Genomic DNA, 129,941 nt, shown 5'->3' with positions numbered 1-129,941 from the left:
AAAAAAAAAGGCGCACACACACAAAAGGTGGGAAAATCAGGCATTCTGATTTGCTAAGGCTGTTGCCATGGTTTCTAGACTGCTGACCAGTAGTGGCTGCCACATAATGAGTGTGATTGATGTTCACTGGTTGAGTGTTGAATTAACATGTCACCTCTGGTTGTCTGTCTGTTAGCAAAATATCTCCTGAGTCACTTGACGGATTTTGATGTAAATTTCAAAAAGTCACCCTTAAAGAGCCATTTAAAACTGATTAACTTTTGAAGACCTTTGGACTCAATATGGTCACCACAGTTACCCTATCAAACACAAAATTGTCTATAACTAAGCCATTTTTAAAGATACTGACCCAAGTTTCTATGTGACAGCAGCTGTCTGTGATACGCTAAACTTACTGTAACTGCTAACAGATCCCTTAGGTTTTTGTTTGAAATGTTTCTAAAAACTGTTGAGAATATCTTAAAAACCAATTGGCAGATTTTAATGGAAATCTCAGAATTTAATCAATGGATGCATGTCTATGATTCAAGATGGCTGCCACTGCTACTTTAGAAAGCACAAAATTGGCTATTACTCAGTCATTTCTAGAGTTACTTTTGATGTGACAGTAGCTGTGAGGGATCCCTTAGACATACTGTGACTGCTAAACAATTCTTCAGTTTCTTGTTTATAAAAAATGCTGTAAACTACTGGTGAATATGTCTGTTTGCAAAATTTCTCATGAACTACAAAATGCATCTTAATGAAACTATTTGATTCATTCTGATACAAGATGGCTACCATAGCTGACTTAGAAAACACTGAAATGGCAATAAGTCAGTCATTTCTATTAATATTCAGCTATAATCTGCTGTGACAGTAGCTGTCAGCATTCCCTAAGATATATTGTGATAGCTAAGAGATCCTTGATTGTTTTTTGTTTGAAACATTCCTAAAAACTATTGGAGAGAAAGTCTGTTAGCAAAGTATCTCATAAACCACTGAACAGATATTACAGAAACTCTCAGAAAGTAATCATTGTATGTATGTCTACAGCTGATTCATTTATGGGGTCATTATGATTTAAGATGACGAAACAAAATCACACACCAAGTGGCAGGCCCTTTTAAAGTTTCTCAAGGAACTTTTCTAGTTTCTAATGCAGCCCCTTTGACCAGGATGATACCTCTCACCCTGTTTCGTGTAAGTAATTATATGGTTGCTCTTCAGGTTGACGCTACTGCCTACCTGTCATCATTAGGGAAGTTCTGGTCCCCGAGCAGCAGGTCCCTGAAGCGGAAGCGGGGCGGCAGCGGAGGCACCTCGCTCTCCAGCTGCTCCATCTTCAGAGCGGAGATGTCTAAGATAACTCCCCTGCTGCTGCTGCCGCCACCGCCGCCGCCGCTGCTGTTGGTCTGAAGTGGTGCTGCAGAGGAACTGGAGGAGCGAGAGGAGAAAAGTAAAACGGCAGAAGGGGAAGGAAGGAGAAAAACAAAATGCTTCGCAAAAAATGAAGGGACCTGGAAGGACAGGAAGAGGTGAAAGAAGCGCAAAGATAAAACAAGGGGGAAGAAAAGAAACACGGGATGAAAAAGTGACCTTTTAAAAGAATGCACAGAAGTAAAACTGGAAAGAAATCGAAGAACATTGTCAAAAATACGTACTGTTTATTCTTTTTTAAGAACAAACATTCATTCACATCACTATGCGCACAAACTGCTTCCTTATCTCGGCGCAGAAACAGAAGTAAAACATATCTTCTTGCTCTGAAAGCCTTTATATGTGATCATTTAGGCAAACAAGCAGAAGTTTGAATGTGTTTTAGAAAACACTCTGTTACTTAGTGCGCGGTTACACATTTCACAGTTTCATTACATTGTATTTTACTCAGAAAATCACAAATTGCTTTCCAGACTAGTGCAGTAGACAGACACATCCAGCATAGTGCGTATGAGACGATATATTTGACCCCGGGAGAAGAGGATGCTGGAGGAACAGAATTGTTTAAGGAAAGCAGATAAATCAGAAACTGAAGATTAAAGCAACAAAGTGTTTCTGAGAGATTAATGGGTTACTCTCCATAAATCTTTAGATCCGAGAAGAAAAAAAAATTCACATCCTCAGCTAAATTAACATATTGAGTGAAGTTCTCGTGGTTTGGTGTGAGGATAGGTGCTACTTTCAGTCTCCTAGAAACACTGGGTACACCGTTCACAGACACAGAAATAAAAGCCAAGACCTCTTCTCATCACTGTGTGCTGTAATCCTGCATTAGGCTCACGAGAGGTATTTCATAATTGATGGTGGATATATTTCCCTGTGGTTTTGTCGGATTTGTTCAATTAAATAAACCAAATCCATGAAACAAAGGCAGCACTCGGATCTTCATATTAAGGCCATCCCGTTCAGTAGAGGCGTGCGCTCCTGGTAGTAACCGTCTTGTTTTACTTATATTATAGATGTAGGAAATGACATTCAGTGCACTAGTTCACATACAACGCAATAGTCACTTCAATGAAATATAATAAAGGTTTCTGGGAGCAAAACTGACAACAAAACAGACCCTCACTGTCCAAGATGAGAGGTAAACAATGTTCCAAACATCAGCATGAACATAACAAACAGGGAGCTCATTTATAGCAGGTCTGCTCCTCACTATCATCAAAGACAGAGACCACATAATCATTTCATAATAAATACACAATTTTTTGTCATCTATTCATTTAAAATTAGCTTAATCACCTTAATTGACATTCTGTTTAACTAATATAATAGAAAACAGATATATAGTGAGTTTGACTTATCTGTTTCCCTTAGATTGACAGATTTGGGGAGGTAGGGGTCAATTTTCATATTCTGGGGGCATAAATGAACACTGCACTAATCAGCTCTAGTTGAAATATATAAAGTGAACAGTGCATATAACATTTTCTTTTTTTTATGGCTTGCAGAGGCACCAAAATGCAAATAATTTGGGGTTTCTGAGTTCTAAAAAATTTGGTGCATTTGAGTTCAGGGTAAGGTTGCAGTTTTATGCTCATACGAATGTGTTTTTTTTTAATTGTGCGCTTTGTTAATATCTAAGACTTATTCCCAGCATGTAACGACAGGGAGCACAGGTGCAGTTTCATACAGACAGCCTGTCGGTGAGCAAACAGCTGAACAAACAGGAGAAGAGTGTGGACGAAAGAGAAGCAGATCAAATGCAAGACCAGCATGTGATGTGACACCTTATAATAACTACATTTGTTTTTGTTTTGTTTTTTATCCAACAAAGCCGTTTGCTCCAAAGCAACCTTTTTTTATCCTCCATTTAACTTTGTGAATCACTTAAAAGAATGACTAAAAGTTCAGTGCGTGTATGTGTGTGTGTGTGTGTGTCTCACCGCGGTCTGTGCTCGCTCACGGTCCCATCGTCGTTCACAAACGTCTGGTTCACGTAGCACTCACTGCACATGATGTTGGCCGGAGATCCGGCGCCTCGGTCGGACTGGAGAGCTGCTGCGGTCGTCGCGGAGGAGTCCTGAACAAAGTCGTCTTCCTGGGTTATTTGCATCTGAGGGCGACCTGCCAGACAGGAGCGGACTCCCGAAGAGAAAGATCTAAGACGTGTGTGTGTGTATATATATTTAAAAAAAAGTTCTTCCTCCTGGTGTTTGAGGATCTCACCTATGCAGGTGCATTCTGACAGAGAGTCCCCCCCTCTCAGCCTACGCAGTTTGAGTGACAACTGTCTGATGATGTCTTGAAAATGACTAATTGAGAGGTGTAGGTGGGATCAGTGTGTGTGAGAGGCAGGAAAACGAGCTGGCAGCCTCAGAGGAGGGGGGAATACTGAAGAAGATGTGAAGGACAGGTTCGGATCAGCTTCTCTCCTCTCTGCGCGCACAAAGCTGTTGCGTCTTTTCACGCGAACCCGGCACAAGGAGGATTAGCACCATCTGGTGGACACTTTGAACACTTACAAGTCAAATGTTGAGGTAAAAAGATGATAACCAACTCCAAAAAAAAGTTGCTGTTTATTGCATCAGTTTGATGTAGACTAAAATACTTTAGTCTGAAAGTGCAAACACTGGTTTTAAGATGTTTATCGACCCCTTTTCTTGCAAAACAAAACAACAAAAACCAACTGTCCTGCCTTTTTTACTCTGTATGTCGTTACCTTGGCCTCCAATGTTATTTATGACCAGGCTGTATCGTTTATACCTCCCACATGAAAAAGGAACAAGCTTATTTTCCACCTGCTTTATATCCCCAAAGTTAGAAACATTCTGTTAAGTGTTGCAGAAAATACACTGAGGCTGCTCTTTTGCAATTTTTTACAACTAGGATGTCCCAAAAAGAAGTTCAACGCACACTAAAATGCTGCTGCGAAATTTAACACATAAGAGTTTAGCCTCACTGCATCAGAATAAAGTTTAAAATTTTACGTCTAACAAACAAAACTCTCAACAATCAAACTGCAGCCTACATTCAAGATCATATTGTTTCATATTCTCCTAACACTTTGCTCTCAGACTGCAGCTTTACTTGTGACTCCTGCAATTTCTAAAAATAAAATGGGATCCTTCAATATGGAACCAACTCGTTTGATTAGTAAAGCAGACATCTTGTGTTTTCTTAGGTTTAAAACTTTTGTTTTTAATGAATCTTATAAGGGTGGCTTGAGTTATCCTTTTAGTTATGTTGCTATAAACATAGACTGGTGGAGACACAGACCACATTTCCCTGCTCTGCCGTCTTTACTCTCTTTGTTCTTCAATTATATGTCAGTAACTTTCCTTTTTCATTCCAAATGCCTGGTCTGATGCTTTTGTACTTGTTTGTATAATTTAGCCTAAGCCTGGTTCTGCCTGAGGATTTTTTTCCTGTTAAAAGGGAGTCATTCTTCTCCACTGTCGCCCACTAACTCACGCTCTGCTCAGAATGGAGGCTTACATGAAAGTGAAGAATTACTGGCAACTTTTAGGTAACCTTTTACAAATTGGTCCTTCATAATTACAGTTTTCAGATTTTGTCTGTAATTAAATACATACAAATAAAACCAAACTGGAATGAACATTGGACTACAGAGCCTACTGTTTACAACAGAACTTAGATTAGATCTTTTTTTTTTTACTCCTTCTTTGAGCTATAAGATGACTTTATTGTGAATTAAAACTACCTATATGAAACAATAACACATATATTTGGTTTGTCATTTCTATGTGGATTTGCTAAATCACTTTATGCATTTAAAAATCTATTAGTTTATTTGACAATATATATATATTTTTAAATAAACTAAGCAATAGAGATGTGTATGAAAGAGGTGAGACTGAAAGCATCAAATAAAAAATGAAGGCTGTGAAATGATGGATGGGGATCCAACGAAAAATGTAAATATTCTGGACGTTGCAGCTGCACACATACATCTAACTAACTGATGACTCATTATTCAAGCAAACCTTTTCTCCACAATCATCCAGGCGTTCGTAGAAGAAACCCAGCTTGTATTTTCAGATAAAAAGAAAAAAAATGTAAAGCAAGTTGCTGTGACGTTGTTTAACGTCGTGCACGGTGTTATAACAGCTTCGTGGGACTTTTTATGGGAGTTTTCTTCGGATGACACAGTTTGTAAGATGTTCAGCTGCATCAGTCAGCTGTTTGTCTCTGTGATGAAATTTTATTTGTCAGGGCACTGATGCAGAAGAGAAATGGAAAATCAAATACCAAAAGAACAGACTGACTGACTGAATGTTTTTTCTAATCTTTTTTTTTTTTTTTATAATCTGATGACGCATCTGGAGAAGACGTGGGTGGAAGGTGTATGATTCATAGAGGAGATGGTGACGTGAGGTCATTAAAGAGTTTCAAGCTCATGATGGACACTTGTGATTGAGTCAGTGCTAATAGGAGAGACGCTTTTTTTTTTTTTCTTACAGATGAAAGGAAGAAAAAGTACATCTGTGATATTCCACCTGGAGGAATGTGTAAATGATTAATGCTGAAAATGAATATGCAAATGCATTTTCACATTTATGCAGAAAGTAAAGTCCAGCAGAACGCCACAGGGTTCTGGAGAAATAATCAGACAGAGAAGCATGAATTAGAATCAAATGTAATTGTAGGTTTTTAGCTCAAACAGAAAGCTGTATTTGTCACAGTTCACCCAAATCTGCAAACACAATCATTGTGATTTGACAAAGAGGAGGATACAAATCATTTTTGTCGTGCTCAGGAGGAAGGTCTCAACTTCCATGTTTCTAAATTCAGTGTGGTGACTTTTGAGATCCGACATCACTGCCTCCATCTGGTGTCTGCAGCCGCTAACCTGACCCCTCAGCTGCACATCACTCTCTAGCTCGGAGTCTAAATTTGAAAATCAAAAGAAAGTTTAAAACAGCCAGACATTTATTGCTGAGAAACCTGCAAAAGGTGATTTGCAAAAACAAAGAATGCTCACTTAATAGAAAATCTTAGACGTACATGTGCACAATTTAAAATGTTTAACCTTTTGCCTTTTTAAATTTAAGTAACATTTTACAAGACTTAATAAACAATAAAACTTCAAAAATACATTTCTGTGCTGAGGAGTATTTCCAGCTGTGGTCCCCAACCATTTTAGCAGCAGATGAAATCATCTCTCTGAAAAAAGAATTTTCAAAAGATCCACAAAGAACTGACACAGGACCTGAGAGATGCATCATCCTTTAGTGCATCATCTACCCTGTTGTAGAAAATAATATTTCAAACTTATTTGATATTTTTTGTGACAGTTTTAGGATTTTACACATCAGGATGAGAAAATCTTTTTTTTTCTGGTGTATCTGTCAGTGAACTATGAATCTCACTAAACTTTCTAACATGATCCATGAATCATCCAGACACCAAAAAAAAAAAAAAGTGACATCTAAACACCAAGGATGAAACAGTTTTTCGTCTACAGATATCAAATTAGCAACAAACAATTTGACAGTCCTGTGAAAAAGACAGAACAACCTCTGTCAATTTTAAGGTTTTACAGATCAGGACATAATAAAAAGAATCTGGTCTCTACCAGGTTCTAAAATTATTTGAACCTAACCTCACGTACCAAAACACACAACAGTGAATCCAAAATAGAGAAGATGTGTGTGAAAAACTTAATACACACTGTGATAGAACCACCTTAGCAGCAATAACTTGAAGTAGTCATTTTCTATGGGACTTTATCACTCTCTCCCACAGTTGTGGGGGGAATTTGCCCACTTTTTTTGTTTACAACATGGCTTCAGCTCATTAAGGTTTGCAGACAGAAATCAAAATACAATAAAATAAATGATAGGTCAAGGCTTTTTCACAGGTGAAGTTAATTTTAACAATGTCTGTATATTTTTTTTAACTTGAATTAATAAATAGTTTAGACACCAGCCTTGAACAGCTATTAAATAAATAATCTGAAAAACTCAACAGATAAATCTCTTTTGGTGGAATAACTAAGAAAACTGATTGATAGTGAAAATGTGATTTTCTTATCTGGAGTAAAAGGTTAGATAAATAATTGATTTCTCATTAATACATTTTACTGACAAGTCCCAGCTTTAAACCAGCCACTAGGAAGCAGAAGTCAGTGTATCTCTTGTGCCAGACCCAAGCCTGGGTAAATGGTGAGGGTTGTGTCAGGAAGACCATACGGCATAAAACACGTTTGCCAAAACTAACATGGGAGTTCTGGTTTGGAGACAGTGGCGCTGACAAAAAGTCAGGAGACAGAACAGGAAGTGGCAGAGCTGAAGATGTTGAGGTTCTCCTTGGGAGGGACGAGGATGGACAGGATTAGGAATGAGGTCATCAGAGGTCCAGCACAGGTTGAACGACTGGGAGATAAAGTTAGAGAGGCCAGACTGAGATGGTTTGGACATGTGCAGAGGAGGGACAGTGGGTATATTGGTAGAAGGATGTTGGAGATGCAGCTGCCAGGAAAAATACAAAGAGGAGATATATGGATGTAGTCAGAGAGGGCATGGAGGTAGTTGGAGTGAGGACAGAGGACACAGAAGACAGAGTTAGATGGAGGAGTATTACTCTCTGTGGCGACCCCTGAAAAGGGAACAGCCGAAAGAAAAAAAAGACTGACAAGTCCAACCTTTAAGTTGTTTTTTTTTAAATAAGTTAGTAAGCTTTAAGTTCAATTTGTTAAAAGAAAATACTGAGTTCAAATTCTTAAAAACATTTATATTTCTCTTGGAGATATAGATTTACTTATTTATTCAAAACCTGAATTTATACCTTTACCTTTTGTATTAGTTCTCTTTTCTGTTGTGCAGCAGGTAAAAGGTAAATGAAAAAAAAAAATCACAAGCCTTAAAACTAAATATTTGACCCATTTATTAAAAAAATCCTAAAAAACTAATTATGAATGACACAAAAAGCAATCAGTAAAATAAAGAGAGCAGAGTTGCAGTTTTATTCAAGTTTAAGCTGGAAAAAAACTGAAAAGTGAATTTGTGTGGGTGTCTGCATGAAAAACCGGTACAAAAAAAGGCATTTTGTGAGGCTTCATTATTGCTTAAGTACTCAGTAAACTATGTCAACACATCAATGTAGAAGATGTTGAACTGTAGTGATTCAATGTGAAAATAATTGTGTATTTGTGGCACAGCATCGGATGCATTTCTGTTTGTGTGGGATTTAAACAACAATCCAGTTTAAAATAATTAGTTTTTTTGTTTCAGTTGGAGAACTAACAAAAAGGTAAGGATTCCAAGCAGCAAATAAAACAAATTCAGTTTTGGTTCCTCATTTTCGTTCCTGATGCACCCAATCCTACATCCCTCCCAGCAAACCTCCAAATAAAGATTTTATTAGAATCAACTTGTTTTCTTACTACTTTTGAACAACCCTGTGATCTAATTGTTTTTCTCGTCTTAGCATCATTTGAGCTGACTGCAGCAGAATAATCATTATGTACCCGGACTTTTACTGAGTACCTAAGCAACAAGCTGCTTCCTTTGTGTTCTTGTTTTTTTTTTGAATCAGTCGGCTCCTTCTGTGCTGACTGAGGCCACAGCTGTTACATAATAAGGTCCTTCTCTGAGGTAAGTCTTCAGGCGGATGTAATTTTGACTGCCCAGTATCTCTGCAGCTGTAGATGAAGCCGCAAGAGACCCCACCAGTTCAAACTTGGCATCTTTGGCCTCCTTTGTTTGACCAGTTGAACGATCCAAAACAAACTCCATGAATCCCGGGGTGTTCATCATCATCTTCTGACCCCATGGCTGATTGGCAATGGCCTAAAACACACACACACAAAAACATGATCACTTAAAGGGGACAGTAATAAAAATAAAATGCTGGTAGTTCGAAGGCAGCACTTACAGTAAAGATCCGTAAAGCCCCGCAGTGAAGCTCTGGAAAAGGCTGCGTGCTTATGCTGCGAATCATGTCCATTGGCTTGTTAGATAAAAGCTGGAACCAGGACTCTGTCAGGGACAAAAGGTCTTCTGTTTGATGATCTGGCTGATAGAAATAGAAACTCATCAACTGGTCATATTTTGCAGGTAGAACAAATCCAAATCTTTCATAAATAAATACCTGTAGGGTCAGAAGTTGAGATATGGCGTCCAAGCTGCGAACTCGAAGCTCAGTAGCTCCAGAACCAGCGAGCTGGCTCATTCTCGAAAACACAGCCTTGAACTGTTGTCCTGATCACAGAAAACAATTTGAAAAACTCTAAAAACCTTCTGAGATAAGCCCAACACATTTTTGTCAATCTTAAAAAATGACTTTTGAGGCATGGCGTAGCACCTTTGCATTAACTGTGCATGCTTTATATCCAAATGAAAAAGCTGTCTAAAACACAATAAAACATAGATTTCTGCATCATTTTTACCATGGTTATTAAAAATTTAATCGGGTTATTATTCCTTGCAAGGGAGAAACTACACGTCACTAACTTATATAGGTGGTCATAAACAATCTTTTTGTTTTTGTTTAAAAGAAAAATTTGAATAAAATTGATATAATTCATGAGCTCAGTTAAATTTGTGTAACACACTGCTTTAGGAGGAGGACTGGTGGGTCAAATGATCAAACAATATCAAACATGCCTGTTTTCTGCAGAACCTGCTTCCCTTCGACTGTAGAGCCAAGTAATCCCAAAGTGTCCAGGGCCACACCAATCATCGCAGGGTCCGGATTGAGGGCCATCTCGAACACCTTGTTCAGGAAGGCTGGGTACGCTTCACAGACCTGCTGTGGGCTGTCCATGATGGCCAGGTTCCCATAGAACTTCACCAAACCTAAACCAGCAACATCCACACTGTAAGGAACTAATTACATCATTTGTACTTTTTAAATCAAATCATGTTTTTAGTTTTGGCATCCCATTCTGTAACAGCAGGACTAAATTAGGGTTTTCCATCAGCCTAAAGTTCACTTCAGTTACAGTATATTTACCTTAAAACACTCAAATATACATTTAGTTAATATTGTAATAAAGAAAACAGTTTCTGGTTTAAGGTTAGCTTTGGGCTTTTTTATATATATAAAAAAAAACTTACCAGGAAGGTAGAGTGATGAGAAGGGGTCTGTCTCTGCTCCTCTGATCATGTTGGAGATTTTATCCATTATACCCTGCTGAGCTAAATACTGACGGCCATGCTGACTGTGAGCCAGAGTGGTCACCATCTCTATAGCTGTAGCCCTGATAAAAGAACAAATAACAGTATGAGTAAAAGTAAGACTGTGAAAATGTGAGAAGATGTCAGACAAAAGATAAACATTCCTTCACGTAACAACGCCACTACCTAATTAACACGTCATCTCCTGTCAGCTCGCTGAGCAGACGAGAGATGAGGCCACTGTTGGCACAGTAACCCAGAGAAATGGGAGAAACAGAAGAGATTTCCACGACCAGCTGCAAGCAAAAAGAAAACGAGAATAACTCATCACAAAAAAACAAAATAAATAATTAACAGAAAATAAAAATAGTCTTACTGTTTCCATTAAAACACGAATTAAAATGATTATTACATCATAATAAATATGAGCCAAAACAACTTATATTTGCAAGAATATGCAGCAACTTGAATGTACCTCATATATTCTGTATCTTATAATGTCACTTGTGGACATTACATCCTTCACAACTTCCAGGAGGTCACTCTTGAATAATTTGTCTAATCCAGGCTTGGAATGACTTATCTTTGAAAGGGAATGAATCGCCTACAAAAGAAAAACAAATGATAAATACAGCAGAGGCAGTAGATCTATTAAAGTTTTATTATGCCCTTTCTGTGCTTCCGTCATCACCTGTTTTGCCACAGACATCTTTTCCTCCTTAATGCAGAGGATCATCTCTCGTAGGATATCCTGATTGTTGAGAATTTCCGTGACAGCTTCCGGGTGCTCCACCACTCTCCCAATCTAAAATACATAGAGAAAGCAGAATGATTTAAATTACCTGAAAGTTTTGGTGGTAGTTTTCTGCTTTGCATGTGTACAAACATCCTACCTGTGTCAGGGCCAGAATCTTAACAGTTTCATTAGGATGGGTCAATCCGCCCTGCAGCTCGGCTCTGTAGTTCTGGACCAGATGGACAGGGCTGAGAGCCAACAGGATGCGTTCAAGGATGTCCACGCACAGCTCAACCTGCTCCCTGCAAACAAGGCTGACGTTACATTAGGAGCTCTACTACACCTGTTGGCCATTTATTATTCTCTGTTCACACAACTATATATCCCATTGACTTGACAAGCTCAGATTGGGTTAAAATCAATTCCAGCTCATGTAGGTGTTTGGGCATTATTTAATTTAGCAAAAAACTGTTAAAGCTACTATTATTATTCATAATATTATTGTTTTCCTTTGTAACTAACTTAACATACTGGACAGAAAGGAAAGTCTCCAGTATGAGGAAAAACGACAATTAATTACTTCTCTGCTGCAAAAATAAACACTCATCGACAGTTAAAAGATTAAAGAGATCATTTTCACGTAAACACATAGTTTAATTTAAAAAACATTAGCACTGAGAGAACAGGGCTGCTCACTGAACTTAGCATTTGTAGCCACTTAGCTAGCACGCTAACAACTAGCATAGGTCAAATTTAACTCGATAACGCTGCCTAATGTTGTATCAACTCACTGTTTGTGTATCTAAGTGTTGGTAACAACACTAAAACACACCCTGTGATTCAGCTGTTGTCATGCAGAAGTTTCTGGTCGAGTATAAACAAGCTGGACTGAGTTAAACCAACCTGTCATTAGAGCACAGCAGAGAGAAAATCACATTCAAACGCTGTCCGCTCACTGCCTCTCTTAAAGCACTGAGTGGAATCGCCAACAGAGCGGTTTTTAAGCTCTGAAGCTCTTCAACTGGGTCTTCTACGCCCGAGATTTCCTCCAGTAAACTCTGAATGGTAGCTGCCATGACTGTGAATGTTTGGGAACTACTGCTTCCTACTTCCTCTTCTTCTTTTTGCATTTGAACTAGCAGATGAAGCATTACCGCCACCTGCTGGTCAGAGTGGGAGGAGCCACTTGACGCTACTCACTGTTGCTATGGAAAAGTAGAGTTCACACACACACACACACACACACACACATATATATATATATATATATATATATATATATATATATATATATATATATATATATATATATATATATNTCATTAGTGCCTCTGATATGTCCTTTGGCACATGCCACATTTGATGCTGACCTGTGCAAATGGCTCTGAATTGCACAGGTCAGCATCAAATGTGGCATGTGCCAAAGGACAGAACAGAGGCACTAATGATGGCAGCACAAGAGCAATAGAAGGGCTGAAGAGCCACATGTGGCACAACAAGATCACAACCAATAATATTATCTAGTTCAACGCTAAGACAATAGGACTTTATGTATTATGATTTTTCCAATCATTGAGACAATATTTCTGGTTGACTTGGGACAAATGTCCTGCTTGCTTCTCAGTTTTAATTTGGATCAACATCCTTCATCCAGCAATACTTTAAGTGATTCCTGCCGCATCATGCCTCACCCTCTAATATGTTTGGTCTTAAATAACTTAATCCAGTTTAATTCTGAAATGGAAAAAATCAATACCATAAACCCTGAATCTGACATTGAAGGCTGGGTATTTTGGGGAAATAAATCAAAACTTTACTGACATTATTGTCAGTAAAAACAAGAAATGACAATGTAGGTAAAAAGTTCCAACTTTTTTATTTGAAGTTGTCAGTAAAGTAGAAATGTTATATAATTATGTTGTGACAAAATCAACACCTATCTAAGCATTTTAAATTCTTTGGATCATATACACTGACATAAGATTTTGTAGCAAACTAGGAAATGTCTCAATATGATCAAACAAAATTAGAATTTTTGTTTAAGACTGAAGGGCTCTGGTCATTTTCTTTGGCTTGATTCAGCTGCCCTTCAGTTGTATGCATAATGCAGGATAACCTCCCCTGGAACAGAAGGTAGTCGGGTGCAGAGTTACATGCTCCTAGTGTTTCATGGAAATGGAAACCCTGTGTGTGATTGTTGGAGAGGCTGCCACAGCAGCAGGTCCACTCATCACCTGGAGTTATAAAACAGATGAACAACAACACAGCAGCTGCCATGCAGGTACAGAGCAAATTTGAAGTTTGACTCTCATAAATTTTAAGTGATGTTTAATCAGCTTGTTGGAACTCATACATATTTTAAGTGATGTTTAATCAGCTTGTTGGAACTCATACTCTCTTTTCTTAAAATAATCTTTCAGTACTTCTTGTGCAAACTGCGTACTCATCAGTGGTGCTTCCTCCTCTTCAATGTGTTACTCTTCCATGCCTTGTTGTTTGGGGCCGATTTTGTTGAGGAGTACCTCCTGCAGCCCACGCCTGTGGTTTACACCGATGGCACGGTCATCAGAATGAGAGAGAAAGCAAGGAAACTTGACCTGAGTACCGCAAAGGAGAACGTGTCCAAGGCCTACCTTATTTCCAACCCTGAGTCCTGCAGAAACTGTGACATCTTCCTCCTTACTCTGGTCTTCAGCTCCTCAGCTAATCGCACCCAAAGAGATGCAATCAGAAAGACATGGGCAAACCAAACACAAATCCAAGGCTTTCCAGTAAAAACACTGTTCTTTTTGGGATCGATTCAGACCTCTGATACACAAGAAAGCCTCACAAAAGAGTCTGAACGTTATGGAGACATAATCCAGGCTGATGAATCAACTATTCATGATCCAAAAGAGAGAACGGTGTCAGCACTTCAATGGGTTATTGCCTTCTGTCCTCTTGCACGTTTTGTTCTGCTGACCAAAGAGTCTGTATTTGTCAACCTACCTGCCATTGGGAGCTACCTGCTGCGGCCGCACAGGCACCCTGAAGATCTGTATCTGGGTAGAGTGATCCAGAAAGAATCCCCCGACAGGAACCCAAAAAGTCCCAGCTTCCTGCCCCCCACACTCTATCCAAACAAGTTCCTGCCTGAATACTGTGATGGAAATGCCTACGTCCTGTCGCAGGATGTGGTCCGAAAAGTGTATGTGGCATCTGCAGCCGTCCTGGCACCTGTGCCGGTGGATGTATTGATTGGTCTCTGCGCTCAGAAAGCGGGTGTTGCACCGACCCACAGTTCCAGGTTCTCAGGAGACAGACATATCCACTACAACGTCTGCTGCTACCGGCATCTGTTCAGCTCAGCAGGAATGGGGAGCCAGGAGTTAGAAAGAGTGTGGAGAGATATGGAACAGAAAGGTGGACGATGCTCTCTGCTGAAGACGTATTATGGTCTGGTGACCTGCAAAATTCACACATACTTGGACAAACTGGCTCTATTCAACTAACAGGGGTGATCATAATGTTATAAATAGGTATGAAATGAATGTTTAGTATATTTTCTTTTTGTTTATTTTTGTGCGTGTTCATTTTGAAGCAATATGATAAATTTAAAATAATCTGTTAATAAAACTCTTATGAGGAACCACGGCTTCAACAGAAGGAGTAAGAGGTCTTTTTTAATGTTTTGCTTCATTTTATGCCAATTTTTGACAACTCCTTTCCTTGTAAACATGTTAAGTTTTAATGTAATGTAAGTTTTAATAAGTCCCAAACTCCACTCTGTTTTTTCACTCTGACTATATATGAAAATCATAAATAATCATTTTTAGTAGGTTTTTCCTTCTGTAATTCCATTTGTTGGATCAAGTTATAACCTTTAATGTTCTTCCTGGATCTTGCCAGAGGGGACTGAGCAGTAATTCTTCTGCACCAAGGAAGACATCCAGTGGCCAGCAGGAGGCATAGCAATACATCAACAGAACAACCAGGAAAAAGAGCAGCTTTGTGTTTTTAGTGGACAGTTCATTTAATCCGAAAACATTAGAGACACCACAAAGTTCCTCATAATTTCTGTAAAAACCACGCTAGTCACAATTTTTAGTGTGCCGCTTGTTTGTATGTGTGTTTTTATTGTCGAATAGTTTTATGTAATCAAAAGACGCCAACCAAAGACATCTTTTTTTTTTATCCTGTCTATGTTGCTCAAACTTTTCTTTTTTTTTTAATTCCACAAAAGAAAGGCTTGGCCTCTGTCCCTGCACCATGAGCTGACCAAACAAAATGTTTGGATGTTCTGCAACGTTCTTCCTGCCAGTGGTTTACACTGAAACACTTGATTCTACCTTGGAAAAGTTCCACTGTGTCTGCTGAGCTTTCCCCCAAACTGTCTGCCTCTCTTATTTTCTCAGAAGCCTTTTGGCATCAAATAAAAATGAATCACTAGTTCATACTAAATAAAGCTCAGTAGCTAAATAAACCAGAACCTCTACTTGTGTTGTTAACAGTAGTTTTTTAGCCATCGTGCTAATTTATGTCAAAATCTATCCATCTATGAATTCATTTTCTGTACCCAACCGCTATGTCTTAAGCATCTAATAAACTTATATCCTTTAAGATAAGGTCCACAGCATTGTCTGAGTCATTGCTTTGCGCACACTTAAAAAAATAAAATAAAATAAATAATTATATATATATATATATATTTTTTTTTTTTTTTTTGTGTGTGTGTTTTTTTATATATATATATATATATATATATATATATATATAAGAACACACACACACAAAAAAAACCCCAAAACAAACAAGAATTCAAAGTTAATGTTGTCTGGCCACTGTGGTATTTCAAATTTATCCAAAAGCATGTGTGAGTGCAGTTATTCTTCATTTGGTCCTGGCTCAGAATGTTGTTGAAGTTTGGTAAAAGTTTCCTGGAGAACATTGGAAACAAGGTCAGGGGAGAGGAGAAAACCTTCTGCCCCCCTCCCACCCCTAAACCATATGCAGACCTGAGCATAGGCACACACATTTACTCCAAAGACATTGGAAAGGCTGTGGAGATTGTTAATGTGAGGTTGAGGGGTCGGTAAAATGCACGTGGGTGGTGTGCTCTAATGAATACCTCTCCTCAGAGAGAAGCATCTCTGAAGGGAGGGACTCATCAAACCAGAGAAGACTGTTTTATTTAGAGTGTTTAGACTGAAGAAAGAAGCCTGGAACCCCACAGACATGGCCGATGACTGAAGGGAATGGTCGGTGGGAATTAATGTCACAGCTGATGAAAGGAATAATTGCCTGTTAACTTTGCGTGTGTGCATGTCATGGATTGTTGTAAAGTTTACGTTCAGAGCTGAGGGTCAGTGTTCATGCGGCCCTCCAGCCCGCATTCGTTTACGTAGAAGCTGTAACCTCAAGCATAAACCCTCTTTTTTTGACGACATCTGCGGTTTCTTTTCCTTTCCCTTCTTTTACACTCCATAATCCACGATTTGAGGTTTTGGTAGCTTTCCCAAGCCAGAAGTTTGTGCCTTTCTGCAGCTGCTTTTGACTACTTGTGTTTTAATTATGGATTCTATAGGTTTCTTTTTTTCAACCCCAGAAAAAGACATCCATCTGGAGAAAATTATGTACATTAAACTTGAAAGACTTTATTATATCAGCCCAGTTTAAGGCATTCACTTTATAAAACATCTTTATGAAGAATCAAACTGTGTTGCGTTTTATTAAGTCTGCTCACCTTCTTGCATCTTACCTCGATAACACAGCTGTAACAGTGGAATAATCTAACTCACTTAGTGGTTTTTAGCGTCTCTCAATATGCACTGCATCACATTTTATACATGTATAAAATGAGTGCTGCATGACTGACGGCCATGTTGTAAAATGAACATGTTCTTCATCTTTAGTGTTGTTTCTGCCACTGATGGTATTTCTATCTCAAGTGAACAGCAAGATAACAAAAATGACATTATGCTTGCAGTAGTATTGTAGAATATCCTGGCGTTATAAAATAAAATTGTGTAATTATGAACTTATTTACACAATATAGGCATTGCTAATTCTAATTATTTTATTAGTATCTTCCTGCTGTATGAAATAGAGCTTCTATAAAACTGTTTTCTGTGATTAACAGTTAATGTTACAGTATAAAGATCCCAGACTCTACCTTATTTTCCATCATCAGGTCTGCAGAGAGAAGGTCTCTTAAACTGATTGTGCAAGTGGAAAAAAACATCAGCAAAACATTGAGAGAATGCATCCTCCGGGACTCCAGGTCCATTTGCCAGGCACTAAGAATAGCTTCCCAATTTTTTGACAGGAATTTGACAACATAAAATTATAGAATAAAGATGTCTGGTATTAGGAAAATAAATAAATAAATCAGGGGATCAAATTTTTATGCTGGTTGTTTTAAACTGTATGAGATGAAAACCAAACTTTATATGATAAAATAAACACTGAAATGAAATTCTTTGTGCAAAGCAATTTCACCAAAGTTGAAGAGCTGCTGTTCATTGGCATGGAAGCCCAATAAGGTTAAAATAGTTATGTTATCATGAATGTCCACCAAAGCTGATAATTATGCAATAACATATTTTGTACAATCATAAGAGAAGCATGTAAAACTGGATTTAACTCGTTTCCCACCAAAGGGGACTGCCCCTTGTGCGCAAAGCTTACTTTAAAAAGTGAGTAAGCACTGTTTTTTCACCTTCCTGTCTGCTTGATGTTTGAACCCGAATTAACATGTTGATAAAATCTCATCCCAAGCCTCCCATTAATTTGTGGTGAAATTAAAGTTGTGGACGTGCGAGACCTAAATCTTTAGAGTCAGAATTACAACTCAACTAAAATTGGAATTGCATCTATTGTGGAAAGAAAACAGTATTGGCACCTCGTGCTCTCTCTCTCTCTCTCTCTCTCTCTCTCTCTCTCTCCTCTTATATTTTCAAGACATATGAATGTAATAAATTCATTTTCTTATAGTTGTGCTTTAAATCCATCAGTTCAAAGACAAAATTGCTGCTATTCTCTGGCTGTAATGAGCTGGGCCTGTCAGAGTCCTGAAGCCCTGACTGATGTATCTGTAAAGAGCTCCTCACTCACTCCTGTCAGAAGAAGCCCTGGGTGGAGACTCAGCCTGTTTTGGAGCATATCAGATCTCACATTATTAGAGGCTTTGACTGAATTTGTTGATGGGATCTGGATAGGCAATGCAGAATCTCTCCCTACTTCGCTACAGTTTTGCACGATGCCAGATGATGAAGACATCTGCTAACGCTCAAATGCTCCACTGTGTTGCAAGTTCAAGGGAGTTTGTTTTACTTAACATCAACATGATATATTAGCGGCTTAACGTGTGTATAAAATATTCCTTGAAAAGTGGCCAATGTGGCATGCTTTATATAGCATTGCCATGAAATCACAAAGTGTTGGGTGGGACTTACCTTTCAGCAGGAAGGCTTCTGGTTTCAGCCCACAAGTTGGCTGGGACCTCTTTGTGTAGAGTTTGTGTAGGTTATTTCTTTACTCTAAATCTACGATCCATGAGAAATCAAAACCCCCAACCAAAAGTTTAAACATTACATAAAAGTCACATTGTAATAATAAAGTAAATTAAAACATGAAAAAAAAGATTATTTTGGTAAAACACTACAAAACATACAATGTCCCTATAATACCAGAAATAAAAAGCTATTCAAGGCCAGTGTGGAAGGAGATGTGTTTAAAAATGTGCTCCTACAACTCCAAACTTTGTTATAAATATTAGTCATCAAAACCACATCATAACATATCTGTAATATTATTTATTATTGGACTATTACAGCACAGGAACACTTTATGTGTTATAACAAATGTTTACTGTCTGCATCATTCATACGCAGGTTTAAAACCAGTTCAAAATTTGTTCAAAATACATCATTCGAATTACGTTAAAGGATTACAACTGAATTATATCAGACTGGAAAGGTTTTATACAAAGATGTTCAAAACAGTTGTCAAATTTGCTAACAACTGCATAGAAATGCATATGCAAACCAAATCTTTGCAAATAGGTTACGTTTAATATTATGGGTATTTTACTGTATTTTGAAGCAGTCCTTGCCTCAAGAATTTCCTTTAGGATTAAACATCTAATCTTGTCTTATTTTATTTTATATAAAGTCATTACATTGTATATAATCTCATCCCATCTTATTTTATATCCATGTATTCATCCATCCATCCATCCATTTTCTTTACCCTCTTCTCCAGTCTGGGTCGCAGGGAGCTGGCGTCTAACTCCAGAAGTCACTGTGCGAGAGGCAGGGGACACCCTGGACAGGTCACAAGTGATTATTTTATATAATTTGGTGTCATTCCGGCTAATCCCATTTTAAATCATCTCATCTCATCTTAAAAACGGAGAATTAAGTTTGTAAAACGTGAAGGCATAAAAGAATATTTCACTGAGTTATGGACATTTTTATTGCCCTGGGTTTTGTTTGAGAGAATGTAATCAGATAACCATTCACTTTCCTCCTACTGGTGTTTGCTGAGACATTCAAAACACTCAGAGCTGCCACAACAAGCTCTGTGGTCAAGCTGGACAGGAAATGGTAAGTGTGTGTTTTACAGAGAGCCCTTCTAATAATAGTCATTATAAGGTCTGGGTTTCCGACAAAAGCAACACATCTCGTTACAGCTTCCTCCTGAGAAACTCATGGTAACCGACAGATTATCAGTACTTAAACATTCATTTGAATGTATACTGACAATAATAAAACTACTGTAACAAAACAGCCTAAATATACAACAGTATTCAGGAAAATTTAAATGTACATTTTTGTGTGTTGAACTTTCTCTTTAATATATTGAAGATACAATGTGGGGAATGCCATCTATGATCTACTTGAATGACCTGCAGAGAATAAAAATCCTTCAAAAAATTGTAGGATTATGGTTGCAATAAATCAGCAATCATTCTCTTCTTAAATGGTATTGAAATGTTGCTACTTTTACTTAGTGCCTGATAAACATTTACCATGAGTGCATGTAGGGCTGTCTTTACTTGACTTATAGCTGTAGCAATTTCAGGGAGGAAGGTGTATCTCATGTTAAAGTCAGTAAAGCCACCCTCTCTATTTCCTACGGACCCAGATCAGTGGTCCCATTGTCCTCCCTCAGAAAGTGATCTTAATCTGACCTGAATAGAGTTTTGTTTCAGTGTGAACTTTCAACCAGTCATACGTGAGGCAGTCTGCAGTAAGCTGCTTTCCGTGTGTGGCGGTGTTTTCATTGCAACATTTGTAGTTTCTACTGCTCAGTGGGATGGATTTTATTGGTGTATTTTATCGTTTCAACCCGTCACAGCGGATCTTATAATAGTTTTATTGCTCTTACTATTTGAAGCTTCTTTTTTCCCCCTGAAACTGCAAGTTTCATTTTTATTTTATAATACTTTTTCTTGAGAATAAAATATGTTTGTTAAAATGGACAAAGCTATTGTTTCCTATTGACAGGCAAATAGCTATTCTGTAATGATAGTTTTAACTTTTTGTCTGTTTATGCTGCTGCTTGTATTTGTCATTCAGAAACAAAATTTAAACTGTTGTAATTATGCAGATGACTTCTGAATGTACATCACTAGTGATCACTAGTTGCCAGTCATCACCGTTGCCACAGCGAGTGAATGTTGCACAAAAGATTTGGCAATTTTGTTTACAGCAAATGCCTTTCCTGATGCAACCAGGGTTTAACCCTGCACTGATCATTGAGCTACTGTGGCCCACCACAAATTTCTTCAGTAATGTAGACAGTACTGTTCACATTTGTAAGCAAAAACAAAACAAAAATAAAACAACAACAAAAACCGGTTTGATAATTTGGCCACTGGCTTTGCTAACATAGCTTTACACTGGCCATTGAAACGCTGTAATCATTTGACCTCTAACTGCGTATTCTAGCTAGATAAAAACTTTTAAAAGATGGCTAGGAGGGGCTGCTGTAGTAACACATTCACTCTCAACTTATTGACACTGGGTCAGAAGACCTTGTTCTCGTGATCCACTATTTAAATATTTTCCTTTGTTCTGTATGTTCCTCTCTGTGTCTTTGGCCATCATTTCACTCAGCTCAGCACCTCACAGCTGCACCTCGTCTGCTCGTTAAGCTCACCTGCTCCTCATTCCAGTAATCAACCCTCCCTGATTTAATATTCCTCTGCTTCTCCTGTTTCATGTCGGATCCTGATGATTCTGTCCTGGTTCTTATTGCTAAGCCATGAATGTTTGCTTCAGCTCCTTAGTTTGTGTGTGTGTTTTCTTTGTATTGTCAGTTCTGTGCTGTCTCACCAGTCCTTTTGTTTCCTTATTAAAGTTTTTAGCTTTTATTCAAGTTACTCCAGGCTCCAAGTCCACATTTTGGATTCCCTTCAAGAATCATTATGATGCAAGATTTTGTAAATAAAAAGAAAATAAAACAACCCTAAGGGGGAAGAAATCCATAGTTTGCATCTGGGAACTATGGATCTGGAAGTCTGCTGTGCTTGTTAAGGCTCACAATATTCCACAGAAGACATGAATTTAGCTAAAGAAATACAAAACAACTTTTGCTAGCTATTCCTTGAAGATTTCTGAACTTTACTACAGTTGACAGTAAATCAATGTTGAATTTATGACATATTGCAGATTGCTTTATAAACATTTGAATCTCAGATTGTGTGGTGTTAAACTTTTTTTAAAAAATGAGCAAACTGACTAGATTTCTACTATTTTCAAATGTATTGCAAAGATAATGATACCAGTGTTTGGTTAAAAAATAAACACTTGTGAAGACTTTTCCACAGTAACAAAAGATCTAGAACCATAAACCCCAAGAAACAAAGTGACAGACTAAAACAGATACTGGGAATAAACACAAGGGTTGGCAAGGTACAATGGAATATTGAGTCTTTGACCTTGTCAGCATGAACGCAGTCAGGAACCTGGAGTACCCAAATAAAAGTCATTTATTGGGGTTCAGGTGATGGAGGATTAGCGATGTAAATAACCATAAACCATAAACAAGGAGCTATGCTGCACTGCAGTAATTACAATCTTGATATTTTGCATCATAAAGATATTTGCATCCTTTTCCATATGATAAAGTAATATAGCTTTTGAGCTATTTGGTGCAGTGTATAATAAAGTTTTCTCTCTCTCACTCTTTATAAGAGATCATATTTTTCACTAAAGACCCCACTGAGACGCCTGAACGTAAATGTGTTTCAGTCTCTCAGCCAAAGGGAGTGTGTGTTTAACTGCGCTGACTACCCTCAAGTTATCCCAGCTCTTTGCAGGGTGTGCATTTATAATCAATGCTGCGTGCTATGTGGCAGGGGTGCAGCTCCTTTTGATGTACTACAAGTTGCAGTTGATGTTGTACATACAGAGTGGAAGCTCCAAACACACCCACAGTCATTCCTTCTAATCCTGCGGCAGCCTCAGTGCAGTCTTTTAATCGGCAGGCAGAGCACCACCCTATAAGTTTGGGATTTTGTGGAAATGTTGCATATATTTACTTCATTTCATGCCACGTGCTGACTCTATAACGTTCCGTTGATAATCAGTTTTGCGCTTGCCATAAACACACAAAGACAAAATTTGGCTTCATTTGTCAAGGTTTTCATGCCTCAATTTGAAAGCAACAGATCCAACGCACAGAAGAAAGAAAGCAAAACAAAAAAGCGTTTGAATAGGACTTATAGAATTTATTTGTACTGGATAATTATAAACAACAGGGCACCTTCAAGTTTAGTATACAAACAGTCATTTATTGACAGCTGTGACAAGTTTGCAAAGTTTATGCTTACTGAGTGTATGATTTAGTCTGTTCAAAAGACTGTTGTGAGATTCCTGTATAGACTGGATTAACATAACTACATATGTCCACGACTGATTGGCACCTTTTGAACATTATAATAAACAACATTATGTTAAGACGTGCAATAACACAATTAGAAAAAGAGCCGGAGTAGTTTGTCACAAGTTTATCTGTTTCTTTTGTACACGCGCATAAACACACTGTTACACATTCTTTTCCTTTAAAAATGAAACAGTCAACATTAAACTGGCCCACCGATTAGTTCAAATGTTTTTTTAATGATAAATAGGTGGACTATTTTTAGTAGTAGCTGCTATAAGCAGCCAAAAAAGGTCTGATTGAGAGCAAAAAGCAATATTTTTTCCCCATTCCGTGGAAACACGGAAATGAATCATGGCAGACTCTTTAACTAAAGAAGCACCAGAGCCATCTATGAAAAAATAAAAAAGGCTCAATCTATGGTAACGTAATTGTATTATGTCAGTGTCATATGAAATTCTACACTAATGAAGACATGAAATTTACAGTGCTTGTGTGTACATATTTTTCGAATTATAGATTAAAAAATTTCAAAGAAGCAGTGTATTAAACCATGTTAGCTTTAACACAGCACCTTTACAAATTAAAAAAAAAAACAAAAGTAAATAGATGCAAATTATCTGTGAGAATATGAAGAGTAAAGAAAAGTGAAACTCTTATGCCTTTGATCACATAAATCTAATCAGAATTGATTTGAACAATGCTATTTACTTGTTTATCGGGTGGAAAGTATGAGATAATGAATGGTTGTTTCTCTAGTTCTGCTTACATGAGTTGGAGCAGAAAATAATTATAATTCTCTCCCAACATGAGCAGTGCCCAAACCTCAAATGAGTTGACGACCTCTCTGACTGTTCTTAGAAAACTGTGTGGTCCAGAACTATAAAAATAAATGAGATCTTTAGCACGTCTGCACAATGCCATTGCTGACCAAACCATGGGGGCTTAGAGTTTTGGCTTTGCAACAAGTTGCTAAGATTGTTCCTGAACGTTTTTTGTAATAAAAGACATGGTAGTTGCACTTCACACTTCTGAAAGGCATATGACAGACAATCAAAAAGACACAAACTGTTGCAAATGTTTGACTGGTTTTGAGATTTCATTTGCTCTGGAAAACATAATGTCCTGTTATGATCTACATTTATTCCTGCCTGCAAGCTTTGGACTCATACTTAAGGGAGAGTTTGTTTATTTTTTGTTCTAGTTGTTTCAGTACTTGAAATGACTGAATTAAATATAACTTATATAAAAATATATAAAAACAGAACAGCACTAAAATATTGTCAAATTAAAGGCCAAGTATTCCTTGAAGGAATGCATGTTGCCGTTCATGCCAGAGATTTTGATTGAATTCATCTCATGCTGAGAAAGAACAGAGTTGTAGCCATTTTGGTCAAACCTTGAAAATAACATTATGTGCGATGTCATGCAATATCACGAGGTGTCACGTGATCTGGTGGTGCAGTGCATGGAATATGTGTTGTGAGGCACTCTCAGCAATTACCACACAAATGTTTAGCTCAAAATTAGCAAAACAGACTTAGTTGTAGCCATTGCTGTGGTGGTCATTTTGAACAGGGTTGACTCCAAAAGTTAATCAACTGTTGATGTGTACCCAATGATTAATTTCTGAGAGTTGCATTAAAATTCCTCCAGGGGTTAATGAGGTATTTTGCTAACAGATAAATAAGGTTGACTCCAACAGTTATTGCCAAAGTTTAAAGCAAAAAAGCTCAAAATGTGTGTTGTGTTGTCTGTTACAGTTTCATTAAAGTCTTTACTTAGTTTTCACAAATATATATAAGGTGGTCATACATTTTTTGAGTTGTGTGCATTTCTTTTCAGAAATCCTGACACAATAGATGCATGCCAGAAATTTCAACAAGCAAGGAAATGTGCTATAGGATTAAAGCAACGTGGTGATAACCAAGACAGTGTCAGCATGCACGCTCTGTGCAAAACAGAGGGTGCGTTTGATTCAGTGCAGCCGCCATGTTTTTTCACCGTGTAGAAAATTTGAGCACTTGCAGGCTAACGCTACAAATCATGAAGGAAGGAGACTCATAGGTGCTTTCCATGTTTATGCATCAGATAGTTAACAGATGAGAAAGTCAACAGGCCAGGCTCAGGGTTAAAGGAAGGAGTTAAAAGGCTCACCTTTCATATCTACTTAAATGAAACCTTTTGATGGATGTTTTCAGTGAAATGAGTCACAGAGATGCCTTAGTGAGCGCCCTTCACAGATCAGGGCACCGGCTCTACACAGATGGGCTGTTCTAGTGCGAGGCAAACATTAAAAAACCTCAAAAGTCAGTCTGTCTCTCTCGGGCCTATTTGGATTCATGCAGGAAGTTCAGCTAGCCAATATAGGTGCTGTGATATTAATGAGTTTCATAGAAGAGCTCCTTTCAAATCAGGCCCTGAAGAAATGATGAAGAAAAAAGGCCCCACTGAGTTTTTACCTGAGCTTGCATCTTGTCTGCTCCTACAAGAAGAAAGGAGTGAAATCAAAACTTATCCCGCTTATCTTTTATTTTAAGTTCCAGGAATTAGTGACAAACGGACAGATGCTCTAATGTCGTTTATTTATTATACAGCTGGAATAACATGTTCCTCCCATAACCAGAAGCAAAATCCACATCTATAAAATAAAAGGGCGCATAGAGTAGTAGTAGAGCAGAAGATGTAGGAAATAGACAGAGACAAGTGGAAGTGCCCAGAAGCATTTTTACAGACTCCAAGTTTAGACAATCCTGTCATTAAGGTTTGGTTTACTGGGACAAGTGTGGTGGTTTAAAGTGAGGAGGGTTCATACGAGACGAGGCTGCATGAGGCGGAATCCTCGTTGGGAAATGACAGTGGCCTCAGCCTGGTTGCTGGCACTAAAAATACGCAGCTGGGGATGGCTAAGGATTGGGTCTGGGAATATATATATAAAGTTAATTATTGTATATTCTAAAAGAAAAATATAGCTGTCTGTAGCTAGCTACTAATTTTCCTTCTGTCTCTTGACTATTAGATTTTCAGTAACATGCCTCTCCTTGTAAAGAAGGATTATGGGATTGGATTCGTTGGATCGTTTCATGTTATAGACATACGTATTTCCAACTTCTGCTCACCTTCTGTAAACCCATTATGTTAAGCCTAATTATTATTTTCTGTTTCATCCATAACACTGTTATCATTATAAAATGATATCACAGTGTGCACTGATCAGGTGCAGTCTGCATTTGAACTTTCTGTGTCATATAAAATTTCAACACTTACTGGGGATATTACTGAGGAATAGTGAACGTATGTGAGGAGTTTTGTGGCTGTGTAGATGAAGTGGTGAGTACTGTTGTGTTTAACTCTGGATTTGTGTCTACACTTTACCTCTGCATTTAACAACTTTTATTAGTATTTATCTTTCATGTGTATTGTGTGTTTACCTACCAAAAAAATGCAGAAGTAAACTTCCCAGTGGATAAATCTGGCACAGTCATTTCCCTCCTACGAATGTAATGCTCTTTTTGTTCATATTCACTATTCTAAATAAAAATAAACAAATAAAATACAACAATATTCTGACCACCTACTTCAGGGTTAGGGTCTGCAATGTTTGCAATTAAAAGAGCATCCTGCTGCTTTTCCCACTAAATAAAATTTACCCAGACTACCATGTCAAATTTTATCTCAGTAGCTGCCAAACTAACTGTGTTATAGATATTTTTGTTTTCATAGGTCAGTTGAATGTGGCAGCCATCTCAAATTAGGCTTATTTTAGAAGTTATGCAGTTCTAGATTTACAGCAAGTGATTAGATTCTGAGAGTTTTATTAAACCAGCAGACACTCAAACAGACACAGACAAAACAATTACGGTATGCCTACCTTTCACCTTTTGGCAGTAGGCAATAAACATCTAACAATAATAAATTAAATTCCTCTGTCTTAAATTAGACTGTCCTTGTTTAGAATAAACTGGACTGAACTTCATCCCAATTTTATTGAACTGGTCTGTTTTTATGTTCAGTGAATTTAACTTGTATTCTTTGTAAAGTGGGGCTGTACAAAAACAGCTGAATGAAACTACAAAACAAACTATGATTTATGTTAATGTATCAAGTATAGTTGTCCTATCAGGAGGACTTTATAGAGATCTCTGGATGAATTCTGTATTTATGTACTGAGCACAAACAACCACCAGAGGTAGCTTGGTTCCCTGTGGCGTCACTTTCAGTGATTGAAATTTAATTGGTCAGTTCCAGTTTGCTGGATTTATCCAGGGAGAAGATGCTGCTGCTGTGTCATCCAGCAAAGGAGTCATCTTGTTTCTTGTCCTTGAAAAAAAGTTTGTGCGCTCACGGTGAGGGCAGTCAGTGGCCACAATCACCTCACTTCCTCTCAGAGTCTACATTTACCTTGATCCAAGGAGGCTGGAAAGAAGAACAGTGAGGCTATTTGTTGGGCTCAAGATGAGGCTACAGGAAAGAAAGACTGAGGCAGCAGAGATAAAATAATAATAACTTTAATACAGCAAGGAGTGCAAAAAAAAGAAGCAAAGACACATAATACGAAAGGAAGAGAGTAAGAGATTAGAGGGACAAGGATAATAAGATGGCTTGATAAAACATTCATCCAAATGTGGCAAAGAGCACAAGAGAGGCAGCACTGTACCCTCCTTGTCCTCCTCTAGATTTTGAAGTGTCCATGAATCCTACTTTTGTGATGTAACACCGTGTTGACCCTAGGAGGGGCCCTAGACCAAAAGAGAGTGTTTACTTGAACACGCAAGGAGCAAAACGTTTCAAAGCTTCCTCAGCTCTGAGAAGACAAATGTTTGTTGACCGCCGCTGGAAAAATCAGCGGAATAGCCTGTCTCTCTCCTCAGCTCCCTCCCACAGAAATAACAGAGTGACATAGAGACTGTATTCAATGTAAGTATAAGCTGCTTTATAGTTGCTCATGTGTGGCTGAGCAGCAAGATTAACATGGCTCCGTATACAGTGGAAGACCAGTTCAGCACAAAGCAACTCATGAGTGCTAAGAGATTTTACCTTTGAATTAAATCATCTGTCATTATTTTGGGTATTTTTTAAAAAGACCAGTTAGGTAGTTGCTATTACACAGTGCTGCTCAAAAACAACAGTTTCTGCTATTGCTGCTGTTTTAAAAATAATACATCCTCAGTAAGATTAGTATGTCAGTGTGCATGGCACAAAAGACATTCAGTGTGATTCAGAAGACTCCATAGTGATGGTGTACTTTTATAATATGCAGTTCTGAGCAAAGATTTTCAAGGAAAAGTGGCAGAACAATAGTTTCTTAACATATAAATATTTACATTCATTTAAATTCCAGTAAACTACATGCTGAGAGTTGGTTCATTAGCATCATATGCTTCAGATTATACAGCATTATACCTCAAAATATCGGCCCAAAAAGACAACTTAAGAATGTCACCAAAAATTATGCCTTTTTAAATTTTTTTTGTTTTTAGGAGAAGTGAGGAAAAATCTTTCAAACAAAAAATGAAAAAGCTCACCTCTTACCCAGCGACTTTTGAAGGTGGCCAACCCTGAACATATACAAGCCCTGAGACAACTTTTGTTGAGAATTGGTGCAGTACGAAAAGGTGAATAAAACTGAAAACTACTGTTCTTTATTTTAGCTCTGATGCTGAAATTTCAGTCTGTAGTACATCCTGTTTCCACTTTGATTTCACATATGCACCAAGCAAGTAAGCTGGCTTTCTTAAATCGAAGACCTCAATCAGTATAAAAGCATTTGGTTAAGACATTATATTTTAACATACCAATATCTGTCAAGTAGCAGTAAAGGAAGGCATGTAATTAACAAAGACATGCATTTATAAAAAAAAATCTATAGAACTGTTTGAAACCTAACCTAAGTTTGTTCACTTTTGTTAGTTTGTTTCAATAAACATTTGGCTTTTTGACACTGGGTTTTGAATATACTAAAGTTTAAACCATCAAAAAATTAAGATGTTTCTCCACAAAATGTCTAGTTGAAAAATTGAACATTGGAAATGTTACTCGGAGGAGTATGAGAAAACCTTATCTGTGCTTCTGAAAGTTAGGAAAGTCCTGGATTTTCAAATCCAAAAATGTGACTCATTTGAAGGATGTGTCTGGCATCATGCACCATGTCTCTCTTTTTAACTTGACCTACAAGTGATCACCGCTCCAACAACACAAGTTTGGGGCTCCTGCTGCTTCAAGTGAAAATATAAAAAGTGCTAAAGACGAAAAGCACTTTATTCCTAACAAACGGGAGAATTTCAAAAAGGTGATAGGTGATAGCTGTATAAGCCTTTTAAAACTTTGAATGAATGTGTTCATAAATAAATATAAATAGCAAAATCAAAAATTTTATTAAAAACATCCCACTGAAAATGCTTGAAGACACCATCATAATCGTTTCACTCAGTTTGAACCCTAACACAGATGAGGGAGTGGAAACCAGCACAAACTCACAATAAAGACAATGTGAGACATCGCTGTGGAAAACTGCAACAAATGCTCAAACAGTTACAGTGTTGTCATGAAACAAGTTCCCTCTTGTGTTCCAGAAAGGGAGCTTCTTTATCTGATGATGCAATTATTTCCTAAACCTTTTGACAGTCTGATTCTTGCCTGCAACTTTGCATCTGTTATGATGTATTTCTGATGAATGATCATTTTCAGATAAAAAAAGTGAAAAATTCACATGTGATTTTTGTCTTTTACGGTCCGCTTTCAGCTGGGACAAACTAGTTTAGGGCAAGATGGGCAGAAGATTTACAGCTTATCAAATATGTGTGAGAAAATTGTTAAGTTACTTAAAAACAAAGTTTGTTCAAAAAGTTGCAAGGCATTTACCATTAATATATCTTTAATACATTGTATGATAAAAATATTTATTAAACCAAGATGAATTTCGAACTGCAAAGGGCAAGGTGGCAAATAGAGAGCATTTGAAAACTAACATGGGAAGAAATGTCTTTGGGAAATCAATGTCAAGCACTAAATTGCAGTGTTATGTGCACAATTGTAATTTATATGACTTTGGCCCAGTGGTGGCGTACTGCTTCCCAATAACTTTGTGCAGATGCATGACTTTAAGATTTATTTGCAAATAGATTTGGAATGTAACCCAGCAGCTTACTTTGTGCTCAGAAATCGCAGAGGAAAGGGACATTACAAACTACAAACCTGGACTCAAACTTCATTTCCTGTAAATCCTGCTGGACAGCAGTTGGGCTCTACTAATCTGGAAAACATCCAGTACAGATCACCGGGTTACCCTTTTAGGTTTCACATTCTATACAATACTTCTTCTGACTCTCAGTAACCACAAACACTCCAGCCTGGCTCTTCTCAGTCAACCAGGTTGCAAAGCTTTTGTCTCAGCTCCTGAACCTTCTGTTGTAGATTTTGATACCTATGATCCACCTATTTTCTGCTTAATCTTGCTCAAGGTCACAGGAAGCTGGTGCTTGTCTCCAGAAGTCAACAGGTGAAAGACAAAGTATGCCTCGGACCGGTTGCAAGGCTAACACAAAGAAACACAATGCAAACAACCATGCACACACACACACATTAATTTCTAAGGACTAGTTATGTGACAGATGTAGAGAAAGTCTGAAAAGAATTGTTCACTTATTTTTAAAATCTCCCACCTCCACATACTGTATAAAAATGACTTATTGCTTAGCAGGTTTAGCAGACTTATTGTTAGAGCATAGTTCAAGCAACTATCAAGATCACCTCACAAAATTTTGTATAATAGTTATGATAAAGTGTTACTGCAACCCAGCTTAAAGACAATGACATATTAGCCATCAGTGTGGACCAAAGTGACTACAACCATTTCTAAAGCCCTGCTGCTTACGTGGCTTAAAACATGATGCAAATCAAAGAGCACATACTGTAATTTGACAATTATGGAGATTGAGACGGCATAACTCAACAATCACGCCAAGAACAGAGAAGCAGAAAGCAATATTCAACTCATAGATTAAAAACTAGAAGAATTAAAGGTCAGAGCAGCAATGAGTGTTCATTTGTCCAGAAATAAATAAGCATATTGTTTGATGAAAAGTTTCATACTCGTTATCCTGCAGCAATTCAACATGCTGTATGACAATTTACTAGCGGCATGAAAGATGTCTGCGATTCTTATTTAAGTGCAGCATCACACAGGAAACCTAAGTATTATCATTACTACTATTTATTTTGGCTAGGGTGGAAATGGTAATGTGCACTGGGTGTAACAATATGTTATAGTAATAGGCAGTCTGGCACAGAGAGAGAGAGAGAGAGAGAGCCTGTGTTTGTCTGGCTAGGGAGAAAGACAAAATGTTCATTGATTACATGCAACAAATATTTGCTTTGTTATCACCTGCTGCTATAAAAGGGAAGCAATAATGTAATTGTGTGTGTGTTTGTGTGTGTTGGGGGGGTTGTTTGTTAGCAAAGTATCTCATGAACCAGTAAACAGATTATAATGAAACTCTCAGAAAGTACTTATAGGATGTACATCTACAACTGATTAACATTTGAAATCAAGCTGATTCAATATGGCTGCCACAGGTAATTGACCTTAGCAAACACAGAAATGTCTACAACTAATTCAGTTTTACAGATATTGAGCTAAAATTTGGTGTGTTGTTAGTTGTGAGTAACCGCCAAAATATACTCCAAGTAGTAACACATCGCGTCAGATCTGCGTTTAAAACGTTGCTATGCAAGGCGGCAGACGATATGGATTCCTCTAAGAAATGCTAATTTCACAGAATTTGTCATGCTTTGCTCTAACCTTTTGTTTCTAATAAAATTGTTCTACCTATTTAACATACAACTGTAAAATGTTGCAAGCTTGTTATAGGTTGTTATAAAGTGCATGTAAAAGTTTTATCAAATTTACAAAGCCCATTCTTGTTCTTTTCATAAAATATACTGGAAAAATAAATGACTGAAAAAACTGGCAGAAAAAAAGTTACCTCTAATTGTCAGGGTTTCAGGCCATTTTTGCGGTTCTCTTTCTTCACCGTTTTTTGGCTCTATTTCTGGAAGGCTGATTGGATACAGCTGCACACACTAATAAAGTCACCTGCTACTTAAGGCTGAGCTGAGGCAGCATTCTTTCCCTGACTATTGAACATCATATGACGATCGTTGGCTTTTGTGTTTTTTTTCTGGGCGTGATATGTTTGAAATTGTTATTCTGAAGACTGGACTTACCTGTGCACTCCACTCTCCACTACTGACCTCCTCTCCATCTTCACCTCTCCCCATCCTCAGACTCATGGAAAGCTCTCCTCTCCTTAAACCTGCAAAAAGATTTAAATTAAGACTCATTACATTCAAGAAATTCAAACATCACAACAAATCTTCAGACTCACGAGTAATCCTTCCTCTCTTCTTGCAGGTGTCAAATTTTAACAGAAGAACTGTCAAATTCCATTGGTGTTGTAAAAGAAATCATTTTACTTACTTTCACTTGTGTTCTGCCTCTGATATCAGCAATTTGTGTCCAGAGCTTAAAAATTGCCAAAAAATCTCATCTTATATTCAGATCTGTAGGTTTTAACAGAATCTCCCTTGCATAAAATAGTAATAGTGGTCTTGAATAAATTGTTCAAGAGCAAGGATGGTAATCATGAACAGGAGGGGGTGCAGAAATGACCCAAGTGGTATGCAAAGCTATATGTGTAATCGAAAAAAATCCAACTCTTTATGTTTGAGCAATGACTATAAGCTATGATTAAAGATTCTACAATTACAGGTGTCAAAAGCAGTATATAGATCTGAAATAACCAAGACTGAGCAGTCTTTTCTATCTGGAATTGTTCAGCAGGAGAACGTCACCTTAACAAGCTCTGCTTCTGATCTAAGAATGGTTGCAAAATCAGAATAGAAATGATTAAAAACACTGTTATCATTCATTAAGATGACAACTGTGTAGAGAACCCTTCTTCAGAATTGTTGTTCCAAAAAGAAAAGAAAAGAAAATGTAACTTTTTAACAAAGGATGCAGAACATCCTGATATTAAAAATCCTTTTTCTTCACAAGTTTAAGCTTATTGAAAGAGTGAGTGTCATGTCCTTTAGGGTTTAATGCAGTATTGTAACAAACCAGCTTGAGTTTTGTGGCTTTTTACTTCACACTGGCACACTGTTGCCACTTGATGTCAAATTTAAACCTCCACCAACACTCAGATCTTTGTTTGTCCTGCAGAGATATTTTTTTTCAAAATATGTAATTTTACCACATTTTCTGCTTCAGACTAACAAACCTTTTGGGATTCTTTTCAGCCTGCCTCTTTGAATTAAACATATCCTTCTTTATTTGATATGTTTAAAATAAGGCAGTTATATCCTTTGCAATAAGATAAGTAAACTCCTCCTTTAGAGATTTCGGCTTTAAGGGATTTTCAAGAAAAAACCTAGTCCAATAAAAACTAAATGACAAGGATTTTTTATTGGTCATTTATGGGTTTTTTTGCATTATTTAAGCCTTCCTATTGCTTGTCAGAGGAAATTAAATGTTTATTGTTTAACCCTGGAGCTTTTGCAGGGAGAATTTCAGTGGATTTAAATAAAAGATAAGTTTCTCCCTCCTCCCATTCAACCATGGCTTGCTCCTGTGGCACATGAAAGGACTGAGGTGGAAGCAGGGTCAAACAAATAACAAATAAGGGCCAACAAATCAGTGAAAGAACACCAAAAAAAGTTAAGTTTTGCAGCACAGTTGGGGCACGGCCAGTCTTTGCCGTGGGCACTGATCGTGCTCTGCTGGATATGACAAACTTGAACAAGTCAATTCGTTGGAAGAAACCAAAGTACACACCAGGGATGACTGCAGCAAGTAAAAGCCTTTTAGGACCTCACTGCCAGAAGCCTTTAGGCTGGATGGAGGAATCCTGAATACGCTCATTGTTTCACTTTTTCTACAAATAATTTATTGATTTACAAATAAGTGTTTCTTGGGAGCAAATGAATGAGGATAATAGTAAGGTTTGTTTTACAACACAAAGCCAACTAGAATTTTCTAAAGTGTAAATTTGCCAATTCAAAAACCCATTTATTTATAACATAATAAGCGCTAAGATAGAGTCTTTACAAAAAAAAGAAACTTAATTTTGGCATGTTTATAATGACAGGTAGTGTCAATACTCATAGGAGGAAGTTATATCACTGGTGTGGCTAGGACACGGGGTCATAAGGCACATCAGTCACGTCTATAGGTAAATTTTCCAATTTCCGGCAGTCACTACAGCCACAGTAAGTCAGATAATACTCCCCTATCAGAACCATCTGAAAGTGATTCCTAGGTAAAGCCACTGGCCTGGAACTCTTTTGCTTTACATGAGTTTAAACGGTAGACACACACACAGTTTTTGTGCAGTGTAGCTGCAAAGAAACTCCCATTGCCGGGGCCAATCTAAGCAGAAATAAAGGCGGCATTCAAAATATCTCCATATCACGAACAGTCCTTATAATTAATAAATCAAAAGGTCTGCAAAACAATGACAACATTGCGAGATTCAAAATTAAATAAAAAGATCTCAAACTCATGATTGAGTTTCTGTAGTGTATAAAACATGTGCCAGTCAGTTCATCCCTCTGAAATAAAACCCCCACATTGTACCCACCACATTTTGGACCTAATCGGTACAACACTGTTACTACTTTGCACACATGCACTTCAAAGATTATCATTTTGCACCTGTATGTTACCATAAAACTTTATAAAACTGTTGTTTTAGCTCACGGTTGAAGGAGGATAACATTTTGTCATAAAGAAGTTTTCCTGTCAAAAGGAAGTGGGGGATTGAGCTAACATCGATCATCTTGCTCCAATGCAATAATCTGCTAGACAACCCTTTGGTTGTGGTCTTTAGCATAAGATTAAAGTAACAGTTGTGCATTAAAGTAGTAGGACTTTAGGCAAAAATAATAATAACGCTTAGCAGCCATTCACCTTTATCTGTAGGTGAAAAACCCTCCATCTTAACCTAATCAAGCATCTGATGAATGCATCAGTAAATATTTGACTAGTGGGTGCTCTATCTTCAACATGATAACTTCTTTCCAACTCAGTAAGTTCTAGTGTGTCATCAGACATGGATTATCTAACGTATTAATCAAATGTTTAAGAATAAATTAGATAGTGGGCTAAATCCGTCAATGTAATTCTAATAATGACAAATGTACCAAATGGAGATAGACTGTGGTACTCAAGTTCATTCATGTTTTAGGGTTAAGACTTGGTTTAAGGTTAAGAGGATACGGATAACCTACACAAACAACAGAGAGCTCTGCAAGAATAAGAACTAATACTCTTTGGACTCCCCCTGTCTAACAGTGTCGGGGACAGTGGGCCCCTTCTACAAAGACCCCATCAACCCTCATGGTCCAAAGGAGCTTTTGCAGCGTTTCAGTTCCAGAAACTTTAAGACATCCGGAGATGTTTGGGTTTTTTTTTTTCTTTTGGTTCCAAGTTTCTTTGGGGGGTAAAATATGGACTTGTTGGTCAAACTGTTATGACTGAGCTGTAAAAATGTAACTGTGCAATGGAGTGATGGAAATATGGTGTTTGTGTGCATGGAGAGGAAGGTGGGAGTGAAGACGGGGAAAGTTGGGCAGTAGCTGTAAAGTGAAAGACCATCTGTTTGGAGGGATCTGGGGGTCTGGAGGAGTTACACTTCCTGACCACTTCTGAATTATGTCAAACTGATGATGACAGAAAAGTTATACCTAATGTATAACACAAAAGGATTAGTCAAAACCCTGGACTGATAACAACTTCTAAATAATACTTAACAACGTTTCCATATTTGGTTGATGTAAGTTTTTGTCAAAACAAAATTATCAGTTTTGTTTATTTATTTTCCCTTTAGACTTGTGAGGAAGGAGATAGAGACATGTTGCCAAAGGCACTTCTGAGATGCAGAAACACTGAGTCTGGTGTAAGAAGCTGGTTCTACTGGGGGAGTGGATAGAGCATCATAATGACCAAGCCAAATATTTGTGTAGTCCATATTTGGGGAGCATAATGAAGTCCTTTTACAGAAGGCATCACTGGAATCTGGACACTGATTTTATGCCAGAAAGAGCAGGTTTCACTGGGCCCTGCTGTTTCTACTTAGGCTACTCTGGTCTGTGGTGGCCCAATCCAGGTTGAATGTAGAGCCTCATGTTTGGGATAAGAATGAATTCTGGGTCTGTTTGACAGATTATAAGTGCATTAGAAAATATGAACTTTTAGCTGGATTTAGTCAGGAGATGAAATGCACATTATACAGTTAACTGCATGAAATGTTGCCAGGAATTTAACAGAGGGTATTTTCTTATTGTCCATGCTACCAACATGTAACAACCAAATTAGTCAGTTTCTTACACAATCTTTACACTATAGTTTCTTTTCTGGTGTTAGAATAGCTGTGAACTAACTTTCTGTTGTGTCTGGACCAATAGTCTCTCTGAGACCAATAATAAACCCTGAGACCCAAACGAAAGCAAACTCTGCTTCTCATATCTTCTTTTGTAAAATCAAAACTTTTCTCAAGTTTATCCTTCCACATCTTGGATTATAACATCGCTGATGTGTAAAACTACATGATTTTATTGGAAGAAATATATTCAGTCACAACCGTGTTTTTGCTCCCCTTTAACCTTTTCTGGTACCAAAAAGGTACATATGTTGGTGGGTGTAAATATTTTGGAAGCTAAAGAGCCATACATCTCCCTCAAGAGGTTGCAATCTAAATTAAAAATTAAATATTGACAACCAGATTTTAATTGATAGCTCATCAATGATACTTTAAATAGATTTTGGAGGCTCTGAGATATAAAATACTAGGCTAAAATTGTGATAATTAGACATTTTTTAGGCTATAATCTGTTCAAATTTTATTTTAGTCCATTCTTAAAGTGAATTAGCTTTTATTCTTGTGAGTTTACACACAAACCTTCAGAAGAACAAAGACAAAATAAGATTTTAAAGTTGTCTGTAAGTGTTTTCCTTTTAAAAGAAACTGAAATTTTAGTGTGTATTAGTTGAAAGTGAGGCTTCTGAGCAAGGCAAGAGAATAAAGAACAGACAAATGTTTATTCTTACTTACAAAGCTGAAAACAGATAAGGGAGTAGTCACAGGCCATCTCTAAATTGAGCTTTCAAATTATAAGCTTAACAAGACTTTGAAAAGACTCAGCAAACAATGACGGCAAACTGGGAAAGGAAAAAAACAAGGAGCTTATTTACCAAACAAAAGATTCAGCTAATGAATTATAAATACAAAGGAAGACCAACTTCTATCAAATGGGAACTAAAGCAAACCAGAACACAAACTGGTGGGATAAAAAAAAAAAAAGATCAATTTAACTTTGAACAAGATTAGTAGAGTTAACATCCCGTTCAAATTGCAGATGTAGAGCAGACCACAAGGACATATGTAATAAACTAAGGCATGCACATATTGCATCTTGATGAACTCCAGATCCACTTAGACTGATTTGGTCAAAGACTGAATGGAAAATAAATAAATCCTACCCAGTCCTTTCTTGGTACACCAAATAACCATAGTTTAAGGGGGTGGGGGTGTTAGATGAGGCTGCTCAGGAGGAGAATCCAGAGTCCAGTTTGTCCTGCAGAAGGCCACTGACAGAAGCAAGATTCACTACAGCTCAAAAACTGATGTAAAAACTAATTAAATGAGTCTAAATGCCTATATAATTTAAATACTTTATTTTATATAGAAATGTGGAAATGGTTTTGCTTTGTGTAACAAAATTAAATGTCAATTAAAAAGATTTGCACGCTTTCTCTGTACTTTGTGTGAATTTTCTGTTCACAAAACTGCCTTAATGACTGAATAGCACAATTCTCCTTATTTTCCTTCTAATAAAAAGCTGCAATTCTCACACTGCTTTTTTCCTCTGTTTGTTTTCTTCTTGCAAATGGGGTCTGGTTTATGATACAATCTTTACCACTGGCAAAATAAAACTCAGTTGTTTTTTTCAGCTCCTCCAAAATTAGATTCTCCTGCTTTGATCAAAAATATGCAGCTCCCTTATTTTAGAACAACACACCCTGGGGACACCATGTTTCACACTTCAGCAAGTGTAGTTGTTGACAGTCCAAGCTATCCTGTCTACAAGCCTGCCCCCAGAGGAGTTTGTCTCTTCTAGCAAGTTATTCTGGCGTTATTATGAGAACTCTACATGCTCATTGTGGTTGCGGCTGAGTTTTCAGGGTGGCTGTCTAAACTGGTGTGCCAGCAGTGCAAATGCTTTGGTGCAGGATTGAGAGAAAGACAAAGAAAAGACAGAAGGAAGAGGGAAGCCTAGGGGTTTGCAGACATAATTGAAAAAATAGACAAGTCTGACTGATTCAACAGGAGAATATACAAAAACAGCAAAGTGTGACAGAGTCTAACAGAGCTCGCAGCAGACACGCGTTTGTCTGACCACTTTCCACCCCACAGTGCAGCACTAAATTATCTCTTTACAGGAAAGAGACAAAACCAGGAACACAAACGGACAGAACCACCTGTGAAGGAAAAATACAAACCACATTCACAAATGCATGCTCGCACATTCACACACACGTACACTGCTTGTATGAACAGTCCTCTTGTGCTCAGTGAAGCTGAGAGACACAGTCCTGTCTGGTTTACCGCCTCCAGCTTTGCAACTCATCGCCATGAAAATACATATTCACAGAGGTAGCTCTGTTTACAACCTGTTTATTCATTGGGTGACAAGATGGAGGCTTTTTTTTTGTCCATCCTGCCCTAAAACATGACTGTTTAAGGTATTTAACTGCTTTCACGTCGTTCCATAAGTGAACTGAAAAGGCAGTCTAATTACTGAAAAAACTTATTTTTGATTGTGAAGGCGAAGCGGCAATAATATTTTTGTCTGTGTCTCTGTGTGTGTTTGTTTCTTTGTTGTGTTAGCAAAATATCTCATGAACCAGTGGACGAGTTTTAATGAAACGCTCAGAAAGTGCTTATTGGCTGTACATCTAAAACTGATTACCCTTGGGTGTACCCCCCATTCAAGATGACCACCATAGTTAAGCAACCTCATCAAACACAAAAAAGTCTGTAACTCAGCCAATTTTAGAGGTATTGAGCTAAAGTTTGGTGTGGTAGTAGCTGCGCATCACCCCTAACACATACTCATACTTAAACCTTTGGCATTAACTACTAGGGTCAACAGTGTCTGTCTGCTAGCAAAAATATTTCTTGAACCACAGATATTGAGCCAATTTTGGTGCTGAGACTCAACACTTTTTCTGGATCACAAAGTTCACAATACTTCATGAGATCCCACATACTGTCATTTACAAGTTTTAACCAAAACGGGTATAATTCTCAGCATAAGACAATTTTAGTTTAAAACTCAAACATGAAAGGCGCTGGGTGATATGCAGTCCGTCAAGGAATGTTGTGCCTTTAATTTGAAATATGTAATTTAACATAATTTGCTAAACAGCTTTATCCCCTGGAAACAAATCTAGACATATTCATTTAAAACTGCAGTAGTAGTCAGATTAATATAAACCATGAGAAACTTGTGAACACCCAACCAAGTCAGTCTTCTTTGCGCTGAATCCACAAAACACGGTATTGGTTGTTTATGTGTATGTAGTGCACATAGCTCACTGTAAACAGTGATATCCAAACAGGCTGTGTTGCTGTTACTTTTGACATTCATCAAAGAACAGTCTTGTGTCCTCACTAGGCCTAGGCTGCAATTTGGGCTCAAGGCGTGGCCCGGCACCCGTTGGGCTGTGTCCGCCCTGCGCACCAGTAATGACCCCTTCCCTATGGGGAGCTTTTGATCTGGGCTGCCTGTGTGCTTCAGCAAGACCTATTTCTGGAGCGTGGGGGGGATAAAGGGAGCTTTCATACTTGGTGCCAATGACCATAATTAAGCAGCTTTAAGGGGTGGCAGTGAGCGCACTAGCAAGCACAGAGTTTGTAATTTGGAAGATGGAGGCAGAGTAGCTGCGGCTCATTGGAAGAGCACCGGCAGGTCAGGGGGCACCCTCGGCTGAAACACAAGGCAAGTCGTGTGTGACGAGGACTCTATAGAGCATGTTAATGACTTGTGTCCATTACTGCCCACCTTTGTGACTAGCTGGCCAACAGCCTGAGGTTAAAATGAGTGAAGATCACCTTATAGTTAAAACAGCCGGTCAGCCCTACCCTGAGAGTGTCATTCAAGGTAAACATTTCAAGCGCTAAAGGCCTCTGGGCAGGCAACTCAAAGAGCAATGGACCCAAGTCCTTAATGTCACCTTTTTCACTAGTTGTTTATCCACTGATTTTTCTGTGTACAGCATTCATCTGGCACTTTGCTGGGATAACAGGTCTTACTGTTTGCCTGCATTCAGTCAGCTTTAGTTTAATGCAGCCTGGAAATAATTTTAATATACCCATAATTAACAATCATGTTAGTCCCTCTGTGGGAAATAATCAGATTTGTGATGGTACGAGGCCCAAGCTGACATATATTTCTAAAAAATAAATAAATGTGCCAAATTACAAAGAAAAACAACACTTCAACAACATTTTATGAAGTAATGCTTATCCCCTACCACCTTCCACGCTAAACTTTTAAATAAAGATTTTGTTCAATCTGTTAGCATACATCCAATTTTAGCTCAATATCTGTAAAACTAACTGAGTTACAGGCTTTTTTGTGTTTGCTAATGGTGATTAACTGTGGCAGCCATCTTGAATGAGCTTGACTCCAATAGGTAAGGTGTTGTAGATGTACATTCTGTGATTGCTTTTTGAAAGTTTCATTAAAATCCCTTTGCTGGCTCACGAAAGATTTATCAGACAGACAAACAAACACACACACAATTACATGATTGCTGACCTTTTATGGTGGAAGGCGATAATAGTCCTTAAACCTTACCTTCATTTTGAAGTAATCTTGTGTTTGTCCAGATTTTAAGTATTCTCTTAACATCATCCTGACCTCATGTTAAGCACGACTGAGCAAAGAAATTATATAGTTTGGTTTTGGTACATGAACACAGGTTTCTCACCTCCTCGTGTTTGCAATCAAGATCCATACTAAGGTAATGTATGGGAGTGATTTTGGTGCTTCATCTTTCAGATGTATGTTTATCATTGCCCACTAACATAAAAGGTGGGCCTGAATTTGTGTGTGTGTGTATCTCAAAATTCTCAGAATCATCTATAACTGAATAAATTGATCCTCACAAATAACTGACCTTAGCAAACATGAAAACAGCTATAACTCTGTTTTGCAGATATTGAAATAGAATTTTGTGTAGCAGTAGCAGAGAGTCATACCCACACATCATGCAAGATCTTTATGTAAATCTTTGGCATGCCTTTCTTTAAGGAATGCCAGTTTCATCGAATTGCACTTTGAAGTTGTCTTTTACAGGTCAATTTTTTCATCCACCCTCTCAAATTTTTATTTGTGGTGCATATTCTAGATAAATAAAGGAGCAGTCTTAGCAGCAGCTGCAGCATACCTTGAGCTGCACCTTGTCACCCTGGTTCATTCATATGGTTAACCGGAGTTTGGGGTAAAATCCATGCGGCCACCCCCCTGGAGAAGACCTGCAGTTGCTCCAAACAACCGCTGGGCTTGTAATTCGACACCTGGCTGTGCGGCGCATTTTGCTATGGCTTTACCCTCAGAAAGCCCATTTAAAAAGGAAAGGGGATGAGTCCGACGCTCCTGACTCCGTAACCTCCTCTCAGAAAGAACCCTTTTCTCTCCGGTTGTAGGTCAGCTCATTCAGGATCGGCATAAATGAATGAAACACAAAGGAATATCGGCAGACAAGCGCGCAGGGAAGCTCTCTGTCAAACAAGACAGCCGGGAGGGATTTATGTCGGGCTTGTCAGGCGAATCAACATGATTTCCCCCCTCTGGAACTTAATCTTAAGATTGTCAAATGCGTAAAACGGCGCCCGGTGTTTTCTGTGCACCCCCGCCTTCGCGAAGGAGTCACGCTGTGATTAACGGATCAGGTTTTTGACTGGCAGGACAAATGAATACAAATGAATTTAGGCACCCGAAGGAGAGATTGCAGAACCTCTCATCTAGATACAAAGTAAGTAACATTTTCTGTTGAATCCGTGTGCTCTGGATGTTTACCTGTGATGTGCCGGCTGGAGGAGGGATGTCCACATGGAGACCACTGAGGAGCTCAGGTCCACTGCGGCCATGCATTTGACACTTTTATGGCAGCTCATTTAGATTGCCAATTTAAAACCAGTTTACCAAATTCACTAAATTATGTTCCCGTAAAAAGAATTCTCTATTGTGCAATTTTGTTCAATATTTTCCAAACTATGACTTATTGGACTGGACCGAGGAGCATTGTGATGCTTTTTGGCAAGCAGACAGGATGCAGGAGCGGGGCCATGAAATGTTTTATTGAAGTGACTCACCTGACTAGCAAACAAAGCAATCATCAAGACCCATAAAATTTAACGAGAAATCCATCAACATCCTTTTGGCCGTTCATTAGACTTTAAGATGCTTTGCACGGTTTTGCCTTTTACGCATGGCACAGGCACTTTTACGCACTGTTGTCAAAGGATTTTGTGCTTTAAAAAAGGCGTTATTAAAAACTACAGTGAGAGCTTCAATTAATTAAAGGGGAAAAATCAGCAACTGCAGATGTTTATGAGAGTTTACAGCACAGATTCTCACAAGCCACCTGATCAAAATATCCCTTCCTTACAATAAATGGCAGTAAATGCAGCATCTGATGTGGCTCAAGTTAGACTGACAGTTCATTCATTCATTCATTCACTCACTCACTCACTCACTCACTCACTCACTCACTCACTCACTCACTCACTCACTCACTCACTCACTCACTGACTCACTCACTCATTCATTCAATTCTCACCAAAACATTTGTTTTGATGACACAGCTGAACATCTAGTTTAATTAATGAACAGTGATTTTTTTTTTTTTTTTTCATTTTGGAAACCTTCACAGAATGGAACTTTTGTCCACATGTTTGTCTTTTAAAAGAAGCTGTGAGTTTTATTGTCACATCTACCTGCTTGCTTGGAAATCTTCATCTTCAGTAGTGTTGCTATGGCTCTGCAGCTGTTACACTAGAAGATAAAAAGGTAGTGAATTGTACCTGCCAGAGGTCAGATGCAGGTAAAGTTATTCCCTACGCGTCCACATGGTGTCGCTCTTTATGTCTCACTCTTAATTTTTCACAGTTAATGGATTTTGGGGGATGAACTGAAACAGTTTGGCGTTTATCTTTGTTAGTTTTTGACTTTTCTGCTTCATTTACAAGACTAATCTGGAAATCAGTAAGCACACATAAAACAGATGATGGCCGCCTCCTCATCACCCTTCATCAGTGTCAGCTCATCCATGCAAATTTTCCGCTGTGTATGTGTGTGCATTCTAGGGAATCAGTGAGTAGTCTAAACATGTGAACTGAAATGGAAACTATACACTGGGTTCTCTGTGTGTACCCCCACCCAACCCCCTAACCCAACAAACCAACCTTTAACTGGCTGCTGGATGACAGACAAAGTGTGTGTCAAGACATTAACAGCAAAAAAAAAAAAAAAAATGTGTCACTGAAGAGTGATATTAACTGTTTTGATTTATATATTATTCTATTGTCCCCTAAACTCATAAATCACCCTCTCCAAGAGCTAATTGTAAAGTTTTGACATTTTTAAACTTGTTTTGATCTTTGTGTTTCTTCTGAACCATTTGTGTGAAATGTGAGTTCAGACTCTCACAGCACAACATCTTCAGTCTGGTTTAGTGGATAATTTAAGGAGCTATTGTTCATCTTGTCTGCATTTTGTCCACTCAGCTTATAGGGTAGAAATCCCTCGGGGAGTCGTGTCATAGCTCACAGTTGCAGGAAGAAAACCACAGCAGTCTGGATGTACGGACGCCAGCCCGTTTGATTTAAACGTGCAAAAAGTAAAAAAATAAAATAATCCAGTGCAATCGCTCCATGGAAGGAAAACTCATACCTGTCACATTCACTTCAAAAGCAGCATTATGAAAAGCTAAACAAGCTACCGGGGACTTTTAATGGTAAAAGCCAAGGGAAACAGTGCTGTTTCCTGGAAAACCTGTTCCAGTTTCCACAGATGCAAACCGCCCGAGGAACAGAATGAGAGCTGTCTTTCTGTAATAACCGTAGCATTTATGACTCACTTTCAGAGCATGGATTTCTCCTCAGTTGATAAGACGCTGAATCAGACTGTAATCACCTTGGAGTCTGGGAGAAACACACACACACACATCCTGTGTAACCACAGCCAGCTGTGAGTGGGAATGACTGTGATGAAACTTTATTAGCATCTCGGAGCTGGAAGAGCTAGAGACACAGACACCACAAGCATGCATGTTTGCACACATGCACTCTGATTATAATCATTCAGGTCTGTAAATGCTGCCATTCTTTAATGCTTACTGTAGACTCCTTTGAACAGCTTGTTGGCCATATCTCTGTCAAAACAACAGTGCAGGTAAATATATTTATGCAACAGTAACTTTCTTCCACCTTTTTGTTGGAACCCTTGTCTGCCTCCCTGTGGCGTCTCAGACACAGCTGCTATACACATTTCCTCCTCCAGTGTGTGTGCAACCACGTGTGTCTGGATGACCTCCAGCAGTAAACAGTAGCCCCCCTGCCTGTCACCAGATCCCCTACCACCCCCCAAGTCCTCAAAATGCAGACTAGTCGGTTTCTTTAAATACTGCTGCACACCTGGGTGAATTGAGGATGTTGGGGGAAATCTTTTTGCTGTGTGTGTGCATGTTGGTTGTGGAAAAAGACTTATTGGATAAGTGTACTACAGTAGCGTAGTCTCAAAACCACAACTTGTGGCTCCGTGTAGGTGTGTGTGTACTTCAGAGAGGTACTCTGATTGCTTTTGCAGAATCCAGCTTTAATTTGTTTTTCTTGTAGTTGCACAGTTGCTTGCAGCCAGATTTGTCAGTTTGTTTTGCTGCAGTGTTTAGAATGTCAGTTCCAGACTAATTGAACAGATTTCCTAATTTCATCCAAGCCTCATTACAGTAAACGATCCAGAGAATTCATTAAATCACATTACAGGTGCAGCAGTGCTAAATAAGTGCAGGTTAGGCATTTTGTGGGGTTAAACATGATACAAGAGAAGATGTTAGAGAGGGATGCTCTTGCTCTGATAGTAACTGGTACTTTGTTTAATCATTGTGATATCACAGTTTGCACTGAAACTCCAAAATATGAGAGTGGCAGATGAAATATCTTGAGAGGAGAGTCTGAGTTTAGATGGCTGGGTAAAGATCAAACCACTCTGTGGGCGAGCTTGAGTGACTTTAGTTTGTTCTTAACAGCTAATTGCAGCCAAACAATGTAGATAAATCCTCTAAAAGAAAACTATACAAAACATAAAATTTAACGATAAGTGTACAAAAACAGATTCGGATGCAATTATTTAATAAACTAATGAAAAAGTTTTGTGTGAAATACTAAATCCATCCTTGTTGGTTCTATAGGTTTCAAGATAGAAAGTTGCAATTAGGTGCTGCTGATCAAAAGCTCTTTATTAACTGACTATCATCAAGTGTGATCCCATCTATAAAAACAAAGAGTTTTTGGTAGAAAGACATCAGCAATAACCTTAAAGAAGCAACTGTTGCTGCTGATCAAGCTGGAAATGATTAAAGGTCCTTCCCAAATAATTTGGAGTCCATCATTTTGCTGTGAGAAAGATTATTCACAAGTGGAAAACATTTAAGACGGCTGCCAATTTCCCCAGTAAATCTACCCCAAGGTCAGGCTCTGCAATGCTCTGAGAAATTATTTAAAAATTCAAGAGCTCCATCTTAGACTTTTCAGGCCTCAGTTAGCAGGTTAAAGGTTGAAGTTCATGACAGGACAATTAGAAAAAGACTGGCTTGTTTGGAAGAGTCACCAAGAGAAAGCCTCGTCTTTCTAAACAGCACAACTGAGGTTTGCAAAGCTGCATCTGAATGAGCCACAAGGCTTTTCGAACAATGTCCTCTTGAAAGATGAGACAAAAATAGAGATGTTTACCCATGATGTACAATGCTATGTTTGGAGCAAGCCAAACACAACATATCAGCACAAATGCCTCATTCCAGCTGTCAAGCACAGTGGTGGAGGGATGATGATTTGGGTTTGTTTTGCAGCCACAGGACCTAGACACCCTGCAGTCATTGGGTCATGATGAAATCTATAGTGTTTTTGGTTAGATTTAAATAATTTTAGAACCTGGAAAAGGCCAGATCATTTTTTTTATGTCCAGAAAACCTTAATATTGAGAGAGGGTGTTTTTTTCTTTCTTTCTTTCTTTTTTCCATAACTTTCCCATGAATAGTCATTAGAGATATTCCCTTGAGAATTGTTTGACTATCCTACCCAGTGGAAAAAGCTCTTCTGGAATATCAACTTTCAGAATTACATTAAAAATAATGAAAACTATTAGTTACAACTGGTTTAAAAATGTGAGAAACTTACACCAAGCAGTATTGATAGATACGCTACAACCACAGCATGTCTCTAACACCCTTCTCTTTTCTTCCACCAGGAGAGCCCTATTGCTGTGTACAGTTTTATATTGTACTTGTTACCTGGGATTAACACAAGTACACTCTAAAGGTAAGGAATGGCCTTTTTTGCTTGTTTTCATTTATTTCATATGTTTTCTTCTTTTGTATTAGCTGAAACTTTTTCCTGTGGAGAAAAAAAAACTGAGACAATTTTGTAGATATTCTTTGCCTGTTTGGTCATCGCCCAAGCATGTAAACACATTGCTATGGGAGCTGGGCCAGCCGTTGCCATAACAACAGGTGTTGAGTAAGATAAATTAAGTAGGCAAGGGAGCAATCAGATTAAAATGTGACTCATAAACCCTCCTTTCTCACTAAAGTCCCAGCTTCAGATGGACAGATAAAAACCTCTTACAAGCCAAACTTCTACAGTTATTGTTTCTTTGACAGCAGGGTTTTATCCAAGGAAAAAGGGGAAAGCAATGTGATATGGCGCAGAAAACTGCAACCCAAAGCTCCTCACAGCTTTTCAGAGTTTTAAAAGTAATTTCAACCCATTATTTTTGCTCAGCATTATTGCAACACTCAATGAACACTTCCTCCTCTAAACAAAGTGTAAATTATAAGCTTGCATAACATTTTCCACTCAGTGGTCATACTTTTTGTTTGATTGAATCAAAATATTAGAGGGAAGCCTGTGATCATTTGTGCTACTTTTTTTTTTTTTGCGCCATGTGCCTCTTTCTTTTTATGAAAGGTTTTTATATACAGGTCAGCGAATCGGTGCCCAGTCTTCCCCGGTTATTGTGATTCAGACTGACGGGGCGCAGGGTTCAACTGGCTCATCAAAGCAGTGACTGAACACTGATGTACACATGAATAAAACAAAACAAACAAAAGATGTAATTTCAACTAATTACACGAAGGCGGTGCCTTTTCTGTAGTTTTGATTGCTATGCATTGAGGTCATTTCTGTGATAAGTCTTTTTTTTCTAAACAGAAAATAAGTCTTTTTTTATAAAGTAGGAAGATTTAACAGTAATCTACTTACAGTGATGCTCATACAGTCTTTCAAAGAACCAAGAAACTTCCTGTCTTTTCTCTGATCGACTTTAAAGCAATCTTTTATGAAAGTGTATTTCATTCAAGTATCCCAAAAGGCCCTTTTGTAATCTTGATTTTTATTTTTTTTGCTAATAAAATCCAACCTTAGGCTGTATTTCAGAGCATAAAGCTTATTAGTGAGATCTTGAAAAAATTGAAAATTGGTACATTTAAGAATTTTTTTTATCAATTCAATAAAGCAGACGATGAGTGTTCATTGGAAATCCTAAGTAATCTAAAGTGCATTTCTCAAACATTAGCATGTTTTTTTTCTTTGTTGGCACTTTTTACTTATGGTCTGTGATGTTCATCTAAGTCACATTATTTTCCCTCCCTACATCTCTCTGTCAATATTGTTACTTCCAAAAGCCTAACATACATAGACAAAAAGAAGAAAGCGTTTAAATAAAACCATATTTTAACATCTTTTATCCCCCATTCCAGTTTTAGTCACAGGTCAAATTAAAGGCCTAACATTACTTTCATGTCAGAGTTTTAGATTATGATCATCTTATGTTGAAAAATGACAAAGTTGCAGCCATTTTGCTTAAACCTTGAAAATAACGCTATACATGATCTCATGCATTGTTGTGAGATCTGTGTTGTGAATGACTCTCAGGTACAACCACAATAAAATTTAGCTCAATATCTGTAAAACTGACTGAGTTATAGCCATTTTTGTGTTGACTAATGTTAATTAGCTTGGTGGATATTTTGAAATGGGTTTACTCTGAAAGTTGATCAGGTGTAGATATACATCCATTGATGACATTTCCAGTGGTTCATGAGATTTTTTGCTACTATACAAACATTGTTGACACTAGCAGTTAATGGTAAAGTTTTAAGCAAAGATCTTGTGCAATGAGTAGCACTTAAAGCATGTGTTGTGAATGACTCTCAACTACAGCCACACCCTATTTTACCACAATATCTAAAACTAACTGAATCAGACACATTGTTGTGTTTGAAAGATTATTTTGCTGCGACATCCATCTTGAATCTTGTTGACTCCATTGATTATTCTCTGCAAGTTTCATTAAACTTTGTCCACTGGTTCATGAGGTTTTTTGGTAACAGAAAGACATATGGACACTCATACAGACACACGCAAAAACATTATTGTCTGCCTTCACCTTTTCACACCTGGCAATAACATAGGGTTTTCCATTTTTGTACATTGGTAAATATAAAATTGAATTTTTTAGGTGTAATTTCTCTGTAATCCATTCAATGTATCCCTGCAAGGATGAGAAATATTAAACAGCTTGCAGTGGATGAATGCAGGTCAGCCAAAGAGAAGTCACTTGAGTGTGAATTAGTGACTTCATCTTTTACAGTGGATGAGATTACATTGTGAAAAGCCTCGGACTCTGTGTTTGTCCTAGCTGAGAGTCTTGGCACAGGGCAGCACCATGAACTCTGGCCATGTGTTCAACACTCTGCTGTTCAGATTCATGCAGTATGCTGTAAAACGACAGAGTTAATATACAAAAGTCCTGAGTCATAGTACAAGTTGTGTTTGAATCAAGTCATTGGAAACATCAGTACATGTAGAGAAGATGTAATGCACATGCTGTCTCGTCGCCAAGTCCTGTTGTCCTTTACTGGAAAAAGAGACCACACAGAGAGGAGGGGTATACAATACTTCCAATGTAAGTCTTGTTTAGATTTTATAAAGTCCTGAAATTTTGAGGCAAGATGAACTTTTGCAGGTTTATTCTGAGCATAAAAGTGACTAAATAGTGGAGGAAGAGTCACATTTGGATCTCTTTGCACTGAGAAAATAGCTATTTTTTACATGTAAACAGTTTTGAGTACAAGGTTATGTGAAATTGGTTTGACTGTATAAGTAGTTCTAAATATAGTCTTGAAGGGTTTTTTTGGTTTGACATGGAAACAATATGGCCTCGACTTGATAACATTTTACTACTTATAAACTTTCTGCGCTATTATGTATTGCATTTTCATAGTCTGAACTCTACCAGTTCAACAAAGCATGCCTTGTACTGTAGAAAGTTGAGCATTTCATTGAAGACCTTACCTTCTATAGATTACCAGTGCAACAGATATTAGGATGGGATGTCCTAATGTCTGTTAATGTCATTTCCCTTCTAAATTCATGTCTCCATTTGACAAGAACCAGCAACTATAGGTCAGAGGGAGCCAGACACAATAAAGATAGTGAGGGGCCTGTAGTTCAAAGATCAGCAAGAGGATGAAAGCTCAGAGTACTGAGATTAGATACTAAACAAAGAGTTAAAGCTTGACTAAAAGCTTGTAATTGTATTTTTACTCCATTAATGGTGAGTCTGGCTTTGTTTTAAATATCCAAACTGGCTCTGATAAGAAAGAAAAATGACAGGATGAGTGAATAAAAGGTTTTCCTATGATATCATTGAAGCAAATTATTTGTAGTAATGCTTTCTAAGAAAGTTGAATTTACACAATTCAACTCAAATATCACTTGTCCTGTTTTAATAAGCAACTTTGTATTTATTCAAGTCTTTCTCAAGCTAGATAGAATAACCTTGTTTATTTATATGATATATTAAGTTTAAATTAAGAAATCTAAAATTATATCTTAGCTTTAAATTCGAAGACACATTTTTTAGTTCACAAAGGGAGGGGAAATTAAATCATTTTAGCACCTATACATTCAGAAGTTCAGCTCTAACCCTTTGTGTTTCATAACACAATCCAAAATCAAAGTTGGATATTTGTCATCATTATATAAAATCTAAAGGTCTGTTTGCTTATAGCAGAGTGTGAATTCTACATGTGGTCTAAAGAACAAGTATTGGGTCTTTTAGCCTGTGCATTCCTGATACTAGCATTTTTGGCCTTTACTCCATCACATTTACCTCCACCACTCATTCTGCTTCTTAAAACCAAGTGTTAACACCAACAATATGGCCTCAAAGACCTACATGCAAGGAAAATGACAACACCAGTCGGCCTCAATAATTTTGACTCCTCTTTTGTCATCATCATTAATATGTGTAATCTTTAAACTGACTCTTCATCTCTTTTCCAATATTTCTTTTGAGGTGTAAATGATCACCTAAAACAGGAAAGGAAAAAGGAATATTAGCACATGGGTATACATTTGTAACTATGCTTTGATTTGACTGCCAAACAAACAGTAAAATTTCCGATGACTTGCCTGTTAAATGTGATCATAACAGGATGAGATTGAGCTGTGTGTGTGCTGCAGTTAACATGGTTCACAAACTGTGAGCCAAAAATACAGACATTGCATCACATTTAGGTTTAGGGGACTGGCAGGCCTTTAAATAAACATGAAACACTTGTGGGCAGACTTAAAACCGTTTAGTACATCAGAAGACTGGACATCAGTGAAGAAAACAAAACTCTGTGAAACTCAACATGCAGCAAATATTCATTCAACAAGCTGGAAAAACAGAACAAAACTCCAAAATATCTTGCTAAACCATTTATCATAAATATATGCCCTAAATGTTATATTACCTCTTTCAAAATTGTTATTTTTATTAATAAATATTCATTTCAGTGTGTAGTATAGTTTCCCAAGTACTGTTTTCTTTTCACTCCAGTTTCTGATCAAGCTACATGATCAGGGTAAAACTAATTTTTCTTTGTCCTGCAAATGCTATTGTCTTCATGTGATGTTTTCTTTTTTATGCTAAATTATTCTTTGGTGTTTACATTGTGCCTTGTTCCTATTATGTACTGATTTTGCACATGAGAAAATAATTGTATATTTAATTAAACTAAATACTAACAAAACAGAGTAGAAAAGAAGGCTAGCAAAAAGTTTTACATCTAAAAATAAAAAGTCCCTCTCCAGATAATAAATAGAATACAGGCATAAAACAGACTGGTTGTTATATGCATATTTAATACCACTCTGTCTTCTTCCCAGATGTTGATATTCTCCAGAAGTTGGGCCTTAAGGGAGAGAAGGCTTCACGCTCTGTACCAGCAGGGGTCATTCCATTCAGATCGGGGATTATCCTCACCCAACGGGCACATATTGAGTCACCGTTGGTCTCGATCCTTCCAGCGGCCATCTGGCCCAAGCTGGCACTGGTCTTGAGTGTACGTTCACACCGAGTAAACAGTGCTTTCCTCTTCACCCTGCTTTCAGACAGCAACAAGCTCCTTCTTGGTCTTCAGCTTGCACCACGCAGTCTTGTCCTACACACAGGACCAAACACCTCAGTGGCACTGCCCTATGAGCCCCATGATGGCCAGTGGCACCAGCTGGCAGTGGGAATTAATGGACAGAGAGTGACTCTATATGCCTCCTGCGGAGAGCAGAGTATTCATGCTGACTTTGGGTGGGGTAATGAGGAAGGACTGGCTCCAGAGCTCCAAGGCTCTTTCGTGTTGGGGAGGACAAACCAGCAGCATGCATCAGCATACTTTGAAGGAGCTATTTGCCAATTTGACCTGGTCCCTTCTGCACAGGCAGCTCACAACTACTGCAAGTACATTAAGAAACAGTGCAGGGAAGCTGACACCTACAGGCCTAATCTGTCTCCTCTACTGCCTATCCTGCCAAGAGCAACAAATATTTCAGCTACTGCTGCTACACCTAAGCGAGGTGGCCAAGAAACCGCCAGAAAGCCAACAAGGTTGAGCCTTGCCAAGAGTGTTGCTGCTGCTGCCTCAGCTGTCAGACATGTGGCCCCTTCTAAAACAATAAAGCCAAATCAGAGGACTACTCCCACTTCCCAGCTGGTTACTATGATGCCAGTTACATCCCAGTTTGGTTTGGTTGCCCCATCTCCTAAGACCAGTACCGAAACTGTTACAGCACCACTCAGGACAACAGCGTCACCGACATCCAACACAAAACCTCCAACTCCAAGTCCTAAAGCTTCGAATCAGAAAACTTCCAAACCCACACCACCAAAACCCACTCCACAAAAAAATACTAAACCCCCCAAAAAGACAACTGCAGGAACAGACAAGAAGAAACCTTCTACTTCAGCCACTATCACTACAAAGCCCCCCAAGACCAAACATGGCTCTGTCTTACTTGACCAAGCAGCAGTCTCAAACAAACCACAACCCACGCCAGCCAAGAAAGCACCCTCAAATCCAAAAGTTTCTTTATCCAAACCCACTCTGTCCAAGTCCAAATCAAACTCTGTCAAAGCTGCCCCAGCTAAACCAATGTTATCCAAAGTTAGCCCATCAAAATCAACAACTTTGAAATTTACAATTGGTAAAACCTCAAAGCCAATCACCAAAAAGATCATCAAGCCAACAAAGGAAACCAAAACTACCAAAGCTTCAGTTACTCCACGACCTACCAAGCCTTCATACAAAACAGTAACACCACCTGCCACTGATGGTTTCCTGAGCTGGGAGGTGCCACCAACGCAGTTCTCGATGTTGGCAGGACATAAGGGACAGAAAGGAGAAGCAGGCATATCGGTAAGAACTTCTGCTTAACCTACTGTAAGTTGTTCCTTTAAAGTTTTGTTGTGTAATTGCTACAAAAAAAAACATCCTAAAGAGACTCATCACTGCATAATCTGTTTGTGCTAGCAGTAGATTGGTTCACATTGGTAACACAGTTAAATGCATTTTTACTTAAATGTTAAGCCTATCTGTATTGATCTTTTTTATTTACTGTGTCACCACCTGTGACTGACAGATTTTGATCCAAATGCTATCAGACTCAAAAAAGACATCAAAAATACATACGTTAAAAACATTATCTTCCTTTCTGCACAAAAATGCTTTTATGTATTTCTTAAAAGCATTTCTTTCCTTCTTTGTGCATTAAACCCTCCAAGTTGATTCTGACACGTCAGCTCTCATGTCTCTTGACCAGAAAGTGCGAGTCAAGGTCATATGACCCCTTTTCAAAGCAAGGTTGAGGGTCATGGCAGTCAGTAAACATTCAGTTTACAGTTTCCCAATCTGAGTGCAAGGGAAAGCCAGGTGTTTATTGTGTAACTTAAGGCTGAAACACTAATTCCTCGTCTTGATGCATCTCACAATCTTTGCTGGTTGATTGTAAAATTAGAGCAGCCCCTATGCAATTGATGATTGTGTTTAACTTTACTTTGCTGTGGTTTGCTGCTGAAGAATGCAATGTATCTATAATAACTTAATTTAACACTTCCGATCCCACTAACGCTGATGATGGTTTTGTTTATTGTTTTTTATTTTGCATGATAAGTAAAACAACACACTGATGCAGCAATATGCCGCTTCTATTTGATCAGCATGAAAGAGCAAAAGCAATTTAATTCTTTGCACCTGATTTACAACAATAACCTTGTTTAAAATTGGTTTTAAATTGGTTTTATTAAGAAGAAAACAGTTAATTTAGTTTGAGTTTGAATGTGGTTATAATTTTCCAGATTACAGCACACCTCTGTGTACAGCATATTAAATTTAGAGTATCTAAACTGGCAATAGCCTTTGCTATTATATTAAAATATGATTACTGTAAAAGGCTTATGTGATTTGGATGACACTGTTATCTCAATGCTTAAAGTCTCTTCTCAGAAATGAAAAGGTGCAGAGGAACAAACTGTGGGACAAAATAAACAAAAACACATGTTTAAGGACAGATAATTGAAGCAGGAAATGGATGTGTGAAAATGAGTGTGTGTTGACAGGTCTATAGCCCCCCTTCGAGCATGCCACCTGTAACAATAGGGGTGGTCTAACACTGGAAGTCATCCTGAAAGGAAGAGTTTAAAACCGATTGCAGACACACTGTGTAAACAGGTAGTGACAATGATTACAATAACCTTCAGTCTTACATTTGTGAGTCTAGCTGGTTGCTGTTGATTTGAGGCTGAACGTGTGCCTTCTTTGTCTCCTAAAGTTCACAGCCTTGTGAAAACTGAGATGAGGCGACTGAAGAAAGTGCGCAACTCTGTAAAATCAATAACTGTGCTTTATGGTGGCTGCTGACGTTTTTTTTTATTAGATTGTCATGTCTGTTTCATCCTAACTTCAAACGTCAAACTTACTTTAACAGTGTAGTAAAGACATTAATGATTTTTACAAGGGAAACAGCATTTTTAAGAATGCAGTATAAATGTTTTAACGCAAATTTAACTTACAGTCCAGATTTCTACAGGGTGCTTTTATCAGCCAAAATGACCACAAATGCTCTGTTTTTCCTTCCTTCTCTTTTTACTTTTTTTTTTTTTTTTTGATTAAAAGAAAATGAATGAGCACAAGCCAGATAAAGACATACAAGGGCATTGAGTAGCGCAGGAAATGACCTGTTATTTCTAGTGTTTCTACAGTTTCCTGCCACACCAGCTCAGAACCTCTTGATGGATAAGGCTTCACTCTCATTGCCTTGAGATGGAATTACTTCAGAGGGAAACAGTGTCACATTTTACTTCCAAACACAGAGCAGTCAATGTTTTATGGAAGCATTTTTACTGTGTAAACCCAAAAAGGGTTTTAATGAACTGATGGTTTTGACAGATATGATTGCCGAACATAGGTGGAGTGTTGGGAGAGACTTTTTGTGTATTAGTATGTAGCACTGACTTTGCTATCTTTCCCCAGGGACTACCTGGACCTCCAGGGAAACCAGGTCTGCTAGGCAAGAGGGGTCCTAGGGTGAGTTTTCAAATACCTCAAGCCACATCAAAAGAACTTCTATTTGTAACTTCTGGAAAAGTTTCTGTTTGACTTCATTTTTTGTTGCATATCTGTCAATGAGGATGTCTATATTTAGGATTGTGATTGATATATGCACATGTTGTGTTTGTACATAAAGGACACAGCTTAGAAGTTCTGGTCAGTTTTCTTGTGAAGCCAGGCTCCCACATCAGTTTAATCCCCCACATCAACCGGCTCACACACACAAACTCTCTCTCATACGCTCACAGACAAAGTTCTCCTATGCAGACGGGTTGACCATATTCAGCACAAGGCTGCGAGTGCTGACCTCCCACCCCTAAGCATAAACAGGAAAGCTCATATAAAGACGGCCTTTCAAAAGGCTGCCTATGCCACAGGATGCCTAATAAAAGCACTGTAAACAGACAGAGAACACATGGCTCCACTGGACTTTCTTGGTCTGACTGAACTGCTGCAGCAGCCCTCACCAACACTTCATAGGAAATCCTATCCTGGACTAATGAAAAGCCTCTTTTTCCAAGTCTGTTAAACAGATATATAAACTCATTCAAGGATTTTGTTTTAGGAATTATCCTCTGGTTTCTCATGGATAGACTCAGGCTGTGCTTTAAAACATGTTTCTAATCAGTAGGGTTATATTGTGTATCCATTGGTGTCTGCTTTGGTCCAAACTGACTGAAATAACTCCAAAACCTTTGGGTGGATGGAGATGAAGCTGTTTTTTATGGCACCTTGTCTTTTCAAGATGGCATACAGAATTACAGTTAGAGTAAAATTTGTAGTTTTGAGTAAAATATTTCAGCAGCTCCTGTTTTGTCTCTGGAAGCTATTCCACAACTTAACCTCACATTAAGCAGTCCAAGTCAAACTAACTTGTAATAAAAGGTTAATTGAGCATAAAAATGCAAGCTCAGAGCCATGCAAACTGGATATAAAGCAAATCATATTCAGATTTATATTATTTCATGAATTCAAGTTGCAGAGCTTTTCTAAATAAAACTGTGAAAAACATCAGAAAAGCTGCAAAGGGTTTGATTTGTGTTAAGAATAACTCAAATGGATAATGGTGCGAAGCGGTTAGTTTCCAAATTGCCAATTTAACAATGGTCTCTTCCAAACACAGTGCCAGTCTCAAAATCCTACAACATACTCATTTTATTTAATACATACACACAAATACATGGGAATGTGTACATGCTAACGACACTAATCCCACTCAGACATATGTGGCTGTGTTTATGACTAGCCTATGTAAAAAGCGAGACAGATTATAGCGCTTTCCCATAAACAAAATCATTTATCAGGTTTAATTGCAGCTGTCACATGTATGTGCTAACGCAGAGATGCCTATACACATATTCATCCACTCAAACAAAAGCTCTACAAACTCTCCGCTCTCAGCCAGTTGAACGTGTGGTTTCAATTTGGAAAAAGAGATCCACCACATCAGGGAAATAACCATTTCCAAGACTGATTTTATGCTTCAGGCTCACAGGTGGTCAAGTGTGATTTGGTCATAGGAGCTGATGAGGAAAAGCAGTTTCCACTTGAGGGATTCTGCTGAGAAAAGTTTTCTGCCTGACCTTCTGTAGCCTTGGATTTCTGGGGGTCTGTACAATAACACACAGAGCACCATTGAGCCCAAGAGGCACCTCACATGAACCTTGACCTCCAATCATGAACATATGAGTGTGAGATGCCGTCGCTATAGCAACGAATGTGTTGCTCGGAAGTTTCTGCTAGGTGTCCGTGACGGTCCGAGCCTTCTTCTGTTTGTGGGTGTGTACTGATGATAGTGGTAGGAGGGTGTGAGAGGAAACGTGGATGCGTCGCGAGTGCACAGGCCCACATCTGTCTGAGGGCCGGCTGCATGCGTTCGTCTGGAGCCTCACGGGTCAATGGGGTCTTTGTCTGACTGAAAAAAATCTTTGTCACCCATCTTTCCTCATGCTTCCCCCTGCACAGCACTCCTCTGTCATCAAACAAATTCCACCAACCTTGTTCCACCTGTTTGAACTCAAATCGCATAAAAAACAAAAATAGAACTTTCAAATTCACTTGTCCTGCTGCAGGTGGTTTGTTCTTTGTTTTGGTAGCACCAGGCGACAGCTTCTTAAAGGGTCTTAATTATTCACTATAATAAACTGTGTGTTTGGGTCTCTGCTCTGGAAAATGGCTTTAATAAGTGTCAGAACATTAATTATTATAGCCTATGATCTAATTCTCTATATGTGCAATTTCCTTTAGCACTTGTGTAAACTTTTAATGCAACCTTTTAAATGTTTTGGCAAAAAAAAGCTAAACGTTTCCATAAAAGTATTCAAACTTGTCATTGCCCTCTTGAGCTTTTACTGTTATTGTCGTAAATGTCTAAGTGATACTTTGCATTACTTAGTAGTTTCCTTTTCCAATCCTTTGGTTTCTGTATTATGTATTTAATTCTAAAAATATTGACTGTTGAGGCACTTCATCCACCCTGCCTCTGTTATTGTGACATTTTAGTGTGATTTATGTGGCATTAAGCTGCAAATTCAACTCTCCTCATTCAGCAATGGCAAGAGACTCTTATGGGACTTTAATGAACAGTGGAATATTTTCCTTAGAGGCAAAGATTGTGTCTGTATGTGTAAGGATCTGTAATTACAAAGACGTCCAGTGGTTTCATGTGCTTATAGGTTGTCCCATCAACTCTCATTTGGCACAGCATCACAGAAAAGCTCGTCTATCTTTAATATGGTGTCTGTATGTTTTTATTGTGCTTTTATAGGCAGATGTTAAAAGGTCTGATTTTTACAGTAAATCCCTTTTTAGTGCATGCGTGGGTATATAACATGAGAATGATGTCACCCATCCAGGTTTAAAATCCAGAATACCATAAACAGCTGCATTTGTACTATGAAGAGCCATACTTTGAAATAGAAGTACCAATCATTTGTGAAGTTTTAAACCATTTCCGGCTTTATGAGGAATTTGCTGCATTGCAATGTTTTTACAACAAGGACCACAATAACGCATCTGCGTCCCTGTTACGAAGATCTTTTCTGTTTTTTGGTTGCCGTTGCGTGCCCCACCCTGGTCCTCTCTAATTAGACACCTGCTTTGAGAGAAAGGCACAGAACGTGGAGGCGAGAGTATGAGACCAAATGCTGGTGCCAACCCATGCCTACTAGTGCACAGCCCAACCTGCGGTACACCACAGGGTTAATTTTGAACCATGTAATTCAAACATACCATGTTTGTTTAAGCTTATTCAGGACACAACAGCGATCCTTAACACTCTGTGGACAAACCATCTCGCTTGGAATGCCAGTTGCGCACAAACCAAAAGTAAAATGGGAAGTGCGTGGGATGAAAACAGGCAAGATCTTTAAAACTTGAAAATCACTGGAAAGAAAATATGGTGACTGGAAACCATATTATGTAAGAAGCTGTTTTTTCATAGTTTGAAATAATGAATGGTTTGTGAGCAGAACTATAGATAAGAACACCTTTCATGCTGAGGAAATATAAACTCTTTCGCAATCGAGTCAGACATGACTGTCATCACCTTTTGACAAGGAGATCAGTTACAGCTAAACAGATTTACGTAGTCATGTCTGCTCAGACGAAAGTGTCTGTTTTTGATTTTTTTTTTTTTTAAGATTTTTGTGGAGCTGTTCAGCTGAGCCCAAACCTGTGTATCTTATTTGAATAAAATAAGTTTTTGATCTAGACGTCATTGGATGTTGGGTTTTCATGCGGCAGATTAAATCCCTAAACAGCACATTGATTAATTTTTTTTTTCAGTGAAACTTATTGACCCGTCTTTTGAAGCCCACTCAGCTCTTCTTCTACAATCAACCCTTGACCTAGGACATGGATAGGTTAGGGGCCCAAAGGTGCCACACCACGCGGAGGGCAAGGGTGAGGTCAAGGATCCACAAGAAAGACTCATTCAGAGTACAAGAACGCAGACAGTCAGACGGGTAGATGAATAACCCAGCAACCCTCCCCCTGTGCTTCTGTCTGCAGGCTGCAGTTCAAACCAAAGCACAGTTTTGTATCCATACCCTGGCTTTTAAAGTTTCTCTGTTCAGCCTTCCTGTGGGAGCTGCCTGAACACAGTGCCAGAGTTCACATTACCAAGATGCCGCCATGGCTGATCTTGACTTGTTTCTGGTTATTTCCTGAGCATCTACCAGCGCAGACAGAAACGCACATCAGTAGTAAAATTCAAACTGCTGAGACATGAGGCTGTCTGTGTTAGTCATTATGGTGCCTGGCAGTTGGGTGTTTGTTTGTGTGCATTTACTGAGGAGAGTAAGAAAGGGGTGGACTGTCGGGCAGCAGGGGACAGAAAAATACGACCATATGGTAGAGCAGCTCCAGAGAGCCCCAATTTTCCATGAGCTTTTACCCCCAACACCAACCCCAAATACCTCACACACACACATACACACACACACATGCAGAAAGTTCATGCACAATAGCAGATAGACTGAAGTTCTCCAGACAGTTTTTGATCTCTTTGTTTTTGGTCTCACTTACAGTAGCAAAGACACATTCTGGATATTAAAATGAAGATTTACAGAAATCTTAATCTACTGTAATTCATTTCCGCCTTTTTTTAATGTATTTCACAGGGCCCTCCTGGTCCCCATGGGAACCCTGGCCCACCTGGTCCACCCGGGCTCAAGGTATACAATCTTATTCTAACTTTTAATAACTAATGAGCTTTTGTTGCATTTTCATGTTATCTATATTGGCAAGTAAAATAAGAGTTATAATGTCTGAAACATGTAGAACCAGATTCATCAAAATTCAACCTGTGACTTGAGGTAAAGTGAAGAAAATTGTACACTGACACCAGAGGGGGTCAAGGTGATTTATCCAAATGCCAGGAAAAGACTGTATGAGACAGAAAGAGAGAACTCCAAATACATCTGCCCAGTTTTAAAGTGTGAACAAAAGATGATCCTGCCCAAAACAAATTTTCTGCATCCTTCTTGTAATTGTCAGAAATGATGAATGCCATAGCAAACACCCTTGACCTCTGACTGAGTTTGGAGCTCAGGCAATACCTTTATTTTATGTTCATTATAAATATGCTTCAAGACCAGCCCCATTTACAGAGGCCTCACTTCAACCAGACCCACAATGGCTGTGTGCAGTGTGATTTTTCGTTTAGTTTAAATTGTGCTTCACACCTTTTTCTTATTATTTCCCCATCATCTGCCATTGACAGTCATCTACCTAACCATAGTACCATAAACATTCTGTGCTACCAGCAGAAAAAGTTTCTTGATGCACTGTTTTAACATTAGATGCAGCTGTCATCAAGTAAGTTAGTGAGGTGTCCTTAGTGAATGTTGCAAACTTTAGGTTGGTGATGCATTTTAAAGTAACACCCATATGAATGCCAGATCTAAAAACAAAAGCTGTTCTCAAAATTATCAGTGTTGTTTTTATCACCTGCAGGTGTTCTGGAAGATCTGCAAATACATACCTGGCAATTAAAATCATATTTTTTTTAAAACAAGACAATAAAAACTAACATTGCGACAAGCTATGAGAAGGTTTTTCCAGAAGCATCTCTAAAGATCACAATCTCACATAATGTCAGCAGCAAAAAACAAAACAAAAGAGCAGATAAAAATTATATTCAGTAAAGATTTATTCCTGACTGGATGAATCAACACTTGGGTTAGTTATAGACAGCCTGACAGAGATCAGGCTCCATCTACCTGGTAGGTGTGTTGAAAGAAAGATTACGAGGTGTTTGATGTCTTGGTGCACTGCAATTTTTGCCCTTTCATCATTAATAAATGAAACAAAGTTGTAAATGGCAGCAGTCCAAAGGGAAAATAGAGAGAGTCAGCACTCAGTGTAATTTCCGACCCTTGGCTTTGATGTGCTGAAGCCCCATTATTGTTGCCTGCTGACAATAGAGCTGTGTGTGTGTGTGTGTGGTAGGGAGAGAGAGAGAGAAGGAGAAAGACTAAAGAATGGGCTCTGCTCCCACTAAGAAAAGCATCCATCGTACTGAATAAAAGAGTCACTTGATGATTAATTTGTCTTCTTGATGGTTATTTTTTGTCTTTTTTATCTTTTCTACAATAGAAAGTTATTTTATTAGACTCAAGCTTTTCCAGTCCTAATCTGTTTTAGAGTATAGTGATGGACTGTGTTATTATTGTATTAATGTGACTGTTTTTTTAGATGCTATCAGATTTAAATTGCTGCAACCCATACAGAAATATCCTTTGTGTTCATTTTCTGTCAGGGGAAAAAGGGGGACCCCGGCATGTCACCTGGACAGGCACCTAAAGGAGAAAAGGTATTAAATCACTTCTTACGTACATACTACATTAGTCACAATAGGCTCTGGTTTTACTACTTCCATGCACATTTTGGATAATTGTGAAAATTTTCATGTCCTTTGACGTTCTTGGTTTTGTTTTTCAGGGAGACTCTGGGATTATTGGCCCTGTTGGAATGCCTGGCCAAGCAGGTCGAATGGTAAAACAGAACTCTGCAACAAAAACTGTCCTTATTTCCCGTTTAACATCTAAGACTGTGATGAAGCACATTGGTAAATAGAGAGATGTTTGAGCTATTCTTGGTCCTTTAGCTTTGCTAAACAAATGAAAAATGAGGAAACATTGCAATGTAAACCACAATCAGCATGTCTTTTGGTGCTTTTTAATACTAGATCAGTCTTTTTCCAAATAAACAACATCAAAGAGGAGCACCTTCCGGTCACATTTTGTGCAGTATTTGTTACAGTTGAGCCTCGCTTACATGTCAAAGTATAAGATATATTAGGTGATTGAATAGAGCAGGTAGATGATGTGTATTTCAGTAGAGGTGTAAAGCCCATCTGCTTGTATTAGATTTGTTTCCAGAGTCACAGTACCCTGTATGTGTCAGGCTCCTGCAGGATTTCTACCTCAAGCTTAAACATATGGCTTTTGTTAGGAGGCTGCTTTTCTTTGTGTGTTGTGTGTAAGCGTCCATTTTAATGCCTCTACCGCTGTCTTTCACACACACATACATAGAAAAGAAATAGGGCCAGTGGAAAACATTTACAGTTTTTTTTTTACGACCAAATAGGAGTAGTTTGCCCTTTTGACATTTGAATCACAGTTGAAGGTGACAGCACAGACTAGGCAAATTTATAGTTTAACATAAAGGTGAATCCAACCAGGGAGAGAATAGAAAGGTTCGTAATTTGCTCCTTATCCCTAGCTGCACTTTAACTGTCCACACCCAGATTAACTGTGGAAATGCTTTTCTTTGTGAACTTCAAGACCCAACTAGTGAAACTGGATTTTTTGTGAAATTGCAATGTGAAGGCTGAGTGCTGAAAGACTTGAAGAAGCTAAAGTGAGTTGTTAAAGCTAAAAGTAGCCAATTGCTAGCTAAATGCTAATTGTAGCTAAATGCAAGGTAAAACATAAAAGAAGTATAATAATAGTTAAAGGCTAAAAAGGAGCAAAACGAAAGCTAAACACTAAAAGATGCAAAATGTTAAAACAAAAGTAGTGAAATGCTAGCTATTCTAAAAATAGCGGAATGGTAGCTAAAAGTAACAAAAGGCTAACTAAAAGCTAAAAGCAACATGAGAAGATGAAAATAGGGCAACAATGCTAAAGCAGATTTCAAAGAGAACAATGTTCCTGATGGAAATGAAGATACCTCAATGTGACGAAAATATGTGTAAAAATAAAGTTAAATGTTTTGAACTTTATAAAAGTTACAAAAAACAAAAGTCATAGCACCCATCTCCTGAATGAGCCGAACTTTCTGATATGTGAATGGTTAAAATAATACAAAGTATGCAGAAGTAGTTAGATATTGCTAAAAAAAAAGAATTTGCAGAACAATAAAAAAATAGGAAGACAAGACAATTGTGTAACTCAATAATCACACAATTACAAGTCTTACCTATCAGGGTGATATCACAGCCCATCATCTGGAGAGCTGTTACCATAGTAACTTCATCAACACACACACACACACACACACACTGTCTGGCATCATCAGAGCAGGCCTCAGGTATGGGTCATTGACCACAGACATGTTGACTGGAAAGGAAACTTGTTAAATTTCCAGCAAGGAATTAATGTCCTTTCCACACACAAACACAAAGAAGCTTCCACAGCTCAGAACAATCCACAGTAGCCCTCTGTACTTCTCTGTTGTGCTTTACTGTGCTTTACTCTGGTGCTTTTGATGACTCTCCATCCTCAATGCAGCCCAGTGACAGATGTGAGTCAGTCTTTAGACTGTATCGTCGTACTGTGGACTCAAACTGGCTTTGTTCTGTTCCTTCATGTCAGCTCAGGTGGAAAGTCTCAGTGCAGGTTTCTCCATTAAGACATGCAGTGCAATAATGAGAAGGAACAAGTACTTTTATAATTAGGCCACCCTGAAACACTCACATGCTGTTTTCTTCCTTTTTATTCCTCTCTAGCTGTTAAACTTGGTTTCATTTGCTTCGATTTCTGTGGTTTAGGAAAACAAGACAACAGCATCTTTTCCTGTGTTGTCATCTGTATTTTCCCTTCTACCTTCTTCAAACACACTCGCCCAAAATACACACAACCAGTACGGGCTCTAAATCAGCATGTAGCTTGATGTTTCAAGCGGGAATTCTGGAATTTGGCTGCTGGTTGTCTATGGAAAGCTTTTAAAGGCGAAAGCAGCCGTGCTTTAAAAGCATTAGACTTGAGTGTGATTTTACACCGCTGGTCAAGCCAAGCATGTTCCGCTCCTTACAACATTTGTTCTACTAAGCAGACCCTGAATGGCTTTTCAGTATGGTGGGTAGGGTCAGGGAGAGGGGACACTCGCAGAGCCAAACCTCAGCTACAAGGCCACATTACAAGCCACACATCTCTCATTACCGCTGCGTCCCTCTGAGTCTCCACTGTCTGTTCTCACTTTTTGTCTGTCTGATTTGCACTTCTTTGTCTCTTTTTTCCCTCCAAAAGACTGATAGTGTAGCTTTTCTTATAGTAAGTGCTGATCTTCATTAGTAAGCAATAACTCTTATTATTGTCAGTAAATCAAACTTTCATTTTTAGCTACAAATTATTGCCCTGAATTATTGCATCTGCTTTCTATTAATGAATGCAGTCATCAGTCCCTGTAGCAGATGTGATTAGAAGAGGCTTTATTCAATGGAGATTGAGTTATGGACTCATGCAGCTCCACAGAACTGCACACCCATTTGCGTGTGTAAATGTAGTATATTAATCATTTTATTAATCAAAGCCTCAGTGCTTCTAGAAAGATCAGCTTGAAAAATAAATGCAACAGTGTACTGTAATGTCCCAAAATGAGCGATATTATTCAGTAATCATCACCTTTTTTTTTATACAAACAGATTTTTCTATTACATTAATCCATCTGAAACTTCTGTTGTCACAATGATGGTTCAGTAAATAACTTTTTTTTCCCATGATGTAGAGTTCATCAGAACTGTTCATTTAGGTTCATGCTGTTGTTTGTTTGTCTGTTCCTGTCAGACATCCATGTTTACACTCTGCTGTACATTCAGCACATGCACAAAACCAGATGATTCCTGAGCAATCTTCTGGCTCCATGATGTGCAGTAATTTTAGACAGCTATGGGTGGAAAGATGAAAGCCTAAATTAATGAGGTGTATTTTTTTTTGCTTCCACCTTGTTATCCTGTGGAGGCAGACAGTGGAAGACACGTTAACCGTTAACAGAACATTAGTCTGCACTCAGCGGATCACCCTCCAACGTTAAGTGTGCACAGAGTTGCTGGTAACAACTGAAAGGAGTGTCATGTCACTGGCAGACACAATGTGTCTTCAATTTTGTTGCTGCCAGAATACACTTAGCTGTGCCTGGGGCGCTCCACATCGTGGTGGGTAGGAGGAGCAGAGCTTATAGGGTGCTACCGGAGAGTTGTTGTAAATGAAAAGCATTCTGGTGGGTTTATCTGATTGCACACAGATGCCCATTAAACAAGTGGCATTTAACCACAAACAGACTGGTAGCAATGGCTGCTCTCATTAGGAACTCATAATGAGTGAGATAAGGATCTGAGATGCACCAACAGAAGTTAAAAGGCTATAGTTAATATTCAGGACCCACAGCATGAGTGTGGCTGGTTGATGCTTGGGAACATAAGACCCTACATATGTTTGTACTATAAGTAAGCCATGTAATAAGGAGGGGAATAATGAGGCACATGAAAGTCAGTGTGTGAATGTGGGAAGATATGTGTTCACATGTTTGAAAGCCAGAGAAAGGAATTTGCTACTATGTCCTGGAAAGATGCTGAAGGAAAACAAATAAAAGTTCAAGATCTAAGATGTAAATGACTAACATTCAGTCTTAAATACACTGTAAATCTTAACAGCATCTTTTAATAAAATAATAGGACATTTTTGTATAACTAAATTTATCAAAAAAAGGAAAAAAGAAAACAATCATTTCATTTTACAAAATACCTGTTTTTAAATATAGGCAATTGTCATTCTGGAGAGTCACTATCCTGCATGTTTTACTCGTTTCTCTGCTCCAACACACCTGATTTGAATCAATGGGTGATTAACAGGCTTCTGCAGAACATGAAGAGGTGATTTAACCACTGAATCAGGTGTGTTGGAGCAGAGAAACAAGTAACACATGCAGGATAGTGGCCCTCAAGAACGAGAATTGCCTACCTGACTTAGGTAGTCTTAACTTTATTTATGCAAGCATTTATATTTTCATTGCAATAATTTGCTTTAACATCATCTAAACATTTAATATGTTGTTATTGTCTGATGTAATGAACCAAAATGATTCAATCAGTTTCCTCAAAATGTTTAAGTTGCGCTAACTTGTGAGGTTTTTCACATGAATATTCATATTCAACATATGAACTCAGGCTCCAAGCAAGTGTTTTTGTCCCTGCTCTTTGAAGTTATGAGAAGATTTCCTTGATATTAGATGTGCCACACACACAACTTCCTGTTTATTGTTGCTGTGTTGTAGTGGGGGTTCAGCACATGCTGACGTTTTTTGTTTGTTTTCTGTCCATTACTCATTCAGCTCCAAGGATCTTTTGATGTGGATTAGATGATATGAGGTCCTTGATTTGTTTTCCAGAGAAACCTTCTATTTTTTTCTGTTATATAAAAAAAAATCTGCATTGTTGACTCAATGAAAAAAGCAGAAGTTTTAGTTTAATGAGTGTCAGATGATAGCGTTGTATGAAGATGTGAGCCAGTGAAGGGGACCAGGTAATATACTGGAAAGATGATTGCTGCATCCTCTTCTCCTGCTGAAATCCGGATGGTTTACAAGAACTCTGGGAATCTTGGCTTGGTCTTTTGGAGCTGTGGTCTAGGAAAACGGAACAACAGGAGTCTGTTTTTACTTTGCCTTTTTTTTTCCTCTTTCCCTCTCTTTCTGTCTTGCTCTCTCACTCTATCAAGCTGTGGTAGGGGATCGCATGTCCTTCCATCTTTTATTTAGTTTTTTCTACACTCTGACTGGGGTTTGTGTTGCTGAAGTCAGCAAAACCGTAGCAAAGCCCTATCAGGTTGTCCTTAGCATTGCAACCGCCCCACACACAGTCTGAGAGTCCTGCTATCTGACTCAAACAGGAAGGCATTTATATCCTCAACATGCCATGAAGCTGGCACCATAACTCTGTGAACACAGCCAGTGGAAACTCTGATCCTTTGACAGAGGGGATTGATTCTTTGCACATGGCAATGCATTTGTCTGGTGTTGTTAGCTTGAACAGACATATTTGTAAATGTTGCAAATTTGCCATTCCCAGACTCAGAGGTCCTCATTTCATGATTTTCCCATTTTGCCTTTTTTTTTCCTCTCTGCTTTGACTTTTCTGTGATCATTTTATCTTCTACTTACTTTTATAGTGCCTCCTTTTTCTCTTTCTGCAGGGACAAAAAGGTCACCCTGGTCCACCTGGACTTCCTGGCGAGCCTGTAAGTATCTTTCTGTAGTTTATACAAGATCTGCAAACTATGTTCTCATGTATTACCTCCATTTTTCACATTCCATTATCCTCACACTCACAAAAACTCTACATTTTTACGTCTCGCAACTCATGTCAAGATGAAGCACTTTATGTTTTACGTCGTCTTTACCTTGTATTGAAATTTAAATCTTTATACAGTTCACCTACTTATACTAAAGTCTCAGAAATGCTTTGATATATGATGTCCAGTGTCTAATCCCTCAGTCTCACCTCGTTCTCTAAATCCTCAATCATCACCTCAGGTTGTTTAACCTCTGTTTGTGTGTATGTGTGTGTGTGTGCACCGAGTTGGCCTGCAGGGCAGCCAGATTAGATTAGAGTGTTATGAAGCACCGGTGAGGACAGACATCTGGCCGTAGCACTGTGCTACAGTGATGCTCCTCCTTACAAAATGATGCCAAAGAGAGAAAGAAATCAGAGTGAAGAAAAACAGGAACAAGCCAACTAGGCCAACAGTGACACACTGATTTTTATTACACAGCAGCTCTAGAGAAACTTTTTTTTTCTCCTCTGTTCTAGTTGTTCCCACTTGTCATGTATTGAATGTCTTTCATAAGATTGTGAAATGATGAAATGGTATTTTTAAGCATGTGCTAATTTTTTCCAAAACCTCCATACTTTGTCTGGGCGCCTTTGTTAAATTAGAAAAATCAATTCATTGAACTCTTTTACGCGCTGCAAAGTGGGAGGAGACACAACTCCAGCTATTTCATCCAGCCCAACATTTTTTTTTTAAAGTTAAGCATCCATCCTTTTGTTCACATCTATTTTAAATCAGGCTAATGCTCCTATTCAGACACGACCTTAGTCATCAGGATGGAACATTCTCGTCATTGTTCCACTTTGTTGTTCTTGCAGTACATTCATTCCTCCTTAAGAGCAGCAAAAGAACAACCCCTTATTTAGGTAAGCTCCCATTGTCAGGATGATGTCATCAATTTAAGGAGTTCCTGCACTGCTCACTGTGGAGTCCCTTTTCTCCCCCTATATTTCGTCCTTCACCGATCCTCGAACGCCCCCCTGATTCCCACAGAACAGCCCTCAGTGCTGCTGATCATGGCTTTGGCCGGGGTTCTGAATCACAACAGCCTCAGTGTCTGAGTAACAGACACAACTGTTTGGCATTATGAGGTTTTTTTTCAGCTATCGGGGAGCAAAAGCCAGCTGGTGTGCATGTAGTGCTGAAGTCTCTCTGTTACTGTAATACATCACTGGTCGTGTTCAGAGCCTCCCCTCTGCACTGCTGGCCAGTTAAAGGTCTCAGCCAAAGTCTTGCCTGCTTTTAACTAGCAGCATTATGTAGTGTATTTATCCAGGAGAAGGAATGGCAGGTAGTGTGCATGGGGTGTGTCAAAGAAGGTTATACATGGACACTTGTGCTTTATGAAATTTGGACACAACTTGCTTTGTGTGTGTGTGTTTGTTATGCTTTCCAAGTGTTGCATAAACACATATAACCTCATAATCAGCATCTACACTCAGACAACATTTAGATAAAACAAACTGTTTCCATCGAGGATATTTCTGTGATGCATTTAGAAACACATCCTCAAGTCATCAAAATGCCTGAACAAATTGTCATTTATGTTTGTAATGCTTACAAATGTATGAAAAATGTGTATTAAGTTATATTTACAGAACAGTTAGCAGTGGTATGTTTGTGCAGGTTTATTCACCCATATAATTTTAGAAAATGAATGGATAGATGGATTTCAGATTAATTTAGGTCTACCTTTATTGCTGATGCATCCATACACCTTTAACAAAAGTCACAGGGATGGGCCTAACATTTAGAGGTATTACATTTAACTGACATGTTCCAAATTTATAAATTCTTAAAAAATAAAGTAAAACTAAAAATGTTTGTTGTAGATGTAAGATAATTACTTTTATTTTCCACATCCACTTTGATGCAAAACAAACGCACTCCCTTTTTTCCTTGTGGTTCACTTATATTTGTACCTCCCGTCCCATTTTTGCTCCGTCCCTCTTTTAGGACACAGTTTTTCACCGTGGCTCACTGTCTGTTTCTTTTGGTTTCAATTTTGTCCAGTCGTCTTACCTTTCCATTGAGGCTTCTCACTTCTCCCTCTGTCTTTCCACCAGGGAGAGCAAGGCCCAGTCGGAAGCCCCGGTGCCAAAGGTTATCCTGGCAGGCAGGTGCAGTAAATCCTCTGCTGTGACTGGTACAGTTACTGTCAGGGCCATAGTGAGGGCAGAGAGCTTAGTATGTTTGTCAGATGACTTGGAAAGATATGCTTTTTTATTCAATAGATCACTTTATTAGTTTTAAAAGAACACAAATGTGCTTCAAGACTCCCAACATCACAAGCTGCTGTCTCTAAAATTACTGTGATGCCCTGTGGAGCATTTGTTAGAATATACTGTCCAAAACACCCAAAATGTTTCTATAATCTTTTAGGACATTTACTATTGTTTTTAAAGGGCATCATGAATAACAAATAACTAGACTGTATTTTATAACCTTTGTATCTGTTCCATTGGTGTATCAATGTAAAGTGTAGCGTTTGGTTTGCCACCCATACTTTTTTCAGGTATACTCCAGTTAAAGTGTGAAACTATTGAAAAAAACTTCCTTTCTTTGTTTTTTTTTTCAGGGTTCACCAGGGCCTATAGGACCAGTGGGGCCTAAAGGTGTTTGGGTAAGGAGATTTAAAATAATGTCTTCAGATGTGGAGATTGAGTTAGATTGTTTTTCTGTTTTGCTTTTTTTTTGTCTTGCTAAAGTCACAAACGCTGGTGCTGTCACCCTGATGGCTCGCTGACATTTCCTACTCCACAATATTTGTCGAAGGCGGCTGGAAATCTCCGTTAAAACACACAGAGAGTCGACTAATTACGGGCCACACACTACTAGTCTTTTATGCAGTGAAGCCGGTGCAGCATGAAAGCCTGTTTGCATAGCTCAGTGAAGCAACATCCACATGCATGTACCCATGAAAGAATGCGTGGACTTAAAGGCACCAGCATTCACCTTTATACACTTAAACAAGTTCTCACACATTAGTCCAGCGTGTAACACTATTAAAAGTGTTCTAAAATGGTAGCACCTTTACTTGTTGTGTAAACGTTGTGTTACTTTAGGCACTTACCTATAATCTGAGAGCTGATAAGTCTCTACATACAAACACGCATACAGTCACTGATTTTTATGTTGCGTTCCAATAAAGGTTCTTTATAAGCTCTCCTTGGCTGTTCCTAAGTCTCCCCTGCCCCCGTAGGCTGGAATTTCCTGTTTAAGCTCCGTATGAGGCCCTGCTGTTCCAAGGAGGAACTGGAACTTTAGTCCCCTCTCCCCTCTCTCTCTGAGCCACCTTTTGCTGCATATTTCATAATGTGTTAATCTAACGTTGCATCTCAACTGTTCTAGCGTTCAGCTGTGATGTTGTGCTTGTTTTCCTTTGTTTGTGTGTGTGTGTCTTTCACTGCACTGACAGCCCAGTGTATGTCGCCCTGGTTATCTTCAGAGATCCCTGGCGTGAGGGTATGTGCCCTTGGACTACATCGTGGAAGCCAGCACCATGCAGTCCATGGGCATATACACTTGCCTCATGGCTTGGTTCTTCATGGAAGCCCACCCTGGACCGTCGGCCCCTGAAATCCAACTTTAGAGCCGATGGGAGCTGCTGTTTTCTCGTTGTTTGAGTTCTGTTTAAATACTCACAACAGTTAACCTCCTTTTTCTTCTTCTTCTTCTTCTTCTTCTTCTTCTTCTTCTTCTTCTTCTTCTTCTTCTTCTTCTTCTTCTTCTTCTTCTTCTTCTGCTGCAGGGTTTCATTGGAATCCCAGGCCTTTTTGGCCTACCTGGGCCTGATGGCGAAAGAGTGAGTTCTGATCAAATGCATCATCATGAACTACAAAAACAAACCCTGACCACGTGAGCTTAGTCAATAAGTCCTAATAAGGGTGACAACAAAACCGCTCCTGACAATTTCATTCAGCTGCCTTGTACTGAACGAGAAGAGGTCCCCAGCTGTTTGGGATGTTGCTGTGTAAAACTGTGTGGGAGTGTTTATGACTCATATGACAAAAGCCTCCTCTTAGAGGCTTTGAACTGCCTGAACTCCACGCCTCTTCCCTCTGTAGAGCAAGGAGTGATTAGCCTTCCTGTAACATGCTCCAGGGGGTTGTGTCCAAGCAGGGGGAGCTGTAATCAGGACCCCCTCCAACACCAGCCAGCAAAATGGCTCATAAAACCTGCCAGTCTATACCCTCAAGAGAAGGTTTTGTTTTAAAAAAAATGCTACATAGGCTCCAGCCAGCTGCTTCCTGCGTCCTTTGAAGCAGGAGATGAGAGTAACGTATAGCTACAGGGTTTTATCTGTGTGTTTTGAGCTTTAATCAGTGATGTCCAAAAATGTTTTGATTTGGCTTTTACTTAACATTTGACTTTCTTCTTCTTTGTTTTCTATCTACCTTGAACCCTTATTCCTGTCTTTCCCACCCCTTTTCTTTCCTGCTTAAATTTTCAGGGTATTCCCGGTGAACCAGGGAAGAGGGGCAAGATGGGTAGGCCGGTAAAGTTTTGTCTCCACATACTTTACAGATAAACATTCTTAAATGTGATCAACTGGCTGTGCATGATGTGTTTTTATTAGCAGAGGTTCATTATGGCATATTTTCGTCAAATTTAGCCAAATCTATGTGATGCCTTTCTAAAAATCTGTTACAACAATGTCGTAGTACAATGACGTGCAGAAATCTAACTGCATGTTGCAGCGATGTGAACCATAAACTCTAACTTGTCTAATTTGACAAATGTTCTAAATAAACCCACTGTGGTTTGTGGTATACAAAGCATAATACTTTGCTAAAAAAACAACTCTGTTTTGGATTTAGACTAAGCTTTGGGTTCTGTGTCAATGTAATGTCAAGGAGTAAATTAAAGGGATATTTTGGCACTCTGAAGTGAGGTTCTCTGGAAAACCTATGATGAATTAATATTTTACCTGTTGTAGATAGCTCTTTGATTGATGATGGCTAGTCTGAACAAACTGAGACCAAAGTGGATTTCTGCCTTCTTTAAGTAGCTCCGATCTCCACAGTTTCATAGTGTCAAGCACATGCTGTTTCATAAACTTTTACATCATCATCTGTTTTGCAAAACACAGTTGTTTACGTTGAATTCTGCTTATTTGCAAGTGCAAATAGCGACAGCAGCAGCATTGAGAGGAAGCACTTTTAGTGCAGCCTGGGATCAATTTTAGCTGGAATTTCATGACATTTCTGCCCAAATCATCATGTAATGTGAAATTGACTGTGATGGTAAGGTTTGAATAATAGCATTTATAAGTTCTGCTATGAAATTTTGAAGATTGGAGGATTTTTTTAACCCCTCCCGTGGCCTTCGGGTCAAAAACCCAAAGACCCAAAGTTACAAGAGCTTCTCTACCTCTCTTTGTCTCTCTCTCTCTCTCTCAGGGAGGTTAAGACAGCAGCAATCCACTTTGGTCTTGTTTGCGTTAGGACTTTTCTTTAGCTCGTCAGTCTTGTCGGACTTAAACTTTTTGTGGATTTACACCGGCTGCGTCTGAGGGTGGGAAAGACCATTGAGTCTGCTGTGTGTGTCAGATAGTGTTGAAAGTCCTGAAACGAGTGTGTAACCCTGAAACACACCGCTGAGATCATTTTGCAGCTGTTGCTTATTGAGTTTTCAGTAAATACGGCATCTGTGGGCCAAATCTTTTTGAAGACACAGAGTTTGCTGAGTGAGAAGCTTTTAGAAGTGACGATTATGCTGTAAATATGGAAAAGCTTAGGAGGTCGGTGTGGCTGCATTATCACCATTTGAGTGGCGTTGTTTACATTTCACATTGGCCTTGTGTTCGCGTTCCCGTAACACACGTAAGATTTTGCAATGTGGTTCATGGGCTGACATGTTTCTCCCATGAAAACATTTTCTGGTTGTTTCACAGGTCATATAAATCGACAAATATTTAGATAGAATTGTTGTCATCTCATTTTATCTTTCCCCACCTGCAGTACATTGTGGATGATGTATGACTGCAGCAATCCTGCCTTTCTAGTGTTGATGCATCCCAGTACTAAACATGATGTATGCTTCTGTGAAATGCTGTCCTGAGAAGGACTCAAAAGAGGTTATGTAACAAAGATGGTTTTAGAATCTGCATCCTATGGCTTCTGTGTGGGGAAATGGAGAGCAAGGACATTTAAGAAAACAATCCTTGAAAGATCGTCCTGTTTGATGGAGGAGAAACAACCGGAGAACAGTGTGAACCTGAGCCAGACATTTTAATGGTCGTAACCACGGTGCTTGTACTCTCTCAAAGAAGTGCATACACAGACACACAGTCAGACCGAAAAGCAAAGAGGGAAAAGATATGTTGAAAAGAGTGGAGAGCATAAAAAGTTTCCGAAGTGCGCTGCCAACAGCTCTCTGTTTCAGCTTTCCTTTCCTTTTTTTTTTTTTTTCTTCCATGTCTGGTTTTGTTTGTCTTTTGGCGATTGTATTTATGAGGCTCATCCATTGTAGTTTTTCACATCAGCCTTGAGCCATGGCATCCACTTAAGGCTCATGTGACTCTCATTAAAATCCTTGGCAAATGCTCTTTTTTGACATTTGTCCTTGGTTTTCTATGGCAGCAGGGAAAGCTGTATGGTTCTACTTTTGGGTCACTGTAACACTTCATAGATTTCTGTGGCTCTTGTGGCCCCTTTAGCACCATAAACCTGGGTTATTCAAACATTCCCCCTGTTTTAATATGTTTCTTTGAGGGTCCAAAAGCCTAGTAGAAACACAAAAACTGCACAAGTGTGTAGTTTTGATTGCCCCACTGACTTGAAGGGATGTTTTTTTTTTAAAAGAGAGGTGAACATCTGCATCAGTCCCTGGGATTTTTTTTTCTTTTACTTTGTATGAGGTCGAAATTGTTCAAAAGTGAAAAACAAAGAGTTGCATTCAGTTAGCAGGTTGTATTTTTAAGATGAGTCTGTGATTAAAATAAAATATGCATGCTGTAATCTAAATCATCTCTGCTTTTACAGAAATAGCTGACATTTTCTTGAGCTTGCAGTAATCAGTATGTTGAAACAATGCATTGAGGCGAGAATAGCATAGCCTAGTCATTATATAAGCATTTCTGAATGGTCCTGGTTTAAAGCTTCTTGGCCGTGTGGCTTTTTGCAGATGTGGTTTTTCTCTGCCGCACCACAAACAGTTAGATTAGCTTAGATTAGCTCCCCGTTTACTGCTAAATGGGCAGAATAATTACTTGGCTCTCAGTTGCTCCTGTTGCATTTAGAAAGTGTAACCTGTCAGCCGCCCACACCCTACAGCTGATAATTTTAATGCTTTTAATAGAGCCATTAATCTCTATTTTGTGTACATGTTTGAGTCAGTCTGTATTTACCATTATATTTTACTTAGAAAGATTAATTTAAGGAGTGAGCATTTACAATAGTAGCACTATTGGCTTTGTAAAAGGTGATAGAGGTGAAAATTGACTTGAATTGCTAGTATTAAAGAGCCAAATACTTCTAACACTGTTGGTTTTTATTATTATTATTCTTAACTGTATTTGACCAATCAGTGAAATGTACTATTGCATTTTAACCATATCTGCTGTAGATGAAAACAACTGGAACCTATTTTTATTTTCATATCAGCAATAGATCATTTGTCAACCTGAACCTGTTTAAAAATGTTCACCCAGCTACAGTTTTCCTCAGCTCAAAGCAGCATTATATCGTCCTTAAGCCTTTTGCTCAGGTTTTCTGGTCTGTAACATAAACGTTTTTGGTCTCTGTCATGTTTTTCAGTTGTGCAGCAAGCAGTTGAAGTTTGTGTGATGATGTTTCAAAGAGTCTCTTGACTGTTAAACACTAAATGACAGCTGCTGCTAACAGCAGTCAGAAGTTTACATACACTCATCATGGACATTGATGCCGTAGTAATTTGGGGCTTTTAATGACTGATTTAAACCATTCTTTTTGTAGGGTGAATTGATGATATAACATTCTATTTCAATGATTTTTGGGTGTACAAGTTGAATTAATTTAGTATTTTCTCTAATCCATACCGGACTTTATGTATGCAGGCTCAAATTTATACACACACTTCCACTAACATTTTGGTAAAAGTCACATACAACCTTCCCCTAGCAGGTGGTTTCCTGACACAGACTCAACTTTTAAAGGTTAGTCCTGAAATTTCCAGTCAGGTTTAGTGTAAGGCCTTTGGACGGTCATTCCAAAAGCTTAATGTTAGCCAGTTCTTATGTGATGTGTGTTTGGTGTTTTGTCATTGTCCTGTTAAAACACCTTACTGTCTCCAAGTTTCAACCATCTGGTTGTTAATTTGAGGTAAAATTGAAGAATTTGAAGGTAGTCCTCCTTCATTATTCCACCCACTTTAAGCAATGTACCACTGGCACTGCATGATACTACCACCACCCTGCTTGAAAGGTGGTACAGTGTTCTTAGGTTTGAAAGCTTCACCTTGTGGATCACCTTGACTTGGACAAATAGCTTAAATGCTACCTTGTTTGACCATAAAACTGTATGGTATCCAGTTCTCATTTTTACAACCCACTGAAGATTATTTCACCTGGGAAAAAGAATGCTTAAAAGAATCATTAAAAGTCCAAAATTAATAATCATGACAGTGGTTAAAAAAAATTTAATTTGTGACTATAGCTGGTGAAGTTATAGGATACTTCCTACTTACTTTCTTAACTCTTAGATATTTCTTGCAGAGAACCAAAAGTCTAACTAAAAGGGGAGTTATTCATTTATTCATGAGTTGCACAACTTTAATGGATTATAATGTTGCTCCCTAAATGCTGGCTGTGTGGTTAATTATTTGTTTGCTTAAAAAAAAATGCATCTGTTAAATTTTCGACTGCATTCACACCTTTCTGTCGCCCCCATGTGGCCACAAAATCAATTGTTAAAAATCTTGTTTAATTGAGTTAAAGCTCGTCTCTCTGTTCTTAGGGGTTTCCAGGAGAGTTTGGGGAGAGAGGACCACCTGGACCAGATGGAGAGCCGGTATGTTACACACTCAGTTACTCACACTCCTAAAAACATCAGCCTCTACCTTTACACACACGCAGACACAACCTGAGGGTGAGGGCTTCACTCCCCCACACGTTCTCCTGGTGGTTTAGCTGTGCTGCAAGTTCAAGTATACGGCTGTCCAAGCTTTTCTAAGGTATTAAATTTCATCCTGTGCCTTTTGACAGTTGTAAATAATTTGACTTGGCGCTCATTTGCAAAAACCCACAAGACTAAGTGGAGAACAGTTCTGTGTGTTCAACCTTTTTCCATGCACTACTGTAAAATTAGCCTCTGCCACACATAGAGTACTGTTAGAACTTGATATCCAACAATAGTGAATGATGTAATGAGATGTCATTATAAGTAATTGCTTTGAATTCAGTAATAATGTGTCAGCAAACACAATCTGTTGCATGTTTCTGTCCATATGGAAGAGATCAAATTATTTAATCTTTAACATTTTCACTTTATGGGTGTTCACTGTCATGCTTATAAATGCTGGGCCATAACAAGGTGGAAAACAAACATGTGAGCAAACTGAAGTTTGGCCCTTACTTAAATACATAATATGCATAAAGTGCTTCAGACACTGATGGTTTGGATGGCTCTCTCTTGTAGATTAGCTTTTAATGAGTCACTTTCTTAGCGTGAGGGCTTTTATTTTTCTTGAAAATAAAGCTAATCTTTCAACTAACCCTTTTGTTGTTTCAGCATGGGGGAAAAAAATTTGGCAAATGCAAAGGAAGAGAAAAAGATTGGAAATATTGAGACTGCTTTGTTTAGAAATGTATTTTCAAGATTTACAAAAATGTTTATAAAAAAGAGAGGGGACTATTTATTTATCTAAACTAAATGTGTTTGGTGGCTATAAGGTTTAAAATAATTTTTCACCAGTAATGGGTAGCTGCATTAGTGAAATCGAGTGGAAATGTTGTGAAGAGAGCAGAGCATTGATGTGCTGCAAAGCAGGCACTGAGTCAAACCGCTGTTGGCAGCTTAACCACTCAGCCATCCAGGCTGACTGGGATATTATTTTGCTCAAATCTTTACATATTGGTTTAAGATCAGAGGATCACTAACTATATTACTATTTAAAGAAGATTAAAGCACAAATACATTTTTTATTATAGAGTTAGAATATATTAAAAGTGTGTATATTTGTAGAAATGTTTCTGAATATATTTTAACATGTTAAAAAGAGAATACTGATTAATGCTGCTGGATGCACTGAAGAACAAAATAAGTTTTATAGATATTAGAGGGATAGACTTTTCATTTTTTAAGAGATGTTGTGTCAAATAGTTATGAATAGTTAGTAGCTTATTAGCCGTGACATCAGCCATTAAGCATTGAGTGTGGAGAAGTCTTCCTTCAAGCTGTTTGTTTTTAATTATTTTTAAGGCTTAATAAAACAATCCTTTCTCAGAAATGTGATGCAGGTGTGAATGAATGCTACATTTTCTAGTATTAAACACTTTCACACTTTTGTATGACACCATTTGTTTAGTTTCTCGCCGTTATCTCAACCGAGCAACATCAGCGTTGTTACACAAATGCATGTGTGCTGAGCATAGACCGTGAATATGTACTGATGCTGCTGAATCTATCAGTCCCCCAGGAGCTGAGTAAACCTTTGACTGACTAGATCAGGTAGACTGATACATTCAGCAGCCTCTGCACCAGAGACATGAAATGCACACACACATTTGTTTGTATGCAAATGTGTGCTCGGTTAAGAAAACAGCCGCAAACTAAACAAGTGATGTGATGTGAAAATGTTGAGGTTTAATATTAGCAAATATACCGTTCTTTCACACCTGCATGACACTTTAAGAAACGAGCTGTTTTATAAGCCTGAAAAACAATAAAAACAAACTCTCATTTGGCTAGCCATTAGCCTTTGGCTGATAAAATACTAACTTCTGATAATTATTTGACATAACATCACCTCAAAAGTGACTAGACTATCCCTTTAAGATACACCACCTGCGTGTTTTTTTTTTATTATTTGAAAATGCTAGAGTATGACAGGCTCACATCCCCCACAACCTTTACCTCAGACACATTCACTCATACATGCACACAGCCCCCCTCTCATAAACTTCAGCAAATACTGAACCACTCTTCTGAGCATGTTTGTTTTAGAAAAAGAGCCAATAACCCTAAAAACCTCTCCTGCTCCCTTCATTTCACATCATCTTCCCCTTCCTCTCTAAACAGGGTGACATGGGAGCCCCAGGTCCAAACGGAGTTCCTGGACTTACCGTGAGTACCTCTTGTTGTGTTTCTGTTGGTATGAACATGTTTTTTTCCCTCAGATACAAATTACATTAATTCAAGTGCAGGACTACCTATATATCAAACCTAAGGTGGTTCTTAAAGTTTAAAAAAAACAGCTATCAGTTAGGTTTCGTAATCATTTACACTTTCAGGTGCTTTTGTGGAAAACCAAACACACAAACAGCTTTTAAGCACTGAAGATGTTTTAAAACGTGGGAAATCAATGGGTTTTAAAAATGGAAGACATGCATGATGAGTTATCTATGCTTTAGTTAATCGAACAGAATTTCACAACACATCCTTATCTTTGTCTCATTAACTATTTTTGGAGAGGAACTTGCCCACCCATCACCTTGCCCTGCATGTCTCCTCAGTCCGACAGCCGCATAATTGTGTCTGATTATAACGTCTCGCTACTTTTTCTTGTTGTGCCTTCAGCCATCACTGTCGCTCCTCCTGGTCTATTCTGGGCTTCCAGTAGGCCTGTAATCGGAGGACTCGTTGATTATAGATCTGGTCTGAGCTTCACCTCCTCTGACACCGTACTGTACCAGCAGTGCTAAAATAATTAAAATATACAGACACCCTCAAATCCATCAACTCTAAGTGAAGGCTGGCCACTGTAAGGAGAGGGAGGATCATAAGATGTCTAGACAGATGCTCTTTTTTTTTTTTGCAATTTAGAACTCGTAAGAAAAAGTAAAAAATATTTTTTAGTCTCATTTAAAAAATCAGTGAAAAAATGCAGCTCTTGTGCCATACAATTAAACTAACTTCTTTATACTCCTTCATTTAAATTCATCTTGATTGGACAGGTTTTACTGGGCCAGAATTAAACCTGAATCCCACTTGTTGCAGACACTGATAACAGATTTCTATGTGCATGTTTATAGCAGAAAGAGTACTTTAAAAGGGTTGATAAGATCAGTGAAGCATGATGGTGGAGATGTGAAACAATTACTGCAAAAAAGAAAAAAAAAACCTCTCCGACATAATGACTTCAAGCTCTTGGATTTGATTTCGTTTATCCCATTTGAACATTTGATACCAAATGAGCTGATTTTTTTTTTTAAGGGACAACTTTGCAGCATGTATTTCAGCAATATGTTTTGTCACATGTGCGGGTACTACACTTTTCAAAGAGACAAGTATTTAATGAACCGAGCCAAGACTCCTCTTTATTCCAAGCTTCAGATGAAAAACACCCTTGGTTTCTCGATGTTCGCATATCATCAGCTATTGTTTTTTTTTGTGCACTGTGATATGTGCATGGGTAATCTGGAAACAATGAATTTGTTCTTGCCTTTAATAAACAAAGTTAGAGGGTTTACACATTGCATCCGTTAAAATAATGCTTGAGTTATGTGCTTATCTGTACTTTATACATATGTTATCACTAAACATTTATTGGCTATCCCATCTTCGTTTTGGCATCAGGGTGATATGGGACCTGTGGGAGAAATGGGCCTTCCCGGACCTGCTGGACTGAAGGTATTCTCACAAAAAGGCGCTGTCTTCTTAGATCTGCCTTTTGCATGTGATATAAAATAAGAGAATGGAAAAGAAGATCGGTTTGAGTTTAAAATTGGATGAGCTGCAGCTAAAAACCATTTAGAAATCAATGTTCTACACGAAACATCATTGCAATGCCACAACGGAGATTTCTGGGCTGTGACTTTCTAATGCGTTTGTCTGTGTTTGTTTCAGGGGGTTCCCGGAAATCCTGGAGAAGCAGGACTGAAAGGTGATAAGGTGATCTGAATATTCCTGTTATTGGTTCGAGTTTTAAGCTGCATGTGATTGATTTGTGCTCTTTGCATTGTTGTGTAGTCGTCTCTGTCAGTCTTTAGACATGAAGCATGCTTTAATTGGGGTTTCACCTTTGACCTAACCAGCACATGTTTTGTGATTGTCCAACTCAGTTAAAACATTAGTTTTGGTGGTTTCTTTAAATATCCATCATTTGTTTGTAATTTTTTTCTGCAATTCATTGGAGAAACTTTTATCTTCTCTGCCTTTTGTTTATATGTTTGTGAACATCAAGAGTGGAAGCTACTTAATAAAATTTTAAAAATATATCTATAAATTGTCCAAAAAGTAATAAACTTTTAAGAGTGCTTTGAGAAAGAATTGGAGGAAGCTTTATTGTAGTAAGAAAGACAAACAACCTAAGGGTACAATAAGAAATTAAATGTACTTTTTTTTTTAAACTAAGCTTTCCAATAAGAGTTTTATTTCTTAAGGACCATGCAAATCTGTCTCATTTTTTTATAAGCCGAGTTTTTGGGAATGGCCTGAAGATGAACAGCATCTCAACATGTGAACAAACAAGTAAAATCTGAAAGGTTTTTGTAAAATTCTTAATATCCTGAGTTTGGTAGCAGTAGAAAAATCTTGAAGCATTTATTGTTGTTTTCTAACATTTTTCTTGCAAAATAAATAGAAAAATTGCATCTCTTAGGATAGATAATGATTAAAAAAAACATTTAAAAAATGTTTATTTGGCCTGTAGGAGGCCACTCAGTGCAGGACTGAAATGCTCAAAACTCAGCAATAATTAGTTAGTTGAAACCTGGCTCGCTCTGTAAAACATGTGGTGCTACAGAATGGAGCGATTGTTATCGTGTGCATTTATAGGACAGATTGTCACCACATGAACAGCTTGGCTAATTCTACAAACTACAATAATTTTGCATCAGTGTTTATAATGCAGAAGGTGCTAATTTGTTTTGTGTGTTGGAAAAAGCTGAGTGTGATGGACAAAGAGGAACATTACAATCCCCCCCTAATGTTTTTCCTTTTTTTTTTCTTTCTGCCCAAACCTCATCCGTCTTCCTGCGTCCATTTGCGCCACTTTTTCTCCATCAGGGGGACGTAGGCATTCCTGGAGAGCAAGGAGAGATTGGGTACAAAGGAGACAAGGTAGGTTATCTTTGTTGAAATTTTATAAATGTTCACAAATTCTTCACACGCAGCTTCTTTCTTGCTAACCTCTTTAGCCTTTTTCCTGCACACAGCCTCCAGTCACACAGATTCCATGTTAGAAAACTATGCTGAGTTGCTACCTTTACAAAATGACTTAGCCAGATGTCTGCTGTCCAGCTCATGGAAACTTTCATATCAATCTTTCACATTTCTTTCTGCGTGTAAGTAAAATCTAGTTCATCACAGAACAAAAGGCCCCCAAGAGACAAAGAATATGGACCAGAGTCATGCATGTCTAATGTCGGTTTCCTTAAAGAAATTTAGGCTTTATTTTCTTTTCTTCTGGTTGCTGTCTGACCGTTTTTCTCAGTTTTTATGTGTTCTGTCTGCACTTGATAGGGCATCCAGGGGGCTCCGGGGTTACCAGGTATCCGTGGGAAACCAGGACCACAGGTTAGATCTGTTGTAATAACAATGTTAACACAAGGTTTCCCATCTAAAGGATTAGACCAACAGTTTGTGCTCGTTCACTCTCTGGCTTAAACTTAGATCAGATGATCAAACTCGAACATCTGTAGCTATAATTTCCTGTTGTGTTGTTGTTGTGCTGCCAGGCAACAATGATCGCCACTTATCAACGCTGTCTCTCCAGTTACCAAGCCAGAGTCTTTTAAATGCTTTCAGAATCTAGATTTGAAGGCGTATTTAGTTACCTCTCTGCATGTCGCCCTCACATTTAATCTGTGCTTAATTAGCAATCAAAATGTAAGATTAATACATAATCAATTTGTTGATGTAAGAGAAGTTTTTACATGACTCCATTAAACTGTTGTATTATTTCTACACTTTTTTAAGTTTATAGGGAACATTTGTGTGCTTACTGATCCTCAGAGGTGCTGGAGGGTGGTCTTTGTTTTCATAATCCAGTCAGCTATTTTCAGCAGCTGCTGGGCTAGTCGTCCACTTAGTGGACAGATTTGCCAGTGGTTTTATGTAACACCCAGCAAAAAGTTTTTTGTATTTTTTTCCATTTGCAAATTTTCATTTCCATATTTCCACCAGTGGTGCAACTGTCCCTCTGTCTCAGTTTTAGGAAGGAAAAAAACAAATCAATAAAAGTAAAATTTACCAGCGAAAAGGGAACGTACGCAAAATGAATCTTAAAGAAAATTTTATAAAAATACAACTTGAAAAAGGGAATTCTCCAAAGAAGTTAGTTTTGTTTCCAGGGCCTATTAATGACAATTTCTATTTAAAATAAACAGCTGATAGTTTTTTTTTTAAACTGAATGCTTTTAAGTGCTCTTTATTATTGTTTTCAGTGCTTTAAAAATTCTAAAAATAACTAAATAGATATTTAAATGATGAAGAATTTTGTCACAGTATGAAAATGGTAGACATTTATCAAAATAGCAACAAATTGATAAAAATGTTGTTTCAGCCCAAGAGCTGAAGAAAAAACTGTTTAATAATTTTGTGTGAAACAAAAATAACCATATCTATGTGCTTTAATTTAAAAAAAAATTAATTTACGATGAACTAAAGTGATGTGTGAAATGTTAAAAAGAACAAATATATATATTTTAAAATTTAGCAGAGTAAACGTAAACATTGACACAATAAGAAAAGATTGATGTAAAGTAGAAACACCTAAAATAAGTACAGTATTTAATCAGTTCATCTTATTTCATTTTATCGTTGTTTTTATTTAACAGGGGAAGCTAGGTGAGAAAGGTCCTGATGGTGCACCTGGACCACCAGGGCCTGAGGTTTGTATTTGCACTTTGTCTGCTGCGTTATGTTAGTCTGTGTTTCAGAAATATTAGAGACTCAGCTCTATTATTACTCTTCGCAGGGTTTCCCTGGTGACATGGGACCACCAGGAGACAACGGCCTTGAGGGACCAAAGGTGAGTTAAACCATCATCTTGACTAGCTGGACTATAAAATTTGTCTTACAGCACAAAACAGAACACAGTTAAGACTCTGCAGCCCCTCTTTGTTGAATCACACATCAGTGCTTTAAGCTGTATACTGATATTAGCATGCTAAAATAATTTTTAATTATTTAATTAGTTTTGCAGTTGTAGAACAAACCAAAACAAAAGTAGGAAAATTTAGGAAATGTCAGAGACTTACTGGCCTCAATAGGGTTGGTTTATCTTCTGGGGACCGTGAATCTTAGTCCAAAACTTTTGTGTCTCTCCATCTGATCCAACCAAACAGAATGCCACTATGTTCCCTACAGCTGCATTAACACAGTGCTTAAAAACATTTGCGTAAAAGAATATTTACACCTTAGCATTAATTTTACTGCCTTCTACCCATCAAGGGAAAACCAGGGGCCAGAGGTTTACCGGGGCCAAGAGGGGTACCAGGCTTGGAGGTAAGACTGTCAGATGCTACACACATCAGAACCATCCCAAAGCACCAGCAAGATATTTAAATTTTATGGCCCAAGGCTTGTTTTTACTGAACAATACCTTTTATATACCCCAAAACATCTGCTGTGTTTACATCAATTTTATCTGTTGCCAGGGAGACGAGGGTCCCCTTGGGCCACCAGGGCCATCAGGACTTGAGGTGAGATATTAGATTAACACGTGATGCTTCAGGGCTTTTGGGGAAGAGGACAGAGAGGATCTCTGCTGGATCTTCTGATTGTGGCCATTCATGCAAACAGAAGTTTAATTATCTTTAGAAAAAAAAAGAGAATATAGTTTCTATGATTTTAACTGTAAGAAAATTGAAGTATCTTTATTGTCTATCGATATTGCTCAGTCTGTGGAAAACACAGTTGCATGATGCAAACTTAGTAATCATTCAAAATGATTTATAGCCTTGAAGTAAAAGCTCACTAGAATCTTGGCATGATTTTAGTATCCAAAAGGTGCACTTATACTCTAAAAAAGCCTGGCATTTATCACTCATTATCTGCTTCTTGCATTTATTCTTAGCTCTTTTTATTGCATGCAGTATTTTTTTATGACTTTAATTGTGTGTTATAAAATGCTTTGTCTCAGTGCGATTTATTTGGCCTAAATTACCCACAGGTGGTAAAATAGATACTTATTATGAAATCTGGGGGGTGGAGGGTATTAGTGAGAAGTTATAGATAAGTCTGACTTTTTTTATAGCGACTGCTTTTTCTTCTATGGATAAGAAGTCTATCTACTCAGTCCCAAGAACTGCATACAGTTCCTAATCTTGACCACCAGGGGGCGATGACTGTCATCATAATGTTCATACATTGCAAGATTTAAAGTGTCTTAAAGTGCTGCAAGATGGTGATAAGCCACTGCAGAAATGAAAGATTTGTTTTTGTTTTTTTTTTTCTTATATGTTTTATTGACTGTTTAAGAATATTCTTTTTTTTTCTTTCTTTTTCAGCTAAATATGTTTTTAGGTTTACTTATCTGACAGAATCATTATCCCAGATATAGCCTGTTTTTCTTCATCTTGGACTTCCCTCCTTCCTTCCTCTGTTGTTTTTTCTTTCGCTCTAACTCCCCCCACACTCACATGGCTTCTCTAATTCTCTGACCCCCCTTTAGCCTCTATCTGAGGGGAAGTCTGTTTGACTCCCTCAGGAGCTGTGATTGATCTCTGGCCTGGTGCCACAAGTCTTCTTACACCTTTCCTTTCTCTAAAGTGGCAGCCTCTCTACCTTCTTATTTCTTCCATTCTCTTACACTTTTTATATGCTGTTTGTTGCTTTTTTTAATTTTGGTAACATGTGTTATTTTAATTTTTTAAAATCTCTTTGGCCAAATATACAACAAATGTTAATAAAAAAAACAGGCAATAGGAAGAAACAAGTGCTGGAGCAAAAATATTAATCCTCATTTTACAACAGGAGTTGACTTTTACTGTGTCTTTTAGTGAAACCAAGTGCAAACTTTGACTTTTTTATTACAGCTGCCAGCTTATCTGGGGTAAAACTTTGGAAATATTGAGTCACTAAGTCTTAAGGAGTTTGGCTGAGACATTTCTGACCTGAAAGTATTGCTGGTTAAAAAATATATAGAAATAAAATAACTTTTAGTCATTAAATGTCTGCAGTGTGCCTGAAAGTCCTTTCAGCATTACATCTACTTTCCTTTCTCAGCTGCATGCACACTGCAAAAACTTCATGGATCTTTCTTCAAATTGTTATTTCACAGGAAAAAGATCTTTTCCATTTACTGTGAATTTGTGATGAATATTACTGATGCGTTTACTGGCAAGCAAATGTCTCTTATTCGGTATTCATCATTCTGTGGGTCTTTTTTTTCAGGGTAGAATGGGAAGAAAAGGGTTTCCAGGGATGGTTGGTGCAGAGGGAGTTAAGGTGAATAAAATCAGTCTGATTTATCTCCTTTTTTGCCTTTTTAAAAAAAATACAAGAAGAAATCCATTTGTCACAGTAATCTCACAAGTAAAAGTGGATTTGCGTCTGCAGGGTGAACCCGGTATCACAGGCATAGTTGGACCTATGGGAGAAAGAGTAAGAATCCCTGACATTACCTCTTCCCGCTTTGAATATTTGTACTTGTCTCACGCCTCTTATCCAAGAGAGTCTTTTCCATCCATCCATCCAACATTGGCTTTCCATGTTTCAGGGACTGGTGGGTTTTATCGGGCCTGTGGGAGAGGCAGGACTGGCAGGAGAGAAGGTAAGAATGAAAGCAACAATTCTCCTTGTTAATTTTCCGTAACATATCTTCGCAGTGTAATACAAAATAACATTTGTATTTACGGGTTTTAGGGGGATCGAGGGGAGATGGGCCTTCCCGGACCACCTGGGGTAAAAGGATCATTGGTAAGACGCACAAAAAACAGAACTGGGGGAATATAAATTAGATTTTAAAATGGCGGCAATAAATTATTGTGGATGCTCAAATTTGGGCTCACACATGATTTCCTAGAAAAAGTGGTTTGCGTGTAAAGCTCAGCTGGGCAAAAAAAAGTCTCTAATGCCACATTATAATCTTAAAATATATGCATGTAAGTCTTGTGAGAAGATTAAAGTCCTCCTAAGATCCACTGAGCCATGTTTTTAGCCTTTTTAGAATCTGACATTAAACTTTGTCCCATCATGGGTCGTTTCACACCCCATCACTTGAAGCATGACAATTTTCCTACAGGAAATGGACAAGTGGACATAAGTAAGTTAAGCAGTATATAAAAGCCTTTACATTTCCTATAAAAGGTAGGTTATAAGTCAGAATGGACCTACATAAGGAGCACTTGGAGTATTATTTTTCCTACTACAGGTTTAACAATGACCTGATTCTGATTTTTTTTTTTTTTTTTTTTTTCTTGGGGAAAATGTTGACATGAGGTTTGGTCGGGAAAAATAAGAGGCTTCATCTTCCTATGGTTTACTTGGCAGGCTTAGCAGAAGGTACCTATTGGAAAAAGTTGTGACTTTACTTTAAACAAAGAAGGGAAATAACAGCAGTGGACTCCTTTTAGAATAATTTACTTCCCTACCATAAGAAATACCACCTGCTCTTTACTGGGATTTTCCTTAAAAATTGAAGAAACAAAGACTTCTGCAGGACTGTTGCAGAACTAAGTAGGAAAGTCTTTTCTAACTGTTAGTTTATCACTGTCACACACTTACGCTTCTCTTTCTAACAGCTTGTGGCTTCTTTGTTATGTGTTGTGTTTTATCTTTTACGGACCATCTGATGTATATGACTGGTTGGAGAGGTTAACAATTTAGTCATCATTGCTGTTGGCTCACGGCCAGCGGGATTTCTCTGAGGACTTCACCACTCACACTTCTAAGGAAGTTCTCTGTTGGCTCGCTTCCTCAGCTACAAACCAGAAACAGACCCTCTGGAAAAGACAGCATCATAGAAAGTGATGGGAGGCGCTAACAGAGCACTCACACTGTAGGCATCTATGTTTTATTTCTGCGGGCACATGACATCAGAGTTGCCTACTGTGCTATATAGGCTTACACACTGAATGGATTTTATTGTTCTCAGATGTTCTGGATAGTCTGACCAAAGCATTTCCCATTAGACAGTTGTGCTTTTACAAATGGCCTAGCCAGAAAATGTAGTCCAGTTAAAAAAAAAAAAAAAAAAAAGCAGCCAGAAGTGGGATGTTTTATGATAGAAAGTGAGCTCCTTAAACTTCTTCTTTCCTTTTTTCTTCCATTGTTGCAATGTGCTTTCCAGTGCACATTTCTGCAGATGAATTCCTGTTTTAGCAGTGCATATGGGGGCAAACCAAGTGCAATTTATTGAATTTAAAGTGATTTTGTGTCTTTGTGACAACACCTCTTTAATCGATTTCTTTACGAAAACTTCTCTCCAGTTATTCTTGGAGTGTTCTGTGTTGTGAAAAAAACAAAAAGATCTCCTTAATGTCACAGTTACTCTAAGATCACTGGGTTAATAGTTTGTGTAATACAGTTTTATGTCACATGTAATTTATGTGTGTGTTAGGATGTAAGGTTTTTGTATTATGTTTTGTCTTCATATTTCAGTTCGAGTTTATTGTTTGTTATTTAGNCACCTGCCTCTAGCTCCATAATCATCTCACCTGTGCCCACTTCCACTAATCACCCTCTGCCTTTAATACCCGGTCACATTCTCTACTTCTCTGCTGGTTCATTGTCATACTCTTGTCTCCCTGATGTTCTGTTTGTTCGTGCCTTCTTGTCTCCCAGTGGTTCGTCTTTAGTCTCAGGTCTGTTCAGGTTTAGTTAGTTAATGTTTTTTTGTATTTAGTCTAGGTTTTGCTGCCACGTCAGCCTTTGTTTTGGGTTTGCCTTTTATTTCTAAATAAATTAGTTTTTTTTTATCAACATGAGTCTGCGCTCAGGGTTCGCCTCCTCCACCCCGTTCCTGACAGAGTGTTTGTCTGTGTACACACAACAGGGTCACCCAGGGACGCCAGGTGAAACAGGGCCTCCTGGACCACCAGGAAGACCAGTAAGTTACCGTTTTTTCTTGTTTCTGCTCAGTCAGTTACACCTAATGCCAAAGCTGCGGAAAGTAGGGGAGCGGAAGGTGCTGCAGCACCTCCTGATGGATGCAGGATGACATGCATGTCCAAATACATATCTAATGAAATATTCCTAAAAATAAATTTAAAAAAAGATGTTATTAAAGCTACATTTAAATTTCAGTAATATTTAGATATTATTTATAAACCAGTCCTGTTATTGTAAATTAATGTTTAAAACTTGACAACCTTTTAAAACCATTATAGGTCATCATTGCAATTTTACAAGTATTGTCTGGACTAAATAAACAGGATTCTATATTTTTATTGTTCATATCTAGATAAGACAATATCCACTGCCAGTGTGTATTTCACTGCATATATATTTTGTGGTCTGATATTATTTATGAGTGTTTAGAGTCATACAAATTCACACATGCTGACAGCACCCCCCCAACTGAAACTTGTTCCCATGGCTACGCATAATGCTTTATTAAGTGCTGACTGATCATGGGGTTGTACTCAGTGACAGAAAAACTAAAAAAGAAAAAAGATTAGTTGTGTCACTGTCTCCTTCTACAAAACCTGTAACGTTAGCAGTTGTAGATAATCATGTAATTTAGGAGTTCCACTAAAATGCTGAGCGTTATGAGACCTGACAGCCTCCTGCTGAGTATACATTATCCTCCTGTCAGTCAAAAACCCAACACCTATAACCAATTACAAGCTGCCACTGCCCCCTCCCTGCGGCCACGCTTGGCAGAGAGCAGGCCCTTTACTCCAGTTCAAAGTGGGGGCCACTGAACCACCAAAACAAACATAAATATGGGGCTTTAGGGTGCAGCAAGACAGGATTCCAGAGCAGGCCCTTTAATTGGTGTGAGTGACAGATCTAACAACAAACCCCATAGTGTGTTCCCAAGGTCACGCTGCCCTCCTCTGGGGTCAATAACCAGGGGGCCCTGAGGACTGTTAGTGTAAACTTTTGTTTTATATCCTCATTCTTTTTCCCTGACCCCTCTTTTTCACTCTTCATCCCCCCTTTTGTCTGTGTTTTGTTAGGGTCCCGCTGGAGCAACTGGGGCAGCTGGTACCAGAGGACCCAAAGGCCTGCAGGTGAGTTTGAAGGTTCACGCGAGCTGTTTATGCAACTCAAATGTCGACTGCTGGTTCTGTGGTCAACGTGTCACTGTCCTTAGCTCAAAGACAAGATGACTAGTAGAGTTATTAAAAAAAGTGTGCCTCTGTGTTTGTGTGTGTGTGTCTGGAGTGTATTTATTAAGAGCTACAATATGTACTTCTGCTGTTGATATGATGTTAGAAAACAAAAGAGTGAGCATAATGAAGTGGTGTAGAGCTCTCTGAAATTATGTCATGTGCGTTTAATGGAAATGTCTGCTCAAATGGCACACATGAAGGTTCAAAGCTGAATAGAGGGACTGTTTCATCTTTTTTTTTTTTTTTTTTTTGCAGTCATTGTTCATTGTAACATCTGGAATGATCCCATAAGTTTCCAAGATGAATATAGTTCCCTGGAAAAACAAGACTGATTGAAGGGGGGAGTCATCAGATAGTTCTATTGTTTGCAAGTAAAACAATACATCTAAAAAAGAAAAGACAATAATCATTTACAAAAACCAATGTGGCAGCTTTTGGACCTGGAACTTTTATTCAGGATTATTTTAGTTCTATTTCATTGAAATTATGAGTTTCACGGTAGTAAACATCGTATACAGATCCACAATAAATGAAAGTAGCATTTCTTGAAAAAATGTGTATCGCCTGCTGCCTTGCATGTCAAGGTTTTAATCGAAACTCTTGTGATTTTATTTGCTCAAAGCATGTGATGGGGATGACTCTCAACTCAGTAGTTATAGCCACTTTTGTGTTTGCTGGAGTCAATCAACTGTGGCGTCTGTCTTAAATCTGGTTGACTCCAGGAGTTAATCAGTTGTAGATTTACTTTGAGTTTCATAAAAAAATCTATCCACTTATTCATGAGATATTTTGCTGACAGACAGACAAACAGACATAGCTAATAACGTGATTGCCCACCATTCATGGTCCCAGGCAATAATTAAACCTCCACATAACATAATAAAATTACTCCAAATGTATGTTTTTGTTCATTTTTCATCATTTTAATTAATTACATTTTTTTCATCAATTTAATCCTTTCAATGTATTGTATCTTTTGTCTGTTGCTGCAACAAAAGAGTTCCCTTAACCAGACTGGGATTAATAAAGTACATCCATCTAACAATATATCTACCTGTATCCTTATGTGAAGTTGGAGTAGCAGCACTAATAATACAGTGTGCACAGTATATCAAATAAACTAAAATAATTTAAATGGTCCTTGTTAAAACATTTAAACAGAAATTTTGAGTTCTCATGGTAAGACATGTTGCCAAGTTTTCTATTCCAAACATCAATAAAAGTTGACAAACAAAAAGTAATATGCACACAGAAATTAAAACTAGCTTTGTAATCTCAGTATGACTGAAGTTGAATTAAACTTCTGAGTTTTTTTAAAGGATGGGAACTTAAATTGCAGAGAAGAGTCAACTGGAGGTTACACTCAGACTGTATCTTCTTGTAATAATAAGCTTTAGTGATGTGAAGATCCAATCACGATTGGCTCTGAGGTTTGTTGTTTTTAAGGGAAATTCACTTAAATGCAACAAACCTGAACACTATAATCTTCATCAGGTAATTCCTCAATGTATCAGGCTTTTTTCGGGCCTTTCTAATGTCAGCAGCTTTCACTGTCAGTGCATTGGCTTCTTGAAATCTCTTGAATAGTCTAAGATTAGGAACGTCAGTACTTCAGTAACAAGCAAGAAATGAAACAACTTTCAGAATAATCCTTTTTTAAAAAGTTCTGATTTCACCCCTTTTTCATGAACACAAAATACCACGGGATTAAGATCTGGGCTGTGAAATTTTGTCTGAGTAAAACCTCTCCATGTGAAATGAGAGTGGAAACAGTTAAAAGGAGTCTTATTTACACCACATGTCTTTTACATGTTAAGTTGGCTGTGGAGACAGAAACACAACATCTGTCTCCACTCAGACACAACATTGAAACGGTTTCAAAGATGAAAATATTGTGAAGTTGGAGACTGCATGTTGGCATCAGACCATGCAAAATTTGTGCCACTGCTGTTGCTGGTGTTTTGTGTCGGGACCGTATTTGTGTGTTCATAAAGTATTTGAACCTGCTGTATCAAGCCTGTGGATGTCAGGCATGAAGGATTACCAGTACGACTAATCATGCTTTGAATCTAAAAACTCCTTATGAAGTCTAATGAACAAATCCTCAGCTAATATTTTCCATATTGAAAACCATATGTTAGTCATTATCCCACTACTCTGCACACTGCACTGGTTACTGAATTGGTTATCGCCTGCTGACCAAAAGCAAAATCAAATGATGTTTTTGCCTGAGTGTGCTCGCGTTCATGTGCCTGTCTGTTCGGAAAATATCTCATGAACCTCTAGAGAATTTACAGCACTAATCTACAGCAGAATCAAGAGAATTGAGCACTAACACATACTGCAAGATTTCACAACACTGCATGGAGTCATACATTTACAACTTTGGACCAAAACTACTATAATTCTGTCCCTTCTCAGCATACGAGTTTATTTTAAATACAATACAATTTGGATTTAAAACAATAGAGGTCACTGTAACAATAATGCATTCCCTCAAGAATTGCTAGGTTTTAATTTAATTAAAGTTAAAGTATTGATTTTCATATTGCATAACATTATGTTGTTAGTTAAATCCTAGGCATAATATTTAGTCGTTTTTCATAGTTACATCAGTAGATGAAATATATTTCTGAAACAGCCACTAATCAGCCTTTGTAAAGTCAACCAGCGGGTAGCAGGTTCCCAAGACAGGAATGTTAATGAGCAGTACCCTTTCAGCTCTGTGTGTAATAGGCTTATAGCACTTTGGCTGTTGTTGTTCTCCCTGGGCCAAACCCACGGTGCATATGGTCATCAATCACCCGAACATCAAGGCCTCCTTCGTGATGATGTCCTGAGAAAATCACAGTTAACCACCTCCTATTTCTAACCCCTGAGATTGAGCAATAGATGATCTTATTTACTGTCAGGCAGTGAGCATCTTTTCAGTGTCACTGAGCCAGCATCTTGCAGAGTAGAGATGTGAAACTTGACAGAGTGCAGGTGCAAAGCAGATGGACCGAATTAGTTTGCAGCCTGGCTCCCATTTATTTTTACTGCTTACTGGACCAGCAGGACTTCAAGCAGTTTAGATTAATTCTGTTTGACAGTTTGCACCAATTTAATCTAAACTGTCAGATTATTTTGGTAGTGCGTGGCTGTTTAAATATGAATTTCATGCATTTGAGTGAACCATGGCTTTTTCACCCCGAATCCAGTGTTAAATTAATGCAAGTCATATGTCACCAAGAAAAGGGCCATGAGCTGTTTTGTATATCAAGCTTCCACATGCATAAACAGATTAGATGACATACTTTCACGCTGATCTTTCCAGTTTCCTAGACTTTGCACCCCTCACACAGCCTTCCCTGTGTGGGTGCTGCTGGTGTCAAACTAAAGCGATGTTTGTTCAGGGCACTTTGTGGCCGTCTGGCAGTGTTACAGTGACCTCTGTTGGTGAAGTGACAGCTGTCATGTTTTTCAGGGAGCAAGAGGCCCTGATGGTCCGACAGGAGAGGTGGGGTCAGAGGGTAAGAAGGTAAGGATGCTGGCATTCACACACTTAAACCATGCAAACAAATAGCCTTAAAATGACAAATATTAAAGATGTTTTATTATTTGCAATGCCTTAAAAGGGAAGTAATGGGGGGAGCTGCATGTGTTCAATAAGAGGACTGCAACTGAGATTACCTTTCTTTTTTTTCAATCACTACAGGGTCTTGATGGTCCTCCAGGAAAGATAGGATTCCCTGGATCACAGGTGAAACCCCTGACCACCTTTCTACTCTTCATTTTCTTCCTCACATATAGTTTTTAGGCACTTCGGTTACTGTGGAGGGGTGAGACATTTGCATGATTAAATAAATTGGTATATTGGTAGAAGGATGTTAGAGATGCAGCTGCTAGGAAAAAGAGAAAAAGGAAGGCCAAAGAGGAGATATATGGTTGCAAAAAAAGAAACCACAAGGTCAAGCATCTCCAACTTTTTTGTTCCTATCTTGTTTTTGCTGTTGGGATCATATTTTCAATATATAAACTTTTTTTTAATGAACAAGTCTAAAACAGTCAACAAAGGCTTTGTAACTCTTGTCAAACTACATGTGCGTTCTTAGAACAAGCTTGAAATGTTGTTTTTATGATCAACTTTGATCTGCTGCTGAAGAACGCTGAGTTGATCATTTCTGTCTCGTGCGTTCTTTCATTATGTCACTCCAGGGAAAGATCGGAGAGCCAGGGGAAACTGGGCCTAAAGGTTTTCCTGTGAGTTTATTCTTCTCATATTTATAAATAACACACATAGAGCTATAAACACTTTTTTTATTTTGTAAATTTGGTTAATTTTCAGGATGTACATTTTAAATGATTCCACATTTTTAATGTGTTTTAGCTGTTTTTAGTTGTCAATGGTAGTATAATGAAAACAATTTGAAGACTTTGTAAGGGCTGAATGAATAGTTTTGTACAGTGCCCTGAGATGACTTTTCCTGTGAACTGGTGCTACATAAATGAGCTGAATTTAACTAATACGATTTGAATAGTACATAAACAATGTTTTAGTGTTTACAAGTGATTTGATCTCACTCTTGCTTTCTGTCTTCAGGGAATCCAAGGGCCTTCTGGATCTCCAGGCGACAAAGGAGTAGCTGGCGAGCCGGTATTTCCAGCATTTCTCACAATTATCTTCACTTTCCTTAGTTTATACAAATATTTTCTCCTTCCAGATAATATCTTGGTTGGGCTCCTTTATTCTTTTTCTCCATCACTTTTTTTTGTTAAGGCTGCAGTCAGTGGTGTATATTCACTTTATATCATCTTATATCGTTTTTATTTTCCCCTTTTAGAAAGCTTTAATTCATTCTTTCCAGTATGAAACAGCTGTACAGTTCAAATTCTTTAGCCATGTAAATCTTAAATATAACAGCCACCAGGTCGTTTCTGAAGTGCATTTTTCTTCTTCTTAAAAATTTATTTGGTTTTACTGAACGTTTGTACTTGATTAGTCCAAAAAAATAGTTTTTCACTTCTTTACTACAAATGTTAAATATGCTAATAAAAAAGTCTTTAGTTTTCCAAAACATATCATATTTATTGATATAACTTCATACCTGCAGTTATTTCAAATTTCTGAGTTTGCAGGGAAATAATTGTGAATGTTGCAACAGTGAATATAATCCTTGCTGTCATTCATTCATTCATTCATGCATTTATTCAGATATTTATTTCTAACAAAGTTGGGATGCTTGTTTAATAACTGTTTTTATGTCTTCCTCAAATACCTTAGGTTAAATTTTGGTTGAATTTTGCTGAATGTGTGATAGTTTGCATGTGCGCTAAAGTGCTTTGGCAATATTAGGAACAGATTGGGGATTTTTATTATTATTTATTATTGACCTTTCTACCTAGTCTCTTACATGCTTGTGCTGCTTAACTTCTTTTAATGACAGATAAAACCTTTTTGAGTCCTATTTTTGAATCAAACTGAGCTTTTACCCAGGAATATGAATGAAAGACTACCAAGGTGGATTTAGTTATAAGTTTACAATTGCTTAAATGGGATGCAAGTCAACTGGGCAGCTATCCCGTATTCTATCCACTGTGATCAATAACTATTCATGGCAAAACATCAGTCATTTAGATGCATAGTTACTAACTGCTTTCAGAGCTGAATTATGCAGATGACTTTCTGATTTATCAGTAAAGACTGCCCAGAGATTTTCTGCTTTTTGCACATATTAAACTGATTTCTATTGATTGATTGGTTTTATTACCATTTAATCATCAATGCTGTCATTTATAGGGACCACCTGGACCACCCGGGACTGTGGGACTGTTAGGGGAGATTGGTCAAAAGGTGGGCAAATTGAGAACACACACTTATAGTTACAGTTAAACAATTGCAGACCTGAGCATTTTCTTGTGTTCATCCCGCATTGACAAAAACAGTACTGTGAAGACTAAATGCTACAATATGGGACATATGTTGCACAGCCTCTGCCAGTGGATCAGTAACACTTTTATGTCAGTAATCTTTCCTGTTGAACTAGTTTTACTTTTCTCTGACCTGACAAAGAGTATTCAGTCATTTTTCTTTTTAACAATGTATTCATCTTTTTTTTGTTTTGTTTACATCTTGTCAGGGTCCTCCAGGAAAAGTTGGTGAACCAGGGCTGCCGGGTGAACTTGGGGAAAAGGTGAGACAATAAACCTGGTAAAGTTTTGCAGTAATGCTTCATTTCGAGCTCCAGGATTTACTCCAAAGTGTTCTTGTGTGACAGGGGGCCATTGGACTTGCTGGGAACATCGGAGAACAAGGACTGATAGGCCAGAGGGTGGGTTTATGTGAATGAAGCTATAAAATATCTGCCTTTCCTAAGAAATGTATTGTATGGGGTAATGTGTGCGTTTATGTGCAGGGAGAGCCAGGCCCAGAGGGAGAAGCTGGTCCGGCTGGTCCTGATGGAGCAAAGGTGAACAGTTTTTAAACACCACCCTTGAAGCTGTATTGTTAGGCTGTAAAGGAAAATAAAATCAAAAAGAAATCCTTATTTTATGTATAGAGAATTAACAGAAACTTGTTGTCATGATTATATGATCAGGGTGACAAAGGTGACGTGGGGCAGGAGGGCGACAAAGGTGAAAAGGGTGAAACTGGTCTAAAGGGAAAGGAAGGTCTAAATGGTAGCCCTGGACTCACTGGTATCAGGGTAAGTAGTTTTTTTGGCAGAAATTCAGGCCCACATTTTTTGTATAATAAATCTATTTGTATTTATTGATTCTCTTGTTAGGGCATAGAGGGGAAGCCGGGTAAAATTGGAGAACGAGGAAAACCTGGACCAAAGGTAAGATGATCTCTGAAAACATTTTAATCCTCCACAAAGAAGGACGTAGAAGATTTGTCTTGTTAGTTTTTCTAGTAACTTCTGCTTCGTGAATCCCCAGGGAGCTAAAGGCCATCTGGGTCACCTTGGAGAGACTGGAACTGTGGGAAAGATTGGACCACCGGGATTTGTCGGGCCAAAGGGGTCCAGAGGAACAATTGGACACACGGTATTGAAACAGTAATGACAACAGTAATGAACAATAATGAGCTAAAAGCATTTGACATGATATTATGATTAACTACGCAATATATCTTGCCTTTAGGGAGCTCCGGGTCGAATGGGTCAGCAGGGGGAGACGGGTCTTCCAGGTTATGAGGTAAGGTCATTTGTTTGAAGTTCATGGATGTGAGTGAACAAGATGAAATAATATGTTGTGGTTACTTGATATTTTTATTTTATGTAACAGGATTTCTGGGTGTTTATCTTCACAGGGCCATCAGGGACAACAAGGGCCCATAGGGTCATCTGGACCAAAAGGTGAAAAGGTACACCTCTTTCACTTTAAAACAGACTTTTTTTTTTTTGTTCTTCTCCTTTATTTAATCTTCACTCCTTAGTCTGACCCTAGTACCTGTCACATTTTAGATCTTACAGTCCTAAAAGCATTAGCGATTTATTCACTTCATGAAATATCAACATTCTATATGTTTTTGTTTCTATCTATAGGGTGAACAGGGAGATGATGGAAAGAAGGAAGGTCCTCCTGGTCCTCCAGGTCTGATGGTAAGTCTGTTTTCTCCAAAGCAAATCCGAAAATTTGCAGTTTTATTCATGTATTTCCTGTGTGATCAGGGACGTCCTGGTGACAGAGGAGAAAGAGGTGAATCAGGAGACCCAGGGTACAAAGTAGGTACTCCATATTATTTTATCACTGCTTAATCGGGTGGTTTGGTTTACCAAATTAACATCCTGTTGTTATATTTAAGGGTCAAATTGGTGTCGATGGGGAGCAAGGCAGACCTGGAGCTCCAGGACAACCGGTTAGTGTCAAAACATTTGATTTTCCACACACAGTTCTGTCATTTAAAAGCCCATGCCAGTGCAAGTTGTCTTTTTACGCTTTCATTTACACACTTGGGATTTTCAGGGGCACCCTGGACCTCGAGGGCAGCAGGGACCTAAAGGGGCCAAAGGGGAGCAAGTAAGGGTGTGAAACTTAACATTTTTGTTCGCTATGTTGTACAAGGTTTGCATATCTGAAAAAAAGGTAGATTTTTTTCTTTGTAATATCTAAGCTATCAGTTTTATTTATGAAAGTTTTTTTTTAGGCTGCCCGTGTCCCGTAGGCTTGATTTTCAAAGTCCCAGATCCAGATCTATGTTTGATCACTTATTACTTGCGTCCAGCTGCACGCCTTGTTTAAAAAAAATGCAAATCTATTCCTAACTTTGAGTGACTTTGCTCAACAACAAACAAACCAAACCAACAACACAACCTCCTGGCAGAAACCCCTGAGGGCAAATATGAACTATTCCACAAATTCTTCCACAACTGCAAATATTTGAAGGTTTTTGTGATTAATTTATTTTTAAGAGGTAATGTTTTATAATAGTAAAACATTTACAACTTTACTCCATGAGTTTTCAATGAACAAGAAATTGCACTGACACCAACAAGTCTAAAGTGAGAAGAACTAACTGATGTTGCAAAAATCATAAACAATGGACATCAATTTATCAGAAATTACTGTAATTTTAAAGTCATATAGTGGTGTAATTTTCTAGCTTTGGCCTTAGAGCAAAATGGCATACAAGTTTTAAAAATACAAATACAGAAAAGTAACATAAAAATAAAATATATGTACTTATTGGACATTAAAAAATGCTTTTTCTATTTTTTTTAGGGTCAGAAAGGTAAAAAAGGTCAGTCGGGACAAAAAGGAGCCAAAGGACCAGAGGTACATCACTGATTTTCTGTAGATCAAAGTTGAATCAATTATCTGTAATCTCTTAGTGCAGAATACAAATGTTGTAGCTTTTTTTACTTCATGGCATAATTTCAGAAAAAGAACACATAAACACGTTAAAGATGTTAAATGTAGACAGCTGAAAACTGATTTTGTTTATTTCTCTGAAGTAGAACCAGATGGAAACGATTAATTTAGGAGAAGTATGTAGCATACACCTGTTCCATTCAGTCTGGTGATAAACTCATTGGTTTTTTGCAGGGTGGAGGTGGTCCCGCCGGTCCCAGAGGTGTGGTGGGCCCAGAGGGACGGGAGGGGGTCCCTGGGGTGGACGGGGTCCTAGGAAAAGATGGCAGTAAAGGAATGCCGGTGAGACTTCTTCATTAACCTGATTTACAAAGCTACTTCACAAAGCTTCATACTTTTGTGCATTTTGTGATCATGTCATTAACATTTGCTAAACAAATAACTCGATGAGTTTAAAGGTCTTTTTTTTTTTTTTTTTTTTTACAAAACCAGTAGTGGAGCAAAAATACCATGTTTGTTTTGCAAGAAGGTTATTACATCATTAAACTCCACATGATTTAACCTGATGGAAGCATAAAAACTAGAAAGCTTCTGGCAAAAACATCATAAATCTAATTCATAGAAAGCCAAAAGTTAATATTTTGACATGAGACATTTACATGGACAGTGTGACAAGAACAAACACATGAGCGTACCTAAACTGGAAAGGTCCAATCTTCTGGATATTTTTTTCTGGTTCAGCGTCATAAATTTATTAATTTTGCTACATAGGTCTTCAGTTTTTTTGTCCTATTGTACCTAGGGAGAGCAAGGTGATGATGGAGAGCGAGGTCTACCTGGTAAACCTGGTGCACCTGGTAAAACTGGTGTTACTGGACTCCCAGGAGAACAGGGGCCCTTTGGACCAAAGGTAAGCAGAAAAGCTGGCTATGGTTGACTATACATAAATGTTCAAGAATAAATAAAAATGAATGAGTATTTGGAGGTCCTCGTAATTAAACAGTAGGTGTAATTTGACAGACTGTGGAAATTCAGAAACGATGCACAGGCATCACAATCTTAATGATCACACTTCTTATATTGTCAAACATCTATTTATGCATTCATCCACCCAGGGTGAGCAGGGCCTTCGGGGACAAAGTGGACCTTCAGGAAAAAGAGGTTTCAAAGGTGGAATGGGATTACCAGGGCCACAAGGAGACCAAGGACCTAAAGGACAATCAGTGAGTATTTTCCAAACATACCAAATACACACACAACACACACTGTAATGACACTGAGACTGTATAGCATTTGTAAGACAGTTGAGTTAGAAGATTTTTTTTTTGATAAATGTCTAAATTTAATTCTTGAAATACCGTTTATTTTCAATCACTGAAATAAAATGTCTTCTTTAGGGTGATACAGGGGAACCAGGTTTTCCAGGAATCCTGGGAGTTTTTGGACCACGGGTAAGTTAATTACAAAACACTGACACAATTTCTGACAATAAATGAATGCAAGACAGAATATTTTATTGGTTTCTCCTCAGCAGAACTAGTTAAGAATATTTTAACTTTTCAGAATCTGACTCAGGCCCTGAACTTAGACAAACAAGGCTTCTTATCTTGATTCATTGCTGTTTTCAGGGGCCTCCAGGGGACTTTGGGCCAAAGGGCATACGGGGCCCTAAGGGGCCACAGGGTGCAATGGTAGGGGAATAAATGATTTGGAGAGTTTGTTGATAATTTGCTCCACAGCCTCTGTTTTACACTCTCTTTTTGCTTCTCCCCACCAGGGCAGAGGAGGACTTGTTGGTCCTGTGGGAATAATAGGTCCCAATGGAAACGCAGTATGTGTTATACTTTAAATAGGCCTTAAATTACTTTTTGCTGTTGTTCCTCAATACTGACTAGAGTGTGAACAAACTCTTACAGGGCCCTCGAGGACAGAAGGGCAATCGTGGAGAGACTGTGAGTTCCCTGATACTCTTAAAATGTTTTTAACATTATGTTTACATTGCATGCTGTTTTAATAAAAGAAATTAAGGATAATATTCAGTGATTTTGTCTTTTCTCATTCCAAACAGGGATTTCAAGGTCCACGGGTACGTTAAATACATGTTACATAGTCTCTTTTTGGTTTAAGAATACAATATTTATGTTAATGTGGATGCATGCAAATGAAGTGAACTGTGTGGTTTTTCGTTTTTTTTTTTTATTAGGGATCTCCAGGACCTCGTGGACTCCCAGGACCTCCTGTACGTTTTCCACTTTGATTAGTTTATACCAGGGGTCAGCAACCCAAAATGTTGAAAGCCATATTGGACCCAAAAAACAAATATGTCTGGAGCCGCAAAAAATTAAAAGCCTTATATAAACCTTATAATGAAGGCAACACATGCTGTATGTATCTATATTAGCCTATCTGATAGGCTAATATACCTGCTTCAGAGTCGGGCCAGCCGGGTTGGCCCTGCTTTGGTGGGTGACACAAGCTTAGCTCCTGTTCACTCATTGGTCGTGGGTGTGACCAGATGCAAGCATAAAGAACGAATGGTAGGAATATAAACAACAGCATTAGCTTACCCTGCAACGTTTACGCCGTCTGTCCCCCAGCTGAAGGCGCTGTAAAGCCTGAAATCTCCGGCGGATAACAGCTGTCCTACTCCGCAACAATCGCGGCATCCAGAGCATTTCTTCCACTGCGCCTCTCTTCCTGAAGTCTCAGGAGAATCCCCATAAGTTTAAAAAACGGCAACAACACAGGGCCAACGTTGTCCATAGCGCTTCCACTGTTTACATAACTTGACCTAAGTTTCAGTAGCGCACCCCCCGCGCCGCGGCCCCGCCCCCCGCAACACGAGGAGGTGTTCCTCTGCTCCCGACCAAACTGCCGGTGTGAACAGGATGCATTCTTTATCGAGCCGAGCGGAGTAGAGCCGGACTTCTGAATTAGGGTCCGTGTAAAAGAGGCATATATTAAAACAAAATAAATTTCTCTCCTCCATCTTTTTCCATTTTCAAACATTTTTGAAAAAGCTCCAGGGAGCCGCTGGGGCAGCGCCAAAGAGCCGCATGCGGCTCTAGAGCCGCGGGTTGCCGACCCCCGGTTTATACAAACATGGTGTTTAAATTTATTGATTAACCAGCATTTTTCTTTTTTTCAGGGTCCCCTAAGTATCCCTCTGTCATTTGTAAGTCATGTTATTTGTGAAGATTTTTTTAAACTTCAATATATCTAAAGCAATTTGTTGAAGTATATCATCCACAATTATGCAGTGGCATTGATTACGCAAGACTTTTTTTCTTTTCTACAGAAGGAAGATGGTCAATTGTACGTTGATTCACCCACTCCTCTCAGGACAGAGGTCAGTCACTTGTGATGTTTCTGTTTCTCCATGCCTTTTAATGTGTTGAAAACTCTGACTGATGTTCTCTGTGGTCCAGCATAAGCCAGTGATGGACCTGCCGATGCTAGACCAGGGCGCAGAGATCTTTAAGACCCTCCACTACCTCAGTAACTTGATCCAGAGCCTGAAGAACCCATTGGGCACTCGGGACAACCCCGCCCGCATCTGCAGGGACCTGCACAGCTGTGAACAGAAGTTAAATGATGGTAAAGAGGGATAATGATTGTGTTCTATGTAAAAATATGTCCATAGGCAAGTTGTTTATCCAAAATATTTTTGGATTTTCAGGCACTTATTGGATTGACCCCAACTTGGGTTGCTCATCTGACACAATAGAAGTCTCTTGCAACTTTACTGGAGGTGGACAGACTTGCCTTAAACCAATAACAGTGTCCAAGGTATGTAACACTCAGTGACAAACACATTAATATCAAGCACTGGGAAATTAAACAGACTTGCTCATCACCTCATCTTCTGCAGCCAACAGTGAGTGTTGGTCGAGTCCAGATGAACTTCCTGCACCTACTGAGCTCAGAGGCCATGCAGCACATCATCATCCACTGTCTGAACGTCTCGGTTTGGAGGTCAACTGAAGATCAGCTGGCTGGCAAGAAGTCTGTGAGATTCAAGGCCTGGACGGGAGAGGTGCTCGAAGTGGGAGGAGAGCTTGAGCCAGACGTTTTGGAGGATTCTTGTTGGGTAGGGTGAAGATGTTGTAATCTGGTGTAATGCCTTTTAGATCACGTCACTGCAGCATTAGTGATCTTTTTTGTTTTCTTTGTGTTTTGGACTCTTAGATAAAAGATGGGCGCTGGCACCAAACTCATTTTGTGTTCCACTCCCTGGACCCCACCCTGCTCCCTGTGGTTGACGTCATCAACCTTCCAAAAAATACCCCTAGCTCACATTACCATCTCGAAGTAGGTCCTGTTTGCTTCTTGTGAGGGCCAAAATGATCTGAGCGCGAAGGGGTGGACAACTGCGAGACACAATCTCGCAGGTGCAGAGAGAGCGGTCATGTAATCACTTACCATTCAGGCGTGGAAAAAGTAATCCCCCTCAAACAGATCCTGCTTCACTACCAATCTCCCACTGGACTGCATATGCAAAAAGAGAGGAGGTATGGGGAGCAAGGAGGGGGAATACGGGAGCTGAGGAGGAGCTGGGGAGTTCTTGCACTAATTTCTCCTCAGAACAGCAGAAGCTTCTTCAAGCTCTTAAAGGAGGATTTCCACACGGATGCCTGCTATAGGAGAGAGAAGGCCACATAACGTCTCCAGAACATTGATAAGTGAAGGGAGACCAAGGCCAGGTTCAGCAGCGGACTTTTGGAATAACTTATTTTTGCAACAGCTTGTATACTGTGTAATTTTTTGATATTCAATTCTGTCCGAAGAGAATACTTAAAGTAACTTGGATCTTGTAAATATATATATATATATATATATGCTCTATTATTGATTTTTATACATGTATATCTTATGTAAAGAAATAATCTTTAAGTGCAATAGAAAATAAAGGATAGTCTGGGATTTGGAGCGTATGCAGAAGAATCTTTCAGGGGTGCCATTTTGATTTGTCTTTGGTGCTTGTCTTCTTGTGATCTTGCATGGATGAATTAATCCAGAGCAAGACTTGTTTGCTTAAATTGAGTGGAAGTTATGCTTCTTTTATTTACTAGTCTCCAAATGGGAGGTTGTCAATTTTCTTCTTGGTGTGGAAGAAAACAACAGTGCCACACAGTGAAATCTTAGTATGACGCCACAAACCAAAGCACGAAAGCCATCCACATGAAGAAATTCAAGATATTTAAGAACATATATCGCTGAGGTTGTTACTCACACATTATTGAACCAGATGCCACTGATGATAAGGGAGAATTAGCCAGAGTTTAGATGATGAAGAAGAAAGGTATGGAGATCTAGTTCTCAGTAGTATTTTACTAAAACCTTTCTAACTGTGGAGTATGACATTATTGCTTCCTCATTTATGATTAAAACTAAAAGCCAACTAAACTATTTGCAGCAAACTGACTACAGGTACGAGCAATCTTTAGAGGAGAACTGAGCCACAAAGGAGAGATAAGCGGGTACAGGAATTTCAAATAAAGCCTCCACCTGCTATCCCATTCCCCCCAATGACAAGGTGCTAAGTGATTTCTTTAAGGTGCTAACCATAGTGCTGGTATTACACCACTTTTACTGAAAAATTCAAATGCTTGTAGTGCATGCTTACTTAAAATAATAAAAAAGAAACAGTACCATAGTGTTTGCTACAATGCTGACATCTAATTCAACATGACATGATTTCCAAACTGTTCATCATTGATTTCTTATTTAAAATGTTTTATATTCCATGCAACTATAGGGAGTTGCTTAATTTGAGCTTTTTTTTCTCTAAACAGGACTAAAATATCAAAACAGATTACGGCTTTAAATACCAGGGTTTGAAATGTTATAAAGAATGAAGTAATTTGTGTGTGTACAAAGCCCTCGCTGAGCTGTATGTAGTTATTTTAGAAACTAGTGAAGATCATTTTTATTAATAAAAAAAAAAAGAATAAACATTTCTTTGTTGTAGCTTGAAAACAAGTGTGTATAATATTGTAACGCTTGCTGTATACAGTAAACCCCCTCTTGCTAATTTAATGTTATTTAATGATGTTAATGTGGTTGCAGACTGGGCAAATCTCTGTTAGTTGAAGCAAAACTACTTTTTATGACATTATCTGTCATCCCAACTGGTCTTGGAGTTTATAGATTTTTTTATGTGTAAATTTGGGACTCCGGAGAAAAAATTCATTCATTATTATTTTTTTTATTTTATTTTATTGTTTTTTATGATAATCAACCATGTACTGTATGAGGACTGTGCTATACTATAACTTGTGTTTGAAAGAATTATGCAAATATGTGAAAGTGGTTTCTTCTTTTTGTAAATCTATTTTGAAAACAAGCTAAAAATACCTCATAATTTTACATGAGACTTGGAGCAAAGATTTTCTATTGCATTTATAATAATAATTATATTGAAAAAAAAAAGTTTTAAAATATCAACCAAATGCAGCAAGTCATCAAACTCTGAATAAGACCATTTCTGGTGCGTTCATCCTTTATCAGTTTACTTTTTAGTCATTGTTCATTGTCCATTTGTTCAATAAATACTTTTAATTTGTGTGTGGTTTTTTTTTTACTTTTTTTTACTACAATGACAAGCTTTAAAACTCGAAGAGAAACTGAAGTATTAGAAACAAATTAAGACAAATGAAAAAATGTAATTCTTAAAGTCTAAAGGGAAATTACAATCAACACACAAAATGTTTTCATACTTCTGGGGAAGTTTGCCTTGGACTGTTTTAATAGCTATTATTACAAAACATCCACAATTAAAAAGTTGCATTACAAACATGGTCCACCGGTGAGAAACATTTCACAGTTACCATTTCTCAAAGTGTACAAATATATAAATGTGTAAAGATGAAACAAAAATAATAAAAAGGTTGTTGAGCCTAAATCGGATTAATTAAACCATATCATGATACAGATATATAAATTAACCCTTTTATACCAGAAGTATACGTCTGGCGTATACTTCATTTTCTCTAAATTTTCATTGTTCCACTTCAATTTGTGTCCTCCTGCTGTTATGATCATTGAATAAACACAGCTAGTTAGGAATATGTGAAAACATAAAAATAAAAAATAAAGCAGCAGGTCCCTCTCATCACAAGGTTTGATAACATGGATTCTGCCTCATTTTTCACTACAGGTAACTGTGCTAAGTTCACAACCTGTTTGCATTTAAACATGTTATAAAAACAAGTAAGAGGTCTAAACTGGCACTTGTTGGAAGGTGTGAAGTGAATGGGAGATGTTTGGATACTTTTATGCCCCACAATAATGCACCCTTGTCTTAAGAGAGGTTGTTTCATACAAGATTTTTTATGTTTGGTCATCAGATTGGATATTTTACGAATGCAAAATACTGCTTCCGAAAGAGAAAAAAAATATATATATATATCATATGGTTAGCATCAACAGTCTGAAATAACTGCATGGTTTAAACACTGTGATCTAAACAGATATAATCTCCTATCCTGTTCCTCTTTTCTGGTTGTTCTGCATGTTTTAGTCGTGTCACTGCTTCAACACACCCACTTTAAATGACTGAATTACTTCTTCAACGTGCCATCAGGTTCTGCAGAGGAAGTCTGCAGATGAATGACCCATTCATTCAAACCAGGTGTGTTGGTGCAGAGAAACATCTAAAAGATACAGAACAGTGGGCCACAAGGACCAGGGTTGGAGGCCACTGACCTGAATCATGTTTCTCATTTTAGACTGAAATTATAAGTTTCACCACATGATGTCGCTAAAGACGTTTGGAAACTTTTTGTGTGCAGCTGCACTAAACGGTATCATTAACTTTTTCCCTGGGTCCAATGTTAATTATAGGCTTCTTCAACACATCCCAATCACCTCACTCATTATGTTGAAAAAATATTCCAAACATTCTGATGAATACATGAAACATACATAATCTGTTGCAGTTTCAGATCATGCTCAAAGAAAGTGAAAGGAAAACAAAGATGCTTTGTGAGTCGCAATGAATTTACTCTAAAAAGAAGCTACATCTATGCTTTCCTTTGGAAGAAATAACTCACCTGGGTACCTTTTTGTTAAAAAGACCGTAAACTTCTACTTTTGGATTGTTTTATGTCTCTGACCGTAAAAATACAGGGAAACTGAGTACTTAAAGAGCAGTGTTTTTAAAAAATGTAATTCATGTGACACCTCATGTCACCAAAGACGCAATCCACGAGGGTGTACGCTTACTAGATGAAAATATTTTAAAACACAGCGTAGGTATTTTGGAGCCCTTATGACCCTCCCTGTTTGTTTGCTTTGGCCAATAGCTTTTCGTCCGTATCCACCCAGCTTGATGCTGCCTTTCCAACCGCTCGAAAATTCGATAGCTAGAAATGCTTTGCCACAATCATTAATCTACTGACTATTGTAAATATATAACAAAAAGAAATTAAATACAAACAGCACTTTTTGTGTCATTTTTTCCAAATAAATCGTCTCATTTATCCTAATAATGTATCCATAACACGGGTGAAACCAAGTTGTCAAAAATAAGTCCTACACCACTTAAACGCAGCACAATTTTTCAACGTGCACAATGGTGACGTTTACCATATCTTAATGGCGGTAGCCCGACCTGTTTTGAATTTCGATCCGCTATTCGAAGTTTATCCCGCGTTTAGGTGGTAAAATGGCGTGCCATAACAGCGAAAACAGGATATAAGTGAGCCGCGAACATGGACCGCAGTGATTCTGTCGCGGGGGACGATTTGACGCTCCCCGTCGACATAAACGGAAGGTAAAACAAGAAACAACGAGAGCTAGCGAGCTACGGCTAGCTAGCTTAGCAGCATGTCAAATTGTTGTCTGGTGCAGTTAACGCACATATCCAAAAGCGGTATTTTACGTAAGTGTATTTGAGTGTATCTTAACCTTAAAATTGAGCGGTTTGTGTTACTAAAGTGCCTCTTGAATACACGCCCAGTCGGTATGTTTATCTACATAATTGCTTTGTCATTAAGTTTATAAAGCCTAATTATGTTGGAGGCTGTCTGAAGTTCCTACATCCTGTTGCTGCGGTCTGCTCAAAGACGAGTTTTCACACTTGCTTGGGTAAAACTAGTGTTTATTTTTTTAGCATTGCTAATAAAAACATTTTTCTGCTACTCCTTGAACTGTTGTTTCCCCTCCTTAAATAAATAAATCAGCAAAATGACTACTATTGTGAAGTAATAAGGTGCAGGATTTTAGATAAATCAGAAATTACAATTAAGTAAATGACACAAGTAAATGGTACTTCTGCATGACAGACGGACTACAGATATAAATACTAAAGCCCTTCTTGTAGAAGTTGTTGTTATTATTATTATTATTATTATTATTATTATTATTATCATTATTATTATTATTATTATTATTATTATTATTATTATTATTATTGTCACTAGTGATTACAGTGAAAGTCTGCTCAGTCATTGGCTGATGCTGTGATATCACTGCCACTGGTAGGTTTTTGAGCTGTCATTCAGAGTGTATTAAAGCGGAAATTATATGAGCCACTGGGTTCAGATTGCAGTAGCGTCGACTGCCTACGTTCAAGTGACATGTTAACATGCTATATTACTATTTTTTCCCTTCTTGGCATGAAAGAAGGACGTGACTGTGGTAGGTGAAGCTTGCATTGTTAGTATTAGCTTTGTCTAACTGTGTTGCTTCTCTGTGGTGTTTGTTGAACATAGGGAGTAGTTTAGAGCTTTTCCTGTTCCACTGAAAGACTAGTTACAGCATCCCCGCTGTTTATATTTTAGTGTCCTCTGGTTATTTCACCGGCATATGACGTAGTTCAGCTGCATTTTGCAGAAAAGTGCTCGTCCAGGTAGTGAGCGTGCCTCAGTAATCCAAGATGTTAGCTGATATGTGGGGTGTAAGTTACTTATTGGGTTATTCTGCAACCTGATTCGCTTTACTCTTCAATTTCAAAAAATAATAATTATATATATATAACCTAACCCCTATATGCTGATGGTGTATGTGGTTATTACAGTTTTTTTCATTATTTTCTGAAAGTCATGTGTGCTTTGCTGGTTTTGTTTGAGAAGAGCAGCTGAGCAAAGTGAGAAAAAGAGGAAGTTACTGTTTACATGCTCTTGCGTTGTTTCCACTGTGTGCTGGAGGGGTTACTACCGCTGTACTGCTGACAAAATGCTGTCAATAACCGTGTCAGTAACCAGCTGTAATGCCCTCTGTTCTTTTTTGTGTTTAGTTATATATATATTAATTTGCTACTATTGTTTTATGTGCTTATGATTTGTGCTTTTACTGATATGGCTGCTTTTGTTGTAGAGTGCTGCCGCTTCGTTTGCACAGGAAGAGGTTGCTTGGCATGTGAAACTTCAGTGATGCAATAGCTGTCAGCACAGTGTTATTAAACTTAAGTGTTTTGTGAAGGGATACCTTGTAGACTTCTATTATGTCAGCGACTTTTTACATTATGTCAACTACAACTGTTAAACAACAAAAAAAAGCATATTGATTATCATTACACAACTATTTCAGGCCATCACTGAAATTTCTTGTCACTGTTAGTCTTTGCATTGTGTCAAAACAAAACAAAAATAGGGAAGGGATATTATCTTATATTTGCAGCTTTGAGTACTATGTGTCTATTGTTCGGGATATTCATATTCCTCATAATTACAGGAAGACTGAGAAAAGACCTGAACTGTACACAGTGGGTTAGGATGCAATTTTTTTCTGATTCATTCAGTTTCTCAAAATGAGAATAAAAAATAGTTTTAAAAACACTTCAGTGTGACAAAAAATGACAGTGTGACAAAAAACAATGGCTGTTTTTTTTTTTTTTTTTTCCTTTCAAAGTATGATTTGCTTAGACTTTCTTCAAGAGCAATTTCTTATGATTCTTTGTCTGGTTGGTGTTTCTTATCTTTGCTTAGGAACAAACCAGAATAACAATAGAGCTAGTGACGGCAGGGTTTTTGGAGGAAGTTATTTAGTGTTTTGTATTATTAAACAGAAAGGTCAGGGGTGTGGAACATGCACTTGGAGCCGTATGCGTTTTTTTTTTTAAAAAGTGACGATGTGGTCCAGATGTGTGTTGCTGTTGCTTTGTGCATTGTACTGTATGAAAAGGGTACTGTCCCATCACTGTGTGATGCTTAGCTGATCCCGTGCCACAGTACTCTGTCTACCAATGAAGGCTCCTTCCAACCTCTCTTTGACTGTTTTTTTTTCCCTCTTCCACTGGCTGTTTTACCATGAGAGTTACTCTTCTACTAGCACGTAGTGTCACACACAAGCACGATACATCTTTATTTCTCTATCTCCGAAAGGTTCTGCAATTAATATCAAATATTTCCTAGTACCGTATCTTGGCTTTAACCATCAGGTCTAAGCCTAACTTGTTTGACCCTTAGAAACGGTGGGGTTTCAATAGTTTCATTCCCACATAACGATCGAACTTTACAACTGTGGGTTTAATCCCAGTTCCTTGAGCCCCACAAATAGAAAAACATAACACACACAGACACAGACAGATACACATACACAGGAGGCTATGCCGGAGTAGATGTAGATGAAGCAGAGTCATTCTGAAGCTATTTTGGGAGCGTCCTTAGGGCTCAGTGGAACCGGCCAGTGTGAGTAATGCACAAACAGTATGCATTCATGTTTATCAAAAACCCATAGTATTCTGTGTCCACTCAGAGCAGAGCTTCATTTGATTATTGTGGTTTTATTTCAATTTACAATTTAAAAAAAAAATATTTGTCTTGTTTTGTGAGAAGATTATAATGATGATTTCACCAGATATTTACTACGCTACAAACGGGTGAATATGGCTTAACTAACAGCTGAATTTGTCCCCAGCTGCAGACTGCCAGACTCCATAAACCCTGGAGAGAATTCTAAAGACAGCATGACAGGTACTGTAAGGCTTTTAAAAATTTCCCCCCTTTGTTCATTTTCTTGCTCAGGTGTGTGAATCTCATGTGTATAAATTAATGCTGCTGTTAAATGTTCGTTCCCTCCCACCATTTTCTCTCCAAAGCTACGATGAGGGACTGAGTGTCTGAAGATAATAAACTAAGCCTGTTTCTAATTATATGTTAGACTCTTGTTGTTTGTCAACAATGTGCACAGGTCTGAAGAGCTAATTTACTGATACAGGCCAGCATCTTGTTATGTAGACTCTGTTATTTTTATTGCATGGTTTTCATTTACCTAAAGACTACACTTGTGTAACATCATTGTTGTTGTTTTTTAAAGGGACACAAAAATGGTTAATCTGTTGTCAGATTTATGAAATTACTTGGACTACCAGCATTTCTACTGAGAGGAGTTTGTAAAAATGTGTCTTCTTCAGTACTTCTATAGTATAAATTAAAGCCGAAGATGACTCAGATTGCAGATATTAAAAACATCTAGGAATTATGGAAGTAATAACTAATAGATAATAAGTATAATCTTTAAATATTTAGATTTATGTTCACACTGAAGGCTTTCACGTAAATTGAAGGAAAGGTAGCTAAATCTAAAATCTTCTGAATTCAATAATATATGTAAACAAAAAAGCAAATGAGAGACTATAAGAGAGATGTGTAATGAGGTGCTTCCTGTCAACCAGGAGCAAACTGAGTCGAAACTGATCTGTTGGGAAATGTGTTGTTGATCACGGTGTTACATGATCAGTTTTGAACTGCGTCACTTGGTCTAAGCAGGGCAGATCTCCAGAAGCTGTTTCACCCTGGGCGTCTCTGCACTAACAGCATAACTCCTTTCCCTTTCTCTCTCTAAAACTATCAGGATGAGCATAAATGTGAAAGAGAGCACGATTCTGTGCTACAAATACTCTGCAGAAGCTGTGGCTTAAAAAGTTGTAAAAATGTACTGCTATATTATTTTACAGCTCCATCCTTCCCTGATAAGATGTCGCCCATCAAAGCTCTCACCATGAAGGACTATGAGAACGTGAGTACTTTGTAGAGGCTGTGTGTTTTATTCTAATTATGGCCTAACTAATTAGTATTTTTAAAGTTAATTATTATTTTTTGCTGAACATTTTTGGTGTGAGGTTTGGAATCAGCGCTTCACCCCAATCAAAAGAACAGGGTATAAACTTAACCCACTGTCTGCTAAAATCCAAGACATACCATTTATGGACATTTAGTGATGCAGTTTGAGTGTAGGAGGATGGGAAGGAGGATTGAGGTGAGCTAAAGTCTATATTTCAGCATTTGATTGGAATGCATGCTCAGATTTTTAGCCTGTGCTGTCTGGCTGGCTACACGAGAGATTTACAGAGGGGTCCAGACTTCTACCTCCCCTCTTTTACCAGGGTACCCAACCCCCATTACCAGATGTATGCCTCCAGCACAATGATGCACAGTCTACTACACACACACACAAGCCTCCCTTCCTTTTAAAAATAACCTCGCACAAGGCCCTTCTAACACGTGTATGGCTTTTCTCCACAATTAAGTCCTTCACTGAGTTCATTTTTCTACCTTTAATATTATCCCAGCCTTGTTTCCTTTAACGAAATAAGTATCAAATGTATCTATTTTTTACCTATTTGTTTCTTGAACATTAAAACAGTTTATGTTATGTTTGTCAACAGCAAATCACAGCTCTAAAGAAAGAAAACTTTAACCTGAAGCTGCGGATTTACTTCATGGAGGAGCGAATACAACAAAAATGCGATGACTCCACTGAAGACATTTTCAAAACGGTGTTGTATTTATTTTAAGTATTTATAATACGCAGCAGTCTTACATGTATGCTGCCCTATCAGTGGCATGGGACTTAAAATTAGTTTGGAAATTGAAAACAACAAAATTTTATATCTCCCAGGATCTTATTATCTGTGGTTTTGATTTATAATTTTTCTTTATCTTCCTGAAATGAAAGTACATTAGAATGTCCAGTTGGAACTCATATTCTTAAATTAAATTAAGTTTAAAGTGGTTAAAATCAATGAATATTTGTCAGTTTGGATTTTTCTTTTCTCCAAAACAGTTTTTAGTTATTACAGAAACATGTAGGTCAAACTTATTATGAAATAATTTTATTTTATGTGAACAAAGTTAGATGATGAATTTTAAAGGGTTCTTTTTGAGTTTTTAACATTGTTGATCTCTTTAGGAGAACTTTTTTTAGGTGAAATTGAATAAAAGAACAAATTTTAAGCATCTTATGTCATTATGTGGCAAAACATCTTTGTGTACAAACTTCAAAACAAAGTTCTTAGTTTATCTATGTCAAACAATGAAACTACTTACAGATGTGTTTTATTTGTGTTTATTTTGTAACATCTCCATATGTCCTAGTTTTTTCTAAAGTGAAATTGTTTTATAGAACATTGAGCTGAAGGTGGAGTTGGAGTCGATGAAGAGAGAGCTGGCAGAAAAACAAGAACTACTGGTGTCAGCATCGTATGTATATATTTTTTTGTCTGGTCAGTTAAAATCACATATTTTCTTATTTTGATGGTTCTTAAAAAAACACAAGATGTAAAATGTCATTAAGTTATTAGGTTGCCTGTGGTTGAGGATGTAAGTGCTCAGTAACCTAATTTCTTCTGTGAATGTTTATGTTTTTGCAGTAAAGCGTTGGAAAGTCTGGCTGGTCGAGAATCAGGAGAACCACAGCGTGTGAGAGAGCAAGCTCAGAGGGAGATGGACGCATTAAGAGACGCATTCAATAAAAGGATAGCTGACCTGGAACAGGTAAGTCAAAGCTAATGTTGGTAAACCGAAAATACTTTTTAAAAAGTCCCCTCATTTTCTCAAAGGCACAATGGCGGTAATTATTCTATGATGATGCTTTTGTCTTAATCAAAGACAAAAAAAACAATATCTAGGGTATGAAAACATGATGATTTATTTGGTTGTTTCATTTGTTGATGTTTGGTTTTAGTGTTTGCGGACAGCAGAGGAGGAGGTTGAGAACATGGCAGCCATTGCTGAACAGGAGAAGCTTAGGAGTATAAATATGGAAAAGCAGCTCCAAGTCCTCGCTCCATCAGGTGCCTTTACACCCGCTGCTGTTCCCAAAACGATCCAAGACCTGCAGCAGACCCTGCAGGAGAAAGAAAAGTAAGGAAAAAAAGCGATATTGCAAACGCTATTAAAACTTTTTTCTCAGTGTAAAGAGATGAGCAGTAATATTTTGATTTTTGTCTGTTTTTCCCATACTAGTATTATCAAGCAGCTCAAGATCAATCTAAAGGACCAGGAAGCTTTGATCCATCCGAGAAGCAGCACAGACCAAGAGACAGATGCAGCATCATCTCAACAGCTGTCGGATCTTATCACAGAGAAAGATCAGGAACTTAAGGTGGGATTTTGTAATGTTCAGACAGATGTGGGTTCTCAGAGCTTGTTTAGGACATCTGAATTAAAATTGCAGTAACTAATGTTGCTAAATGTATGCATACGAATTAAAGACATTCAGAGTAAACCATGTCTCTCCATTCTCCAGGACCTAAAGGAGGCACTGCATAAAGAGAAGGAGAAAACACAGCCAGAGCAGGAGGTTGGTGATGTTTGGATATTTCCCCACTCTGAACGGTTGTTGAAATATAACTGCGTAATGCTGACATTTAGTTTCATGTTTTGGAGATTTTAAACCAGAAGATTTTGTGTTTTGGCTGCTTGTGTTTGTACAACTTTTTAATGAGGGAATTAATTCACAACAAAAGCTAACCCCTAACTAAGCTTTAATGTGTGAAAAAGCCAATTCTCTCTTGTGCTTTTGTGGTCTTTGTCCTATGTGTGCCTCTTAGAACAGTTCTAGTTTTGTTCTCTACTTCGTTAAGGGAGTAGGTTGATCTTTTTGTTGTCGTAAATTTCAAATTTCTCTGTATTACAGCTTGTTACAATTGCATTATTTGACCACTTTGTGAAATGTGAGGGTTCAGAGTTGTTTCAGAAACCAATCTGGGGGAAAAACATAAATAATGAGTGAAATAAATTAACTGCTGACTGCAAATTATCCTCCACTTAATCACACTTAATCCATTCTTGTTTTATTTGGCAGTTGAATATTGTGGAATAATCTCTTGATATTGATATTTATTTTAAAAGATGCCATACAATATCTGTTTTGGATATGATATATATTATAAATGTATCTTTTTAGTTGTCAATGTAGAAATGCATGTTGATTTAAAAATAAATGCAGTTCATAGCTTGCAGTGCTAATCAAAGCATGTGAAATAGTAAAGCTTGGTGTTGAAGATGTTTAGGAATAGAAAGCTGTTAGTTGGCCTGTGTTCATAGTTCCTCATTAGACTTTGGCATCTGGCCTCATGTCAAGGTATTAATTAAGACTGGATTACCATGTTGCCTGGAGAACGTTCCTCTCGGTTATTTTGGGACATCTTTCTTTTTTAAACCTAAAAATGAATACCTGACAGTGTTTGTAAGATCTGGATGGGTAAAAACTGAGTGTACTCTATTCTGGAGGATTTAGAAAATTTAAAAATGTCAGGGATTCTCAATAAGACTTTCTTTTTTTCTCCAAACTTGAATTGTAATGAAAAATTGGACAACAGTTTTTGCTAGAAAGCAGCTCTTGTAATCTCAGAGCTTTTTGTTTGTTTGTTTTTTTGAGAGTGGACGTTGTATGAGTGATTGGATACTTCTATTATCACCACCTGCAAGAGGCAGACTTTTATACCTTAGGATGTTTTCAGGAAAGTTGGGGGGAGATTTTCTTGTGATGGACTGGCATCAGCCACAACACAGATGACTGTAGCAGTCACAGGGATTTGAACTGATTGAATATGTAGGAGAGAGTGGAATAGAGGCGGAGACGGGGATTATTAAGGCTTAGGGCTTATAATGCTTTGCACTCAGTCGTTCGCGTCTTCTATGCTTTGCTTGTCGGTGCAGGCGGAGAAGATGATAAATGGCTTTTCTATGGCTGGCAGGATGATGGCACTGAAGTCACTGGATACTTGGTGTGTCAGTGGGTGATTTTTTGCACTCAATTGAAGTGGGTGAATGTCAAAGATCCAAGGCTTCATGAAGGACCCGTGTCGTATTTGTGGTGTTCGTCTGGTGGGAAGTCAGTGTCGCTGGATCTTTAGCTCATCGGGGAGGAGGAAGCTACAAGTCATCCTGTCCCACGTGCTGGGCCGGGAGGTGATTCGTGATGGTCGTGGAGAGTTCCTCTGTGGGAAATGTGTGTTCCAGTTGGAGAAGGTGGTTCAGTGTGACATTAATATCAACAAGCTGCAGGATGAACACAGCAGTCAGATCCAGAAACTACAGGCGGATAAAGAACATCTGATCCAGTGCATTCGCCATGTCTACAGCAAAAACAACTTAGGGAATAAGGGCAGATGGAGCACCAGCTCCGTGGCTCTGCTCAGGTCCTCCGGGGTGGACAGTCCTGATGATGAAGCTGCATGTCAGCCGGCTCATGAAGGTCTGCAGTTCAGGAAACGTGGGAGTGTTGAGGGGGAGAACCGCATGAGAAGGTGTATGAGTCTGGATAGAATTGCCAGTAAAGGGGCTTTACCTGCACGATCAGGTCTTCGTAGCAGCAGACCAGGATCAGCAGCAGGGCTTGATGGCTTTATGAAGAATACTGGACTTGTAGGCACACGTCTCCGTTCGCAGAGCATGTACCTTGACCTGGTCCAACGTAAGGGCACGCTATCTAGACATGGATTCAAAGCTCGCTCAACATCCCTGCAGTCACTGAATCGAGACTTTTCTTTAGACACACCTCCTGACTCTCTACACAAACGAAAACTGAGAGAGTCCAAGGGGTTTGCTGCTGGATATGGAACTACCAATAATCCAAGAGGAAAAGTTCAGGCTAAAGCACTGCTCCACAACTCCTCAAGTCAGCCATCTGTACTCTCTGATGTCATCCAGATCTTGCGTTGCATCTCCAGACAACACTTGTCTGCCCCTGCAGGCAGTCGTATCCCTGTACTGAAGAGGTTAAATGCTGGCTCAGTCATTAGCAGACCCAAATTCAGAAAAAGAGAGGCAGAATGGAAGTCTCTGCATGACCTTACAGAGGAGTTTAATGATGAATACACTCCTGTCAGAGTAAAGGTAGTTAATGTCTTGGTACCATGTGGGTAGATCTCTGTACCTTTGATTAAGAGTTGTGACATAAAAATACTTTGTTGCTTAATGCACTTATTAGCATTGACTGATTGGTTTTTTTTTCTATTTTTATTTGTGCATTTTCTTGAATTACTAAGAAGGGTCACATTATGAGATTGGAGTCCATCAATAAAATGCTGACTGAAGAGCTCAACCAGGTAAAAAGCACCAATGAAAACCTGACAACAACACTGGAAGATTCCCAGAATCAATACAAGGTACGCAAGAACACATATTTCTGAGCTCAACTGAAAAGTTTACTTTGTATGAAATCTCATGTTGCTTAATATCAACAGAGTCTGTCAGTGAAGTTGGAGGAGAAAGAAAATGAACTAGACTCTGAGAAGAAAAATGCTTTGAAGCGAGATAAAACAATCCAGGGTCTTACTCAGGTCCTTGGAAAAAAGGAGAAAGAGGTAAGAAAATTGAATAAATTTTTGAACAAACTTACTGTATTTTAGAATGAAAGACACAACAAATATTATTTTACAGTCAGTATTCTGTGTCATCCCATGATGTTCTATCATACATTTTGTTTTTCACAGATTGAGGAGCTTTGTCAGCAGATTGAGGACAGAGATGACGCTTTGACCAAGGCTAGAGAGGCAGCACATAAAGCCCAGCTTCAGAAATACCAGGCAAGTTATGTGCACCTGTATTACAAAAATAGACTATACAGAGCATCAGCACTTAAACATTCAGGTAACACTGTCATTGTTCCTTGTGTGTCTGTATATTCATTTATATGCTGTTAATAAAGTATAACTTCAGAATGTAAAATTATAAACAATGTTTGTTTGTTTTTTCAGGGAGCTGAAGAGCACCAAAGCCTGTTAATGGAAAAACAAACAGAGTTGGCTCAACTTCAGGGGGAACACCACGTCAAGGTTCTTGAAGCCCAAAAACTTCAGCGTGCCCTGGACAGGAAAGAACAGGAGCTGTCTGACTTACAGCAGACGAAGGACCAGCTGGAGGTGGAACTGGAAGACCTGCAGCAACAGAAGAAGAAAGGAGACAAAGCCCTGAATGTAAAATAGCTTAAGGTTATCAATGCATTTTACTTCTGAAAGTGTTGTAAACCCTCTCATCTGTTTTCTGTATTTTATTTTCTGTTTTTACTCAAGGATCTTAACAATCAGCTGAAGAAGCTGAGTGGTGAGATGAAGGACAGGGAGAGTGCTCTTGAGCAGCAGTACCAAGAGTTGCTGGACCAGATGAAAAGAAAACTGCAGACCCATGAAGCCACCATCCAGAGACTCACAACAACCCTGGCTGATAAAGAGCAGCAGCTACAGGTAATCTTACATATACAGATGAATTTTTCACCAAAAAAATAAAATCTCTCTCTTTTTTTAAATTTCTACAGACAATTTTCTTGTTTACTTTCACATAATTTTCGACATTGTCATGCCGTGTTTATCAGGAGTACATAAATATGATGGGAGACTTGGAGCAAAGCAGAAGTCCTGGCAGCAACGACGGCATGCTTACAAAGCTGCGGCAAAGGCTGAAAGAAAAAGAAAATGCTCTGGAGGTGGGAAATCTTTTTTTTTTTTGTGACTTTGTCATCAGGTTGGCTATGATTTGATTTAGGCATTTGTCTGCTCGCTCTATCACAGCAAGCACTGGATGAGAAATTTGCCGCCATTGAGGAGAAAGACAATGAGATTCACCAGCTGCAGCTGCTGCTCAGAGAAAAGGAAAGGGACTTGGATAGACTCAATAATTTACTCACCCACAATGAGGAAACCATTAACGTAAGTAGTTTTGATCTTATTTGATTGAGAAAAATACAAAGAAATTAAATGAATCTAAAATCAAGTAATTAATGAGTTTTGGGATTGTCCATTTTTATTTCCAGAATTTTGACAGTGTAATCAAGGAGAAAGATGTGGAGCTGCAGCATCTTGCAAACACTTTAAAGAACCTTCAGAGAGCCAAGCAAGATGTAGAAGATAACTTGAACAGATCTTTGAGAGAAAAAGACTCCATCATCAACCAGCTACAGCTCTCACTGGAGGGCAAGACAAAAGATATGGAAGTTAGTTTGCTAATTTCTATTTCACATCCCCTTAGCTGTATGCTCAAGCATTGTGTTTGTGGTCAGCATTTCTCTAAAACATCATCTTTCTCTGAATCTGTCACCGTTTTGTAGGAAATGTCTGAATCAATGCTGAACCAATCACAGACACATGCACGGGACCTCGGTGAGCAAATGGGTCAGAGGTTAAAGGTCACGGAGGCTATGTTGGCTGAGGCTGTGAAAGCCAGAGAGAGACTAGTAGCTGACAATGAGAGTGCTGTGGAAGGGCTGCTGGCTACAATAAGCAGCAAGGACCAACTTCTGAAGGTCAGTTTTGTACCTACAGAACGCATACAGAGCTTTTACTGATCTTTCCATAGAACCTTTTTCTTTGAACGAAACTTAATGGTAAATATTAAAACAGTTTTGCAAATGAAATTAAAAAAAGAATAAAATGATGTCTAAAAAGGAGAATATAAAATATTAAATAATAAAAATATTTTATACTGACATTGATACAAAAACATGAATATGTTCAGAGTGTCTGCAAACATCTCTAAACTCCTAACTTTGATCTGCTGTTTTGTCACCCAAGGAGTCCGCTGAGCATTTTAACCGCATGCTGTCTGAGCGTGCTCAAGAGATTCAGAAACTGAAAAAGCAGCTGGCTGAGAAGCAACAGGAGCTTGCTAATGCTGAGAACCAAAGCTCCTCAACAGCCCAGAAGAGTTATTTAGAGACTTCAGGACTCAAAGCTCTGCTTGCAGAAAAAGACAGCCTCATTGACGTAAGATCCTCTAGGATACAAGAGTCACTCTGCTCTTAAACTGTGCTTCACTTGGAAAATTGCCAATAAGGCATTGAATTCCCAAAGAAAATAGAACGTTTTTACCTTCATTATCTGTTTAATATTGTTTAAAGTACTTCTAACCTGTCTTGAAAAGGTTTTCCATGTTATAGGTTCCTTACTTGTAATTTTTGAAAATCTGCAGAAGCTGCTGCAGCGTGGTCAAGAGAGAGACCAGTTCCTGGCAGAGATGAGTCAGAAGGTGGAACCGGATCATGTGTTGGATCTCAGACAGACCATCCAGATCATGCAAGAAAAACTAGACGAAAGGGAAGGTGAGAGCTTTTAGGGGTTTAAATTTTTACACTGGATATTTGAAGTTCATGTTGCTCTTACATTTGATTCCGTTTCTTCAAAACTGAAGCTGAGCTGTCCAGGAGAAACAGTGTGGATAATCAGGAGAACTATCCGATTTCCAAGAAAACAGTTGTTGTCCTTAAGGAGGAGTTGGCACAGAAAACTGAAGCACTCAACAAAGCTCTGAAGAGAGAAAATGAACTGAAGGTCAGTGAGTACAATTAAGTTTTTATGTCCAGTATTGAAATTTTGTTACTCAAACTTGTAATCCAATTTTTTTTTTCTAGATTTCTCTGGCTGAGCTCCAGTCATTGTTTTCTGAGCTAGAGGGTCGCAGTGAAGGTCAGGCTGCTAACATTGAGTCCTTGACTGCCACTTTGAAGACCAAGGAGGAAATTATCAATGTAAGGCACCATCTGTTCAGGGTCAGACTTGGGTCTATAACTAAAGCTGGTAGTAATGATTAAGGTGTTTTTTTTCCTAGGTAACATTTAAACTTTGTAGACTCCTTTTCATCAGAGCTAGAAGTTCACTATGTTATTTTTTTTTACTTTGAGCAGGTTCTTCACCAGCGGCTCGGTCAGGGAGTTCACTTCCGGGCTGACAACACCCAGGACTGTGTGATTGGCTCTGGTATGGAGAGGGACCTACCTGAACTCCCTCAGAGAGAGAGGACAATGATAGGGGGAGACAGCCAGCAAGAAGTAACTTTGTTTATTTTACTAACACATAAAATACTCTAAAACAACACTTTATATTCAGTGCTCAGCCTTTAATACAAACTTTGTTTTTCTTTTAGGCTTTGCCCAATCTTGTAGTCTTGCAGCAAGAGCACGATGCTCTAAACAGAGCTCTTAGAGCGGAACAACAGCTCTACTCCAGCTTGGTTAGGACAGTGAAGGAGCAGGACAGGTAGGGTGGAGCAACAATGAGGGGTGAATGTAACTCAGCAGAAAGTCAAATGAATCATTTGATATCAAATATCTGTTGACATGCGTGACCCACTTTAGGTTGTGGGAATAAATGTCGACTCTGTTGATACCTTTATGTTTTGCAGTGCTCAGCGTCTTCATGCTCTACAGCTGGAACTGACGGCAGTGCAGCTTCTCAGGCAGCAACTAGAAGACAGCATCAAAACTAATGAGGAGCTGAGGGATGACTTGGAGAGAGAGATACACAGGGCCAAACTCAGAGAAGGTGCAGTGCAAACACACTGTGTTGTAGATGAGCATGATAACTAAAGATAAAGAAAAAACAAGAATGTAAAAATGTTGTCAGTATGTTTTCAGTTGTTCTTAGCAGCACAGAATATTGCGCCTCCTGTCTTTCTTCCGTGTTTGTACTCGAATAATACACCTGGCTGACAAGCTCATGTCCCCCTTTGTCTTTTCAATATGTGTGCACACCTGTCCCCTTCACTTTTCTGTGTGACCCTTCTGTCTTCTGCTCTTTACTTCATTACGTTCTCATTTGCATGTTTTTGTTTCTACCAGAGTTGCAACTCATTTCACTGTTACTAAGTAAATGTATGTTTTACCATCCACATCACCTCCACTGTCTGTCCTCTTATAAAACAATAAATAAAGGCTTCTGTTAGCCTGTCCTCTCTGTCTCCCACTGTCAACATGCTGTCTGCTTGTTTTTTGACTGTCCATTTAAAACATTTGCCAAGGCTTGACCTTTCTCTAACAGCTGTCTGTCTACTTACCTAACCCTTCCAGCCATCTGTCTCATGATTTCAAATTCAGTCACATAACTATGTCATTATATAACTACAATAAAATAAATAAAGGTTTTGATACTGTGTTTTGACAGAACCAGATAATAATGGGCATTCATATTCCCCAAATAAATCCTAATCCAGAAAGTGTGATTTTAGTAATGCAACTTGGCAGCATTCGTTTTTCAGATGGAGTGTGATTTCAGCGCTCAGCCTTTAGACAGATTAAAGATGTTACTGGGCGCCGAGGTTGTTGCCTGAACAACATAATTCAAGTGTGTGTTCACATGCATGTGTGTGCTCATGCCAGCGCACACATTAAATTCAAGCTCCTCCCACAGAGCGCCAGGTGTATAAATAGGTCAGCTGTAAGTAACGCACACCCCGGTCACAATCTCACTGCCTGTAAGTCAGGCGAAGGGGTTTAATTGGCTCTGATGAAGTTTACACTTTTCAACTTTTGGTTACATTATCATTATAATCCACGTATAATATTTATCTATATTTTGGTGCACATTTTAAGATGCAATGCACAATCAAACACGCATATAAGCTTATTTTTAAAATGGTCAGGCGTGGATGCTTAATGAGGTTGAATCTGAAAATGATTTCACTTTTCAAATTTTAGATTTTCCACTGAATAATCAAGTTACGAAATGTAGGTTATTTTGGGTTCATCATCATGTTATTCCCCAAATACGTTAGTAATTTCCTATTAAATTAGCCTTGTATAGGTTCTGGATTGTGAAAAAATTCAGTGTCTAGTGTCTAACTGGTATTTATTTATTTTTTCCTTTTAACAATGAGTAATTTGCACCACTTTGATATGATCATTTAAACATTTTTACAAGGTCAGATAGTGAAGAGACGTGTCAATAACCTGTGTGTTTGTAACTAGGTATGGGCCTGATTGATCCTAAAGAGCTGGAGAGCATGAGACATCAGCTTGAGGACGCTCAGCGCTGGAACGCATCCTTGCAGGCTCGCTTAGGAGCAATTCAGAACCGAGGAGGAGGTGTTGGTGGCACCAATGATAGTGGTAAGACTAGAAAACGTGTATAGATTTCTGATTTGCATTGAATTTACTGATATTGGTAGATTTTAGTTTAATGTGCAAATCTTTATTTTGTGCTTTGTCTTTTAGGTGACACTTTGAGTTTCATTGGAGATCAGACTTCCTATATGAGTATCTGTGTGGGTGAAGGTGCAGATGATAGCTTGTCTCAACTCTCTGCTCAGGAGCTCAAAGAAAAGGTGAATTAATAATATAAGTGCATCTCTTTTGTAGAGCCAATGTTTCTCATTTGTACCTATTTTTTTCCTTCTGAAGTTGCGAATAATCATGCACAATAAAATATTTAAGATTGGATTAGGATGCAAATGAATGACAGTAATCCATTTTGCACTGTAGGTGTTGGATCTGCAGGACTGTGTGAGCGGACTCCAGAGTTTAAACAGTGAATTGCAGAGCAGGCTCTCGCAAATGGAGAAGTCAGAGCGGGATGCTTGTCAAAACGAAGGCAAAGATCTAAGCAGCAGAAGCCAATGCAAACAGGTTAGAGGTCTCAAAAGTTTGGCTGCAAATGGATGAGGTGAAATATGAAGTTGTGGGTGAATATGAAGTGTTTTTACTTAACTGTAGAAACTGAGACAGACCACAGTTAAAAATACTTGAATCATGAATCATTGTCTAACATCCACCTTTATTAGCTCCTTTTAAACCTCTTAACCTACACCTTAACCTCTGCTCTTTCTAGTGTGTACTAATGTCTCTTTAGTAGCGCTACATATCTTGTTTGTGTGATTTAGTTTATACTAGAAACAACCCTCTTTCTCTATCCTTCTTTTTCCTAATCAGTCCCTGTTTTTCTTTTATCTCTGTGTCCCATAAAACGGTCTCTCTTCGCCATGCCACATTAGACACATCATGCCATTCTGCTGTTGCTGTGCAGTGTTTTATGGATTCTGTTCCCTCTTTAAGTTTTCTTTTACCGAGCCATTTTTGTCATACTCGCCTCCCATCCCATTACTCTAGCAGCTTGAGAAGACACATGAGATGCAGCCACTGGCTCACAGTAACAGGACACATCTTCTTGTTCAGGATAAGGAGAGCCAAACAAACATGGAAGCAGAAGAGGTATGAAATGCTTGATTTTTAATTTAATTACTTCCTAAAGTATTATTTTAATAAGCTTATTCAAAAATGTAATCTAAATAGAATGGTAATTCCCCGTCTTCCAAGCATGGCTTATTTGATCTTTTTTTTTTTTTTAATTTATTTATTTTAGGTGGCATCAGGAAAACTGTTAGCTGATAACAGCATGGACACTTGGCTCATCCAGAGTAGAGAGCGTACTCACTCTGACACAAGCCTCACAGACACCAGAGAAAAAACAGAGAGGAACACAGATGTACTGACACTTAAATCTCTGCTGACGGATTGTGGCTCCACTTCAGTTGTGGAGCTAAGGTGGGGGGGGTTTTCAGCCAGGTTCATAACCTACTTCATATTTTCACTTTTAATATCACATTTCCTGAACATTTTGTCAAATGCTGCTTATTACAGAGAGGAGCTGCTGCGACTTAGATCAGAAAATGCGGAGCTGCAGGATCTTCATAAGGAGCAGAAATCTGCTGAGTGTAAAGAGAAAGAGAGCGCAGATACTTCGGGGAACAGCAGCGATGTACAGGCTGAATGGAGAAACGGTTTGGAAACACTGCAAGCTGAACCTAATCACATTTTTAAGGACTTTAAATTATTGAAGGAAAGGGCAGAGAAGAAGTCAAATGAGGTCTCAGATGAAGAGATACTTTTAACTTCTGTCAGCACTGCAAATGAGATGGAGAGTCCAAACCGTCAATGTCAGTCACACAGCAAGAGGCCAAAGCAGCTTGTCACAAGACATAGGGTAGGTTTTATACTGATATAAAACTTACGAAGACATTATTTTTTCTGTTTTATGTCGCTGTTTTTCCTGAGTATTCCTTTGTTTGTTTCAAATTTAGGCTGCTGTCAAATCTCGCCTCCCTGTGCCAGTCAGGCAGAAGGTGGAGGGGAGCATCAGCAGACAGTCTGTGAGCTACGACCCGATCCAAACTGATGCACGTCAGCATCTTAATTTGGATGTCTTTGGTTCTGATCAGGAGTTGAATACTGACTCTGATTCAGCACTGGAACACTGCACATCCCCTTCTTCCACGCTGAGATGTACTCAAACTAGCGGCAGCCCAGCAGGGTCTGACAGGGGCTCTGAACCCAGAATATCAGAGGCTCACAACCAGGGTGAGTCAGCCCTTCTCACTCAGCTTGAACTTCTCCACCAGGAGTGCCAGGAAAAGGAGGTCCTGATCAACAAGATGAGCGAGCAGCTTGGTGATTTAGAAGAGCTCCACGCTCAGCTTCAGGAAAAGGAGAGGCTGAATTGCCAGTATACAAAGGCTTTACAGGCTGCACAGTCCACCATCGCTTACCTGACAGCCTGCAGTCTGGACAACCAGGGTGGATTTGGTTCACACACAGGCTCAGGTGCTGTGGGTTCTGACGCTGAGCTCCACAATAGGTGCATGGAGCTGCAGAAAGCCCTGCAGGAGAAGGAGGAACTCAACAACCAGCTTATTGAGCTTCTGAACATGGCAGAGAAGGCCATCACCTCCCCTCACAGCCAAAATATGAAATCTGAAGCTGGAGATCTTTGTTTAAGAATAGAGAGTGCTTTACATCAAGCAAATGCATCTTCAAACACAGATAGCCCAAGAGGTTTTAACTATTCTGAAGAATCTCTGCAGGAACTGCAGCGACATGCGGACTCTCTGCAGGAGGCTCTTTTGGAACAGAGTAGGCTCAATGCAGAGCTTCAGGAACAGCTGAGGGCTGCAAATGCTGCTGCACAATGTGACCACAGCAGTGACAGTGTTTCCCTAAATGGCACCACCTCAAGTCAGAGAGCAGCAACATCAGAGTCAATTGAGGAGGAGGAGGCTAAGAAACACCCTGTTGCAATGGAAAGTGTTGATAATACGAGTTTAAATCAGAAGCTGTTTAGTGTTTTAATGAACTGCTTCAGTACAGCAGAGTGTACCGTCGCTTCTTTAGCAGCTCACTGCGCTAATGGCTCATTGAATTTTGATAAGTCAGTGGAAGTCAGCTCTAACCTGCAGACAAATTTAGACAATCTTCAGAGAGTCCTGCTGGAAAGAAAGCAACTGGTTGAACCAGCTCAGCCAAAACCCAAATCTGAAGGAAGTTCCTCCTCTGCTTCAACCGAAACAGAAGGGCTGAAGCTCCATCGAGATCTCTGTCTGCTCCTCAAGGCTTTCAGTGATTACTCTCGGAGGATCTCTGATCTCCAGGCCGCCCTGCAGGAGGAGAGGGCCCATAGAAGAGAGAGTGAGGGCCACAAGACAGTACAGGATGCCAAGGGATTACCACCAGATGTTAAGCTCCAACTGGAAACTTTACATAAAGCTCTGAGGGAGAAAAAGAAAACATGTAAAACCCTGGAGGAGAAACTGGCCACTGCTCTTACCAAGACGCCTTCCCCTGAAACTGCACGAAAAGGTTAGATACCGCTTGCTTTTGTTTGCAACAGTTGAAATTCTTATTTAAGTTGTGATATTGCTAATGAGTAAATGTTAAAATTTAAATTCTGTATTGCTTCCAATGCCAGCTCCTGAGCAGGGTGACAAAAGCGTGCAGGTGGATTTGCAGGACCTGGGTTACGAAACCAGTGGCAAGAGTGAGAACGATAGGGAAGAGAGCAGTAGCACAGGTAGACAGCCTACAGGCAGACTCTGCATGTCTGTCTGCTGAGTGGACACTAATCTCACATGTGGATAGATCCTTTCACTCTGTGTGCATGAAGAGGGAACTAAGGTGTTTTCAGTTGGGTCTTATAACACACACAGTCTCTTTTTCTGGTTTTAACCTGAGATTTCTGCACTGTGCCCCCAAAATGGAATTTGCATTGATAAATTCTTGCATGTTTCTGAGGTTTGGGGATGTCTTTTGAGCACTTATTAACCTATCACTTTTGTTTCTTGTCGTATTTGAGTCTAGCTCTGTATCAGATGATTTATTTCTTCACATGGCACTGTCCTATTTATTTTGTAATGGATTTGTTTCTCAGTTTAATGTGTCTGTCTCCTTGTGTTGCCAGATCTAGAGGTGGGTGGGAACCCTAGCTGCAGTGCGTTCAGCCTACCTTCCCTGTTGAAACATGAACAAGCCACCTTCTCTTCTACTGAAAACTTGGACTCAACCTCCAGCACTCCATACCCCAGTTCCCCAGCTCTCAGCTCGGCTAAGGTAGCCGTGTTATTATTTACTTAATGAATAATAGTTTAATAAGCAGTCCTAATCTCGTTACCTCTTTCTGTGCTTGTGTTATTTGTGAGCGTTTATAAAATCACTATAAAAGTCACACACAGTCTAATCAGTGCAGACTTCATTTGAAAACTTGTAGCTTCAACAATTATCTGCTGCAATAACTCATTTTTATATTAGGGTAAAAAAAGTCAACTCATTTTTAGCTTTAGATGAACTTTTAATTTGGTAGCCATATTTCTTTAAACTGGAGGATGGAGAGGAAATATTAAGCAGGAAGATGGAAAGATGTGAACTTCATCTAACAATACTTTCACTGGGCCAACAACAGGACTTTCTGGGCCACTCAGCTGAAACTTTGCTGCACCCAGTCAGATAGTTTGTAGATTGCTGCATAGTTTTTAGATGCTCAATTATTTCACAGTCATATTGAAGGTAATATAGCAGTCAAGTTGAAAATTAAAGTAATTTTCTTGTAATTAAAGTAATATGGTAATATGGTGTGGTCTCCAACACTCCACATTTACCAGTGTTGCCTGTTAGATTGTTTACAAACACACACGTGATTTATTCTATAATTTAATCTAATTCAGATGTTATAATTTCTTTGAGCATCAGTATTATTGTATTAAATAATGTGCTAACATATGTTCCATTAACCACCTACTTGTGTGTTTAGGTCAGTCTGAAAGGCCTGCAGGTGTATGATGAGTATGGTGTTTCAGAGAACCCGCTTCAGCTTCAAGCACAAGTCAGAGAGCTGAAGGCCCAGCTTGAAAACCAGACGAAACTCATCCTTCAAATGCAACATCTGCTGCGGAGGAACTCCCTCTCCAGTGATGTAGTTTCCAACACCTCTGATCCACTCAGCGTCAGGGAACAGGAAAACACACAAAAAGTGAGCCATAGCCAAGAAAAGAGTGGGCAGCTAAGAAAGAAAACTGAGGCAGAAAACCAGCCAGAGAAAGACAGAGCTACTCGTCTGAAAACAGACCTGGAGGAGAAGACGCAGAACCAAAACACGAGCGAACAACTACAGCAAACACGCAGCCGTTCCACATCACCTGCCAGGTCAACATTCTTTTCTGTGTACTATCAAAATAAATGTTTTTTTGCTCCGACTCAAAGCTTCCAAAGCTGTGCACCTATTAGGAAAATGAAATCTTGACGACGGTTGCCATCAAGTTTCATGACTTTTCTCTTCTCCACAGACTGGATTCTTTGGTGCAGTCACAAGCCAGGGAGCTGTCTCAACTGAGGCAGCAGATCAAGGAGAGCCGCAGGCTGGGAGCTCTGCAGCGTCGGCAGTTGGAGGAGCTGAACAAGGCCTTCAAAGAGATGCTGCACGCTGGCGAGGTTGACGATTACACGGGGGAGGTTATCAAAGAACAGCTGGACAAGAGTCTGAGCCTTCTGGACAGGCTGGAGGGACGACTGGACAAAGGTAGCTGCTACATCAGTAAACTATTATTTCTTTGTTTGTTTTTTTACATTATTCTGCAAAAAGACAGAATAAGAATAAGAATGTGTTTATCTTCATCGTTAGAGTCAGCATTTTATAAATATCAGGATACTGAGTTTAAAAAAAGACACTTTGGCTGAGTTAAGAATTGTGCAACCATTGTGCTGAAATGATTTATACCAAAGACATTACACTATCCCCCATCATAAAGATGAGCTTGAAAGAACAGTCAGTTGTAACTGACATATAGGGACAGTTTGATGACAGATCTTTTTTTCTGTCCTCTCAAAGAGTCTCACGTGGAAAATGAGGATTCAGCAGCTCTTGAACTGTCTCACAGGTACGTCCAATAGTTTCCATACTGTCCTGTTATTTATTGCTCTGTGTTTATTCCATTGGTTTTATTTTTTATTTTTTGCAGAGAAAAGCAAGTATCTATAATGTTTATTACTTCACTTTTATGTTTAGGAAAGTTTTAAGGTGATGTCAATTAAAAGGCCTTCATACTTCTAGTATTTGATGAAAACAATAGCTCCAACATATTGCTAACAAGCTAGTTTGGTATATGGTATACTATCTTAAAAATTATGTTTAAGAAATAATAAAGTATAATATAGCACAGATTTATATGTTAATAAATAGTTGATTTCAGGCTTTTAATTAGGCTGGGCTCTCTGTGGTTCACCCCTAGCACACATGCTTTGTCTTGATACATTTGACTTTGCATAACATCAACAGTGTGTATTTTAGCATTAGTATTTGTATCTTTTGTTATTTTTTCCTTTTCTAAAAGGTTTTCAGGACTGTGTGGAAATGATAAGTAAAGTTGTATTGAAATTTTAAACATCACAACAAGCTATAAAACTAAAACCTATGTTTGCAGACTCAAACTTTTTGCTACATTGTGAAATATAAACCAGTTTCTGTTTCATGTAACTGGTATTTGTTGCTTATATATTTGCACACATTTATCTTCTGCGTTGTAGTTGATGATAAACAAGGAATTGCACCTAAAAAGTGATGTTATTCTCACCAAATCTGCACCTCGCCAACTGTATCTAGAATGACTCTGGTTCAGAACAGAGGCACGTTTCACTCTGCGTTGTTTAGAGCGTTTATTAGATTAGATGTGTCTGATTTTGTTGTCTAAGTGCACAAATCTGGCAAATTTGTTGCAACTCTGAACACAGCAAATCCTAATGTGCTGCCTGGCTGTGGTGCTAGTAAACAGATTCTGTTTGCTGTATTCCTCTCATTTCCTCTTTTTCTTTTAAGTTAACCAGCCATTCGTAAATGGAAAGCATGTTACCAAAATGTTAAACTTGTTACTTCAGTGACACAAAAAATGTGCATGATATGAGCATTTAGATTTTTGTCAAAACTGGAAAAATCATTGAAGAAAATCTAAATATCAGAAGCTTTTATAACTCTTTGACGTCTGAGTTGGGCTCTACCAATATCTAGGTTTTTACAACTAATGTAAATTATTAC

At 38.4% G+C, this 129,941-nt stretch overlaps 5 protein-coding genes across 15 annotated transcripts in view; 3 read left to right on the top strand and 2 right to left on the bottom strand.

Annotated features, from left to right (window-relative positions):
* Positions 1-3,747, bottom strand: part of kcnt1 (potassium channel, subfamily T, member 1) — a 33,937-nt gene extending 30,190 nt beyond the window's left edge. Inside the window, exons 1-2 of the mRNA XM_017407521.3 lie at positions 3,366-3,747; positions 1,228-1,416 (exon numbers count right to left, since the gene is read on the bottom strand). Coding sequence (XP_017263010.2) covers positions 1,228-1,416; positions 3,366-3,535 — 359 coding nt within the window. The 5' untranslated portion in view covers positions 3,536-3,747. The remainder of the gene's footprint in view (positions 1-1,227; positions 1,417-3,365) is intronic.
* A 4,632-nt stretch (positions 3,748-8,379) lies between these two features.
* On the bottom strand, positions 8,380-12,410 carry psmd5 (proteasome 26S subunit, non-ATPase 5). Its single transcript, XM_017407532.3, has 10 exons — positions 12,202-12,410; positions 11,456-11,600; positions 11,254-11,367; positions 11,038-11,166; positions 10,749-10,858; positions 10,503-10,645; positions 10,050-10,241; positions 9,535-9,644; positions 9,319-9,459; positions 8,380-9,233 (listed from the first exon to the last, which is right to left on the bottom strand). Exons 1-10 carry the CDS (start codon positions 12,372-12,374, stop codon positions 8,976-8,978), a joined length of 1,515 nt encoding a protein of 504 aa, XP_017263021.1. The 5' UTR covers positions 12,375-12,410; the 3' UTR covers positions 8,380-8,975.
* Positions 12,411-13,520: 1,110 nt separating this feature from the next.
* LOC108230905 (putative UDP-GlcNAc:betaGal beta-1,3-N-acetylglucosaminyltransferase LOC100288842) lies at positions 13,521-15,850 on the top strand. Its single transcript, XM_017407533.3, has 2 exons — positions 13,521-13,579; positions 13,719-15,850. Exons 1-2 carry the CDS (start codon positions 13,550-13,552, stop codon positions 14,787-14,789), a joined length of 1,101 nt encoding a protein of 366 aa, XP_017263022.1. The 5' UTR covers positions 13,521-13,549; the 3' UTR covers positions 14,790-15,850.
* Positions 15,851-41,864: 26,014 nt separating this feature from the next.
* Positions 41,865-105,223, top strand: col27a1a (collagen, type XXVII, alpha 1a). Of its 2 annotated transcripts, none has more exons than XM_017407833.3 (61): positions 41,865-42,268; positions 46,759-46,829; positions 51,729-53,251; positions 55,364-55,417; positions 60,064-60,117; positions 61,704-61,757; positions 61,886-61,939; positions 67,357-67,401; positions 69,561-69,614; positions 70,073-70,117; positions 71,246-71,299; positions 71,948-71,992; positions 76,431-76,484; positions 78,714-78,758; positions 80,211-80,264; positions 80,481-80,525; positions 81,642-81,695; positions 82,098-82,151; positions 83,414-83,467; positions 83,554-83,607; positions 84,030-84,083; positions 84,236-84,280; positions 85,974-86,027; positions 86,139-86,183; positions 86,299-86,352; positions 86,445-86,498; positions 88,576-88,629; positions 89,705-89,758; positions 93,327-93,380; positions 93,558-93,602; positions 94,058-94,102; positions 94,443-94,496; positions 95,640-95,693; positions 95,980-96,033; positions 96,118-96,171; positions 96,256-96,309; positions 96,439-96,546; positions 96,628-96,681; positions 96,782-96,889; positions 96,986-97,039; positions 97,155-97,208; positions 97,390-97,446; positions 97,516-97,569; positions 97,650-97,703; positions 97,811-97,870; positions 98,567-98,620; positions 98,891-98,998; positions 99,459-99,566; positions 99,772-99,879; positions 100,054-100,107; positions 100,285-100,347; positions 100,434-100,487; positions 100,573-100,608; positions 100,725-100,742; positions 100,860-100,895; positions 101,805-101,831; positions 101,955-102,005; positions 102,085-102,253; positions 102,336-102,445; positions 102,528-102,746; positions 102,845-105,223. In XM_017407833.3, the coding sequence occupies exons 1-61, from the start codon at positions 42,216-42,218 to the stop codon at positions 102,989-102,991; spliced, it is 5,313 nt and encodes a 1,770-aa protein (XP_017263322.1). In that variant the 5' UTR covers positions 41,865-42,215; the 3' UTR covers positions 102,992-105,223. The 2 variants fall into 2 exon arrangements, with proteins under 2 accessions (XP_017263322.1, XP_017263323.1); XM_017407834.3 differs by having other exon boundaries at positions 41,866-42,268; positions 97,811-97,864.
* Positions 105,224-107,245: 2,022 nt separating this feature from the next.
* Positions 107,246-129,941, top strand: part of cdk5rap2 (CDK5 regulatory subunit associated protein 2) — a 30,850-nt gene continuing 8,154 nt past the window's right edge. Inside the window, exons 1-37 of one of the 10 annotated variants that reach the window (XM_017407635.2) lie at positions 107,246-107,432; positions 110,519-110,574; positions 111,558-111,619; positions 112,269-112,379; positions 113,006-113,082; positions 113,253-113,376; positions 113,567-113,745; positions 113,848-113,986; positions 114,131-114,184; positions 116,880-116,996; positions 117,075-117,194; positions 117,324-117,416; positions 117,588-117,806; positions 117,903-118,073; positions 118,202-118,312; positions 118,398-118,535; positions 118,640-118,819; positions 118,934-119,128; positions 119,397-119,588; positions 119,794-119,923; positions 120,013-120,152; positions 120,233-120,349; positions 120,506-120,649; positions 120,745-120,857; positions 121,003-121,142; positions 122,564-122,704; positions 122,810-122,919; positions 123,077-123,220; positions 123,701-123,802; positions 123,954-124,135; positions 124,232-124,574; positions 124,672-126,223; positions 126,333-126,434; positions 126,822-126,970; positions 127,668-128,059; positions 128,200-128,432; positions 128,742-128,790. In XM_017407635.2, the coding sequence (XP_017263124.1) occupies positions 107,371-107,432; positions 110,519-110,574; positions 111,558-111,619; positions 112,269-112,379; positions 113,006-113,082; positions 113,253-113,376; positions 113,567-113,745; positions 113,848-113,986; positions 114,131-114,184; positions 116,880-116,996; positions 117,075-117,194; positions 117,324-117,416; positions 117,588-117,806; positions 117,903-118,073; positions 118,202-118,312; positions 118,398-118,535; positions 118,640-118,819; positions 118,934-119,128; positions 119,397-119,588; positions 119,794-119,923; positions 120,013-120,152; positions 120,233-120,349; positions 120,506-120,649; positions 120,745-120,857; positions 121,003-121,142; positions 122,564-122,704; positions 122,810-122,919; positions 123,077-123,220; positions 123,701-123,802; positions 123,954-124,135; positions 124,232-124,574; positions 124,672-126,223; positions 126,333-126,434; positions 126,822-126,970; positions 127,668-128,059; positions 128,200-128,432; positions 128,742-128,790 (6,683 nt within the window). In that variant the 5' untranslated portion in view covers positions 107,246-107,370. Of the gene's footprint in view, positions 107,433-108,196; positions 108,299-110,518; positions 110,575-111,557; positions 111,620-112,268; positions 112,380-113,005; positions 113,083-113,252; positions 113,377-113,566; positions 113,746-113,847; positions 113,987-114,130; positions 114,185-114,222; positions 116,725-116,876; positions 116,997-117,074; positions 117,195-117,323; positions 117,417-117,587; positions 117,807-117,902; positions 118,074-118,201; positions 118,313-118,397; positions 118,536-118,639; positions 118,820-118,933; positions 119,129-119,396; positions 119,589-119,793; positions 119,924-120,012; positions 120,153-120,232; positions 120,350-120,505; positions 120,650-120,744; positions 120,858-121,002; positions 121,143-122,563; positions 122,705-122,809; positions 122,920-123,076; positions 123,221-123,700; positions 123,803-123,953; positions 124,136-124,231; positions 124,575-124,671; positions 126,224-126,332; positions 126,435-126,821; positions 126,971-127,667; positions 128,060-128,199; positions 128,433-128,741; positions 128,791-129,941 lie in introns of those variants that run through there. The other 9 variants (XM_017407634.2, XM_017407636.3, XM_025004109.2 and 6 more) reach the window with 9 other exon arrangements.

This window comes from Kryptolebias marmoratus, linkage group LG14, assembly GCF_001649575.2.
Source record: "Kryptolebias marmoratus isolate JLee-2015 linkage group LG14, ASM164957v2, whole genome shotgun sequence".
NCBI classification, from domain to species: Eukaryota; Metazoa; Chordata; class Actinopteri; order Cyprinodontiformes; family Rivulidae; genus Kryptolebias; species Kryptolebias marmoratus.
Note: the sequence above shows the minus strand (reverse complement) of the source record. Positions and strands in the feature narration are given on the sequence as shown.

Excerpts from the sequence above, each read along its gene's own strand:
- col27a1a (XM_017407833.3), top strand. The coding sequence starts at position 42,216 with ATGAATTTAGGCACCCGAAGGAGAGATTGCAGAACCTCTCATCTAGAT. Across the intron at positions 97,704-97,810 it reads CTGGAGCTCCAGGACAACCG|GGGCACCCTGGACCTCGAGG; the intron begins GTTAGTGTCAAA and ends TGGGATTTTCAG. Across the intron at positions 98,999-99,458 it reads ATGGCAGTAAAGGAATGCCG|GGAGAGCAAGGTGATGATGG; the intron begins GTGAGACTTCTT and ends TATTGTACCTAG.
- psmd5 (XM_017407532.3), bottom strand. The coding sequence starts at position 12,374 with ATGGCAGCTACCATTCAGAGTTTACTGGAGGAAATCTCGGGCGTAGAA. Across the intron at positions 11,601-12,201 it reads CTGCTGTGCTCTAATGACAG|GGAGCAGGTTGAGCTGTGCG; the intron begins GTTGGTTTAACT and ends CCTTGTTTGCAG. Across the intron at positions 11,368-11,455 it reads AGATTCTGGCCCTGACACAG|ATTGGGAGAGTGGTGGAGCA; the intron begins GTAGGATGTTTG and ends TATGTATTTTAG.
- LOC108230905 (XM_017407533.3), top strand. The coding sequence starts at position 13,550 with ATGAACAACAACACAGCAGCTGCCATGCAG. Across the intron at positions 13,580-13,718 it reads ACACAGCAGCTGCCATGCAG|TACTTCTTGTGCAAACTGCG; the intron begins GTACAGAGCAAA and ends ATAATCTTTCAG.